We start from the raw sequence: 133,425 nt of genomic DNA on the forward strand, positions 1-133,425 counted from the left end.
ATCATTTGAGGATTGCCTCTTCTGTTCACGCTTTCTGAAGCACCTGGCCTGACCACTGTTGGAAGACAAGACAGGGGGCTAGAAGGACTATTGGTTTGACTCAGTGTGGCCATGCTGATGTTCTTATATATTTCAGCTCTACATATCTCCCCCTTGCTCTAACTCCCTAGACCCCACTCCCCTTCCTGAGCTGAGACAGATCCCTGGAGTCCTGACCGTGTCTGTCTCTCCACAGAATCAGTAACAAAATAAGAACGTACATTAAAATTATAATGCTAACCAGTGTCCCTTACATGACTTGCCACAAGATGTCAGAATGTGCTAGTATTAGAACTGAGTGGGTCTAATATTTATTTTTCTTTCTGTTAGATAGGAATTAGATACAGTGCTCCTGCTAAATTGTCTGCCAAAAAAAAAGTAGAGTTTTCCAGTGCCTTAGTAGCCCGTGGATAGAGACGTGTACGTGGGGGAGGCCAAATGGGGTTCCCTCCCACATTTGGTGCTTGGCTTGTATTCAGCAGCTGTGTCTAGACTGCATCCCTTTTCCATAAAGGGAATGCAAATTAGACATATCGCGATTGCAAATGAAGCGGGGATTTAAATCTCCCCTGCTTCATTAGCATAAAAATGGCTGCCGCTTTTTTCCGGCTCGGAACTTTGCCGGAAAAGAGTGCCAGTCTAGACGCGGATCTTTCGGAAAAGGCTTTATTTTCCGAAAGATCCGCGTCTAGACTGGCGCTCTTTTCCGGCAAAGCTACAAGCCGGAAAAAAGTGACAGCCATTTTTATGCTAATGAAGCGGGGGAGATTTAAATCCCTGCTTCATTTGCAATTGCGATATGTCTAATTTGCATCCCTTTTATAGAAAAGGGATGCAGTCTAGACACAGCCAGCATGTTCAGTAACGGCTGAAGCCTATGTCCTCAGTCCACCCCTCATGCACTCACTCTTTCCACCACCCCCATCATGCTGTGCACAGGTCTCCCCCCCTCCAAATCTGAAATAGCATCCCTGCCCATTGCCCCAGCAGTCAGTGCTTCCTTGGTGCTGCCAGAGCAGCAGATTTGGGAAGGGGGGTGTGCACAGGGAAGACATCACTTGCCCACTGGCTGATAAGCCTTTATTAACCTCCCTGTCCTCCCTAGCTGTCAGGAGGCCCATCTTTAAAAGAGGGAAGAAGGATGATGCAGGGAACTACAGACCAGTCAGTCTTACCTCAGTCCCTAGAAAAATCATGGAGGGAATCCTCAAGGAATCCATTTTGAGGCACTTGGAAGAGGGGAAAATAATCAGGAATAGTCAGCAGGGATTGACAAAGGGCAAATCATGTCTGACCAATCTGATAAGCTTCTATGATGAGATAACCGGCTCTGTGGATATGGGAAAGATGGTGGATGTGATATATCTTGACTTTAGGAATGCTTTTGATATGGTCTCCCACAATATTCTTGCCAGCAAGTTAAGAGAATATAGATTGGATTCTATAATTGGACTGTAAGATGAATAGAAAGCTGGCTGAAAGGTCAGGCCCAGGAGGTAGTGATCAACAGCTCAATGTCAGGTTAGCCATCTGTTTCTAGCAAGTGCCCCAAGGATCAGTTCTGGGACCAGTTTTGTTCAACATTTTTATTAACGACCTGGATGAGGGGATGGATTGCACCCTCAGCAAGTTTGCAGATGACACTAAGCTAGGGGGAGAAGTAGATATGCTGGCAGGCAGCGATAGGGTCCAGAGTGATCTAGAAAAATTGGAGGATTGGGCCACAAGAAATCTGATGAGGTTCAACAAGGACAAGTGTAGAGTCCTGCACTTGGGACAGAAGAATCTCAAGCATTGTTACTGGCTGGGGACCAAATGGCTAAGTAGCAGTTCTGCAGAAAAGGACCTGAGGATTACAGTGGATGAGAAGCTGGATATGAGTCAACAGCACGTCCTTGTAGCCAAGAAGGCTAATGGCATATTAGGTTGCATTAAGAGGAACATTAGCAGCAATGCCAGTGATTATTCCCCTTTATTCAGCTCTGGTGAGGCCACATCTGGAGTATTGTGTCCAATTCTGGGCCCCCAACTACAAAAAGGATGTGAACGTATTGGAGAGGGTCCAGCAGAGCGTGACCAAAATGATTAGGGGGCTGGAGCATACGACCTATAAGGAGAGGCTGAGGGATTTGGGTTTGTTTAGTCTGCAGAAGAAGAAAGGAGGTTCCAAAGAGGAAGGAGAGAGGCTGTTCACAGTAGTGACGGATGACAGAACAAGGATCAATGGTTTCAAGTTACAGTGGGAGAGGTCCACGTTGGATATTAGGAAAAGCTATTTCACCAGGAGGGGGGGTGAAGCACTGGGCTGGGTTCCCTCGGGAGAGGGTGGAATCTCCAACCCTAGAGGTGTTTAAGTCTCAGCTCGACAAAGCCCTGGCTGGGTTGATTTAGTTGGGATTGGTCCTGCTTTGGGCAGGGCTTGAGGACCTCCTGAGGTCTCTTCCAGCTCTATGAGCTGGGGAGATACCCAGCAGGTGAATGATGTCCTGTGGGTGTCACACCTTTATTAACCCCTCTGCCCCTACTCCCTCAGGGGTCAGTACCTCCCCCCAGTGCAGCCAGGGGCAGTGGTGGCTGGGACGATGGGGGGTACACAAGACTCAAATTGTCCACTGGTGTCAAGCCTTTATTAACCCATGTCCCTCCTAGGGGTCGGCCTCCCCACGGTGTAGCCAGGGCAGGCGTGAGCGCAGCAGCAGCAGGCAGCCCACGATGCAGAGTGCAACCAGCAGCGCAGCCCCAAGCCCTATGTACACCAGCGTGGTGACCCAGAAGGCAAAGAGGTAGAGCAGGCGTGCGCAGAAGTCCGGCTGGCCAGGGTTCCCGTGCTGCAGGGGGTAGATTGAGTAGACCCAGACGTTACCTGGTGGGAGGAGATGGGAGGTCAGAGATCAAGGGTGACTGGGGAGGGGGCCAAACCCAGTAAGGGTATATTTACTAGGTCAGGCAGAAGCAAACCCAGCTGGGGGAAGAGGGCCCACCCAAGAAGGGGCACAAACATCAGGGACCCACCTCAGTCACCACCACTCCTATTTCCCTGTTAGAAGGCAGGTATAGGCTGGCCCTAGAGCTCTGGGATTACAGCCAGGCAGTCCAGTAGAGGTTGGTTCCCCTGGCATTACACTCAGGCAAAGAGGCAGGGGTAGCAGGGCAGGTGGGCACATGCAGTGCCCTGGCATCACAACTGGGCATCCCGGCAGGAGGCACAGGGCAGATGGGAGCACTCACCAGCAATGAACCAGGCAAAGAGGAAGAGCAGGAATACCGCCCTCCAGCCACGGGCACCCGGGCTCAGCTGGGCTGATTCTGTCCCATCCCCACAAGGCAGGCAGGTCAGCAGCAGCAGCAGCAGCAGCGCACTGCCCCCCACCAGCAGGTAGTAGGGCAGCAGGGCCTGCCGGGGGCACTGGCCCAGGTACATGGCTCCTGCAGGGGAGATGGGTGTCAGGTCCAGGCTGCCTTGGGGGATGGGGAGGAGAGGGAGAGCGCTTGCCGGGCTGGGGAAGCGCACACACATGCATGCATATCAGGGCTACCCTAGGGGGCTGGGAGGAGAGAACATGCATACTGGGGCTGCCCCAGAAGATTAGGGGGCACTCTGGGGCCACCCTGAAGGACTGAGGGGGCATGCATGCATCCTGGCCAGCACCCACCCCCACACGCGCAAAGCTACCACTCACCAATGACAATGCTAGCAATGGGCAGAGCCGAGAACACGACCTTCCCCAGAACTGGAAGAGAGAGGCAGGATTAGATGCAGGCACAGAATAGAGGATTGGGGGGGCTCCCAGCACTTACAGCTTAGCACAGGATGTACAGGGGATGCCTGGGTGCCTAGCAGAAGTGGGGTGCTGATGCCTTCCATGTCCTCAGCCATGGCACAGCTCTGGGCAACAGGAGCTGGGGATAAGAAGAGAGTTAGAGCCAGCCCCACCCTAAAATAGTCCCTCTGCAGAGCCTGCCTTCAGTCTAGCTTAAAGCACCTCACCTGGAGGTTTGCCCTTTATAGCCCGCCCCCCCCCCCCCCAGTTCAGGGTGGACCCTTCTCCCGCTCCTTATAAGGACATTACCCACAGGGGCGATTACAGGAGAAGGAGAGCCAGCTGACACAGATCAGGAGAGACTGTTACAAATTGGTTAGAGCAGGTTCTGGCTTCTCTCCCTGCTGGGGGGGTAGAGCAGGGAGCCAGGGCTCTCTCCCAGCTCTAGATCGAGAGAGGAGCCAGGACTCCTGGGCTCTCTCCTGGGGGGGGAGGGAGGAGGAACTTGTTGGTTGATATCACAATCTAGCCTGTATCTGGGGAACTTCCTGCTGCTATTTTGTATTGAGCTCAGCAGATAAAATGGTCTCCTGTGAGAGCTGCTAAAGTCATTGGGCTGAGTCCCTCCTCCCCAAGGGTCATGGAACCTGTCCCTGCCCACCTGGCTGGCTAGGGACAGAGAAGGGAAGTGCTGCTGACCCCAGTGTGGCCCTCAGAGCTCTATGTAAGCAATGAGTTTGCTAGATCTCAGCCTAGTTCCAGGTTCATCACTTCCTGTCCCAACTACCAAACCATCCCACACCCGCTCTCTGCCCTAGCGCAGAGCAGTAGGGCTGAGAGACCACATAGACAGAGCCCTCCTCTGCAGGGTGGCATGAGGACAATTTACCTATCCTCCGGGGGAGCCTCTGGCAGCTGTGATACCCTGGGGACTCCAGGCAGAGAGATGTTTCCGCCCCTTCCCTGCAGTGTCAGCAAGTGCCCAGACCACAGCAGCAAACAGCTCATCAGCCTGACTTCCTGCCCCAGGTCGGGGGGAGGGGGGGGGGACTGGGCTAGCAGGGGCTGTGTGTTGGAAGCTGAGTGAGGGGCACCAGCAGGGCTGGGGAGGGGCAGATGCTGCAGGTCAGGAGTGAGGGGCACCAGCAGGGCTGGGAAGGGGCAGATGCTGCAGGTCAGGAGTGAGGGGCACCAGCAGGGCTGGGAAGGGGCAGATGCTGCAGGTCAGGAGTGAGGGGAACCAGCAGGGCTGGGAAGGGGCAGATGCTGCAGGTCAGGAGTGAGGGGCACCAGCAGGGCTGGGAAGGGGCAGATGCTGCAGGTCAGGAGTGAGGGGCACCAGCAGGGCTGGGGAGGGGCAGATGCTGCAGGTCAGGAGTGAGGGGCACCAGCAGGGCTGGGAAGGGGCAGATGCTGCAGGTCAGGAGTGAGGGGCACCAGCAGGGCTGGGAAGGGGCAGATGCTGCAGGTCAGGAGTGAGGGGCACCAGCAAGGCAGGGGGAGCCCAGGGCTGGACTGGCAGGGGCTGCGGGTTGGGAGTGATGGGCTTGGGGAGCTCAGGGCAAGACTGGCAGGGGCTGCAGGGCAGGAGTGAAAGGTACTGGCAGAGCTGGGAGGAGCCCAGGACTAGGCTGGCAAGGAGCTGGGGGTGCAGGGATTGCAGGTCAAGAGCGAGGGGCACCAGCAGCGTGGGAGAAGCCCAGGGCTGGGCTGGCAGGGCCTGCGGATCAGGAGTGAGGGCAGAGCTGGATCTGGAGAGCCCAGGGCTGGGCAGGCAAGGGCTGCAGGACGGGAGTGAGGGGCACCGGCTGGGCACAACAGCAGGAGTTGTGACTCATGCATTTCAGGAGGCCCCAGCCTCCTCCCCCACTACGGCTCACTATTGACACAATCAGACACGTGAAGTTTGTGCAGAGCAGAGGCCGCAATTCACAGCCCCGCCATCGGGGGCGTCGGCTTCTGGGCCCTGGGCTTTATTGGGTGCAGCCGGGGCACAGACTGTCGGGGTAGGGCTGCCCTTTACATTTCCCCCTCCCCACAGTTTCGCAGGTCGCGGTGATCCCACACTCCTGGGTCTCTGCTCCCCTGGCGTGACTCAGTAGCGGGTTTCCTGAAAAAGGGAACAAGGGTCAATTCTGCCTGGTGCCTCTTCATGCCCGGCCCATTGCCTGACGCGGGGACGCAGCTGGCAATGGGGTGGGGTAGGGTGGGTTGGGAAAGGAACCCGGTTGCGGGCCTGGGCCGGGCCGCACCTTGGCGCTCCGGTCCTGCCTCCTGTTGCACGTCCCACAGAGGCAACCGAAGAGGCCGTTCAGCACCTGGGCTGCGCAGAGCAGCAGCTCCAGCAGCGCCGCGCCCAGCCCCAGCGAGAAGAGAATCACATTGAACTGGACCACGCCAGGCGGCTTCACGCATGTGTCCCACGTCGAGGTGTTAAACAAGTAGCTCCGCTCCCTGTGGGCACAGCAAGGAACTGCCCAGCGCCAGGCCACACTGGTGTCCCCCACCTACAGCCCCTCCCTCCTAACCTACAACCCCCCACCCCCACCCCTCACTCCCCCCAGCCTCACCCTCCCAACCTACAGCCCCTACCAGCCTGGCCCCCACCAGTGCTCCTCGCTCCCCCCCAGCCTCATCCTCCTAACCTACAGCCCCTACCAGCCTGGCCCCCACCAGTGCTCCTCACTCCCCCCAGCCTCACCCTCCTAACCTACAGCCCCTACCAGCCCCCCCCTCTTCACTTCCCCCCCAGACCCACCATCCCAACTTACAGCCCCACCCCTGCCCTTCCAACTTACAGCCCCTGCCAGCCCATTCCAGCCCTCCCAACCAAACTCTGGGCTCCCCCCGCCCTGCCAGTGCCCCTCACTCCCGACCTGAAGGCCACATTATACCGCTGTGGCGCGCACCTCAACTGCTCGAGGTCGAGGCTACGGAAGGGCTGTTCCCAGGCGCCCAGGCTCCCATTCGACTTCCGCACCTGGCACAGGGGCCCGTTCACCAGCCCCAAGGAGGCAACACTCACGGCGTAGACTGAGCCAACCACCCCCAGCAGAGCAAAGAGAATGGACAGGAACATCTGGGGGGGGGGAGACCCTATTAGTGGGGGATCCCATGGAGACCCTTCTAGTGCCATGGATCAGAGGGGAAGGGGACCCCACTGGTGCCAAGGGTGCTGGGAGGTTCACTGGAGGTGTGTAGGAGCACAGCCCCTGTTGGGGAGGGGCTCAGCTCCCCATGGAGGTGAGGGGTTGGGGGCAGTGTGGGGCTTGCTTGGAGCAAGAGCTGGGGGGGGGGCTCACCCCACAGCGATTGCCACAGCAGCCCTGCCGGCCAGTCGCCTGGATGTGAATCGCAGGTATCAGGATCTGGGGAGAGAGAGAATCAGTGGTAGGATGCAGCCCCTACCCCCAGCCTCTCCTTAGTCCTGCCTATGCCCCTCACTTCCAACCCCCAGCCCAGCCCTGAGCTCCCCCCAGCCCTGCTGGTGCCCCTCACTCCCAACCTGCAGCCCCTCTACTTTCCTAGTTTGGGGCTCCCCTGCAGCCCTACTGGTGCCCCTCACTCCTGACCCATAATCCCTACTGGCCCAGCCCCAATCTGGTGCCCCCTTGCCAAGCTATCCCTCCTCCTTGTCCCCCAGCTCACCAAGAGGCCACCCCCGACGAGGCCCCCCAGGTACAGCACTTCGGGGGTGAGCTGGTCCCGCTGCTGGACATACTGCAGGTCCCAGGCGGGGAAGCAGAGGATCAGATTGCAGACAATGCAGGTCAGTGCCAGGGGCCAGAGCCCCACGCCCACCACTCGGGAGCACTTCCCTGTGCACATCACGCCTACTGTGGGACCTGGCGCAGCCTGCTGCTTATACGGGGGTCACTGGGCAGCTCCACCCCTACCACACCCACTGGAGTTTGCTCCCAGGTGCCTGGTGTGAACCTGGAACAAATGCGGCTGGGGGGGCTTAGCAGTGGGTCCCTCAGGTGGAGGTTGCTACTGTAGGGTCATGTGCGGTGCCAGGCTTGGCGGGGCAGAGCTGGGGAGAGAAGCCAGATGTCCTGACTCCCAGTGGAGCCCCCAGCTCTGTACTGTGCAGCATGTGTTATGAAGGTGTCAGCGGTGGTGCCAGGCCGTGCCAGGTTCCCGTGTCCTTGGGCATAAATCCTCACAAGCGTCATTAACAACTGGGCCTATTGATCGACCCTATCAGGCATGACACATATACTATGGGCAGAGCCCGATCAACAGGTACCCCAGAGCTAGACTCAAAAGCCAGCATCTCTGGGGCAGGACGGCAGAGGGCTCTGTGTAATGGGGTTTAGTCCCCTATTATCTTTGGCTGCTGGGCAAGTGGCCAACTTCCCTGTGCCACAAACAGGGCAATTAAACTATAAAAGGGCTCGGCCTGCATGTGAGATAAACACCAGGTCACACAGCTGCCCCCTCAGCCTATTCTGCAGCTCTGCCCCTGGGAGCTGTAGGAGTTTGGGGGCTGATACCATCTGGGGGGGTACCTGGCTTCTCACTTTCCTGTTTTGGGGTGCAGAGGCCACAGGAGCGAGGGGCAGGCAGATCTGAAGAAGGAGCATGTCCCTGGGAAAAATCCTCCAAGAATAAGAGGCCACACTGGGGGAGACCAAGGTGTTTAATTGCAGCTCAAAGTCTCGGGGGGCACGGACATGCCTTGTCCTACATAGGTCTCAGGCCTCATGGTCTCTCTCCCCATCCCCAGGGGTATCTGGTCCTCCTTGGTGCTGCTGTGCACCCGCAGCACACGGAAGGGTGGCCCATGGCCAGGGATCACTACGTCGGCCACAGCCAGCGCCCATCGACGGCTCCGCTCCTGCCGGGCTGGATCTTCGCTCAGTGCCCGCCAAGCATCCTCGTCGTCCTGCCGCTCAAACAGGTCCCCGGCTACTAGCACTGTGCCCAGGGCTGTGCCATGCACCAGCACACTGGTGTGGGCAGCTGTGTGGCCAGGTGTGGGCACCACTTCTATGTGGCCGGGATGGATGGAATAGGGAGTGCCAGTCCCCAGATTGTGGGGCAGGTACAGCCCCTCACCCTGGCTGAGGTCGAACCCCACCAGCAGCGTAGCTGTGGGGAACAGGTTGATGTTGCCAACATGGTCTGAGTGGCCATGGGTGCAGACAACATGGGACACGTCGCCTGGGGCCACATCCTGGGCCGCCAGCAGTTCCAGTAGCCGCTTCCGCCTCCAGGGGCCTCCTGTGTCCACCAGAGTGAGCTGGGGCCCCCGTACCAGTGTGATGGTGCCGTCAGCCTGTGTATGCCCATTTGGCAGCACCTGGCTGAACCCTTCCTGCAGCACCAGCACTGAGTAGGGGGTGCCTGGGATGAAGGGGGAATCCAGGGGCTCCGTATGCATAGGTGCAGCATCCAAGTGGGAGGGGTCTCCGGGGGGCTCTGGTTGCTCCAGCTGGCTCATGGAGGGAGAAAGGGACATGGGGAGGGTCACAGGATGCCCCCCCCCCGCCAAGGTTGGTCTTCACAGAGGTTGGAGGTTACAAAGCTTGAAGTCCTGGAGGTCAGAGTTCAATGGGCCCAGGTCTGGAGGTTAAGGGGACTCCAGAGTCTGCCTAACAATACCTCCGTCTGGGGAACCTAGAGAGAAAGATGGGGCAAGTGAGAGGCTGCAACCACAGTTGCCACGGGGCATGGCTTGCCTCCCCCTCCCTCCCCCAAGTCCCCACTGCTGTCATCCCCCTAGCCAGCCCCTCCCCCACCTTCCTCATCCTCCCCCAGCCAGCCCCTCCCCCACCTTCCTACCGCCCTCATCCCAGCCAGTCCTCCCCTGGCCTCATTCCCAGCGAGCCCCGTGCCCCGCCCCGCCCCCTAGAGACATGACCAATCTCCATTCTTTCTCCCCCACCAGCCCCTACAATGGTCGGGTCCGCAGAGTGGCGCGCGCCCAACCAGCCCGGATATTGTTGCGGGACTCCGCCACGAGCAGACACAAGATCTCGTGGGCGGCGGATTGACCGGAAGCGAATGGCGACCTCAACGGAAGCGATGGTCCCCAGCTCGCCACCATCTAGGCCCGAGGGAACGGCTACGCCTGCGCCTGACCGGAAGTTGGTCATGGGTGCCGCCATATTGAAAGCGGCAGAGTGAAGCCGATCAGCGCTGCCATATTGGGAGGCGAGATTCGGCCCGGAGCGCAGCGTGCGCCGCCACGTTGGATCTCCCGGGCTGGACGGGACGTGCCGAGGGACACGACGCCAAAACCCTTTCGCGGGGCTTTGCTCTCCCAACAGCGCTGCCCCCCCGCCCCGGGCAGTGTCAGCCGGGAGAGTGGCCACCGCCCCGCGCTCCCCTTCCCTACTGGGGCAGGCTTAGACCCCCTGCGCCAGAACTCTGCCCCGAGGAGCCCCCGCCCCGCCCCGCCCCCAGCTCTGCACCCCAACCGCCCCGCTCCCCCCTCAACCCCAACCGCCCCAGCTCCCCCCTCAACCCCAACCACCCCCACTCCCCCCAACCGCCCCAGCTCCCCCCTCAACCCCAACCGCCCCCGCTCCCCCCAACCGCCCCGCTCCCCCCTCAACCCCAACCGCCCCCGCTCCCCCCAACCGCCCCCGCTTCCCCCTCAACCCCAACCGCCCCCGCTCCCCTCAACCGCCCCAGCTCCCCCCTCAACCCCAACCGCCCCCGCTCCCCCCAACCGCCCCCGCTCCCCTCAACCGCCCCCGCTCCCCCCTCAACCCCAACCGCCCCCGCTCCCCTCAACCGCCCCAGCTCCCCCCTCAACCCCAACCGCCCCCGCTCCCCCCAACCGCCCCCGCTCCCCTCAACCGCCCCCGCTCCCCCCTCAACCCCAACCGCCCCCGCTCCCCCCTCAACCCCAACCGCCCCCGCTCCCCCCAACCGCCCCGCTCCCCCCTCAACCCCAACCGCCCCCGCTCCCCCCAACCGCCCCGCTCCCCCCTCAACCCCAACCGCCCCGCTCCCCCCTCAACCCCAACCGCCCCCGCTCCCCCCAACCGCCCCGCTCCCCCCTCAACCCCAACCGCCCCCGCTCCCCTCAACCGCCCCGCTCCCCCCTCAACCCCAACCGCCCCCGCTCCCCTCAACCGCCCCGCTCCCCCCTCAACCCCAACCGCCCCCGCTCCCCCCAACCGCCCCGCTCCCCCCTCAACCCCAACCGCCCCCGCTCCCCTCAACCGCCCCGCTCCCCTCAACCGCCCCGCTCCCCCCTCAACCCCAACCGCCCCCGCTCCCCCCAACCGCCCCGCTCCCCCCTCAACCCCAACCGCCCCCGCTCCCCCCAACCGCCCCGCTCCCCCCTCAACCCCAACCGCCCCCGTTCCCCCCAACCGCCCCGCTCCCCCCCCAACCCCAACCGCCCCCGCTCCCCTCAACCGCCCCGCTCCCCCCTCAACCCCAACCGCCCCCGCTCCCCCCAACCGCCCCGCTCCCCCCTCAACCCCAACCGCCCCCGCTCCCCCCAACCGCCCCCGCTCCCCCCTCAACCCCAACCGCCCCCGCTCCCCCCAACCGCCCCCGCTCCCCCCTCAACCCCAACCGCCCCCGCTCCCCTCAACCGCCCCGCTCCCCCCTCAACCCCAACCGCCCCCACTCCCCCCAACCGCCCCAGCTCCCCCCTCAACCCCAACCGCCCCCGCACCCCTCAACCGCCCCAGCTCACCCCCCAACCGCCCCGCTCCCCCCTCAACCCCAACCGCCCCCGCACCCCTCAACCGCCCCGCTCCCCCCTCAACCCCAACCGCCCCCGCTCCCCTCAACCGCCCTGCTCCCCCCTCAACCCCAACCGCCCCCGCACCCCCCAACCGCCCCAGCTCCCCCCTCAACCCCAACCGCCCCCGCACCCCTCAACCGCCCCGCTCCCCCCTCAACCCCAACCGCCCCCGCACCCCCCAACCGCCCCCGCTCCCCCCAACCGCCCCGCTCCCCCCTCAACCCCAACCGCCCCCGCTCCCCTCAACCGCCCCCGCTCCCCCCTCAACCCCAACCGCCCCCGCTCCCCTCAACCGCCCCGCTCCCCCCTCAACCCCAACCGCCCCCGCTCCCCCCAACCGCCCCGCTCCCCCCTCAACCCCAACCGCCCCCGCTCCCCTCAACCGCCCCGCTCCCCTCAACCGCCCCGCTCCCCCCTCAACCCCAACCGCCCCCGCTCCCCCCAACCGCCCCGCTCCCCCCTCAACCCCAACCGCCCCCGCTCCCCCCAACCGCCCCGCTCCCCCCTCAACCCCAACCGCCCCCGTTCCCCCCAACCGCCCCGCTCCCCCCCCAACCCCAACCGCCCCCGCTCCCCTCAACCGCCCCGCTCCCCCCTCAACCCCAACCGCCCCCGCTCCCCCCAACCGCCCCGCTCCCCCCTCAACCCCAACCGCCCCCGCTCCCCCCAACCGCCCCCGCTCCCCCCTCAACCCCAACCGCCCCCGCTCCCCCCAACCGCCCCCGCTCCCCCCTCAACCCCAACCGCCCCCGCTCCCCTCAACCGCCCCGCTCCCCCCTCAACCCCAACCGCCCCCACTCCCCCCAACCGCCCCAGCTCCCCCCTCAACCCCAACCGCCCCCGCACCCCTCAACCGCCCCAGCTCACCCCCCAACCGCCCCGCTCCCCCCTCAACCCCAACCGCCCCCGCACCCCTCAACCGCCCCGCTCCCCCCTCAACCCCAACCGCCCCCGCTCCCCTCAACCGCCCTGCTCCCCCCTCAACCCCAACCGCCCCCGCACCCCCCAACCGCCCCAGCTCCCCCCTCAACCCCAACCGCCCCCGCACCCCTCAACCGCCCCGCTCCCCCCTCAACCCCAACCGCCCCCGCACCCCCCAACCGCCCCAGCTCCCCCCTCAACCCCAACCGCCCCAGCTCCCCCCAACCGCCCCGCTCCCCCCTCAACCCCAACCGCCCCCGCTCCCCTCAACCGCCCCGCTCCCCCCTCAACCCCAACCGCCCCCGCTCCCCTCAACCGCCCCGCTCCCCCCTCAACCCCAACCGCCCCCGCTCCCCCCAACCGCCCCCGCTCCCCCCTCAACCCCAACCGCCCCCGCTCCCCCCAACCGCCCCCGCTCCCCCCTCAACCCCAACCGCCCCCGCACCCTCCAACCGCCCCAGCTCCCCCCTCAACCCCAACCGCCCCCGCTCCCCTCAACCGCCCCCGCTCCCCCCTCAACCCCAACCGCCCCCGCACCCCCCAACCGCCCCAGCTCCCCCCTCAACCCCAACCGCCCCCGCACCCTTCAACCGCCCCAGCTCACCCCCCAACCGCCCCGCTCCCCCCTCAACCCCAACCGCCCCCGCACCCCTCAACCGCCCCGCTCCCCCCTCAACCCCAACCGCCCCCGCTCCCCTCAACCGCCCCGCTCCCCCCTCAACCCCAACCGCCCCCGCACCCCCCAACCGCCCCAGCTCCCCCCTCAACCCCAACCGCCCCCGCGCCCCCCAACCGCCCCAGCTCCCCCCTCAACCCCAACCGCCCCAGCTCCCCCCAACCGCCCCCGCTCCCCCCAACCGCCCCCGCTCCCCCCTCAACCCCAACCGCTCCCGCTCCCCCCAACCGCCCCATAACCCCAACCGCCCCCTCAACCCCAACCGCCCCCGCACCCCCCAACCGCCCCAGCTCCCCCCTCAACCCCAACCGCCCCCGCTCCCCCCAACCGCCCCAGCTCCCCCCTCAACCCCAACCGCCCCCGCACCCCCCAACCGCCCCAGCTCCCCCCTCAACCCCAACCGCCCCAGCTCCCCCCAACCGCCCCGCTCCCCCCTCAACCCCAACCGCCCCCGCTCCCCCCAACCGCCCCCCTCCCCCCTCAACCCCAACCGCCCCCGCTCCCCCCAACCGCCCCCGCTCCCCCCTCAACCCCAACCGCCCCCGCTCCCCCCCAACCGCCCCCGCACCCCCCAACCGCCCCAGCTCCCCCCTCAACCCCAACCACCCCCGCTCCCCCCAACCGCCCCGCTCCCCCCTCAACCCCAACCGCCCCCGCACCCCCCAACCGCCCCAGCTCCCCCCTCAACCCCAACCGCCCCCGCTCCCCCCAACCGCCCCGCTCCCCCCTCAACCCCAACCGCCCCCCCTCAACCCCAACCGCCCCCGCTCCCCCCTCAACCCCAACCGCCCCCGCACCCCCCAACCGCCCCAGCTCCCCCCTCAACCCCAACCGCCCCCGCTCCCCCCAACCGCCCCCGCTCCCCCCAACCGCCCCCGCTCCCCCCTCAACCCCAAACGCCCCGCTCCCCTCAACCGCCCCGCTCCCCCCTCAACCCCAACCGCCCCAGCTCACCCCAACCGCCCCCCTCAACCCCAACCGCCCCCGCTCCCCTCAACCGCCCCGCTCCCCCCTCAACCCCAACCGCCCCAGCTCCCCCCAACCGCCCCAGCTCACCCCCCAACTCCAACCGCCCCAGCTCCCCCCAACCGCCCCCGCTCCCCCTCAACCCCAACCGCCCCAGCTCCCCCCAACCGCCCCCGCTCCCCCCTCAACCCCAACCGCCCCAGCTCCCCCCAACCGCCCCCGCTCCCCCCTCAACCCCAACCGCCCCCGCTCCGCCCAACCGCCCCCGCTCCGCCCTCAACCCCAACCGCCCCCGCTCCCCCCAACCGCCCCGCTCCCCCCTCAACCCCAACCGCCCCCGCTCCCCCCAACCGCCCCCGCTCCGCCCTCAACCCCAACCGCCCCCGCTCCCCCCAACCGCCCCAGCTCCCCCCTCGCAGCTCTCCCCAACCGCCCCGCTCCCCCCTCAACCCCAACCGCCCCAGCTCCCCCCCAACCGCCCCAGCTCCCCCCTCAACCCCAACCGCCCCAGCTCCCCCCAACCGCCCCGCTTAACCCCAACCGCCCCAGCTCCCCCCAACCGCCCCAGCTCCCCCCTCAACCCCAACCGCCCCGATCCCCCCTCAACCCCAACCGCCCCAGCTCCCAACCGCCCCAGCTCACCCCTCAACCCCAACCGCCCCAGATCCCCCCAACCGCCCCAGCTCACCCCTCAACCCCAACCGCCCCAGCTCCCCCCAACCGCCCCGATCCCCCCTCAACCCCAACCGCCCCAGCTCCCAACCGCCCCAGCTCACCCCTCAACCCCAACCGCCCCAGCTCCCCCCAACCGCCCCGCTCCCCCCTCACCTCCTCCCAGCTCCCCCCAACCGCCCCGCTCCCCCCTCACCTCCTCCCAGCTCACCCCAACCGCCCCGCTCCCCCCTCGCCCCCAACCACCCCACTCCCCCCTCGCAGCTCACCCCAACCTCCCTGCTCCCCCACTCCCAGCTCCCTCCCAATCGCCCGGCTCCCCCCTCGCTCCCTCCCAGCTCACCCCGAACCGCCCTGCTCCCGCCTCGCCCCCAGTGTAGACAGCTGGCAAGTTTTTCTGGAGAAATGGCTGATTTTTTGGAAAAACTGGCCAGTCTAGACACAGGCCATGAATTTATCTAGCTCTTTTTTTAAACCCTGTTAAAGTCCTAGCGCTCACCACATCCTCTGGCAAGGAATTTCTCAGTTTGACTGTACGCTGAGTGAAGAAAAACTTCCTTTTGTTTGTTTTAAACCTGCTGCCTATTTCATTTGGTGACCCCTAGTTCTTATATTGTGAGAATAAGTAAATAACTTTTTCTTATTCATTTTTTCCACACCAGTCATGAGTCAGTTATAGACCTCTATCATATCCCCTTCCACTTAGTCTCCCCTTTTCTAAGCTGAAAAGTTCAAGTCTTTTTAATCTCTATATGTGACCTGATTCCAAACCCCTAAACATTTTTGTTGCCCTTTTCTGAACCTTTTCCAATGCCAATATATCTTTTTTGAAATGAGGTGACCACATCTGTATGCAATATTCAAGATGTGGGTGCACCATGGTTTTATATAGAGGCATTAAGATTTTTTTGTCTTATTCTCTATCCATTTCTAAATGATTCCTATTTGCTTTTTTGACTGCCGCTACACACTGAGGCTACGTCTAGACTGGGTTCTTTTGAGGATACCGGAGGTATCCTGAGAAAACCCTGCTGTGTCCAGGGAATGCGTTTGCACTTCCGCTTTTTTTTTGCGGAAGTGCAAATGCGCTTTCGGAAGCCCCTGTATTCCTCCTTCCACGAGGAAGAAAGGGGCTTCCGAAAGAGAGGGTTTTTTCTGACATTTGGCCCAGTCTAGACGGGCCAAATGTCGGAAAAGCCTCTTTTGACAAAAGAATCAAGACAAGACAAAACCTTGGGCTACATCTACATTGCGCATTCTTGCACAAGAATATATGCAAATGAGGCAGGGCGATGAATATCGTCGTGCCTCATTTGGATATCTAATGAACCTCCATTTTGCGCAAGAAGAAGCAGTTTACACTGCTGCTTCTTATGCAAAAACCCCCTCTTGCGCAAGAGCTGTTCTGCCTGAAAATAAGCAGCAGAACGGCTTTGTGCAAGAGGGGGTTTTTACACAAGGAGCAGTGTAGACAGCTTCTTCTTGCACAAAAGCCCCTTGTGCAAAAATGGCGGTTCATAAGGCATGCAAATGAGGCACAGCGATATTAATTGCTTTGTAGCCTAGTAGTCTAGACCTAGCCACTGGATGTTTTCAGAGAACTATTCACAATGACTTCAAGATCTCTCTCTCGAGTAGTTGTAGCTAAATTAGTGCCCATCACGTTGTACATCTAGTTGGGATTATTTTTTCCAGTGTGCATTACTTTACATTTGTCAACATTACATTTTATTTGCCATTTTGTTGCCCAGTCACTTAGTTTGTTGAGAGCTTTTTAAAATCTTCACAGACTGCTTTGGTCTTAACTATCTTGAGCAGTTTGGTATCATCTACAAATTTTGCCACCTCACTGTTTACCCTTTTCTTTAGATCATTTATAAATAAGTTGAATAGGATGGGTCCCAGGACAGACCCTTGGGGAATCTCACTATTTACCTCTCGCCATTCGGAAAACTTATAGTTTATTCCTGCCCTTTGTTTCCTATCTTTTAACCAGTATCAATCCATGAAAGGACATTTCCTCTTATCTCATGTCGTGTAGTTCGATATATTTTCGATCCAAGGGAAACCAGGACACTCTAGGGAGACTTAACCACTTTCTCATTTATTACAAGCTTGAAGCAGTTAATACATTTGTTTAAGTTTTATAAGCCTTAAAAACAATTACTATATAATTTAAACCTTAAATACTATAGATACTAAAGCAATTAATAGAGCTCAAAGCAATGCAAAAGCAATTAATAAAAAAAAAATCTACTATAATAAAGCCTAGTTCACTTACACTTCACCCATATGCTACCTATAGTACCAGGCAGGAGGTCTTGGTTGATTCCCATGCACTGGGAAGGTCCTTTAATTCCCATGCAATGGAAAGCCATGCACTGGGGTGCTGGTGAGAAGGGCCTACTTACTTCTAGCTACATTAAGCAAGATCTGTGGGTCAATCCTGCCCATTGATTGTTCTTACTAAGCCCATTTTATAGCATAGCAAGACTTTCCAATGCCCTATTTGCAGCACGTCCTTCTCAGGATGTTGCTGTTATGTGTGTGGTTGACAGTTGTATGACTGTATCTGTAATTTTTGCTTATCAGAAACAGAAGTACCAATATAAGGTTGCTTTTTGTGTGGTCTCACTGTACCACACTTAATCTGCATTGTTATTCAAAACATTCCTACCTCCCAAACCTTTCCTGTGTGAACCAGACTTGAGACAGGCCTGGGTTTTGCTTTTTAGAGATATGAACCGGGGACAAGTAAGACATCACCATTTATTTTCTAGGCAAGGTAGTCCAGGCTCCACTACATCCTATGACAACTTACTTTGCTTTAGAGCTTTTGGTGAGGGACCTTGTCAAAGGCTTTCTGGAAATCTAAGTACACTGGATCCCCCTTGTCCACATGTTTGTTGACCCCCTCAAAGAACTCAAGTAGATTAATAAGGCGTGATTTCCCTTTACAGCAGGGCTGCGGCCGCATGTGGCTCACAGCCCATTTGTGGCCCGTGGTGTGGTTTGGGTTTACATGGGGCTCAACACGAGGCCCGCGGGTGGGATCCTTTGAACATGGCCTGGGAACACACTCGACAACGGTGAGGCGTTCTCAGGCAGGGTGAGCACTGAAAGATGCAAGTGGACAGGCTGGCAAAACAGATGGGTACAGGGTGTTGGCGTTTCTAAGCCTCCAGAGAGGAGATGCGGGGAATGCCAGGGCATTGTGGAAATTAATGGTTGCTTACCCTTGTGGGCAGAGCCTGAGAGGTGCTGACTGGCTCACACTGGCCACATTTGGTTCCGGTGCTGCAGCTTAAGGCTTAATCATTGCATACATGCCTGCCAGTGTGAAAGAAGCTATTTGCATGTATAAGCAACTACACTTAAGATGCAGCCCTTGGCATGTGCTGTATCATTATGGTCCCCAGGGCTTCCAAAATTGAGTACTCCTGCTTTACAGAAACCACGTTGCCTTTTCCCCAACAAATTATGTTCATCTATATGTCTGACAATTTTATTGTTTACTATAGTTTCAACTAATTTGCCCAGTACTGATGTTAGACTTACCAGTCTGTAATTATTAGGATCACCTCTAGAGCCCTTTTAAATATTGGTGTCATGTTAGCTATCTTCCAGTCATTAGGTACATAAGCTGATTTAAAGGATAGGTTACAAACCACAGTTAATAGTTCTGCAATTTCCAATTTGAGTTCTTTCAGAACTCTTGGGTGAATGCCATCTGGTCCTGGTGACTTGTTACTGTTAAGTTTATCAGTTTGTTCCAAAACCTCCTCTAATAATTGTCCTCAATTTGGGACAATTCTTCATATTTGTCAACTAAAAAGAATGGCTGAGATTTGAGAATCTCCCCAGTATCCTCAACCATGAAGACTGAAGCAAAGAATTGATTTAGCTTCTCTGCAATAAGTTGATCATCTTTGAGTACTCCTTTAGCATCTCAATCGTCCCAGGGCCCCACTGGTTGTTTAGCCGGCTTCCTACTTCTGATGTACTTAAAAACATTCTGCTATTACTTTTTGAGTTTTTGGCTAGCTGTTCTTCAAACTCCCTTCTGGCTTTTTTAATTATATTTTTACACTTAATTTGACAAAGTTTATGCTCCTTTCTATTTTCCTCACTAGGATTTGACTTCCACTTTTAAAAAGGTGTCTTTTTATCTGTCACTGCTGCTTTTACCCAGTAAAGCCACAGTGGCACTTTTTTGTTCTTTTACTGTGTTTTTTAATTTGGGGTATACATTTAAGTTGGGTCTCTATGATGGTGTCTTTGAAAAGTTTCCATGCAGCTTGCACAGATTTTACTTTTGTCACTGTACCTTTTAAAAATTTTGTTTAACTATCTTCATTTTTGTATATTTCCCCTTTCTGAAATTAAATGCTACAATGCTGGGCTACTGAGGTGTTTTCCCCACCACAGGGATGTTACATTTGATTACATTATGGTCACTATTTCCAAGCAGTCCAGTTATATTTACCTCTTGAACCAGATCCTGCTCTCCACTTAGGGCTAAATCAAGAATAGCTTCTCCCCTTGTGGGTTCTGAAACCAGCTGCTCAAATAAACAGTCATTTAAGATATCAATAAATTTGATCTCTGGATCCCATCCTGAAGTGTCGTGTCCCCAGTCAAGATGGAGATAGTTTAAATCCCCCACTATTATTGAGTTTTTTGATACCCTCTCTAATTTCAATACCACTGTCCTAATCAAGTGGTCAATAATATATCCCTACTGCCACATTCTTATTATTGGAGCATGGAATTACTAGCCATAGAGATTCTATGGAACATTTCGGCTCATTTAAGATTTTAAGAGTGGGGGAAGGGCATCTTTTCAGCCAGCAGCACTTTACCATCAAGGTCAGTTCCCAGGCAAAATGGCCCCAAATCTGCAAGGGTTTGTGCAAAGGGAGAATTTGTCCTGGTTTGGTCTAAAAACAATAAGCTAAAGGTTTGTGGATGGAAATTTTCAGCCTTTCATTATCAAAGGGAAGATTTGCTTTTGGAAGTTGGTCAAAGAGAAATTCTAGAGTTTGTGGGGAAAAGGAAACTGGGTTTTTGGGCATGTGCCATGCAACCTATGACATGCAAAGGGCTTGGAGAACCCAGGTGTTCAGGACACCAACTCCTCCCCTTCAATGCTCCCCGGCCCCATTTCCCTCCTAGAATCAGGGAGAGAACCCAGGAATCCCGGACCCTAGCACCTACACTTACAACATATTGTATTTGATGTGCCTCTTCTGATTGCCCCAGTTCCAGCACCTCCGAGGTACTTACATACTGCCAGGTGGTTAGCAGCTGCCCATGCAATGCCCCATGCCCTGTCCCCCACCCCCAGTTCCTATATAGCCCATATGGATCTGCTAGTGACGGCTGCCATTTCTACACTGAGGCTGTGTCCCCACCTCTGGCCTGGTTCTTTCAGCCCCATACAGACCACGTGGATATCTCAGGAGACCATGGCTCCCTTCCCCATCTTAGCTTGCAAAGCACAGCTGGCCTGAACCCCAGTCCCTAGCAGTTCCACTCACCTCCCCACACAGGCCATGGCCCCTTTAAGAGACGCGCCCCCATTACCTTCGCAGGGGGTGGCTCGCCTTTCCTCCTCCTCAGCTGCAGCCCCAGCAGGGGGAGCCGCGTAGCCCCGCACCAGTCCTAGGCTAAGGCTGCTAATAGCCGCGGTGGCCCTTTAAGGGGGGAAGGGGAGGGAGGGGATGAAGCATGAGCAGTAGGCGCCTCGCAGAGCGCAGCAAGCGGGAGAGCGACGCATGCGTGGGGATGTGGCGTGCCTCTAAAAAAAAAGGGATCTGGACTGCTCATGCGCGTCATCAACCAAAGGCTGGGGCGCTAGCGCGCATGTTTTCCGCACTTGGCCATGTTGCACATGCTTGGTAGAAAGGAATCCATGCGCGGCACGCAGGCGCCGTCCTAGCTGTGAGGCACCACGCACACAGGCACTGTCCTCCTCCCGCGCCCCATCCCGCGCCTGCGCAGTGCGTCCCTGCCCGCCTGCCGGTCTCCAGGGCTGGCCCCGCCCCTCGGAGGTGCTCGGGTCCTGGCAGGGGTGTAGCGCGGCACCGGGATCGGTGGGGGAATGTAGCGGGGGCGAGGAGGTTGCGCCGCAGCGCGGGCGTGCAGCTGCCGGGAGAGGGAGGGGCGCCGGCACGGTGGGGGGCGGGAGTTAGGGGAGGGGCTAGGGAAAGGGGCGGGGCCAGCCAGGTGGGGGATGGGGCCCTTGGGGTCCGGGCCGCGCAGTGGCGGGAGGTTCCGCCGCCCCGGCCCGTGTCTCACCCCCCTCCCCGCAGGTGCGGCGGGGCGCGATGGCGGCCGAGGAGAAGAAGGCGAAGCTGAGCCACACGCTGCTGCCGGCCGAGTCCATGAAGGTGATGGCAGAGGCCGTGGGCATCGCCCAGGTGCCCGAGGAGACCTGCCAGCTGCTGGCCGACGAGGTCAGCTACCGCGTCAAGGAGATCACCCAGGTACGGGCACCCCGTCCTCGGCAGAGGGGAGTGACCGGAACAGGGATCCCTCCCCGCTGCCCATTCCCAGCCTCTGACAGACTAGGATAGCCACTCCCACCCATCCTGGCTAATAGCTATTAATGGACAGAACCCCCGTGAACGTATCTAGCTCTCTTTTGAACCCAGTTAAAATCCTGGTCTTCACAACATCCTCCATCAAGGAGTTCCACAGGTTGGCTGTGTGACAAACTACTTCCTTTGGTTTGCTTTAATTCTGCTAACAATTGATTTCATTTGATGACCCCTAGTTCTTGTGCTATGGGAACAAGTAAATAATTTCCCTTATTTACTTTGTCCACACTGGTTGTGATTTTATACACGTCCATCATATCCCTCTTTAGTCTCCTCTTTTGTAAGGTGACATGCCCCAGTCTTATTAATCTTCCTCTGTCCACGGCATCTCCCCTTCCTTCCCTGGCATTGCCACATCCTCTCGGCTCCAGCAGATTGCCCATGTATGGGCAGGGGGTCCCACAGGCACTCTCTGCCCCTAGCATTGCCTCACTTCCCTGTCTTTGGAAGATCACCCAGCTGTGGGCCCCCGGACATTGTCCTGAGCAGTTGGTGGGTTATGGAAATCACACGGGTATACAGGGCCCCCAGCTGTCCCAAGACCCTCCCATCCAGTTTCTGGCCCGAGGAGAACCTCATGCACCCAATGCCTCCACCTCCCAGTTGCTCTGCTCCTGCCCTTGGTTGCCTGAGGGTCCTTGGAGCAGAGAGGGGTGAGACAACCCTCACTTCCCATTTGCCTGCAGGATGCTCTGAAGTTCATGCACATGGGCAAGCGTCGGAAGCTGACCACCAGCGACGTGGACTATGCCTTGAAACTGAAGAACGTGGAGGTAAAAGGGGCAGTCCCAGCCCCGAGGAGCTTGTGGGGCAGGCTCTTGGCTGGCATTGGAGTCCTGTGGGCTTGGGGGCCATCTGAGTAAGGCCATGTGCTTGGTGCTGGGGAGGGGAGGACAGTTCTGAAGTGCAGAGGGGCTTTTCATGGATTTCAAGGCCTGAATTCCTAGAACAGAGACTCCCCTGAGCTTTGGGGGGGGGAGGTTCCCCCTGCCGGTCACTATGGTAGGGCGCATGTAACATTCAGGGAGACAATTTCCAGCATAGGTATATGTTTTCCCAAGGACAAAATGGTGCTCCTCTCCCTGGTGCAGCAGGTGTGTATTGCACAAGGGACATGCCAAAAGGCAGGTAGAGCCACAGAGCCAGGCTGTATTTACTGTTGGGAGCCAGGCATGTATAGCACGGGGGCTGTGCCGAAAGGCAGGTAGAGCCATGGAGCTGAGCCAAGGGAAGGCTCTGACATGGGGACTCCAGCTCACCCTCTATGTCCCTCTCCCCACAGCCGCTGTATGGCTTTCATGCCCAGGAGTTCATCCCCTTCCGCTATGCCAGTGGGGGCGGGCGCGAGCTCTACTTCTATGAAGAGAAAGAAGTGGATCTGAGCGACATCATCAACACGCCACTGCCCCGTGTCCCGCTGGACGTGTGCCTCAAAGGTGGGGGCAACATGGGGCAGACAGGGATGAGGGGGCATGGAGAGCAAAGGATTATGTGGGGGCAAGGAACGGGAGGTGCAGCACCCAGCCTGCAGTGCTGCTTGCCCCTGATCCTTCTCTCCGCTCCCTTTCAGCTCACTGGCTCAGCATCGAAGGCACTCAGCCCGCCATCCCTGAGAATCCGCCCCCAGGTGAGTTGTGGAGCCAGGTGTCCAGGTGCAGTGCCCCACAGGGACTTGAGTTGTCTGCTTCCTGCGTGTCTGTTCTGTCTGGGCGCTTGGTCTGCAGAGCAGGGTGACTGACAAGCTTTTCCAAGTGCCATCTGCTGTGGTCCCCGAAACTAGAGACTGATCCAGCAGCCTGGTCAAAAGATAATGCATTTCCTACTGAGAAGTGCCCTTGATGTTGTCCTGTGTCCTGCCCTAGACATAGCTGCATTTCAGCATTGCATGTGGGGTCCCTATGTAACCAGCTGCCCCATTCCAGAGGTGTCTGCATTTCTGCGCTGAGCGAGGGGTCCTTGTGTAACCAGCCGCTCCATCCCCGAGGTGGCTGCATCTCCATGCTGGGCGAGGGGTCCTTGTATAACCAGCCGCCCCACCCCAGAGGTGGCTGCATCCCCGTGCGAAAGGGCTGTGCCTTTGGGGCTGGCTGGTGAACCTGCTGTGTCTCTAGCCCCCAAGGAGCAGCAGAAAGCTGAGGCCACAGAGCCGCTGAAGCCCACGAAGCCAGGGCAGGAGGAGGTTGGGACGCTAAAGGGTAAAGGGCAAAGCGCAAGTACTCCGGATGGCAAAGGTCAGTCCCAAGCAGAGCAGCAGGGCCAGGGGCTTCGAAGGCTGGGAGAATGGATGCAGAGTAGTGCTGGGGATGGGGCCAGTCACTAGAGGGGTGTAAGCTGTGGGCTGCTAGTCGGGGTGACCCTGCACTGTCTCATGGCTCCTGCTCCTCATGGGAAGAAGGTCTGCGTGCTGGGACAGGGAGGGGGTCAGGCCAGGGGGTGGAGCAGTGTTGAAGAGGGCAGGGCCATGTTCCAGGGGCAGGCCCTGCTGTAACATCTGACCCCTCCCACCACCCCAGGAAGGAGAAGGCCACCTGGCTGCTGGAGGGGTGGGGCTGTGCAGCAGGGTGCAGGGCTAGCAGGAAGGGGTGGGGGTCTGCTCAATTCCCTCCCCACCCCCCCAGGAAGGAGAAAAAGAGAAGATGGTTCCAGGGCCACAGGAGGTGGGGCTGCATGGCAAGGGGCACTGTGCCCTCCAGGGAAGGAGAAGGGCCCAGTGCGGGAGGGGTGGGGTTAGTGGGAGGGGCAGGGCTGTGCTCACACCTTGCCCTCCAGGGAAGGAGAAGAAGGGTCCAGTGCTGGAGGGGGCGGGGTTAGTGGGAGGGGCGGGGCTGTGCTCACACCTTGCCTCCCCCAGGGAAGGAGAAGAAGGGTCTGGTGCTGGAGGGGGCGGGGTTAGTGGGAGGGGCGGGGCTGTGCTCACACCTTGCCCCCCAGGGAAGGAGAAGAAGGGCCCGGTGCTGGAGGGGGCGGGGTTAGTGGGAGGGGCGGGGCTGTGCTCACACCCTGCCCCCCCAGGGAAGGAGAAGAAGGGTCCGGTGCTGGAGGGTATGGGGTTAGTGGGAGGGGCGGGGCTGTGCTCACACCCTGCCCCCCAGGGAAGGAGAAGAAGGGTCCAGTGCTGGAGGGGGTGGGGTTAGTGGGAGGGGCAGGGCTGTGCTCACACCCTGCCCCCCAGGGAAGGAGAAGAAGGGTCCAGTGCTGGAGGGGGTGGGGTTAGTGGGAGGGGCAGGGCTGTGCTCACACCCTGCCCCCCAGGGAAGGAGAAGAAGGGTCCAGTGCTGGAGGGGGCGGGGTTAGTGGGAGGGGCGGGGCTGTGCTCACACCCTGCCCCCCAGGGAAGGAGAAGAAGGGTCCAGTGCTGGAGGGGGCGGGGTTAGTGGGAGGGGCGGGGCTGTGCTCACACCTTGCCTCCCCCAGGGAAGGAGAAGAAGGGCCCGGTGCTGGAGGGGGCGGGGTTAGTGGGAGGGGCGGGGCTGTGCTCACACCTTGCCCCCCAGGGAAGGAGAAGAAGGGCCCGGTGCTGGAGGGGGCGGGGTTAGTGGGAGGGGCGGGGCTGTGCTCACACCTTGCCCCCCAGGGAAGGAGAAGAAGGGCCCGGTGCTGGAGGGGGCCCCGCTGAAACTGAAGCCGCGCAGCATCCACGAGCTGTCGGTGGAGCAGCAGCTGTACTACAAGGAGATCACCGAGGCCTGTGTGGGCTCCTGTGAGGCCAAGCGAGCCGTGAGTGCCCCAATGCGCCACCCCCTACCCCTCCCAGCGTACTGCTCCCTGTCGTCAGCACCCTCTGTCCCCCACCTCAGCCCCTCTGTGCTCTCACTGCTCCCCCTGGGGCTCCATCCCAGCTCCCACAGTCCTCCACTGCTGGATGCTCCCATCACCTCCATCCGCCCCCCTCCTGGGGTGTGCATGGGCTCCTGTGAGGCCACGAGAGCTATGAGTGCTCCCCATCACCCCACATCTATGTGGGCTCCCACGAGAGCTGAGAGAATTCCCCCTGACAGAGCCCACCCCACCCCCTCCTCGCTGCTGGGCTGTCTCAGCCCCCAGACCCTGCTGTCTGTCCCCCCAGAGCATGCATGAGCCCCTGTCCCTGGGCACAACCCCCTCTCTCCCCACCCCCTGCGCTGACAGGCTGCTCTCTCTGCCCCCCAGGAAGCCCTGCAGAGTATCGCCACGGACCCCGGCCTCTACCAGATGTTGCCGCGCTTCAGCACCTTCATCTCCGAGGGGGTATGGGGAGGAGCTGTCGTCAGTCGGAGCGACCCGACTGTGACCCCCTGGCCTGTCTGTCCCTTCTAGGCTGGGGAGCGGGGCCAAGCACCTCGGTGTGATTCCTGGCCCAGTTCTTCTAAGCTCAGGAAGGCATGGAGCCAGGCCAGGTTCCCCAGGCTGTGGGCCCTGGGCCGGCCCCTCTAAGCTACAGGTCCCATGGTGGGCAGGGGAGCCAGGCCACGTTCCCCAGGCTGTGGGCCCTGGGCCGGCCCCTCTAGGCTGGGGGTTCTGTGAGGGCAAGGAGCCAGGCTGAGCCCCCCTCAGGCTGTGGCCCCCTGCACCAAACCCTGACTGGATCTCCACCCAGGTGCGTGTGAATGTGGTGCAGAATAACCTGGCGCTGCTCATCTACCTGATGCGGATGGTGAAGGCCCTGATGGACAACCCCACCCTCTACCTGGAGAAATATGTGAGTGGCCGCCAGGCTCCTGGCTTTGCTCGGGGGCAGGCGCTGAGCCACGGGTTCTGTTCCCCGTGTGAACCCTGCTGGGGTGGCCGGAGTGGGCTGGGTCCTGGTGGGGTGGACGGTGACTGACCTCTCTCCCCACCACTACCAGCTGCACGAGCTGATCCCGGCCGTGATGACCTGCATTGTGAGCCGGCAGCTCTGCCTGCGGCCGGACGTGGACAATCACTGGGCCCTGAGGGACTTCGCCGCCCGCCTCATTGCCCAGATCTGCAAGAACTTCAGCACCACCACCAACAACATCCAATCCCGCATCACCAAGACCTTCACCAAGGTGGGCGGGGCCTGGGGAGGGGCCCCTTGGGAAATTGGGTGCAGAGCTCACCGCTCCCTTGTCCCCACAGAGCTGGGTGGACGACAAGACCCCCTGGACCACACGGTACGGCTCCATCGCCGGGCTGGCTGAGCTGGGCCATGACGTGAGTGAGATCCTGGGTCCACAAGGGGGAGAGGGATTTGGGGTGTGCTGGGAACAGCTCTGGGAGAGGGGATGCGCCCTCAGGGGTGAAGGGGCGGGGCAAAGGGACGCATCCTGGGACATGCTGGAGGGCGGCCTCCCAGCTGACAGCTCCTTTCCCCCAGGTGATCAAGACGCTGATCCTGCCCCGGCTGCAGGTGGAGGGTGAGCGGGTGCGCGGCATTGTGGAGGGGCCAGTCGTCAGCAACATTGACAAGATCGGGGCCGACCACGTCCAGAGTCTTCTGCTGGTGGGTGCCGGAGCCAGAGGGGCGTAGCCTGGGGCGGGGTCATGGCCGCTGGGCTCATCCTTTGGGGCTGCAGCTTAGTTGCCTCTTCCAGTTCCTTCCCAGTTCACTTCTCTGGGGCTTCCTACTTCCTGGTTCGGCTCCTTTCTGGCCCTGCCTGGGCCAGGAGACTCCGCTCTTCCTCCTGGCCCCTGCCAATCCCTGAGGCTCCAGCTCTTTGTCTGGGGTCCTTCCCAGTTCTCCCCCAGCCCCTTCTCCTGGGCCCTACCCAGTATCCCCCTGCTAGCTTCCTGCTCACCCCTCCCCTCTGCCCGCCTCGCAGAAGCACTGTGCCCCCGTGCTGGCCAAGATCCGCCCACCGCCTGACAACCAGGACTGCTACAAGGCCGACTATGGCTACCTGGGTGCCCTGCTCTGCACCCACGTGGTGAAAGCCCGGGCGCAGGCTGCCCTGCAGGCCCAGCAGGTGAACCGCACCACCCTCACCATTACGCAGGTACGAGGGGCCGGCTGGGGGGCAGGTACCGGCTCTGCAGGAGGTGAGAGCCTGTGGGGCAGAGGGAGGGAGCAAGGAGAGATTTGGGGGAGGAACAGAGGCCAGTGGGGTGGGAGCTAGGGGGGTGGGCTGGTGAGAGACCATCGGGAGGGGCTGTGTGTCCGTGGGCACTGGCAGACTGGGAGGCTGAGAGCGTTTTGAGGGGCTAGCAAGAGTATGGGAGGCGTGTGTCTGACAGTGTCTGTCTGTCTGTCTCCACCTGGCAGCCCCGCCCGACGCTGACCCTGTCCCAGGCCCCGCAGGGCCCGCCGCGCGCCCCTAGCATCATCAAGGTGCCCAGCTCCATCACGCTGCCTGTGCAAACCCTGGTGTCCGGCCGCCCTTCCACCCCTACCCAGCCATCCCCACCCCCCACCAAGTACATCGTCATGTCTTCTGCCTCTGGCAACAGCACCTCCCAGCAGGTAATGGTGCAGGGGTCATGGGGGGCTGCTTTGGCACAGTCCAGCCATGGTTCTACCCCACCGGTGCCTCAGTTTCCCTTGCTGCGGTGTGTTCTGGCCTTCACAGCCCCACTCTGCAGCCTGGGAGAGACGTGTGACGCCCCTGCTAGGCTCTGCCACTGGGGCGGGCACGCTCCTGCCCTCAGCCAGGACCTCAGGCAGGGTTGCAGGCCACCCAGCCTGCAATGCTGCTCAGACCCCTGAATCCTGCCCTCCAACCCCCCCCGCCCCCCATTTGGAGCAGCCTGCACTCCATCCCGTTGGGATCAGCTGCCCTGCAAGGGTCCTGAGAGGGTGGGGGAAGGCCAGGGCTCCTTCTGTGCTGCCCTGGAGTTTCCAGGGGGCAGGCTAGCATGGGGAGGTGTGGGGAAGGGGGGCCAGCCCCATGCTTCCCAGGGAGGATTGCGGGGGCAGGTGGGGATGTGGGGGCAAGGTCCAGGGGGCAGGCTGGCATGGGAGTGGGGGAACGGGGTGGAGGGCATTGGACGTGGGCTCCCCTGTGCCGTGTGTGGGGCACGCTGACCCTCCGGGCCTCTCATTGCAGGTGATCACTTTCAGCACCAGCGCTGTGGGCACAGCCACATCCCCCGTCAGCACCACGGCGCCTGGCGTGCAGCCTGTGGTCAAGCTGGTCTCCACGGCCCAGACGGCGCCCAGCGCTACCGTCACGGGCAGCGTGCAGAAGTACATCGTGGTCTCACTGCCCGCCCCAGGCGAGGGGGGGAAAGCGGGGGGTCCCCCTGCCCAGCTCTCTCCCTCTGCACCTTCAGGGCTGCCACTTCCTGGCCTGGCCCCCCCCGCTAGCACCACTGTCAAGCTGGAGCCCAGTGACAGCCCTCAGGCGCCCCCCGGCACCCCCATCCCATTCGGCAAGGCCAACGGAGCACAGGGTGGCGTGGCCGGGTCACCCCAGCCTTCCCAGTGACCCTGTCCCCTGCCATGGCTCTGCCCCCTTGGGCAGCGTTTGAGGCAGACTGAGCGCTCCCCCACCTCCAGTGACATCCCTGCCCGCGGGGTGGCCCAGGACGAAGGTCGGTAACGGGAGGAGGGAGAGGATCTGACCCTTCCCCCTGCAGCACGTGGGGCACCTAGTGCTTGGCCTGGGTTGGTGCAGGAACAGCATTGGCCACAGGGAGGTGCCAGAGGCTAGTGGACCAGGCACCCTGGGGTACCCCACCTGTCTGGTGTTGGGGGGTGCAAAGGGGGCTGCCCCCAGGAACAGCTGTAAATATTGCGCTGTAAACTGCTACATCCCAATAAAGGGCCTGCCCTTGCTCTGCGGGCGCGGTGCTGGTCCGGCTCCTCCCAGCTCGGCCGGGCCCTTGCTCTGGAGTCTGCCTCTGCCTGCTGGAGACTCAGGAGTCCTGGTGCCTGTCCCCCAGCTTCCACAGCCCTTTCTCTGCCCAAAGCCCCTCACACAGGGATGGGGGCCTCCAATCTCTGAGCTCACTGGGCCCCTCCAGCCCTCCCCTGCCCCCCATCTGCACCTGGGGGGCTGCCGTGGGGGAGGTCTGGGCTGGGTGGAATGAGTGGGTGTTCTCCTCTCCTCAGTGAGTCACCCCCAACCACGCTGTGCACAATTTTATTGCCCCTGGGGGGTGCTAGCGTAGGACCCCCGAACCCTCCCAGTTCCAGCAGGCGAAGGATGGGCTGGGGATGTGCACTGAGCCCTCCTCCTCTGCGAAGTCCCCCTGCCAACCTCCAGAGGCAGCCCCGCCCGGGCTGGGGGGAGCCCAGGGAGTGCAGCCTGGGGGCTCAGGCAGGGGCCACACATAGATGCGAGCGGAGTGGGCTGGGCGTGGGGCCAGCTGGCCCCCCAGGCTGCGGGGCATGGTTGGGCGGGCTGTGGGGCACACTGAAGGTGTGCCCAAGGGGCCACTGGCTAGGGTGTGCTGAGAGCTTCGATGGATCCTCTTTCGGGGTCTTTGGTTGGCCTCCGAGGTGCTGGGGGCCCCCCAGACCTCTGGCACTGCTGGAAGGCAGCCAGGCCTGGCCCGGGCGGCAGCTGGTCCCATCCAAACGCCCACTGCAGGGGGTGAGAAATAAATTTGAGCCCTGCTCACCTCTGCTGTCCCCCTCTTGGGCGCATGTGGGTCTGGCCCCCACAGCTCAGCGGGTGCTGCCCCAGGAGAGGGCAGACCCATGCTAACTCCTGACACTTGACTCACCTTTGGGGATGAGGAGGCAGAGCAGATCCTGGACAAGGGGTCTGAGGTGCAGCCAGAGCTGGAGGGGGGAAGGGATCAGATACATGTGCCCCCTTCCTCCGGCTACTGTCCCAGCCCTGTATCATCACCCTCTTCCCCCTCCCCCCCGACCTTGAGCTGGGGTCTGTCCCTCAGATTCAGCCCGCCCCAGCCTGGTACCCTCACAGCTTTCTCCACCCAATATCCCTGCAGGTGCCCTGCCCCCCAGGTAACCCCACAAGAGCTCATTACTCCCATGGGATATTGCTGGAAGGAATGGCCCCTGGTGGCACTTAGCCAGGATGCCACTGGGGGGAAGTGGCTGGGGAGGGCTCTGTGGGGCTGCCCCAGCATCTCACCAGGCTGGCTGTGTTGAACCCGACACACAGCAGCACTAAGATTGCCAGGGTCCCCAGTGTGGCATCACCCAGGCGCTGGCAGGAATCACAGGGCATGGCCGGCAGCCTCTCCTATGGGGCAGCCCCATGGCTGGGATTCCTGCTGTGAGGCAGTGCTGTGGGCCTGTTACCTCATAATGCAGTGGGAGATGGGGACTGTGGCCAGGCTAGGGATCCTGACACAGCTTGTAGCTATTAGGCTGGGAAGTTATCCATTCCCTCCTCTGTGTTCTTGGGGGGGGGGGGAGACACCTGCTGCTGGCCTTGCCCCCCCTCCATTCCCACTCCATTGTGATGTCAAAGAGGGCTGGTGCATGGGGAGCAAGGTGATTGGCTGCAAAGAGGAGAGGTGGGGGGTGGCCTGGGCTTGCACCCTCTTGTCAGTTGAGGGGAGGGTCCATGCCCTGGGGCTGTGTTCTCTAGGCAAGAGCAGGAGGTGCAGGAAAGATGGAAGTGCAAGCACCCCCGCACCCCTCCCCGTGCACTCATGCTCTAGCCCAGTGTTTCTCAACCCTTTTTTTATGAAGTACCCCTTTTAAAAAAAAAAGTACCTCCAGCCCCCTCCACCCAGCTCTAACCCAATGCACCTGCCCCTCCCCCTGAGCCAGATCCCCCTCCCCTCCCCCAGAGCAGGCACTGGACAGACGGTAATCCTGTTTTTGAAGTGCCTGCTCTTGCCATCCGGCCCTGCCTTGGGGGCTTGACTGCAGGGAGCAAGTGGCCCTCTAAGCGCTGGGCTCGCTACGTGGGACTGTACGCTCCCACCTCAGCCCGGTGCCCCCCTTAGCGTGGCGCCCGATGGCAACTGCCCCGCCCCCACTACGCCACTGATGTGGGGGGGGCGTCCTTTGGAGCAAAGCTTATTATGCCACTTCACTGTCTTTTAGCTTCTCTCTGCAGCGCCATGGGCAGGGGCCATGGTGATGTGTTGTACTGAGCTGCTGGTGGGTGGAGGTCCTGCACATCTCCAGGCTCAGCTGCCCTCCCTGCTGGAGTACCCCAGGGAGGAAACAAACTAGGAGAGTGATTTTTTTTTTCCTCCTTCCTCTCTCCCCCAACCTGGAACAGCCTTGGGTCTCAGTGGAGCTGCTGCAGCCACGTGCTTTTCCTGCCAGCGCTGGGCAGCTGTTAGCGTCCGGGCGTGCAGCTCTGAACATTCAATTTGACAGGCACGTGCCGCTGCCCTCTCCCCAATCCCCTTTGCAGGGCACAATCCTGGAATTTTTTTTCCAAATTTCACTTGTGTTGATGTGCCCCCCAGACTTCTCGGCTACGTCTAGACTGGCATGATTTTCCGCAAATGCTTTTAACGGAAAAGTTTTCCGTTAAAAGCATTTTTGGAAAAGTGCATCTAGATTGGCAGGATGCTTTTCTGCAAAAGCACTTTTTGTGGAAAAGCATCGGTGGCCAATCTAGACGCGCTTTTGCGCAAAAAAGCCCCAATTGCCATTTTCGCGATCGGGGCTTTTTTGCGCAAAACAAATCTGAGCTGACTGCACTGGCCCTTTTGCGCAAAAGCTTTGTGCAAAAGAACTTTTGCCCGAACGGGAGCAGCACAGTATTTCCACAAGAAGCACTGATTTCAGACAGTAGGAAGTCAGTGTTCTTGCGGAAATTCAAGCGGCCAGTGTAGACAGCTGGCAAGTTTTTCCACAAAAGCAGCTGATTTTGTGGAAAAACTTGCCAGTCTAGACACAGCCCTCTTGCGTACCCCTAGGGATCCATGCACCGCTGGCTGAGGAACACTGCTCTGTTACGCTGGCTCACTCAGTATCTCTCTGGGTACATCTCACTGACCCTATTCCCTGCCGGGGCCTGGGCACTGGGGCCCCTTGGTCTCTGCCTGTGGCCACACCAGGGCTCGGGCTGCCCAGGGTCCCTGTGCCATGCAGGAGGCCAGCCTGAATTCATTCCCTAATTCCTGTGTCATCTGCAAACTTTTTTTGGGAGAAGGGGGATGAGCTGTTCTTTGCCAGGTTCCTAATGTAGCTGGTAACTAGCCCAGGACTGGGAGCCGGGTCCCCCTTGAAACGCTTCTCCAGGAGCCAGCTTTTCAGCCACTGAACATAGGCCCTGTCCATGTTACACAGCACTCGTTAGACATGCAAAACGGGCGGGGCCAGGTCTGAGGGCCGCCTGGCATTGAAGACTGTCACAGCTGCAATGTGACCCTGGCCAGCCAGGCCTATCCCCTCCATGCAGACAAAGAGCACGGTGGCACTTGAATTCTGCCTTTATCAATTGAATCCTGGATTGCTGAATTGTCTCACGCTCATTGGACCAACTGGCCTGAAATCACCCAAGTCTTCCTGCTTGCCCTTTGCAGAGAGTGTTAATACAGCCAGCAGATGAAGCAACCCTGATTTGCATGTTTTGGTACAAATGTGCCCCAGGATCCGCTCTAATCCCCCCAGCCCCTGCCTTGTCAGTGTTTGGTTTCCCTTCCCATGGGCACTGGTCTGTATGGAGCTTAATCAGATGGATTTTGGACCAATGCTGCTATTTGACGAGGTCATCTTGGTCCCATTCCGCAACCCCGCCCTGCTTCTGCAGATTTCATAAGGAGTTGCTCCACTCAGTTAGCTGGGCTGTTAATGAAGATACCAAATATACCCCAGCCTGACCCCTGTGGGATCCCACTAAAGATGCCTCTCCCAGTCTGACTGCAAACTTTGACAGAGACTTTTTGTCATTTCCTCTAGAACACATTTCCCTGAGCTTGGCACATAGGAGTCTGTCAAAACTCTGACTAGAATCAAGCTAAATTAAGCTATCACATGGCTATGATGCCATTTTCTCCCAAATACAACACAGAAATCATTAAGCTTTTCTGCCTTGTTACTGATGATAATTCCTCCATTTCCCTTTGTCACACAATTCAGTTTTGTTCCTTGTGTGCTTTTACATTTTCCCTTGTCCTTAACTCTGCTGGCCTTGGAGCACCTTTGCTTCCCTTATCAAGGTTCTACAATGTCTAGCACCCTTGTCATTGCTAATTTCCCCTTTCTCCTGGTTGTTATTTTGTTACATTTTTGAGCTGCCCTGCTAAACCAGCTCCATTCTTTTGAGTTTGGGGCTGTGACTTTTGGGACAATTTGTTGCATTTTTTCCTGATTATAATTCTTCCTCCCAGCTGAGGTCAGCTACGAAATGGGCTTAAAGCAGCAAGTGCATCTCTTGCAGGTGTAAACTTTATTTGTTCACCCATTCACAATGGGATCAAATCGTGATCACTGGTACATAAGCAGCCATGGCATTTTTTTAATTCTATCATCGGGCCTTCTGTCAAGTCGGGTCTAAACTAGAATTCAGAACAATCCCCGAAGCGAGAGGTGAGAAAAAGACACTTCTGGAACTGATCCATCACTTCTGAGGACTCCCATGCTCAGGGCCTGGAGCGGTCACCCCGATTTGCTGTCTCCAGGCACAACCCTGCTAGGATTTGCCCTATTTGGGGTGCAAGGCTTTTTGGGCGAGGAAATTGTTACTGATGAGGCATAGAAATTCCAAGGGCGTTGAGCCCTGACACTCACTGCAGATAGCTGTCTAAGGAGCTGGTTGTCACCCCATCTTAGGCACTGGGCTAGGATGCTGACCCATGAGTGTTCATGGTCATTTTCTTCCGAGTCAGCTGTCACAAGCGGTTCCTTCTGATTTCCAGCCCTGCAGTTCCGAGACACACACTTGCTTCCTGACAATCATGCACAGCTGCACACTGCTCTGCGAGTGGTGTGATGCAGACATCGGCCCTGCTGAAAGTCCTCACACACCTGTACCCCCCATGCACTGAGCCAGCTGCCCTTCTGGATTAGACCCATGGCCCATCTACCCTGCAGCCAGCTAGAACTTACACATGGGGGAATGAACAGAACAGGGCAGTTTTGGGGAGGTCAAACCCTGTCTTCCATGCTCGGCTTCTGGCAGTCAGAGTTTTAGGGACACTGGAGCATGTTGTGTCCCTGCCCCGTTGTCTGATAGCCACTGCTGGTCCCTGTCCTTACTCAGTTTTTTCCAGAACCTATTTATCACAACATTCCCTGATGAGCTCCACAAGCTGGCGGTGCATTGTGTGACATATTTCCTGTTTGCTTTCAAACCCGCTGTCTGTTAATGGCATTGACTGACCCCAGGTTCTTGTGCTGCTCCATTTGTGCACCAGGCCGTCTGCTCCTCGACCCAAACGTGTTGAGTTATGGGCACCCTGCGAGAGAATGTCTATGCTGAGTGGGGGGGGGGAGGACTCCATCTAGGTGACCCCTCTATTGAGGAAACTCCCCTTGCCCCTGCTCCTGCTGTCTCACTCCCGTCCCGTCCTGTCATGTGTCCAGGGAGGGGAATGTGTGTCTCTAATCCCTCCCCTTCTCTCCCCCCATCCCCCCCAAAGTCTGAGCTCTGGGCTGCCCAGCTGATTCCCTCGGGGTGGAGACCTTGGTCAGCATTGAGCTCACTTCCCTGTGACCCAGTGCCCACTACCAGCTTGCAGGGTGACTGGCATTAGTTATGGGGCCTGGGAACCATGTCCAGCCCCTCCCCTCCCACCTAGGTTTGTCTCCTGGGCCATAACACTGCCCCTGGGCCCTCCATCCCCTGAGCCTGCTGTCCCACCATTCACCAGGATCAGCTGACCCACAGTGCACAGGACCAGCTGACCCACAGCGCCTGGGTTTCTTATGCCAAGTGTCTTCAAACCAATTCGCTTCTTAGGCATGGCTTTCTTGGCCTTCACTGGTTTGGGTTTTGTTGGTTTGGACTTGGCTGCTTTGGGCTTCACCACTTTGGCTTTAGCTGGGCTCTTAGCTGCCTTTTTGGCTTGGTGGCTTTCACTTTCTTCGGACTCTTGGCAGCTTTCTTGACGGGAGAAGCTGCTGGTTTCTTAGCTTTTGAGGCTCTTTTTTGCCACCACAGCCTTCTGGGGTTTCTTGGCGGCCTGGCAGGCTTCTTGGCAGCTGTTTTCTTAGGCTTCACCGCGGGCTTCTTAGGTGCCTTTTGCTTGGTGTCTCCCAGCTTCTTACTGAGTTTAAAGGAGCTCGAGGCACCGATTCCCTTAGTATGAACTAAGGGGCCCTTATTCACCTGGCTCTTGATCCCCAGCTTGATGCAGCTGTTACTCTTCTCTACAGCGTATCCTCTGGCAGACAGAGACTTCTTAAAAGCAGCCAATGACACCCCTTTGCGCTCCTTGGAAGCAGACACCGCCTCAGTGCTCAGCTCGGTCGTGCCGGGACCTGCGGCCTTCTGGGCTTTGGATCCTCCTGCCGCCTCCCTCGGCTTCTTAGCAGGAGCCTTTTAAGGTGGAACAGGAGCTGCAGCAGTTTCCAAACGCCCCACTCCATGCACTGAGCCTGACTGTCCCACAATGCACTGGGCTTGGATGTCCCACAGTGCACTGGGCCTGGCCATCCCACGTTGCATTATGAGCTGTACGTGAGCTGACATGGTGCATGGGCCCATGTTGGAGAGCACAGCTTGGGTGTTGTCTTGGCCTAATTCCCCCCCCTTCATTCATCTCCTGCCCACTCCTGCTCCTCCCAGCTTCCCCATGTGGGGTGTAATCAGGGCCCACCCTGCTCAAATTGGAACTGTGCCCTGCCAGTGGGGCTGTGGCAGACTTGACACTGGGGATCAGGGACGGCTCTAGGTTTTTTGCCACCCCCCCCTTTTTTTGTCCGGGGAGGGTCCACGTGTAAATGCAGCTTGCACGGCTTGTTGGGGGTGCGCGTGCAAATACAGCTTGTGCAGCTTCCTGGGGGGTGAGGCGCGCGCTTCAGGGGGAGTCCAAACCCCGGGCATTTTCATCTCGTAGGAGAGCGCCAGGGATGCCCGTGTGAGGACTATGGGAGGGCAGGTTCATCCACAGCAAGCCAGTTAAAGACTTCCAAAGCAGGCAGCTGTTCACATCCCCTAGTGCTGGCATCCCGGCCCCTCGCCTCACTCTGCAAAGGGATGTTATTATTAGAAGCCTTATAATCACTCAGGGCATGTCTGCACTACAGCACTAATTCGAACTAACTTAATTCAAATTAGTTAATTCGAACTAAGCTAATTCAATTAGTGCATCTAGACCGAAAAACTAATTCGAATTAGCATTTTGCTAATTCGAAATAACGCGTGTACACTGATTGGACACTGGGTCGCATTTAAGGGCAGCTGAAACTGGTTCCAGCAGGGCATCAGGTCAGTAGTTGCTTTGTGTGGCTGCTGTCCAAGGCTATCTGAGGCTCGTGCTTAAAGGGACCCCCCTGGACAGCCAGTTCTCAGCTTCCCCACTTGCTTGCCAACCTCACCGAGGGACAGCCAACCTCACCTCCGCCTGCCTGTGTCGGTGGTTCCCATTGGGGACGCCGCTGCAGTTGGCACCATGGAGCAAAAGCTCGCCCTGGGCTTGCTGCTCCAGTTTTTGCACTTGCTGCTGCAAGCCTGCCAGGAATGGCTGGAGGCTGCCTGGCACCATCTGGTGCACGTCAGCCCCCTGCCTCTCCTCCGGGGGTCATGGAGGAGCGGCAGCAGCACCCGGATGCCAGCATGCCCCGCCGCATCTGGCATCGACACCAGCAGCAACTGGTGGGACCACATTGTCGTTGAGCGCTGGGGAGTCCAACAGTGGACCCAGAACTTCAGGATGAAGAAAGACACCTTCCTGGAGCTCTGCGAGTGGCTCGCCCCTGCTCTGCAGCAACGGAACACTCGCATGAGGCCCGCCATCCCCCTCCAGAAGCGTGTGGCCATCACCCTGTGGAAGCTCTCCACGGTCGGGAACCAGTTCAGCTTGGAGAAATCCACCATCGGAGCAGTGCTCATGCAAGTATGGCACCCACCGGTCACTGGGCCGGGGAGGAGGGGGGCTGCAAGGAGGGGATGGGCCGCCCCAGGGAAAACGGGGTGGGGGAGAAGGCGAAAGTGCCCCACGTGGGAGGGTTCGATCTGTCGTGACTGTACTACACACCGCCCGCGGTGGCCACGATTGCAGTGGGGGTTGCTTCTGGGAGTGGGGTGCAGGGCAGTGCCAGGGAACAAACACTCCCAACCACCCGGGTGCCCCGCTGATTTGCGGTTTGGTGTGTCTCCCTGCAGGTGGTCAAGGCCATCAACCGGGTGCTGCTCCACAGGGTGGTCTGCCTCGCCAACGCGGTCATCCAGGGTTCGGCGCCCTCGGCTTCCCCAACTGCGGGGGGGGCCATCAATGGGATGCACATCCCCATCCGTGCCCTGGAATACCAGGCCTCCCAGTACATCAACTGCAAGGGGTACTTCTCCGTCCTCCTGCAGGCCGTGTCTGACCACCGGGGCCAGTTCATGGACATTAATGTGGGCTGGTCCGGCAAGGCACACGACGCCAGGGTGTTCCACAACTACGTGTGCCAGAGGCTGCATGCCGGGACCTTCTTCCCTGACCGCCACATCAGGGTCGGGGACGTGGACATGCCCATCTGCCTAGTGGGGGATGCGGCCTACCCCCTACATCCCTGGCTGATGAAGCCGTACACAGGGCACCTCAACCCCTCCCAGAAGGCCTTCAATGCCAGGCTCACCAGGGTCCGCATTGTGGTCGAGGGGGCCTTCGGACACTTGAAAGCCCGATTTAGGTGCCTCCTCACCTGCCTCAACCTCGCCGAGCACAATATCCCTCCCGTGGTGGCAGCATGTTGTGTGCTGCACAATTTATGCGAATGGAAGGGGGAGGCTTTCCTGCCAGCGTGGATGGCTGAGGCTGAGTGCATGACTGGCCAGTATGTGCAGTTCCGCACCGCTGCCGTCCGGGAGGCCCAGCGGGGGGCCGTCCAGATCCGGGAAGCCCTGTGGGAGAGCTTCCATGTGGAGGAGGACTGAACTCTCCCTGCATCCCCCACTGGGGCCTTCTTCCACCCTCCCTTTCTTCCCCTTTCCCCTCCTTAACCCCCCTTCCTAATGTCAAATAAAGACACCTGTTTTGCCAACAAAAATCTCTTTTTATTTTACATAACTGGGGTGGGGGGAGGGAGGATTGAGGGTGGGAGAGGGGAGGGGAACCTGGGAGGAGGGAGCTGGAAGAGGGAGAAAGAGGAGGAAGGAAAGGGAAAGCTAAGGGTTGAGGGTCCTGCTGGCTCTCCCAACTTGCAGCACTGCGGGGGCGTCGGGGGGGGAGTGGGCGTAGAGGGTGGGGCAGGAGGGATGGGGAGTGCAGAGGGAAGGAGGAGCGAGAGCTGGGGTGGCCGCAGGGGCTGGAGCAGAAGGAGGCAGGAACTTGTCCACCAAGGTCTGGAGGTGACTTCTGAGGGCACGGCCCTGCTCCTCCAGCATCTCCAAGCTCCGCTGCCACAACCGCCGGTCCTCCAGTAGCCGCAGGTGCCACCGGTGGTAGTCCTCCAGGTTTCTGGTATGCCTGCTGGCCCGGGTGCAGGTGGCTGTTGCAGGCGGGGTGGTGCGCCCTGCAGTCCCAGGTGCTGCGGCTGTGGTGAAATGAGCAGTGGTCAGTTCTCCCTGGGGACACAGTGGGTGAAACCCAGTCCCCCTCTGCAAGGCGAGGTTGGCGTGTGGGGAATGGGCCAGGGCCCCTGCATGACACCCAGCTGCTGCTCCATGGTGGGCAAGGCCCAGGAGCACAGTCCCTGGGCTCCCTCTACCCCAACGCCTCCCATACACATAAGGTGACCATGATGGCACTTATATGTGGAGCCCTCCCCGGCCTTGGACGACACAGCCGATGTGCTCTGTGGGGTTCCTTGGGGGTCCTGGGTCCTGGGCAGGCTCCCTTCAGGCTCTTGGCTCTCAGAGTCCTCCTCCTCCTCCTCCTCCGTGTCAGGGACGGGGCCCCCTGCCCCGGGGTCAATCACCACCCGGGGGACATGGACTGCGTGAGCCCCCAGGATGCGGTCCAGGGCCTCATAATGAGGGCATGCCTCCGAGTCTGCCCCGGGCTGGGAGGCCCTGGAGTAGGTCTGCTGCAGGTCTTTAATCTTGCAGCGGACGTGCTCCCTGGTCCACATGTGGCCTCTGGTGGCCAGGCTGGCAGCCATGCGGCTTTAGACGGCCGCGTTCCTGTGGCTAGTGCGGAGATCGTGGACATTGGAGGCCTCCCCCCAAACCTCGATGAGGTCCACGATCTCCGCACTAGACCAGGTGGGCGCCCACCTCTTGTGGACCCGGGCAGGCTCCTGGGAGCCGCCAGCTGCCGTCCTGGTCCTGGGAAGAGGCGGAGGGCTGAGTGGCAGCGGGTGGCTGGCTCGTGCCGTGCCAGGTGCAGGGTCTGTTTGCTGGGTGCTGGCAGGCTTGCAAGTGGCACAAGCACTGTAGCTAGACTGTGCCCCTTTAAGGGCTCTGAGGCTGGGAGGGGGGAGAAGAGTTTTCCTGGTTGTGCCCAGAGTGGCTACCAGGGCAAGCTGGGAAGGGCTAGCCTCCCACTAGTTCGAATTAAGCGGCTACACAGCCCTTAATTCGAAGTACTTAATTCGAACTAGGCGTTAGTCCTCGTAGAATGAGATTTACCTGGTTCGAATTAAGCGCTCCACTAGTTCGATTTAAATTCAAACTAGCGGTTTGTATATATAGCCACTATTAAAGTTAATTAGAACTAATGGCTGTTAGTTTGAATTAACTTTGTAGTGTAGACATACCCTCATACTCCAACCCCAACCCATAAGCTGTCCAACTCTTGGTGTCCATGGACAAGAATCAGCCTCACTATACAATAAGACCGTTCAAAGGGATTAAGAGAACTTTTGTTTCAACTCCATAGCTCAAGTGTCCAGAACAAGACACAAGGAGTCCTGTTGTAAACAGGGTGTAAACAGTGGTTCTGGGTACTTACACTAGTGAACTGGTAGAATTTCTTTAAAAGTTGACAGGAGACATGTTCTAGTTAATTTTTAAATGTATTTCATAAGTTATTTAAATAGGTTATGATAAATTTAGGCCATAACAAGTTTTAATTTAATTTTAAAGGTATATTATTTAAAACAAAGCCTATTGAAATGGGATCACAATTCCAATTTTAATAAAGCTCTCCTGCCCCAGACAGGAAGGGACTTGGGGACACGGGCACTGGGAACACCAGAGTTCCCCTTCCTCAGACAAAGGGGGAGGGAGAATCACCTGGGTCCAGACAGGTGTGAGGTTGTCAGGACACAGCACAAGGGGGCTGGGTTTCTGGGCGGGGGGGGGGGAGGGGAGAGAGGGATCAGGGCCAAGAGAGTAAGGGGACGGGGGATTGTTTAGAGAGCCAGACAGGAGATGGGGATCCAGGTGGGAGGCCAGCGGGGGGGGGGGGGGGAGGGAAGGGGAGGAGAAGAGGAGATGGGGTCCCAGCAGGGTTGCAGTGGGCCAGGAGGTGGGGGTGCTGGGCAGAGGCTGAGCCGGGGAAGGGGGGTCGCGGGACAGTGGGCAGGGGCACACAGGCCAGGCGGGGGGGGAGAGTTGTGGGGAATGCGCACGGGAGGGGGGTGGCCGGCTGGGGGGGCACACGGGCAGGGGACCAGCCTCACCAGCCACAGCCGCCCTACATCACCCTCCCAGCAGGGGCTGCGCCTCGAGGCTGCCCACGCAGGGCTCCCAGCACCCCGGAGCCAGGTGCAGGCTCTGAGCAGTTGGGCGCTGGGCTCCTAGCTCGGGGCGATGTCCGCGGGGCTCCCCACTCGGGGGATGGGGCCCTGCCGTGGCCGAGACCCAGCGCCTGCCGCTCCAGTGAGCCGGCTGCCTGGAGCAGTCACATGGCCGCAGCCTGCCCCGGCGGGCTCAGCGTCACCAGCCACAGCCGCCCTGAACTGGTGCCAGGCGCCCTGCCCTCCCAGTGCCCCGCCCCGCCCCATCCTCCCCTCCCCTCCCAGCACCCCTGGTCCAGGCGCAGGCTCCGAGCAGCCGGGAGCAGGGCTCCCAGCTTGGGGTGGCTCTGGGAGGCTCCCCGCTGCCCTGCTCCTCCGGGCCGGAATGCTGCCCCTGGCAATGTGTCGTCCCAAGCACCTGCTTGTTTTGCTGGTGCCTGGAGCTGGCCCTGCTGAGGATTGTACCTCGCATGTATGACATGGGCCGTGCGGTGCACGAGCGTGGCACGGAGCTGCGCAGGGATTCATGCAAAGGGACCGGCCCAGTCCGATGTGGTTAGCAGCAGCCCTTGGCCAGCCCGCCTGTGACGCTGGAGATATGGGGCTGGCGTGAGCAGGGCCCCAGAGCACGCGGGACGCGTGGGAGGATGTGCTTTCCTGTCTGTCGTGCACGGGAAAGCGAAACCTGCTGCTGTTGGTGTCACTGCTGCCTCGGCGCCATGGCCGGGCCTGGCAGGCTCCTCCTTGTTGCCCTGCTCCTGACCTACTGCCTGGACACTGGTCAGAGCAGGGGCTGGGAGCCAGGATCTGGGAGCAGAGTGGGGGCTGGTGGCTTAGACCAAGGGGACTGGGAGCCAGGAGGACTTCTGGGTTCTGTCCTGGTTGTGGGAGGGGAGTGGGGCTGGCGGGTTGGAGCAGGGGGGTTGGGTGTGGGGCATGGGGACCCTAACCCATCTGCTCTCTCCCCCTAGGGACCAGCAAGGCAGAGCTGACACTCTGGGCTGACCACCCCTTGGCTCTGGGGTCCTCCCTGCAGCTGCACTGTGCCTTCTGGGGCCAGGAGCTCATCACGCTGGTGAGCTGGCGGCGCTGGGGCCAGAATGGGAGCCACGAGGAGCTGGCCGTGATACACCCCACACATGGGGCCCATGTGCACCCTGCTCACCAGGGCCAACTGCGGGTCACCAATGTGTCAGAGGCTGGGCAGGTGGGGCTTACAGTGCCCAGCCTGGCCCCCGAGGACAACGGCACCCACTACTGCTGCAAGTTCTCCACCTTCCCCTCGGGCGTGTCGGAGCAGTGCCTGCCAGTCTGGATCACAGAGCCTGGTGCGTGGGGGAGCCCCGAGAAGGGGGGCAGCGGGACAGACAGAGCCATCGGGGCAGGGAGGGCTGGACACTCTCTGACCCCTCTCCTCCTCCACTGCAGCCGCTGATCCCTCCCAGACCCCTCACTCTGCCCTGCGACCTGAGGTGCTGGGGCCCCTGGGCGCTGGGGCCTTCTTCCTGCTGGGCAGCATCGCCGTGCTGGGCCACCTTCTGCAGGAACGGGTGCGGAGGCACAGGTAGGAGTCAAGCCCCCACCTCACTGATCCCAGCAGCCCCACAGGGGCTGGACACACCTGCCTTTGTGGGGGGAGGGGGCTGGGAACCAGGACACCTGGGTTCTCTTCCCAGTTCTGGGAGTGTGGGAATGGTTAGAGCAGGGCTGGGAGCCAGGTCTCGTGGGTTCTCTCCTCACTGTACCCCTCTCTGTCTCTCTAGGAAGCTGGTGCTCCCTCATCCCTACCCGCATGTGGCTAGTCCTCAGGTGAGCCTGCCTCCCTCTTTTGGGGGTGGGATGGGACGGGATGGGGGCCTTATGCACACTGTCCATTGCTAGTCCCTATGTGTGACAGAGCTCCCAGTGACCAGCAGTTGGCCATCGAGGGGAGGGGCAAAATGGGCTTTGCAGCCAGCCCTTCATCGGGTAAAGGGAACCATGGGGCAGAGGAGACTGCAGCCAACTCCCTTGTGGGGCAGAGGAGTTGGTTTCAGCCAGCCCCACACAGTGGCTGTCATGGCTATTAGCCACCCCACTACCATGGGACTGTGGGCCCAGCCCACCAACCCCCACTGGACAACATCAGCCTTGGCGTCATGGAGCAGGAAACTGCATGAGTTTCCACCCCTCACATCTGCCCGTGCCGTGCCCCACCGCCTGGGTCCTTCAAGGCCCCCGTGTGGTGTGGGGTCTGGACTGCAGCCAGAGCCCCTGGGCACAGACCTTGCCCCAGGCAAGTGCAGCCCCAAGACCGTTGCATGTTGGGAGCCGTAGTCTCCTTGGACTGCCCCGGGTCAGAACCCTCTAATCCAGGGGTCAGCAACCTATGGCTGGCGAGCCAAATATGGCTCACTGTGGAGCCAAAAATGGCTCACAGCTCAAGTTCAGCCCCCCCTTGGTCTCCCACTCTGGTCCCCTGCAACAGGGAGCCTGCGCCGGCGCGCCAGCCTCATATCTCCCACAAGATTGGAGCCAGTGCCGGCTTTCTGTGCAGCGGGGGGTGGAGAAAGCCCTGAGCCTCACTGCGCGACTGGGGAAGAAACAGAACCACAAATGGCTCCTCGCGTTGCTGCTTCCCTTCCCCCAGCTGGGGGGAACATCAGCGCAGGGGCACGCCGCCTGGAGGCTTTTCCCACTGCTCCTATTGGCCCTGCTCCTGTCCCCTTGCCAGACACCTACTGCCAGTCTGCTCCTGCACCCTACTTCCCACCCAGACCTTGCACCCTCACCCCTCCTCCACCCCAGATCCTGCCCCCTCATCCCTATCCTACTGACTGGCAGCTCTGTCCCACACACTGGAACCCTCGGTTTTGGCCCTACCCCACAGCCTAGGGGGACACAAAATCCACCAAACCCAGAGCTGAGGCCGTGAACCTGCCTGCCCACCCCACGTGGGACTGGAGCACCAGAAGAGTGAAGTGTCTCAGTTGGGGGCCACATCAGTGAGCGTTGGGTGGTTCTAGGAAGGTTTTTTTTGCTTCTCACTTCTCTGGTCCCCAACTGATTTTTTGGTGGGTCAGTGGAAAAGGTTCCCCACCCCTGCTCTAATCCCTCCATGCTGGGAGTTTGCAGCCATCTTTGGAGGAGGGGTGGGCAACTGGATCCCATTGCATCATAGGAATTTGCAGCTGCTGGGGTCCCCATTGCATGCTGGGAGTTTGCAGATTGCGGGGGAGTTGGGCCCCATTGCATGCTGGAAGTTTGCAGCCCTCAGGGGTCCAATTGAATGTTTGCAGTCTCAGCAGGGCCCCAGTTCATGCTGGGAGTATCCAGTCTCCATGGGGCGCAGATGGGCTCCATTGCAACCTAGGCATTTACAGCCCCTAGGGACCCAGTTGCATGCTGGGAATTTGCAGGCTCCATAGGGGCCAGGACTTCTCCTGGGCCCCATGCAGGCACCTGGGGTTTCTGGTGGGGGAAACTCTGCCCTGAGGTGGGAAGAAATGTGGAGCAGAACCCCTTCCCTAACACTCTTCTTGTGTTTGTAGGAGCCCCCCATGGCTCTGTGGGTTCAGCAGGGGCTGCCAGTCCGGCGCACCTCGTTCTCCGCCCCCTACGTCCTCATCAACTTGGACTATTTTACCTCCCAGCCCAGCACCATGGCCCACAGGGGCTGCCTGCCTCCCCCACTGCCTCCCCGGCAGGGCTGGAGACCCTGCAGGCCCATGCCCTGGGTGCTGGGACAGGAGGAGCAGCGCCTGGGCCACTGGCACAAGACCTGATGCTGCCCCCCTTCTCTGGGTGACTTGGAACCCCGCAAAGATTGAAGGCCCATCCCCCTCCTCTGTGAGGACAGGCAGCTTTGGAGCCCCGGTGCCCACGTGACGCAGCAGGAATCGTTTGTGACATTTGCAGGAAGCCTGGGTGTGCTTCAGGATCCCAGCTCGCTCTTGGATGGGACTGGCGCCTGGCTGTCTCAGCTCTCCGGCAGGTGGCAACGGCCAGCCCAGTCATGGGGACATGGGACACCTAGCAGGGAGCAACTGTGGATGGCTGCTCGCTCCCTCCTCAGGGAACCGGCTGGGTGAGCCCACCATGGAGCCAGGTGACAGAAGGGGCCAGCCAGAGCAAGGGACCCCATCGGGCCGGGCTGAACCTGTCCCTTTTCTGCGCTCCCCGAGGCCAATCTGTGCTGGGGCTGGGTGACCAATAAACCTGGCTGGGCCGGCGGCGCTGTGGGAGTGCCATTGCGAATGCCGGGCGAGGGGCGTGTCTCCCTCTGGCGCGTGTCCCTGCGACTGGAGCTCATGTGGGTGACTTCAGGCCCCGAGCTCCTGCCTAGGGAGATGGAAGCCGTGTGGCTGAACCTGGAGGAAGAGGTTCCCACCTAGAGATGGTGAGGACCTTCCCCTGCTGGAACCAGCCCTGCCGCCATCCCCTGCTGGTGCCCCACCTGCATCACACTTCTGTGCCCTTGTGCAGCACCCGGAGATCCTGATGTCCCCTCTTCCTCTACACCACTTGGGGAGTCACGGACCATTTCGGGGCTGAGCCCCTGGGTGAAGCTTTCACCCCAGAAGGCTTGTGTAGGGCTGCTGCCAGCTGCCCTTCCCCCTCAGCTCCCCGAACACCTGGGTCCTTGCAGAGCACAGCCTCTGCCAAGGTGGTTTCCTGCCCTGGCTCCGGGCGTGAGGACGCTGCTGAGCGGGGGGGGAGGGGTGTTGTTTCTCATCCGGTCCCGGTGGCCAATTTCACACCATGGGCGCATCAATGGCACTGTGGTTCCCTGCAGCTCCAGCCCAGAGCCTGTCTATGCTTTGCGTCCGTCTGTGGACAGCTCCCAGCCCACCTCCACCCCTGCACCACCACCTGGCCAGGCCGCACTGGCCCTGTAGTCCTTACAGTTAAACAGGGGCTCACTGGCTCCTTGGCCGCGACACTTTATTGGGTAACAGCAGCAATGTGGGGGAGTGCAGGGCGCCATGTGGGTAACCCAGGTCCCTGTGCCCTGCAGGCATTGTGAGAGGTTCCCAAGCCCTGTCTAGCTACCTGTCCTCATACACCTCCCATCATCCATCCATCCATCCATCCATCCATCCATCTATCTATCTATCTATCTATCTATCCCCACACACACTCCTCTATCTATCGCGAGGGGGCGTATCCCTGAAGGATAACAGCCATTTTACCGCTGCTGGCTGGCATCATTCCCCGGGGACGCTTGGCCGTGAGCTGTGTGCCAAGGAGGCACATTCAAACCCCGTTCCCCTGGTGGGTCGCTCCGTGCCGGCCTCCTGTTCCTGAGGCCTGGAGCCCAGCCCAGCCACTGGCAGAGGGCAAAGAGCGCGATGCAGATGCCGATCTTGGAAAGTGTGGAGGCCAGGCCAATGAGGGCGAGGTGAGTGGTGTCCAGGTGTCCAGTGCTGTTTCTCTCTGCACTCCTCGTGTCCTGCGTTGCCAGTGCTGGGTGCCACGTCCTAGGCATGGGGCTGGGAGCTGCTTCTGGGGAGGAAGTGGGGGACAGTAAGTGTGGGGTGCCCTGGCAAACTCTGTCCTCCCCAAACTCCCTTGAGCCCAGCGTGAAGGGTGCAGAGACTGCTTCCTCCAGCCACCCTGGCTGTGGGGGCCCTGTTCTCCCCCACTGCTCCCTGGAAATGGTGCACTCTGTTCCCTCCCACTGACCCCAGGAAGTGGGGCACCCTGTCCCCCCTCTCCCCCACACTTTGCTCTGGATATGAGAGTCTCTGCCTGGTAGCAGCTTGCTTTCCCGGTGCCCTGCCCACTGCGTTCACCCCCACCTGTCACTGTGAGGCGGGTTCCTGGCAGAGCCTTCCAGTGGATCCATGTGCCGTTCTGCAACTGCACGCAGACTTGGCAGACATATTCGCTGGTGTCCGACGCCTGCAGCCGGTCGATGCGGATCGAGGCCGTTCGCTTCGGTCTCCCCCCCGGGTTCCCGACCAGTGCGATGCGGCCCCGGTAATCCCAGCGGGTGAACCCCTCGGTGTGATTGTACACGAAATCGCCATGGAAACCCCCTCGCCTCCAGTAAACCCGGACCCCCCGCAGCGGCTCGATCTCGGGGGGGTAGATTAACGTGCAGGGCAGGGTGATGGAGCCCCCGGTCGGTGCCGCCAGGATCTCGGGCTGCTCCAGACGGTACCGGGGATCCTGGGCAGTGGCTGAAAAGACACCTGGAGAGATGCTCCTGTCACTGCGCCCCATCAACAGTTCCCACCCGGGGCTGCAGAGGATGCTAGAGACTCTCCTGCTTTTCCAGCAGTGACCGGTGCAAGCTCCCAGGGCTGCCCTGGTCCCAGCCCCAGGAGGCACCAGCAGTGCCATTACTCCAGGGATGGGCCTGCTAGTGAGAAGGGACCAGCCCTTGTTGGGTGCTGGCGTGGCTGGGATGCCAGATCTGGCCGGTCGGGCATTGTCAGGCGGTGAACTTGGGTGGTGCAGGACACACCTGATCCCGGGGGGAAGGGGGGGGGGCTCTGCAGAGGCTGAGAGCTGGCGAGCGAGGCTAAGCCCTGCTGTGACGCTGGGTTTGCTGGGCTGAACCAGCCAGGCCAGGCAGGTTGTGCTGCCCCTTAGAGCACCTCCAGCACCGCCCCAGTGTCTGTGCAGTAGTGACGCCACAGAGCCTCCTGCAGCCAAGCGCAGCCCTCCCAGGGCATGCATGCCGGGCCGCAGGGCTGTGTGCGGCCCACAGCCCATGGGGCGCAGAGGAATGTGACAACCCAGGGGGGGGAGGGGTAGTCACCTTGTTATGGTGCATGTGCATGCCACTGTGTGCCTCAGTTTCCCAAGGACACTGCACCAATACCTATGTGGTGATGGGAATTGTGGGTGTGACTCACTAGGCTGCCCTAGCTCTGGCATGTTCGCAATGGCTGATACCCTTCATGATCAGAGCAGGGAGGGCTTGTGGCCAGGTGACGTTTTGTCCAGGGAGCAGGACAAAGCTGCTGGCATTGGAGCCTTGCTGAGGGGATGGGACCAGGAGCTGGGAGTGGGTCAGTGTAATGGCTGATGGGGCAGGACCAGCGCCCTGTCTCTGGCCCCCTCTCTCCCCAGGTGAACGGTGCTGGCCACTTCTGGTTCCTGTGCTGACAAGTCTGCGCCTCCCTGTGTCCCTGTCACCTGATAAACCTTCTCTTCTAGCTGCCAGCTGAGAATCACGTCTGGCTGCGGATGGGGTTGCAGGGCCTGGTGACTCCCCCACAACTCGGTGACAAGGGGACCTCCCAGCCCTGTGCATCTTGGCTCTGGGGCCCCCTCATGCAAAGAGCTCTCCAGCCTGCCCCCAGCACTGTCCAGAGCCAGTGGCCTGGGCTGGGGTTGCAGTGCTCAGGGGTTGGGACAGGGGGTGCAGGTTCATACTACCCCATCCCCACTCCATGCCCCCCAGCTGTTTGGGTCCCACCAGGGGCAAGGGTGCACCCCCAGTTCTGGCAGCCCCCGCGCGTGGCTGCCCCGGTCACTCACCCCACATCAGGGGTAGCAGCAGCAGCTCCAGGCTCATGGCCCCAGCACAGATGATTCCAGCTCTACTACTCCCCCCCCTGCAATTTGAGGAAGCTGCTGACACCTCCCCCTTCCTGTGTGAAATCCCCACTCTGCCTGGCCCATATAGGACGCGGCAGGGCGGGGGAGGGGGCTGGGAGCCAGGACTCCTGGGTTCCCCCCCAGCTCTGGGATCCAAGGAAGGGGCTAGTAGAGGAGTTAGGGGGACGGGCTGTCAGGGGGAGGGCAGGGGCTGAGACTGGCTGGTGGTGAGACCCATTGGGGGCAGGATGTGAGGGCCTGGCTCTCAGTCACAGCCTAGTTGCTGGGCCCTGCTGCTCTGGGAGGCTTGATTTGCACCAATGCACGACTGCTAGAGACCCTGGGGTGGCCCATGTGCTGTAGGCAGGATCCTGGGGTCACTGCTGAGCCCTGAGGCTGCCCTGTCTCAAGGCAGCTGGTTCCTCTGCACGTCTGGCCAAGCGGCTGGCACCTGGGGAAGGGGGAACGAGGGCAGCTAATTCTAGAGCAGTGTCAGACACAATCCCCCCCGCCCCCGTACCCTCCCCAAGGACCCAGTTCCCGTGTCCCTCACTCCCCCGTGTTCCCATCCCCCACCAAACTACAAGGCCCCATGGATTCCTCCCGTCCCCTGCAGCCCCCGAAGTACCCCGGGTCCCGTGCCCCCCCGAGGGAGCAGAGGGGGGCTGGGAAGCCTGGACTGTGGGGCTGGCTATGGAAGGGAAGTGACTGTGGCGCTTTGCCTAGTTGCCCAATTCCTATCCCCTCCCTCGCTTCCTCCTCGCGGTATTGCCACTGGCTCCCACGCCCTGACTCCCAGCTAGCGTCCGGCCCCCGCCCTGGGGGTGCTGGGCAGGGTAGCTGCAGTTCCTGGAAGCCACATGCCCAGCCCCACGGCCCAGAGATGTGGCTGCTGCCGGGACATCCAGCCCTGCTGCTCCTGGCTGGGATCCTGGGTGGAGGTGGGTGTGATCGGTCAGCATTGAATCTCCAGGGCGGGGGCCCTTCTCCTGGTCTCCTGGCTTCCCCAGGGACCAATCTCCCCTGGGCCCACCTGCCCCAGGCTTCCAGCTTCCCTGAAGGCTCATCTTCCCTGGTCTCCCCAGGGGCCCATCTCTCCTGGCCTCCTGGTTTCCCCAAGGACCCATATTCCCCAGCATCCCTAGGGGCCCATCTCCCTCAGCCTCCCTAAGGGCCCATGTCTCCCGGCCTCCTGGCTTATGCAAGGACTGATCTCCCCTGGCCTCTCTAGGGGCCCATCTCCCCCGGCCTCCTGGCTTCCCCAAGGGCCCATCTCCCCTGACCTTCCAGTCTCTCCAGGGGTCCATCTTCTGCGCAGCCTCCCTCAATACCCATCTCCCCTCGCCTCTCGGCTCTCCCAGGAACCTACCTTTCTTGGCCTCCCTTCCTGCTGCAGAAGGGCTGAGCTTGACCAGAGCCAGCAGCAGCTGCTTGGGAGGAGGGTGAGGGTGTGACCTGGATTCTGCAGAAATTCCCCCTTGCCCCATCACTCCTGCCCTGAAGCCATGAGACTGGGCGTGCGGGTGGGTGTGCGGGGACATCACACCCCAAACTCTGGGGCTGGTAAGCTTTGCTCTACTGTAGCCCGCAGCCAAGTAAATATCTGCATTTGCCGAAATCCAGTGGCAGGCAGCTTCCCCAGACTAAGAAAACATTGAGCTCTTTAGAATCCACTTACACTGAGCCTTTCCCTGATCCCAGCCGGGTCTGGGCAGCACCTGGCCCCACGGGGCCTGATCCCAGCCGGGTCTGGGCAGCACCTGACCCCACAAGGACTGATCCCAGCCGGGTCTGGGCAGCACCTGGCCCCACAGGCCCTGATCCCAGCCGGGTCTGGGCAGCACCTGACCCCACAAGGACTGATCCCAGCCGGGTCTGGGCAGCACCTGGCCCCACAGGCCCTGATCCCAGCCGGGTCTGGGCAGCACCTGGCCCCACAGGCCCTGATCCCAGCCGGGTATGGGCAGCGCCTGACCCCACAAGGACTGATCCCAGCCGGGTCTGGGCAGCGCCTGGCCCCACAGGCCCTGATCCCAGCCGGGTCTGGGCAGCGCCTGGCCCCACGGGGCCTGATCCCAGCCGGGTCTGGGCAGTGCTTGGCCCCACAGGCCCTGATCCCAGCCGGGTATGGGCAGCGCCTGGCCCCACAGGGCCTGATCCCAGCCGGGTCTGGGCAGCGCCTGGCCCCACAGGGCCTGATCCCAGCCGGATATGGGCAGCACCTGGCCCCACAGGCCCTGATCCCAGCCGGATATGGGCAGCACCTGGCCCCACAGGCCCTGATCCCAGCCGGGTCTGGGCAGCGCCTGGCCCCACAGGGCCTGATCCCAGCCGGGTCTGGGCAGCGCCTGGCCCCACGGGGCCTGATCCCAGCTGGGTCTAGGCAGTGCTTGGCCCCACAGGCCCTGATCCCAGCCGGGTCTGGGCAGTGCTTGGCCCCACAGGCCCTGATCCCAGCCGGGTATGGGCAGCGCCTGGCCCCACAGGGCCTGATCCCAGCTGGATATGGGCAGCGCCTGGCCCCACAGGCCCTGATCCCAGCCGGGTCTGGGCAGCGCCTGGCCCCACGGGGCCTGATCCCAGCCGGGTCTGGGCAGCGCCTGGCCCCACGGGGCCTGATACCAGCCGGGTCTGGGCAGCGCCTGGCCCCACGGGGCCTGATACCAGCCGGGTCTGGGCAGCGCCTGGCCCCACGGGGCCTGATACCAGCCGGGTCTAGGCAGCGCCCTGCAGAAGGGAGCCAGTCACAGTCTCCAGGCACTACCGCAAGACACAGCACTAATACTGATTGACAAATCCTGCCTTCGCTATTGCCCAGGTCTGGGGTGGTCCTGTCAGTGCTCTGTTGGCTATGGGTGGGACCCTGGCAAGGCGTGGTGACAGGAGCATCTCTCCGGGTGTCTTTTCAGCCACTGCCCAGGATCCCCGGTACCGTCTGGAGCAGCCCGAGATCCTGGCGGCACCGACTGGGGGCTCCATCACCCTGCCCTGCACGTTAATCTACCCCCCCGAGATCGAGCCGCTGCGGGAGGTCCGGGTTTACTGGAGGCGAGGGGGTTTCCATGGCGATTTCGTGCACAATCACACCGAGGGGTTCACCCGCTGGGATTACCGGGGCCGCATCGCACTGGTCGGGAACCCGGGGGAGAGACCGAAGCGAACGGCCTCGATCCGCATCGACCGGCTGCAGGCGTCGGACACCAGCGAATATGTCTGCCAAGTCTGCGTGCAGTTGCAGAACGGCACATGGATCCCCTGGCGCGCTCTGCCAGGAACCCGCCTCACAGTGACAGGTTGGGGGTGAATCCTGGAGGGGCTTCCCCCATGTCTCCTTCCCCCATCCTCACACCTCTGTGGCCGGAGCTGCTGCCCTGGTGAACTCCCCACCCCCAGCAGTGGAGCCCTCTGTGTTCCTGGCTCCTGCAGCCCTCACCCGAAATCCACGGCTCCCTGTGGCTGGAGTCAGGGGCACCCTCTGGCTCCCTTCCCAGCCCCTGCTGCGTCCTCACCCACTCCCTCGCCCCCTTCTCCTGGGGCCCCCTTTCTAGGTCCAGTCCCAGGCCTCGGCCTGAAGGAGCAGGGTGGGTTGGTGTAAAAATGTGTGCGCCAGGATGACTGTCCATGTGTGTGAGCTCCATGTCAGTGCCTGAGTGTGCATGTGTAAAAGTGTCAGCCCAAGCCTTGGTTTACGTGCAAGGATGGTGTGTGCAGACATGCATGTACCAACATGTGCCTGTGCCAAAGGGAGTGTGTGTCGGGGTCTGTGCAGGGCTGGGGGTGTCTGGGCGTGGGATGCACAAGTGTGTGATCATGTGTGCGAGGGCACGTGCACTCTTGGCGCTGTAGCTCCATGACAGAAATCCGATGGGCCCATCATGACAGGCCTGTGCATACCCATGCTTGTGCTAGGCTCCACACAGCATCGCCCCAGGCTGCAGGGAGAGGCGGAAACCCTGCCAGGGTCTGTGCCAGTCAGAGCCAGGGGCAAATTCCTGCCTGACCAAATAGGGCGGTCAGTGAGACCCTGGCCGTGTGGGCGACACCCCCCAGCCACAGCCCTGGGAAGGGATTCTCCGCACGGACTCCGAGCCCGCCCCCCCGGGTGCCCTGCCTCTGGCCGCAGGGCCATTTGCTTCTGGCAGCCACAGCCGGGCCGCATGCCACTCCTAGCAGCCCTGTCACGCGCTGTCTTGAGGCCAGTTGCTGTTTTGCCCTGCCCCAGAATTTTGCTTCTTGCGAGGCAATTTGTGTCCATTTGTTTTTGTGCCAGAATCGGCCTGGAGCTTAAATAACTCCGTTCCCTGCCTGGGCTCATTCCTTCAACAGCTTTATTGGGAGGTGTCTGCTCTCCCCACAGCCTTGCACTCCTCTGGCAGGCTCTCCGTTCCCCGGGTCTGCCCCAGCCTGGCTCTGCCCCGGCCACTCTGGCCATCGCTACCCACCACAGGACAGCCGGAACCGGGGAGATATCAGCCCTCCCTGGCTTTCGTGCTGCACAGCACACAAAAGCCAGCAAGTGCATGTGCGTGTGTGCGTGCATGTGTGTGCCCATGCTGAATGTGCAAAATCCAGAGCATATGTGTGTGTGCTTAATGTGCGAGAGCAGTGTGTCTGTGTGCACTGAACATGAAAGAACAAAAAAAAAAGTGTTTCCGTTAAAAGTATTTGTGCAAGAGAGCATCTATACTGGCATGTGCCTTTGCGCAAAAGATTTGCTTTTGCGCAAAATCATCTGGTCCAGTGTAGACGCTCTCTTACGCAAGAAATCTCTGATGGCCATTTTAGCCATTGGGCTTTCTTGCGCAACAAATTGATGTTACCTGTCTACACTGGCCTCAGTGCAACACTTGTGCAAGAGGACTTATCCCTGAGCGGGAGCATCAGAGTATTTGCGCAAGAAGCACTGATTTCATATAGTAGAACATCAGTGTTCTTGTGCAAATACTCATGGCCAGTGTAGACAGGCGGCAAGATTTTGTGCAAAAGCTTGCCAATGTAGACACAGCCCCAGTGTTTAATCACCCGGACTACTAGGAAGTTTTTCCCTAATGTCCAACCGAAATCTCCCTTCCTGCAGTTTAAGCCCATTGCTTCTTGTCCTATTCCTCAGAAATCAATTTATCTCTCTGCTCCCTCACACACCTTTTTAGATTCTATACCTATATCTCATAGAGCTGGAAGGGACGTTGAGAGGTCATTCAGTCCCCTGCCCTCATGGCAGGACCAAGTACCATCCCTGACAGATTTGCCCCCGATCCCTAAATGGTCCCCCTCAAGGATTAAGCTCACAACCTGGGTTTAGCAGGCCAATGCTCAAACCCCTGAACTATCCCTCCCCCCTTAAAACCACTGTCATGTCCTCTCTCTGTCTTTTCCTTTCCAAACTAAACAAGCCCAATTCCTTCAGCCTTGCCTCATAGCTCATGTTCTCTAGGCCTTTAATCATTCTTGTTGCTCTTCTCTGGGACTTCCCCAATTTCTCCACATCTTTCTTGAAATGCGGTGCCCAGAACTGGACACAGTACTCCAACTGAGGCCTAATCAGCACAGAGTAGAGCGGAAGAATGACTTCTTGTGTCTTGCTCACAACACACCTGTTAATGCAGCCCAGAATCATGTCTGCTTTTTTTGCAACAGTGTCACACTGATGACTCATATTTAGCTTGTGGTCCACTCTGACTCCTAGATCCCTTTCTGCCGTACTCCTTTCTACACTGTTGCTTCCCAGTCTGTGCATGTGAAACGGATTGTTCCTTCCTAAGTGAAGTACTTTGCATTTGTCCTTATTAAACTTCATTCTATTTACCTCAGACCATTTCTTCAGTTTGTCCAGATCATTTTGAATTATGACTCTATCCTTCAAATCACTTGCAACCCCTCCCAGCTTGGTATCATCTGCAAACTTAATAAGTGTGCTCTCTATGCCAATATCTAAATCGTTGATCAAGATATTGAGCAGAGCCGGTCCCAAAACAGACTGCTGTGGAATCCCCCATTTATACCCTTCCAGCATGACTATGAACCATTAATAACTACTCTGAGAACAGTGATAGAAATGTAGCCGTGTTAGTCTGGTGTAGCTGAAACAAAAGACAGGACTATGTAGCACTTTAAAGACTAACAAGATGGTTTATTAGATGATGAGCTTTCGTGGGCCAGACTCACTTCCTCAGATCAAATAGTGGAAGAAAATTGGCACAACCATATATACCAAAGGATACAATTAAAAAAAAAAGAACACATATGAAAAGGACAAATCACATTTCAGAACAGAAAGGGGATGCGGGGGGGGGGGGGGGGGGGAAGGAAGGTAAATGCCTGTGAGTTAATGATATTAGAGGTGGGGAAGGGTAGATGTCTGTGAGTTAATGGTATTAGAGGTGATAATTGGGGAAGCTATCTTTGTAATGGGTAAGATAGTTGGGGTCTTTGTTCAGCCCCCCCCTCCCCCCCCGTGGAAAGTGTCGAATTTTAGCATGAATGCCAGTTCAGAGGATTCCCTTTCAAGTGCAGATCTGAAAGTCTTCTGAAGTAAGATGCATGTGATTAGGTCACTGAGACAGTGTCCTTTCTGGTTGAAATGGCAAGAAACTATTTTTTCTTTGTGATCCTGTCCAATGTCTGTTTTGTGGGCATTGATTTTTTGGCGAAGTGTCTGAGACGTTTGTCCAATGTACATAGCAGACGGACACTTTCGGCACATGATAGCATAGATTATATTTCTGGATGTTCAGGAATATGTGTTCTTGATCTTATAACTCACTTGGCTAGGTCCAATAATGGTATCAGCAGAGTGAATATGTGGACAAAGCTGGCAACGGGGTTTGTTGCAAGGGAAGGTACCAGGAAACAGTTATGCACCCACCATCTAGTTATCCAGACAGTTATGCACCCACCTTATAGTAGCCCCATTTAAACTGTATTTGCCTAGTTTATTGATAAGAAGATCATGTAAAACTGTATCAAATGCCTTACTAAAGTCTAGGTATACTGTGTCTACTGCTTCTCCTTTATCCAAAAAACTTGTTATCCTGTCAAAGAAAGCTATCAGATTGGTTTGACATGATTTGTTCATTACAATCCATGCTGGCTGTTACCTATCACCTCATTATTTTCCAGATGTTTGCACATGGATTCCTTAATTACTTGCTCCATTATTTTCCCTGGCACAGAAGTTAAACTGACTGGTCTGTAGTTTCCTTGGTTGTTCTTATTTCCCTTTTTATAGATGGGCACTAGATTTGCCCTTTTCCACTCTTCTGGAATCTTTCCCAGTTTCTATGACTTTTCAAATATTATACCAAAAGGCTCAGATACCTCCTCTATCAGCTCCTTCAGTATTCTAGGATGCATTTTATCAGGCCCTGGTGACTTGCAGGCATCTAACTTTTCTAAGTAATTTTTAACTTGTTCTTTTTTTATTTTATCTTCTAAACATACCCCCTTCCCACTAGCATTCACTATGTTAGGTGTCCCATCATCATCAGACTTCTTGGTGAAGACCGAAACAAAGAAGTCATTAAGTACCTCTGCCATTTCCAAGTTTCCTATTATCATTTCTACCTCTTGACTAAGCAATGGGCTTACCCTGTCCTTGGTCTTCCTCTTGCCTCTAATATATTTATAGAATGTCTTCTTGTTTCCCTTTATGTCTCTAACTAAATTGAGCTCGTTTTGTGCCCTGGCCTTTCTAGTCTTGCGCCTGCATACCTGTGTTGTTTGCTTATATTCATCCTTTGTAATTTGACCTATTTCCACCTTTTGATGTGTGTGCATGTGTAGTGAATGAACAAGAGCGGAGCATGTGTGTAAGTGTATGCACTGGATGTGTGAGAGCAGTGTGTGTGTGTGTGTGTGCGTGCATATGCACTAACGTGCAAGAGTGGAGCGTGTGTGCACGCGTGTGCGTGCACATTGGTCATGTGATTGATAGCAGAGAGCGTGTGCACTGAATGTGCAAGAGTGGAGTGTGTGTGTATGCCCCTGGCTGTGCACGCATTTGGTCAAGGGGCCATGCTCTGACTTAACCCCCACCTTGTCCCACCCCCCAGAGGCAGCCTCGACACCGCACGACCCCCGCACGAAGCAGGCACCGATGCCAGCCACGACCCAGTTGCCAGCCATGCATGGCACAGCCCCCGTGATAGGGGGGGTGCTGGCAGGGGCTGTCCTGCTGGCTGTGCTCATTGGGCTGGCTGTGTGCAGAGCCCAGAAGAGAACAGGTACAGGGACACCTGGGAGAGGCCGGGAGGTCACGTGTGGGGGTATGGCCCTGTCTGGGCATCCTGCCCCTCTTCTGCCCGCCCCAAGGGAGCTGTCAGGTATCCATGCAAGGCATTGTGGGAGATTCCCCAGGCGCCACAGGGATAGGAACAGGGAGTGGACCCAAACCCTCTGCCAGGCATGTCCAGCACTTGTGGGGCCCTGCTGGGTGTGTGACATGGGTGGGAAGGTGTGATCCTACCCAAAATGCACTGCTCCTTCTGCAGCATCATGGGATACAGAAAGTGACTGTCCATCGACACTACCCCCATACACCCCATCTACTTCCACCCTCTCTCTCTCCCCACAAACCCATTTATCTGAGCCCCGCATGCTCTGCCCCCCAGCTTTGCCCCCATGGATGAAGGGGGAGAAGGGGTGGTTGGAAGGGACAAAAGAATCAGGGAACGGATGGGAGGGGGAAGGGCAGGAGGCCTGTGGGAGTTGTACCTGGCTGCTAGGGACTCTTCTTTCTTCCCTCAGGCTGCTGGCAGAAGCCCCCCCTGGCTGGGTGAGTCACCTTTTTCTGCTCCCCAACCCCCCCAAGCTCCCCACTGCCCCCCAACGCCCAGCACTCTCGTATTCCCCACCCTCGAGGGGCTCCAGTCCCACATCCAAGAAGACTGTGAATGGGCTGGACTTGGAACTGTGGGACCCTAGACTCAGGGGCTTCGGGGTGGCTGGATTCTCCAGCCCCTGGTCAGGGACCCTAGATGAAAAGAGGGGGCGCAGAGGAGCTCCTGCAAGGGCCCCATATTCCCTCATGGGGCCGAATTAGTCCCTCTTAGCCCCATGCCCCTGATTTACAACCCACCCTCTAGTGGCAGTGCATGGGGATCGCCCCACCCTAAGCAGCAGTGCCCATTACCTGGAATCAGGGCTGGGGGCCAGGTGCCTCCTCACGGCTCACAGGTCATGCCCCACTCAGCCAGTCTGTCCCCAGGCAGAACCCCCTCTCCAGTGCGGCACCCCTTCTGGGGGAGCCCACTCCAGTGCGGAGACCCTCTCTCACCTGCGGGGTCCGCCCCTCTGCCTCCGGGACGGTGCCTCTCAGGGCCCTCAGTGCACCTGCCTCAGCTGTGAGCCCCCTCAGGGGTCCCTTCCCTCTGGACCCCCGGGGCCTCCACTCGCAGGGGGCCAGTGCAGCCCTGTTCTCAGACCGGAGCGACTCTCCGCCAGCCGCACACAGGAGGGTTCATTGAGCACTGAACCCAGCACAGGAACTCTCAGGCCTGTAGGCCTGGCCCCCCTCAGCCCAGCACGTCTGAGTCTCCCCTGCAGCCAGGTGGGCTCTGCCTGCTCTGCTCTCTGTCCAGATCAGAAGCCCCCTCCTCCCAGCAGAGTCTCCAATATCCCCAGCAATAGCCCCTCCCCTGGCCTCTGTCTTCTCTCCAGGTAACGGGGTCGCCTGGGCCCCTTTCTCTCTGCCTCTCCTCTCCTCCATCCAATGTTCTCCCCATGCTGGAACCAGCTGGGCAGGGTCCAGGGTCTCCCCTCTGCAGCGTGTTGTCTTTCATCTGACCAGAACTGGCTGTGTCCTCTGAGCGGGGTCTGCTGGGCACCAGGGCACCAGTCACTGGGGCTCCAGTTCTGGGCCGTTCTCTGCAACAACAAACGCCCTCCCCACTTGTCACATTAAACCAGTAACATCCCGGGGCACTGAGCGCCCCCTCTGCATGCAACCCCCCTCTGAACCCTCCAAACTCCCCACTGCCTCACACTCCCCTTCTCCCGCCAGCTGTTGAGGTATGGGGGCCTGGAGCCCCTGGCCCCGGGGCCCGGTCAGTGACTGTCTTTGGGTCTGTCTTGCACTAGGGAGCAGAGCCAGCTGCAAGCCGAGGGCGAAAGACAGTACATGGAGATCCCGATGGGAGGTGAGAGCACCTCGGGGTACCCCTGAGCAGTGTCCTGCCCTTGCCCTCCTGCCTCTCCCCCTCTATCTGCCCCCTGTATCCCTCCATCCACCCCTCCTTCCTCTTGCCTCTCCCCATCCTCTATCCTTCACCTAGCCCCCCTATCGCCGTCCCTCAGCTCACCCTGTTTCTCATTCCAGGGCCCAGCGTGTCTCCGCCCCAGTGCCCACTGGACCCCCAGGAGCCTGGCCTGCTCTACACTGTCTTGGCCTTCGCTGAACCTGGGAATGCCCCGGGGCAGCCAAAGGCCCATGGCCCCACCACGGGCGAGACCCTCTACTCAGCTGTCCGGGTCTGCTAGAACCAGGGCGGAGGGGGAGCCAGAACCGCAGAGTGGGAGGCTGGAGGGGGCCATGGAGAGCCAGGGTCAGCTGGGGAGCAGAGCTGGATTGAGAGTGAATGGGAAGTGGTCCCCAATTTGGAACTGGGTGGGGGTCACACCCCAGGGCAGCTAGGATGGATGTGGTGGGCTCAGAGGGGATTTGTGATGTCCTGTGTGGAGAGGTTTAGAAGGCCTGGGGATCCTATGTTGGGAGGTTTTGGGGGCAGAGCCAGGGAGAGGTTTGGGGGTAACTCTCTTCAGGACTTTCTCTATGCTCTCCACACTATGTAGGGGGCTGGGCCCAAGGCCTGTGGGGAACAGACCAGGCTGGCAGCTGGGATCCCATCCAGGGGGGATTGTAACCCCTAGGGCCACAGGTGATGTCCATACGTCTGTGCAGCAGGGGACAGCACCTGTCCTGCTCCTTGCCCCAATAAAGACTGTCTGACCTGTGGATTCCTTGGGTGTGACAGTGTGTGTTGCATTCCTTGCATGCTGTCTATATTTCCCCACCCAAAACATCTACATCCACTCGCCCCTCACATACACCCCTGGTATCCCCACTCTGCCACACCTACACCCCATCCCAGACATCTGCACCTTAACACGCACCTATAGTTACCTCTGACACCCCGCCCCCTAACACATTGACACCCACTTCCCTGACACCTTACCACACCCACACTCCAGACACCCACACAGTGGGCCTGCTCTGCAGAGACCAGCCCCACTACAGACACACACACACACACATGCGCACGGGAGGGGTGTGAAAAGTGTCCTCTTGATTGGTGGGGGTGGCCTGGTCGCTCGTCAGGGGTGTGAATTACCCCTGCTCTTACTGTCCCCCTCACCCCACACCTCTATTGTCCCTCCAGCTTCTGTGTCTGGCCCAGGGGCACTCATTCCCCTATTTCCCCCCTAGTGTCCTACAGTGAGTCCCCCTGAGGAGTTTCACCCCTCCCCCAAAAAAGGGTCTTGTGCTGCCAGTGGGTTATTTGCCTTTGGGAATCTGGTGCAGAACAGACACAGGGAGCTGGGACATTCAGCAACATCCATCTGGGGCTCGCTGCACCCTGCACATCCCCCACCAAGAGACACATGGGGAAACTGAGGCACACACATGACATTCAGAGACAGCACTGGGAACGGCTGGGCACAGTAGGGAGGAGGGTTGTTTGGGAATATGGATGTGCCCCAGTGTGCGGCGTTGGTGGGACGGGGTCCTTTGCTTCCCACAAGTCCATCCTAGAGGTGCTGAACGCTCCCTGGCCCAGAGCAGCTTTACTTTGATGACAGTAAGTGCCACTGGGCCCACAGGGCTCTGCACCTGGAGCTGAGCTTCCTGGGCTGCCCCCTGGGCGAGCCCCTTGTTCCCCATGTCACGGCCAGGCCTTGGGTTTTCCTTCCTGGGCTAGCCCTTGGCACTTCTCTGTGGTGGGTTTCCAACCTGGCCTCCTGTCTGTCCAGGCCCTTGGACTGTGTGCATGGGTGGGGGGCTGTTCAACACCTGCTGGGGGGCAGCCAGCTGGGTTATGCAAGGAGGGGGCAGTGCACAGGAGAGGGATAAGTGCAGCCAGGAGAGAGCAGGGGGGTGGCGGTGGGGGAAGGGAAGGGAGGTGATGGGTCAGTGCAGAGGGCGGGGCAGAGGCAGGGCAGTTTAGGGGCGTGGCCGTGCAGGGAGGGGAGGGGCAATGCAGGGGCGGGACCATGCAGGGAAAGGCGGGGCTAGTGTGCGGTGCAGCAGGGGGTGAAGGGAGAGGGGTCGTAGAGCGCAGGGAGGAGCGGGGCAGTGCAGAAAGGGGGCAGAGTCACTTGAGGGGGCGGGGCCAGCGAAGACAAGGGCGGAGTAACCTGAGCCAGTGAGGCTGGTGCAGGGAGGGGCCGTGCAAAGCACTTTAGGGGGCGGGGTCATTCTAGGGGGAGTGGCCTATGCGTGAGGGGGCGGAGTCACTGAGGGGCGGGGGTGGGCGATGGGATAAATGCCCCCGGCTGCCCCTGTTTGCTCCCCCTGTGTCCCCGGCCCGGCCATGCCGATTCGCTTCGCCCCGCTGCGCATCCCGCTGCGGCGCCGGCTGCAGACCGCCGCGGTCCTGCAATGGGTCTTCTCCTTCCTGGCGCTGGGTGAGGGTCCGGGGGCGCCCAACAGCCGCTCTAGGGCACCCTCTCCTCTGCCCGGGTCCCTTCGCCGGGGGGCGCCAGTCGCTGACATAGGGGTGTCTCCCTGCTCTGACTTGGGGTGTTTCTCCTGCCCCCCAGCTGGCAGCGGGGCGTTCCCCTGCCCCCCTACTCCTTGCTTGGAGACCTGGGGGGGCTGTGCACAAGTGCAGGGGGTGTCCTAGGAGGATGCGTAGCTGCGACCCCCGCGGGGAAGCGCCCCTATTTGCTGGGGGCATCTTGGTCTGTCCTCTGCGGGGGTGGGACCCTGCCTCTCACTAAGTCCCCTTCTTCCCCCCCCTCCCCCCGGTCTGCTAGGGGGGGAAACTAAGCTGCCACCTGGAGTTGTGGGGTGCTGGGGGAAGGGGCTGGAAGCTCTGTGGGGACGGGCATTGGATGGTTCCTGGGGGAGGTGGAAGAGGGGGTGCCTGGGAGTGGGGAGCAGCAGCCCTGGGGGACTGTGCCTTGGGGCAGGTGCGTGGGTAGGCTGGTGGGTGGTTGGAGAGAGTTCTGGGGAGGGAGGGCTGGGTTCCCTGGGATGAGTGTGTGGGCAGGCTGGCAGGTGCCCTGGGGAGCAGAGCAGCCCTGGGAGGCTTGGGGCCTTGGGGTGGTGGCCCTGGGGGAAGCAGCAGCCTGGGGGGGGGCAGTCCCTAACTTGCCTGCCCCGCAGCGCAGTGCTGCCTGGCCCTGTTCCTGCTGGCGCTGCTGGGTGAGCTGTGGCTGCCGGCCCTGCTCTACGCTGCCTGGCTCTACCTGGACCGGGAGACCCCTTCCCGCGGGGGCCGCCGCTCCGCCTGGGTGCGCCACTGGGGCGTCTGGAGGCACTTCCGCGACTACTTCCCCATCACGGTGAGCCCCAGCCTGGGTTCCCCCCATTGGCCCTTTGGTGGGGGATGGAGGTTGACCCTAGGGCCCTGTGTGGTCCCCTGCTGGCCCTTCAGTGGTGGGGTGCATAGCTGAGCCCAGGGCCCTGTTCCAATTGGCCCTTTGATGGGTGGATGGGGCTGACCCTAGGGCCCTGTGAAGCCCCTGTTGGCCCTTTGGGTGACTGGGAGGCTGACCCTAGGACATGGGATGGCCTCCCATTGGCCTTCCAGTAGGGAAAGGTGCTGCCCCCATGTGGCCTGGCAGCTGCTGCTTCCCTGGAGCCCCCCATCCTACAGTGTCGGAGATGCCCCTGCTCAACCCTGCCCTCTCTCCCCAGCTGGTGAAGACAGCGCCCCTGGACCCCTCCCGCAATTACCTCTTCGGGTTCCACCCACATGGGGTGCTGGTGGCTGGCGCCTTCGGCAACTTCTGCACGGAAGCCACAGGATTTGGGGAGCTGTTCCCGGGGCTCACACCCCACCTGCTCATGCTGCCCTTCTGGTTCCGCCTGCCCCTCTTCCGTGACTACATCATGAGCGGGGGTGAGATGGGCCCCTGCCTGGGCTGCAAGGGGAGTGGGGCATGCTGGGTCAGAGGGAGTGGGTGCGGGGCAGGAGGCCCCATAACAGTACCAAAAAAGAAATGTAGGTTTTATATGTAGAGGCCCCTCAGAATCTGAAGCCCTAAGATGTAGCTTGCTTAGCTTGTGGATAAATCTGGCACTGCTCCTGGGTTCTCTGCCTGGCTCTGGAAGGGGAGTGTGGGTTAGTGGTTTGAGCAGGGGGGCTGGGAGCTAGGACTCCTGGGTTCTCTGCCCAGGAAGAGGGGTAACCACTGTGTTCTCACCCCAGGGCTGGTTTCCTCGGACAAGGCCAGCATCAGCTACCTGCTGAACAGGGAAGGCGGGGGGCAGGTGGCTGTGATCGCTGTGGGGGGTCCTCCGGAGTCATTGGAGGCCCGGCCTGGGGCGCTGACCCTCCAGATCCTTAGCCGCAAGGGCTTCATCAAGGCAGCCCTGCAGCACGGGTGGGTGAGCCAGGGGAGGGGAAAGGAAGTGGGGATGGGGTGGGGTGAGGTGGAATTGCTGTATGTGGTGGATTATGGGATGTAGGGCCTGAGGCTTGTGTGGGGAGGGCTGGGAGGCTAGTGGGGCTGTGGGAATCCTGGTGGCTGGTCTTGGGGGTTGGTGGATCAGAGAGGGGTGGGGGGTGGGCACAGGGTGTGGTGGGGGCACAGGAGCTGGCGCATTATGTAGAGGGGTTCTTGGGGCAGAAACCTGGGGGAGCAGCAGGTGGTGCATGGGGAACTAAGACGGGGGGGCGGGGCAGGACCTGACTGGGGTTGCCCCTGACCTCCCTGTCCCCGCAGTGCTGCCCTGGTGCCCGTGTTCTCCTTTGGGGAGAACGAGCTCTTCCACCAGGTGCCGAACCCCCGGGGCTCGCTGGTGCGCACGGTGCAGGAGCGGCTGCAGAAAGTCATGGGGCTGGCACTGCCCCTCTTCCACGCCCGCGGGGTCTTCCAGTACAGCTTTGGGCTGCTGCCTTTCCGCAGCCCCATCCACACCGTGGGTGAGCCGGGGGCTGGGGGGCAGCACGGGCTGGGAGCCAGGACACAGGGGCTCTCTTCCTGCAGCAGCTTTGGGCTGAGCCAGCAGACACAGCGTGTGCTGAGAGGCTGCAGCAGGAGGCTGTTTGCTGTGGGTGGGGGGTTTCTGGGGGGTAGAGAAGGAAGGAGCCCATCTGGGCTGTGGGGGGGAGCTGCTGACAGGGGTATCTGTCTGCTGTGGCTGGCGCGGCAGAGGCCTTGCCAGCTGTTCTCTGACCCAGTCCCCCACATGCCCGCCTGGGCGTCAGGGCTCTTTCCCCACACAGAGCTGGCTGTAACGGAGCATCTTGGGGGGGGAGGGGGGGCGGGGACACGCAGCATGTGCCTCCAACCCCATCTCTCTGTCCCCAGTGGGGGCGCCCATCCCGGTGCCCCGGACTCCCTGCCCATCCCGCCAGGACATCGACCAGCTCCATGCCACCTACCTGGAGCGGCTCATTGCGCTCTTCGAGGAGAACAAGACCAAGTATGGGCTGCCCCCAGAGAAGCACCTGAACCTCATCTAGGGGCGCCGCCCCCATGCCTGCTGCAGCACGCAGGGACTCGGATATGGGGGCAGCTCTCACTGGGGCCTGGCTTTGGTTCCCACTCAGATGGGTAGGGGATCCTCCCCTCCCTGGACCAGGCTCTATTTCTCCAGCCCCCCTGCTTCTTGCTGCCCCATCTCAGGGTGTGGGTTGGGTGGGAAGGGTGCTTCGAGGCAGCCTTGAAGGCAGTGAGGCCTTTCCCCCACAGATCCCTGCCCTGCCTTGCTGCAATAGGTGGTGTTGTGAAACTACAGCAGTGGGTCCCAGAGTGGTTACTGTTTGCTGTGGGCCAGGCTGTAACTCCAGCCCCCTGGGGCGTGCAATAAACAAGCTTCCTTTGCAATCATGTCCTGTGCCTATGTGGGGGGAAGGGGTGGTGCTCGGGAGGTTCACCAGGGCAATGGGGTTTGGGGGGGCAGTGCCCTGACCTGTGTCCTTGCACAGTAGCTTGGGGCCAGAGCAAACCCAGGAGTCCTGGCTCCCAGCCCCCTGCTCCCCTCCCAGAGCTGGGGAGAGAACACAGGAGTGCTGCTGAAGAGCCTCAGGCACTCAAAGGCAGCATGGGCCCAGGGCAAGAGCTGGTTAAACATTGATCCTTCTGCAAACTCAGCCCAGGGCTGGGCAAAGGGCAGCAGCAGACAGGCTGGGCATTGAGAAACTGAGGCAGGATGGCATGGGCGGGGCTGGGAACCAGAATTGCTGGGTTCCCTCCCTGGCTTTTGGCAGGGGTGTGGGGGCTAGTGGCTAAAACAGCGGGCTGGAGGCCAGAACTCCTGGGTTCTTTTTCTATGTCCCCCTTCCACGGTTGTGACTGCACTTCCCATTATTCCCTTCTGCCACCCTCTCCTTCCAAACAGCAGAGCTGCTGCCTGCCGCCAGCCCATGGCCTGCCCTGCCTGGGCATTTGCCTGCTGGTGTGGCAGGTCCCGGGGAATGTAGAGACCTGGCCCTGCCCACTCAGTGCTGTGGGGACAGGGGCTGCCCTGCCCATCTTAGCCAACAGCCCCTGAGGCACCTTCTCCTCCGGGTATGTGGCCTTGACCCCACACCCTGGCCGAGCATCCCACAGGTGAGTCAGCGCTAGTGTTTCCCCCAGCTCGAGTGCCAGAGACAGAGGGAAATGGCGCTTGTCTCTACTGTGGGCTGGGCTTTACAGACCTGTCCCCTCTCTCACCAGCCGAGCTTGTCTGGTCTCTCCCTGGATGCCAGCCGTTGCCTGTCTGACCCTTTCCCTCTCCTGCTTGGGCCTGCCAAAGAGGAGGCACCGGGTCACAGGCTGCTGTAGCCAAGGTGCTTGTGTTTATGCCAATGATTTCTGTGGCGCAAGGCCCATCTACCCTGGCATCCTGGCTAGCTCAAAGGGGGAAGTGCGCCTCCTAGTGGCCTCCTCCTGAAACATCAGCTGCTAGGCAGAATATGCCTGCTCTCTGGAGACTGGTAAAGCCCTAAGCCTCTCAGGGGGACTGTCTTCACTGCTGGGTTTCTCCTCTCTCCTCTCTTCCCCCCCCCTCCCCAGCAGAAGATATGCAAATCATGCTCTCATTTGCATATCTTCTGCTGATCCTTTTTGTGGAAGAGGTTTTGCTGCTAAAACCCCCCGTATAGACGGGGCCATTTGTTGGAAATACCCCATTTTGTGGAAGATCCTGTAAACCTCATTTTTGGAGGAATAAGGGGTCTTGCGCGAAAGGGGTTTTTTTCTGACAAATGGCCCTACACGGCTTTTTAGTGGCAAAACCTCTTCCACAGAAAGGATTGGCAGAAGATATGCAAATGAGAGCACAATTTGCATATCTTCTGTAGGGAGGGGTCTGGAGGAGAACCAACAGTGCAGATGTAGCCTCAGCTTCCTAACTCTGCTGGCTCCCAACATTCTTGCTCTGCCCCACCAACATCCCCTGCTCTGCCAGAGCTGGGGGGAGAGCCCAGGAGGTGTGGTTCTCAGCCCTGTCTGCCCCCATTCCTCTCCCGCAGCCAGGGAGAGAACCCAGGCCTCTGGTGTGTGCTGGAGCCTGGCTGTGAGTCTGCCCCTGCCTCCGCTTATCTCTGGCCTGGCCCTGCCCCAGTCCCACGTTGCTCCTGAGGCCAAAGTGCAGTGTGGAGAGTGGGACGTGGATCTGGAGCAGTCCCCAGGGGTGTGGAGCTGGTGGTGAGAGGTCCCTGCAGCTGGGGGGGCAGGGGCTGGTTTGGGGAGGGCCTGGGCTAATCGGGGTGGGGGTTAGTTCTCTTCCTTCTCCCCCTGCTGCCTGGCTGGGTCTTTTGGGAGCCAAAACTCCTGGCTTCTGCCCATCCATCCCAAGGCTCCGCAATCTCCTTTGCTTGCTCAGCTGTCCCTCCCATCTATCCTCCGGCTCTCCCCATGTGTCTGACCCTTTGACCCCCTTGCTGTGGAGCACCCATGTCCTCACTTTTCTGGCGGGGGGGAGGAGTGGTAGGGTAAACTGCAACAGTGTCCCATCTCAGGGTCGGGACCATAACCAGCCTCTGTGCCCTGCCCCAGAGGTGGCTGCATCTCAGCACTGTGTGCGTGGTCCCTGTGTAACCAGCTCCCCTGCCCTGCAGGTAGCTGTGTTCCAGGGCTGGGAAAGGGGTCACTGGATGAGGAAGTGGCCAGCCAGACCTGGGCTCTAGTCCCAGCCAGGGATCTGTGGAGTCAGGTTCCCCCAGCAGGATGGCGAGTGCACTGAAGAAGCACCTTGAATTGCTGAGCGTGGTTCAATGGGTTCTGACCTTCCTCTTCTTCGGTAGGTGGGGCAGAGGGGGCCTGGGGCACTGCAGGGAGTTGGGGGGGTTCAGTGGAGGGTGTGTGACAAATGCATGTGCAATGAATGCAGACCTAGGAACTGCTGCAACCACCAGCCCAGTGCCCTGTTTCTAACTGGGGCCAGTCCCAGAGCACCAGGCCTCTTCCAGAGAGATCTGCCCCCAGCTTGAAGCACTTAGAGATTTAATATTGCCTTGAGCATGGGGCTGTGCCCCGAACCATCTTGTCTCCTCACCTTGGATGGACCTAGCCTCTGTGAGCTTCCATGGTTCTGTTTTGACTCCAGTGAGACTCTTGGCTGCCACACTGTCTCCTGGCAAGGAGTTCTGTAGGTTAACAAAGCACAGCCTCTCATTTGAATGAAACCGGCTGCCTGTTAATTTCATCAGGAGACCACTTTTTTTTTGTAGTGGCAAAGGGTAAATAGACCTTCCCTCTTTGATTTCCCCAGTCCCGGTTCTATAGTGCGTGATCCTATCCCTCCTTAGTTGTCTCTTTTCCATGCTGACCAGTTCCCCTCTTTTTAGTCTTGCCTTGTATGGGAGCTGCTCTGAACCTTTGATCATCTAAGCTGCCTGCTCCTTATCCCACTTTGTCCTTTGGGAGCTGGGGTGACCACATCTGCAGGCAGGATTTGAAACGTGGCCATCCCATGTTTCTACAGAGGCAATATGATATTTTCTGTCTCTTTCCTAACCATGCCCAAAAGCCTGTTCACTTTTTTGGCTGCCACTGCACATAAAGCGGATGTTTGCAGGTAGCATTGCTCCTTGTGCCCGAGCCAAAGATCCCCAGCAGGGCCTTTAGATCTGTGGGGTTTGCTCATTATGTGGGTGACTAGCAGAATGGTTGTGAAAAAAACAACAAATGGTCTGGTAGCACTTTATAGACTAACAAAACATGAAGTTGGTATCATGAGCTTTTGTGGGCACAGCCCACTTCTTCAGATGACCAGAGTTATGACTAGGGGATATGAAAACTCGGAATAAATAGGAGAGGGGGAGGAGAGGGGGGAGGGAAAGAAAAATGCAGGGAGGTGGGAGACAGAGCATCATTAAGTATCTAGAGCATGAGTACTTAAACCTAAGCAGATAAAAGTTAAAGTCAGTAGATAGATTCCTAAAACAGGAAGGATACCACTCAGGAAGCTGTTAGCATCTTCAGTGGTTATTAAGTAGGTAGAGTCCCCCCAGCCCATATCACGACTGAGACAGTTTATAGTGCTGTTTAACCAGCCCAGTGAGTCCAAGGGTGTGTAAGGGGTTAGAGCTGATTCACCCTCCTCTCAGACATGCTGTGTGTGCATGGGTAGCCAGTGAACGCCCAGCTGGGGAAAACAAGTCTTAGCCCTGCCCCTTAGGCCTGAGGCTCCACCCTTGGAGCCCCAGTCAGATCCTTCATGGCCACCTGAAGGGCTCCTCCTGGTAGCTGCAGAGCTGGGTGGCCATGGCCCCAGCTTCCAAGCAGCTGGGTGTGTAGGCAGTTTTAGGAAGGCAATGTCTTCCCTTGCTTACACTACTGTGTGTGCGTGTGCCTGAGAGGAACCCAGCCCTGGGGAACCTAGCCCCTGCAGGGCAGTGCCAGTGGGAGGGAACTGGCGGAACAGAGAAGTACACACCATAGGAAAACACAAGCAGCACCCGGATAGAACGAGCAACCCCCCAAAATGTATCAACCCCCACAAAAAAACCCTAATAAATGAGCACATCTCAAAGTAACAGGCAAACGTGGTAACACGGCTCTGTCGCTGTCCAGTTCATAGAATCATAGGCTGGAAAAGACCTCAGGAGTCTTTGAGTCCAGCCCCCTACCCAAGGCAGGACCAATCCCAACTAAATCAACCCAGCCAGGGCTTTGTCAAGGAGACTTAAACACCTCTAGGGATGGAGACTCCACTACTACCCTAGGTAACCCCTTCCAATGCTTCACCACTTTCCTAGGGAAATAGTTTTTCCTAATATCCAACCTGGACTTCTCCCACTGCAACTTGAGACCATCGCTCCTTGTTCTGCCATCTGCCACCACTGAGAACAGCCTCTCTCCATCCTCTTTGGAAGCTCCCATCAGGAAGTTGAAGGCTGCTCTCAAATCCCCCCTCACGCTTCGCTTCTGCAGACTAAACAGACCCAACTCCCTCAGCCTCTCCTCATAAGTCATATGCTCCAGCCCCCTAATCATTTTTGTTGTCCTCTGCTGGACCCTCTCCAATGCGTCCACATCCTTTTTGTAGTGGGGGGCCCAGAACTGGACACAATACTCCAGATGTGGCCTCACCAGAGTTGAATAAAGGGGAATAATGACATCTCTGGATCTGCTGGCAATGCTCCTCTTAATGCAACCTAATATACCATTAGCCTTCTTGGCTACAAGGGCACACTGTTGACTCATATCCAGCTTCTCATCCACTGTAACCCCCAGATCCTTTTCTGCAGAACTGCTACTTAGCTGGTTGGTCCCCAGCCTGTAACAATGCTTGGGATTCTTCTGTCCCAAGTGCAGGACTCTGCACTTGTCCTTGTTAAACCTCATCAGATTTCTTGTGGACCAATCCTCCAATTTGTCTAAGTCACTCTGGACCCTATCCCTGCCCTCCAGAGTACCTACCTCTCCCCTTAGCTTGAGGGGAGGGATAGCTCAGTGGTTTGAGCATTGGCTTGCTAAACCCAGGGTTGTGAGTTCAATCCTTGTGGAGGCCATTTGGGGCAAAAATTCATCATGGGTGGTACTTGGTCCTGCTGTGAAGGCAGGGGACTGGACTCAATGACCTTTCAAGGTCACTTCCAGTTCTAGGAGATAGGCAATCTCCATTATATTCTTTTGGCCCAATCCTCTAATCTGTCCAGCTCACTCTAGACCCTATCCCTGCCCTCCAACATATCTACCGCTCCCTCTAGCTTAGTGTCATCTTGAAAACTTGCAATCTATCCCCTCTATTAAAGGTAATTAATAAAGATGTTGAACAAAACCAGTCCTAGAACCGAACCTTGGGGCACTCCGCTAGAAACCAACAGCCAATCTGACATCGAGCCATTGATCACTACCCATTGGGCCTGACAGTCTAGCCAGCTTTCTGTCCATCTTACAGTCCATTTATCCAAACCACATTCCCTTAACTTGCTGGCAGGAATATTATGGGAGACCGTATCAAAAGCCTTGCTAAAGTCAAAGTATATCACATCCACTGACTTTCCCATGTCTACAGAGCCAGTTACCTCATCATAGAAGCTAATAAGATTGGTCAGGCATGACTTGCCCTTCATGAATCCATGTTGACTATTCCTGATCACTTTCCCTTCTTCCAAGTATTTCAGAATGGATTCTTTGAGGATCCCCTCCATGATTTTTCCAGGGACTGAGGTAAGGCTGTCTGGTCTATAGTTCCCTGGATTGTCCTTCTTCCCTTTTTAAAAGATGAGCACGACATTTGCCTTTTTCCAGTCATCCATGATTTCTCTCGATTTCCACGAGGTTTCAAAGATAATGGCCAAAGGCTCCACAATGACATTTGCCAACTCCCTCAGTACCCTTGGATGCATTAAATCCAGGCCCATGGATTTGTGTATATTTAGCCTTTCTGTGAATTTATCTAGCTCTTTTTTGAGCCCTGTTAAAGTTTTGGGCTTCACAACATCCTCTGGCGGGGAGTTCCACAGGTTGATTGTGCATTGTGTGAAGAAATATTGCCTTTGGTTTGTCTTCAAGCTGCTACCTATTAATTTCATTTGATGACCCTTAGTTCTTGTGCTAGGGGAGCAATAAATAACATTTCCTTATTTAAGCATCAGAGGGGTAGCCATGTTAGTCTGGATCTGCAAATGTGAGAAGGACTCCTGTAGCACTTTATAGACTAACAGTTGTATTGGAGCATATGCTTTCATGGGCAAAGACTCACTTTGTCAGATGCATGTAGTGGAAATTTCCAGAGGCAGGTATAAATATGCAGGCAAGAATCAGGCTAGAGATAACAAGGTAACCTCTTATCCCATGACAACTTACTGTGCTTCAGAGCTTTTGGTGAGGGACCTTGGCAAAGGCTTTCTGGAAAGCTAAGTACATTATAGCCAGGGGTGGCCCCAGGCAGGCCGCCGGCAGCTGGCGCCCCAGGTGGAATGCGTGATTGGCGCCCCTGCCTCCACAGCCCTCAATGGTGTGACGTCTTCATTGGGCACCCCATTTAACGTGGCACCCTAGGCGACGGCAGAGTCGGCCTATACGCATGCGCCGCCCTGATTACCGTCACTGGATCCCCCTTGTCCACATGCTTGTTGACCCCCTCAAAGTACTCTAGTAGACTGGAGAGGCCTGATTTCCCTTTACAGAATCCACATTGACGTTTTCCCAACTAACCGGGTCCCTCGCTGTGTCAGACAATTCTGTTCTTTGCTGGTGTTTCGGCCAGTTTGCCCGGTACTGAAGCCAGACATACTGGCCTGGAGTTGCTGGGTTGCTTCTTCAGACAATTGTCGTCCCACGAGCTACTGTCCCATCATTTGGTGCAAATCCAGGGGAAAACCACCGTAGTTGGGGTGAATTTAGTCACTTGTTCTACAAACGCTTCCTGCACATGGGACAGGCCTCAACTCTCTCCTTGCCCCTCAGGAGCTTTCTTCACGTCCTTGCTGCTCTGCCTGCTTTTCACCCGCCTCTGGGCCATCTCTGTGCTGTACTTTATATGGTGGGTGATCGACCGCGACACCCCAGAGAGAGGTGAGGCCTTGCCCCCCAGCCTGTTCCACCCCTTCCCCCAGCCAGCCAGTCCCTGTCCTGGGGCAGGTGTCAGACAGCACCCCTGAGAGGGGACAGGCCCCTGCCCCATTCCCCGGCCCCCATCACCCTGTATCTCTCCCTGCAGGTGGGCGCCGCTGGGACTGGTTGCGAACCTGGCGAATCTGGCAGCATTTGAGTGACTATTTCCCTATCAAGGTACATAACAGGGTGTGGGGGGAGGAAGGGGAAGGGAAGCAGAGGAGACCTGTCCAGCTTGGAGGTGGGGTGGGGAATGGGGCAGAGGCCTATTCCCTCTAGGGGGGCATTAGCTCCCATCTGGTCCCCAAAGGGAGGTGTCTGCCCAGCAAACTAGGTAGGAGATGACTGGGGTTTTGGGAGCAGAGGCTGGGCTGGGCTGGGCTGGGCTGGGGACAGTGGAGGAAGGACGGGGAACATGTCGGGAGGAGGGATGGGAGCAGATATCGAGATAATGCAAGAAGAGCAGGTCTGTTGGGGGGGGGGGGGGCTGTACTAGAGTCTGAATAGCCAACACTATCTCTACCTCAGCCAGCTCCCCTGACCTCTGCCAGCCCCCAACCTCTGCCAGCCCCCCTGACCTCTGCCCCTGCCAACCCTCTCCCTACCTCTGCCAGCCCCTCGACCTCTGCCAGTCGCTGACTTCTGCCCCCTGCCAGCCCCCCAACCTCTGCCAGCCCCTCGACCTCTGCCAGTCGCTGACTTCTGCCCCCTGCCAGCCCCCCAACCTCTGCCAGCCCCCCTGACCTCTGCCCCTGCCAACCCTCTCCCTACCTCTGCCAGCCCCTCGACCTCTGCCAGCCCCCCTGACCTCTGCCCCTGCCAACCCTCTCCCTACCTCTGCCAGTCCCCCAACCTCTGCCAGACCCCGACCTCTGCCCCATGCCAACCCTCTCCCTACCTCTGCCAGCCCCTCGACCTCTGCCAGTCGCTGACTTCTGCCCCCTGCCAGCCCCCCCAACCTCTGCCAGCCCCCCTGACCTCTGCCCCTGCCAACCCTCTCCCTACCTCTGCCAGTCCCCCAACCTCTGCCAGACCCCGACCTCTGCCCCCTGCCAACCCTCTCCCTACCTCTGCCAGCCCCTCGACCTCTGCCAGTCGCTGACTTCTGCCCCCTGCCAGCCCCCCCAACCTCTGCCAGCCCCCCTCATGACTACTACTCTGCCCCCTGCAGTTGGTGAGGACGGCCGCGCTGCCCCCCGATCGGAGCTATGTGCTGGGCTCCCACCCCCATGGCATCATGTGCGCTGGGGCCTTCAATGCCTTCTGTACTGAGGGCTCTGGCTTCTCCCGGCTCTTCCCTGGCCTGCGGCCCAGCCTGGCCCTGCTGGCAGGGCTCTTCCACCTGCCTGTCTACCGCGAGTACATGATGAGTGCTGGTGAGCAGTCGCAGGCGCCCCGTGGGCAGGGTGTGCAGGAGACGAGGCACCATGGGCAGGGTGTGCAGGAGGCGAGGCACCCCGTGGGCAGGGTGTGCTGGGGGGAAGATGCCCTGTGGGACAGGGCAGGTGCTGGGGGGAGCAGGGACGGGGAGGACACAGAAAAACACCCCTGCTGAAGGACAAGAGAGGCTCTGGGGGGGCAGGGACTGGAGGCCCAGAGACACTCACCCTCCGGGACATAAAGGGCACCGGGGACAGAAACACCCCTACCCCAGACAAGGTAGGCGCTTGGGGAAAGTCATGTGGATGCACACCAGGGACATGATGGGCATTGGTGAGGTGGGGTGGGACACACGGGGACACCCTCAGACCAGGACAGGATGGGCACTGCTGGGGGGCAGGAAGTGGGGGACGTGATGTTGAGCTCTGGGGAGGAGAAGCCTGTCGCTTTCTGGGCCATGGTACTACATGGGTGTGGGAGTCTCTCTGCCCTGGCCCTTTCTTGTTCTGCACAGCCTGCCCCCTCAGCTATAAAGGGTTTATTTGGGGGGCATCCCCTGCACATGCCCCTGTACTCCCCCTTTCCCAGGTCCCCCATGTCTTGGCTCCTCATCCATCTCACTGGTGCTAACTGCCCCCTTACCTCCATGCTCTGGAAGGGGTTAATCACCCCCTGGGGTGGAGGTGGGGATATCTGCCAGCTTCAGCCTCCCCTCTGTCCACCTTCCAGGGATGTGCCCAGTGAGCCGCCGCAGCCTGGATTTCCTGCTCTCCCGGCCTGGCAATGCAGTGGTGATTGTGGTGGGGGGTGCATCTGAGTCGCTGGACTGCGCCCCTGGGCAGCACCGTGTCACACTGCAGCACCGCACCGGCTTTGTGCGCCTGGCGCTGCAGCACGGGTGGGTACCACACAGGGCAGGGCAGGGCACCTGGCACTGCAGCATGGGTGGGTACTGCACAGGGCAGGATGCCTGGCACTGCAACACGGGTGAGTACGGCACAGGGCAGGGTGCCTGGCTCTGCAGCACTGTGGGTACCGGGCAGGGCATGGTGCCTGGCTCTGCAGCACTGTGGGTACCGCACAGGGTGGGGACGCCTGGCACTGGAGCATGGTTGGACACTACACAGGATGGGGCTGGAGCACTGGCTGGGGTGTGTTGGAGCAGGGACGGGGGCAACCTGGAGCCTGGGACAGGTACTGGGCAGGTCTTGGTTGTGCACTCTGAGAGATGGGGCTGGTGCACTGCGGGGGCCATGGCTTGGGTGTCCGCCAAGTGCACTGGGTGTGTGCCTTGTGGTTGAACTGGGTGGACACACTGGAACCTGGAGTGGGCAGGTGGGGACATGGGCTGGGTGCTGTGGTGCCAGGGGGCGAGTGGTGCCGGCACCATTCACTGTAAGCTGGGTGCTTGGGTGACCACCCAGGAGAGATTCTGATTTACAGAGCACCCACAGCCAGCAGCCTGTGTTTCTTCTGTTGGTGCACACCCACACATGCTTTGGTGCACAAAACAAAATTTATTCCACCCATCGATGGAATAAATGAGAGGGAGCAGTGATGCGAGGGCAGGTGCCAGGCTGCTGTGTTGGGTGCGTGCTGTGTGGTTGCACTGGGTGAGGGTGCTGGAGTCTGCAGTGGGCAGACTGGGCCATGGGAAGGGGTGCTACAGTGCTGGGGGCGCCAGGTTGGTGCTTCAGGGCTTCATCCCCCGTTTCATGGCAGGGCTGCCCTGGTTCCTGTCTATTCCTTCGGGGAGAACGATATCTTCCAGCAGCTCATCTTCCCGCCAGACAGCTGGCTCCGGCGCCTGCAGCTTCGCTTCAAGGACCTGATGGGCTTTGCGCCCTGCCTGTACTGGGGGCGCGGACTGCTGCCCTTCCCCTCGCCCATCACTGTTGTGGGTGAGCAGCCAGGGAAGGTGCGGGTGAGCTCAGGGGCTGAGCTGGGTGGGTGGGTTCCACCCCCGTTAATCCCTCTCTCTCTCTCTGCAGTGGGGAGCCCCATCCTGGTGCCGCGTCGCCCCTTCCCCACCCCACAGGAGGTGGCTCACTACCACCAGCTCTACCTGGAGCAGCTGCACCAGCTCTTTGACCATCACAAAGCCAGTTGCGGGGTGCCGGTTGGCTGCCAGCTCAGTGTGGTCTAGGACCCTGGCTGAGGGCCTGCGCCCACACTAGCTGGGACCTGCCACCTGCTGCCTCAGTGTGATCTCGGGACCTGGGCCAGGCCATGTACACATTCTCCAGCATCCTCTGAGCCCTGGGGGGGGGGGGGGGGGGGTGTACTCCTTCCTGTCTGCTCAGTGTCATCTGAGCCCCCTCCTCCATCCTGCAAGATTGGTTCCTCTCGGGGTTCTGACCCACCCCCACTGTGCTGCGGGTGCACGGTTATCTAGGGCAGTGTTTCCCAACCTTTTTTTTTTATAAAGTATCCCCTTTAAAAAAAATCATAAGTACCCCCAGTACCTACAGTTTTTAGAGACACATTTTTTTTCTACCATTGCAACACATTTGATAAAACAACTTAATCATAGCTGATGAACTTTTTGGGTGTAAACAGTACAAAAATAATAAAATGCTGTTAAACTTAAAACAAAATTTCAGTTTTCTCCAAATTTCAGTTGTGTTGACGTGCGCCCCAGAGATCTCTTGAGTACCCCTAAGCCTACATGTACCACTGGTTGAGAAACACTAATTAAGGTGCCCCTGCCTGGTCCCCTAGGGCTGGACTTGGGTCCCAGCTCCTCCCTACATGGAGCAGGGGGAAACCGGGTCCTGCCCTAAATAAAAGCTCCAAGAGTTATTTTGCACCTCACATCTGGGGGATTTTTATGCATCCAGTAGCCTCATTTTTATGCAATCCCAGAGCCCTCCCCCATGACAGATTGGGGGCCCCAGACCCTTCTGTCAGAGATGTCTCTCCCCCTTGTGCTGGCGCTGCCCAGACCCTCCCAGCAAAGATGGACCCCCCCCATTGGGCCGGGCACTGCCCAGACCCCCCCAGCAGAGATGGACCCTCCCCCATTGTGCGGGGCACTGCCCAGACCCCCAAGTAGAGATGGGGCCCCCTCTTGTGCCAGGTGCTGCCCAGACCCCCCAGCAGAGATGTGCCTCCCCCATTGTGCCAGGCATTGCGTTGCCCAGACCCCCCAGCAGAGATGTGCCTCCCCCATTGTGCCAGGCGTTGCGTTGCCCAGACCCCCCAGCAGAGATGTGCCCCCCCCATTGTGCCAGGCGTTGCGTTGCCCAGACCCCCCAGCAGAGATGTGCCCCCCCCATTGTGCCAGGCGTTGCGTTGCCCAGACCCCCCCAGCAGAGATGTGCCCCCCCATTGTGCCAGGCGTTGCGTTGCCCAGACCCCCCAGCAGAGATGCGCCCCCCCCATTGTGCCAGGCGTTGCGTTGCCCAGACCCCCCAGCAGAGATGTGCCCCCCCATTGTGCCAGGCGTTGCGTTGCCCAGACCCCCCAGCAGAGATGTGCCCCCCCATTGTGCCAGGCGTTGGGTTGCCCAGACCCCCCCAGCAGAGATGTGCCCCCCCCATTGTGCCAGGCGTTGCGTTGCCCAGACCCCCCAGCAGAGATGTGCCTCCCCCATTGTGCCAGGCGTTGCGTTGCCCAGACCCCCCAGCAGAGATGTGCCCCCCCCATTGTGCCAGGCGTTGCGTTGCCCAGACCCCCCAGCAGAGATGTGCCTCCCCCATTGTGCCAGGCGTTGCGTTGCCCAGACCCCCCAGCAGAGATGTGCCCCCCCCATTGTGCCAGGCGTTGCGTTGCCCAGACCCCCCAGCAGAGATGTGCCCCCCCCCATTGTGCCAGGCGTTGCGTTGCCCAGACCCCCCAGCAGAGATGTGCCCCCCCATTGTGCCAGGCGTTGCGTTGCCCAGACCCCCCAGCAGAGATGTGCCCCCCCCATTGTGCCAGGCGTTGCGTTGCCCAGACCCCCCAGCAGAGATGTGCCCCCCCCATAGTGCCAGGCGTTGCGTTGCCCAGACCCCCCAGCAGAGATGTGCCCCCCATTGTGCCAGGCGTTGCGTTGCCCAGACCCCCCAGCAGAGATGTGCCCCCCCCATTGTGCCAGGCGTTGCGTTGCCCAGACCCCCCAGCAGAGATGTGCCCCTCCCCCATTGTGCCAGGCGTTGCGTTGCCCAGACCCCCCAGCAGAGATGTGCCCCCCCCATTGTGCCAGGCGTTGCGTTGCCCAGACCCCCCAGCAGAGATGTGCCCCCCCCATTGTGCCAGGCGTTGCGTTGCCCAGACCCCCCAGCAGAGATGTGCCCCCCCCATTGTGCCAGGCGTCGCGTTGCCCAGACCCCCCAGCAGAGATGTGCCCCCCATTGTGCCAGGCGTTGCGTTGCCCAGACCCCCCAGCAGAGATGTGCCCCCCCCATTGTGCCAGGCGTTGCGTTGCCCAGACCCCCCAGCAGAGATGTGCCCCTCCCCCATTGTGCCAGGCGTTGCGTTGCCCAGACCCCCCAGCAGAGATGTGCCCCACCCCCATTGTGCCAGGCGTTGCGTTGCCCAGACCCCCCAGCAGAGATGTGCCCCTCCCCCATTGTGCCAGGCGTTGCGTTGCCCAGACCCCCCAGCAGAGATGTGCCCCCCCCCATTGTGCCAGGCGTTGCGTTGCCCAGACCCCCCAGCAGAGATGCGCCCTCCCCCATTGTGCCAGGCGTTGCGTTGCCCAGACCCCCCAGCAGAGATGTGCCCCCCCCATTGTGCCAGGCGTTGCGTTGCCCAGACCCCCCAGCAGAGATGTGCCCCCCCCATTGTGCCAGGCGTTGCGTTGCCCAGACCCCCCAGCAGAGATGTGCCCCCCCCATTGTGCCAGGCGTTGCGTTGCCCAGACCCCCCAGCAGAGATGTGCCCCCCCCATTGTGCCAGGCGTTGCGTTGCCCAGACCCCCCAGCAGAGATGTGCCCCCCCCATTGTGCCAGGCGTTGCGTTGCCCAGACCCCACAGCAGAGATGTGCCCCCCCCATTGTGCCAGGCGTTGCGTTGCCCAGACCCCCCAGCAGAGATGTGCCCCCCCATTGTGCCAGGCGTTGCGTTGCCCAGACCCCCCCAGCAGAGATGTGCCCCCCCCATTGTGCCAGGCGTTGCGTTGCCCAGACCCCCCAGCAGAGATGCCCCCAAGTCAGGCTGGAAGGAGGGGTCTGAGGTTGAGGGTGGAGCCAGAGCCCCGGCGGGTCCCGTGAGCGCAGACTCCTGCCCCTCGCCCGAAGGGCTTGGAAGGTCGGGGGCGGCTTCTCTGCGAGTCACGGGAATGCAGGAGAGGGGGAGGCCGGGGGCGCCTCCGGTTCATCTCGCTGGCAGAGCCCGGCACGGGACGCCTGGGCTCCTCCCCCTTCCCGCCCATTGTACCCGCCCTGCTCACAGGACCCCCGCCTCCCGCTTGATAAAAGATGAGGAGGTGGGTGCCAGAAAAAGCAGCTCTGTGTCTGCAGGGGCTTCCGGAAAAGGGGCATCTTCGTGCAGGCACCGCTGGGATTCGAACCCAGGATCTCCTGTTTACTAGACAGGCGCTTTAACCAACTAAGCCACGGCGCCACTGTACCAGCCTGGCCACCGGCTTCTGCAGCTTCCTGTTGGCAGTGTGGGGCGCCCCATGGTGCTTCTGAAAGAGGAGGCAACTTCTGGGGGAAGCAGTTCTGCCCTCATGCACCCCTCCAAACTGAGGGTTCACGGCCTGGGTTGAATTGGGAGGTCGATCCAGAATAACCGTCCCCTCCCCCAGACACAGCACCAGGATCCAGCCTTGCTCTGATCCCCGTCCTTCCCCCTCCCCCGCCAATACAGCACCAGGATCCAGCCTTGCTCAAACGCCCCCCAAACCCAGCACCAGGATCCGGCCTTGCTCTGATATCCCCTCCCCCACCACAGCCGAGAATCCAGCCTTGCTCTGAGCCCCTCACCACAGTATCAAGATCTGGCCTTGCTCTGACTCCACCCCTTCTCACCTCAGGAAACAGCACCAGGATCCAGCCTTGCTCTGATTCTGCTCCCCCCGCCCCAGGAAACAGCACTCTGATCTGGTCTTGTTCTTGTTTCCCCCCCAAGCTCCACCCAGAGCTGGCTCTGTCTCAGGGGAGTTATGGGGTGGGTGGTGGTCTCTGCCTAGCCCAGAGCTTGTCCTCTTCGCCTGTGGCTGGCAGCAGTATGTGTGCTGCCCTTGGAAGTCCCCACACCTCACCCCTGCCCTGATGTCCCCAGGCTTTGAATGGGGCATTTGTCTAAGCCCAGGGGCCAGGCACTGGAATCCCACTTCTGGCACCACAGAGCCCCTGTTCCCTGGCAGCTCTGCTAATGACCTTATTGCTGCGTAATTAGGGGCCCAGACAAAATCCTCATTAAAGGCCGCACATGCCTGGCCTGGTGATGCCAGGGAGGGCCCACTGGGCCAGGCGCGTGATGGGAGGCCATAGTTAAGGGGGGAGGGCTGGATCCGATCCCCTCCACTCTGGGAGATGGGGTGGGGGATGGGTAGGACCCACGCTGACTACCTGAGCAGGAGGGCCTGTCGTCAAGGTTGCATGTCATTGCTCTGATGTGTGGGGTGCATTGCAGGCTCTGGGGGCAGCGGTGGGCAGGAATTGCAATGTGTTAGTGTGTTCTATGTCACAGCCCAAGTGGGTTGTGCTTTGCTGCGCTTGTGGGGCATTGCATTGTGTGGTGCTGGTGTGAGTTGTGCTGCATTTCAGTCTCTATGTGTTGTGCATTGCACTGTCCTGAGGCATTGCATTGTGTTGTGTGATGTGTGGCATTTCAAAGGCACAGCGGGTGCTGCATTCAAAACCACTGCTCAATATCTTGGTGTGCAACACACCATACAATACCACAATGCACTGTAACACAAAGCCTGCACAATAGTCATCTACATCACACTATTGTGATGTGGTATGCTGTTTCATAGCATGTGTGGAGGAGCCAAAAAGTGTCAGATGGGATGGCATGTTGGACTCTGTTGCAGGGTGTTATGTTACAATGTTTTTGTTGAGCTGTGTGTATTTGGGAGTAGGGGGGATTCATGTGCTGTGAAGTGTTGGATAGTGTTGTAGCTTTGCATTGAGTGGGACACTGATGTGTGTATGTTGGATTGTGCTGAAATATGTAAGAAATTGTGTTGTAATGTTATGGTATGTGTGTCATGGATTATGTTGGGGTATCTAGGCCACTGTTGTGTTGTAGTGTTTGTGTTGCAATGTGTAGGACACTGTTGTGTTGGACTGTGTTGCAGTGTGTTGGATTATGTGTTGCAGTGTGTGTTGTTTTACAGTATATAGGATGATGTGTTGCTGTTGTGTTGCAATGTGTGTGACAGTATATTGTACTGTTGCAGGACAGTATATGTTGTGTTGTAGTGTGTAAGATGGTGTGAGTTGTGTACGACTGTAGGCAGGTGTGTTGCCATGTGTAGGATGGGTGTGCTGTCATGTGTAGGATAGGTGTGTTGCTGTTGCAGTGTGTAGGCTGGTGTGTGTTGTGGTGTGTAGGACAGTGTATGTTGTGTTGCTGTGTTGTAGTGTGTAGGCTGGTGTGTGTTGTGGTGTGGTGTGTAGGACAGTGTATGTTGTGTTGCTGTGCATAGGATGGTTTATTGCAGTGTGTGTGGTGTTGCTGTGCGTAGCAGTGTATAGGATGGTGTGTGTTGTGTTGCAATATGTAGGGCAATGTTTTGTGTTGCAGTGTGTAGGACAGTGTGTTGCAATGTGTGTGTTTCAGTGTTCAGGAGAGGGAAGGGGGTTGTGGTATGCAGGATGGTGTTTGTGTTGTATTGCGGTGCCCAGGATAGTGTGTTTCAGTCTTGTGCTGAGCCATGTTGACTATTCCTGATCACTTTGCTCTCTTCCACGTGCTTCAGAATGGATTCCTTGAGGATCCCTCCATGATTTTTCCAGGGACTGAGGTGAGGCTGACCGATCTGTAGTTCCCTGAATTGTCCTTCTTCCCTTTTTAAAGATGGGCACTGCGTTTGCTTTTTTCCAATTGTCTGGGTCCTCCCCTGATCTCCATGAATTTTCAAAGATAATGGCCAATGGCTCTGCAATCACATCAGTCATCCCTCCGCAGCCTTGGATGTATTAGATCCAGCCCCACGGATTTGTGTATGTCCAGGGTGGGAGTGGAGCGCACGCTGCGCAGGCCCACCTGACGTTAGATCAGTGAGCCGGCAGCTAGGCCACGTGCTGCTGTCTGGAACACACTGAGCAGAGGCAGCTGGCAGGAGCAGCCTCTTTTAAAAGTAAAATGAACTTGCCCAACGGGTTCCTGTGGTCCCTGGTTCTGCTGGAGGGAGATTTGGTTGGGGGGGGGGCGCTAGCTGGGGTTGCGGCCTGGCTCTGGCATCAGCTGGTAGAAAATCTGCCAGTCTCCAGTGGCAGCCCCTGGTCGGGCAGGCCAGGGCCAGGGGGCATAGAGCCGGTGATGGGGGGCCAGAGGTGTGTAAGGGCAGGCAATGGCAGCGGGAGAGTGCAAGTGAGGGGTGGGTCTTGGGAGGAAGAGGTAGTGCAGGAGCATTTGGGGGGGCAGTGTGTGGGTGGGGTCTTGGGGCCAGAACAGCAGGGTGGGGAATCATGGGTCTGGGTGCTTGTGTCTCCCAACCTCACTTTTTGAGCACTTCTGTGATTCTGGGCTAGGGGAGCCAGGCCTGCCCCGAAGCAGAGCCCAGCCAAGGCAAGGGACAGCACGTGTTAAGGACCCGCAGTAAAGTGATAGCTTGGCTGTCGGGGAAGGGAGAAGAGCTTTGTCATTTGTGAACTCTGCCCCCTTCCCAGTGACCTGGTACCCGGTTCCCTGCCCACTGACTTTCAGCCACTCACCCGCCTGACACTGGACCACCTCACTTGATTTCATACGGACACAAAGTGCTGTCAAGCAACTGATGGTGCCATCTGCCCACTAGAATGGTCAAGCCCACATGACCAAGGCAAGGCTAATCCTCACCAGCACTCACTCTGCCCAGTGGTAGCACTCAGGGGGCTTTCCCAAGGAGGCCAGCATTGTTCCCAATTTACAGCTGGGGAAACTGAGGCACAGAGGGGGGCTGCGATATGCCTGAGGTCACACACCAGGCCAAACTAGAAGCTCAGTTTCCAGTGGTTCAGGGACTGTCTACATGTGTAGCGAAGACGTGACCACAGCACAGGCCAGCATAACACGGCTCGCTGTAATTTGGCTAATGTGGGGATCAATCGCATGGTGGGGAGGCTTCAGCAATCATGCCCTGGCTAGCTCGTGCTGCGATCAAGCTGCCCCTGCTCAAAGGAGACAGTCCTGGCAGCTGTCCACCGGCCCACGGTGCAGCCGAACTAACAGCAGCAAGGGGCAGAGACTGATACCCGGCAGCCACCCCTTGCCCCCACTTCTCCCATCCACTGAGCGCCATCCCCAGGTTTGCTGAGCCCTGTAGGGGGAATGCTTCGGATCAAGCCAATTCACTCCCCTTGCGCTGCGACACCTGCCTAGAGGCACCATAGGGCCCGGCCCCTGAGACCCCACAGTGAGGGAGAGAACAGGGCTTGACGACCCCCAGTTCAAGGGGGCCTGGCACCAAAATCCCACTGGTGTTCAGGAGGCCACAGGGCATCTCTAGGGGGCACTATCTCCAGTTCAGTCTGAGAGCAAGGGGCACAGGCTGGCTCACGGAGGTATGGTTGGGTTCTGGGGACCCATCCCTATCTAACCCCATGCAGGCAGTATAGAATCACAGAACACTACATCTGGAAGGGACCTTGTGAGGTTATAGAGTCCAGTCCCTTGCCCTCACAGCAGGATCAAGCACCCAGGGCTACTCAACACATGGCCCGTTGGCTGCATGCTGCCCACAGCCGATTTGTTTGCAGCCCACGGTGTGGTTTGGGTTTATGTGGGGATCAACATGTGGCCTGCGGGAGCCACCTGAGGTCAGCAGGGCCCAGTTGGAGCCCACATTCTGAAACCCCACCCCAGTCATGAACCTCCTCCTGCACTCCAATCCCCTGCCCTAGCCCCAAGCACCCCTGCATCCAACACCTTCCCAGAGCCTGCTCCTAGAACCCCCTCCAGCATCCCAACTGCCTGTCCCAAGCTCAACTCAGAGCCTCTCTCATACTCCAGATCCCTAGCTCATCCCATTTATTTATTCCAGTGTTTAACCACCCTCACAGGCAGGAAGTTTTCCCTAATGTCCAACCTAAACTTCCCTTGCTGCAATTTAAGCCCCTTGCTTCTCGTCCTAACCTCAGAGGCCAAGGAGAACAATTTTTCTTCCTCCTCCTTACGATACTCTTTTAGAAACTTGAAAGCTGCTCTCATGTCCCTTCTCTGTCTTCTCTTTTCCAAACTAAACAAGGCCAATTCCTTCAGCCTTGACTCATAGCTCATGTTCTCTAGACCTCTGGACACGATACTCCAGTTGGGGCCTTATGTGGATGGCTCATTCCCTGTCTAATTTCCAATCCTCCTGTTTATTCTTTTCCTAAACCAGGAGGGCACAGTAGTTCTGATGGGAGCTCTGCAGGAAGGCAGCTCGCACTGCCCCCTGCCTGAAACCTTCTGCAGATGTTAAACAGCTGTCCAGCACCACCCCAGAGGTGACTGCATTTCAAGGTGCCTGAAGCAACACAGCACCAGCAATGGACAGGAGAATGGCTCCCGGGCATGGCTTGCTCATGACTGCGTCAGTCCTGTTGGATGGGCCTCCGCCCCTTTCCTTCCCCTCCCCCACTTTGCGATGAGGCTGTAGACTCTGGGGGAGAGGGGTGGAGGCAGGCAGAGGTGTCTCCCTGCAGCATTCTCTCATTGAAGTTTTTAGCTTTGTATTGAGTCCTTTTACATGGACATAATAATGTCTTGGTAGAATAGTCCCTAGGACAAGTGAGGCAGAGACTGTCCCTGTGGGGTGGATGAGGTGGGAATGGAGAAGGCGGAAGGCGAGCACCTCTGAGCAGTTGCAAGGATTGGAGAGGGGAGGGAAGCCAGATCCAAGACCAATGCCCTGGGAAGTGGACCCATTGAAAGGAGACTGGACCTGTGGATGCCTTAGGGGTCTGCAGCAAGGACCTGCTTTGGGAAGCCCCCTCTTTGGAGGTGAATGTGGCAGCATTGAGACACCCCCCAGAAGCAGGCGCCCCAGACACTACCTGCAGATTCATGGGATGGCTCTCACAAATCTTGCACATGCATACGATGGTAGATGTGCAGGAGGGGGGGAGCAGTGGTGTAGTGTGGGGGCTGGAGGGTTCAGTTGCCCCTGGGCACCATGCTAGGGAGGTGCCAGTTTAATCCCTTCTGCTCCCCCTGTCATCGCGCGGCTCACCTGCTCCTACTCTGCCTGCCGCCGGCAGCTGGAGCCTCCTCCCTGCCTCTCTGCTCCCAGCCTGACCAACCTCCATCTCCGCCATCTCTGTTAGTGCATGTGGGAGCCCAGCCCTAAACTGGAGGAAGTGGGGGAAGATGCACTACAAGTTCTCTTCCCCTCCCCAGGGTCAGGCTCAGCTGTGCACCAGGTTCTGGGCCCTGCCACATGGCAGCGGGTGGGGGAGAGGGAAGCGCAAATTTTACTTTGCCCCATGGCGTGTAAGACCCTCGCTACGCTTCTAAAAAGAGAGTAGTAAAATACACACCTTGGACTTCAGAAAAACAGACGTTGACTCCCTCCAAGACCAGATGGGCAGAATCCCCTGGGATGCTAACATGAAGGAAAAAGGAGTCCAGGACAGCTGGCAGTATTTTAAAGAAGCCTTATTGAAGGCACAGAAAGAAACCATCTGGATGCATAGCAAGAGAGGCAAACATGGTAGGAGACCGGATTGGCTTACGGGGGAAAACCTTGGTGAACGTAAGCACAAAAAGGGAGCTTACAAAAAGTGGAAACTTGGACAGGGAGGGGTATAAATGTCTAGCTCGAGAATGCCGGGGGGTTATCAGGAAGGCGAAAGCGCAATTGGAATTGCGACTGGCAAAGGATGTGAAGGATAACAAGAAAGGTTTCTACAGCATGTTAGCAAGAAGAAGGTGATCAGAGAGGGTGTGCAGCCCCTACTGGATGAAGGAGGTAACACAGGGTACATCTACACTACAGCGCTAATTCGAACTAACTTAGTTCGAATTAGTTAATTCGAACTAAGCTAATTCGAACTAACGCATCTAGAACTAAAAACTAGTTCGAATTAGCGTTTTGCTAATTCGAACTAGCAAGTCCACATTGAGTGGACCCTGAACAGGGCTTAAGGATGGCCGGAAGCAGTGCCGGCAGGGCATCAGAGGAGGACTTAGAGCGTGGAGATGCTGTCTCAAGCTAGCCGAGGGCTGCGCTTAAAGGGTCCCGACCCCCACCCCAGACAGAAAGTTCTCAGGGGTGCCCCGCTTGCAAAGCAGTCCTGGCTTGGATTGCCCGGAGTACCCACACTGGGCACATCACACCACTTGGCCATCAGCCCGGCTGCACTTGCCGCAGGTTGCGATCTGGGGAGAGGGGGCAATCGGGGGGCTGCAGGAGAGCTTCCACCCCCAGAAGCCCGCAGAGCCAGCCCAGTCCTCCCCATCGGGGGCTCGTACCCCATTCCTCCCTCACCTCCTTCCACTTACCCTTCCCTAGCCCCCCTTCTTATTGATGTACAAAATAAAGATAACATTTCTTCCAACATTGACTCTGTCTTTATTGAACAAAACTGGGGGAGACTGGGAAAAGGAGGTGGGAGAGGGGAAGAGAAAGGCTGGGAGAGGGGAGGGCAACTAACATGATCAGGGGTTGGGAACAGGTCCCAGATGAAAAGAGGCTACAGAGACTGGGACTGTTCAGCTTAGAAAAGAGGAGCTGGAGCAGGGACAGGATAGAGGTCTCTAAAAGCAGGGGTTGGGTGGAGAGGGTGCATTCAGAAAAGTTCTTCCTGAGTTCCCATAAAGAAGGACTAGAGGACACCAAAGGAAAGGAATGGGTATCAGGCTTGAAACTAGTAAGAGAAAGTTGTTCTTCTTGACAAAGCAAATAGTTAACCTGCGGAACTCCTTGCTGCAGGAGGCTGTGAAGGCTACAACTAGAACAGAGTTTAAAGGGAAGTGAGATCAAGTCATGGAGGTTGGGTCCATGGAGTAGTCTTAGCCAGGGGGTAGGAGTGGTGTCTCTGCCCAAAGTTTGTAGAAGGCTGGAGAGGGATGGCACGAGACAAATGGCTTGGTCACTGTCTTTGGTCCATCCCCTCCAGGGTCCCTAGGGTTGGCCGCTGTCGGCAGACAGGCTACTGGGCTAGATGGACCTTTGGTCTGACCCAGGACGGCCATTGTAAGCTCAGGGCTCAGGGTCGGGGGGGTCTCAGTGGACCCCCTTGATTTTCATGCACTCCTGCTCCTGGGTGGCCAGGCTGGCAGCTCTCCTGCCCTAGACGGCCACTTTCCTGTGCCTAGTGCGGAGATCGTGGACGAGGTCCACGATGTCCGCACTAGCCCAGGAAGGTGCCCGCCTCTTGCGGTCCAGGGCAAGCTCCTGGGAGCTGCCAGCCTGGTCCCGGGAAGAGAGGGTGGGCTGGGGGACATCGGGTGGGTGGCTCTGTGCCGTGCCAGGTGCAGGGTCTGCTGGCTGGGTGCTGGCAGGCTTGCACCTGGCACGGGCACCGTAGCCAGCCCGTGCCCCTTTAAGGGTTCCGGGGCCGGGAGGGGGGCATAGAGTTTCCCTAGTGTTGGCCAGAGTGGCCACCAGGGAAACCTGGGGAGGGCTAGCCTCCCACTAGTTCGAATTAAGGGGCTACACACCCCGGGTATGTCTACACTACCCCGCTAGTTCGAACTAGCAGGGTAATGTATGCATACCGAACGTGCTAATGAAGCCCGGGATTTGAATTTCCCAGGCTTCATTAGCATAAAGCCGGCTCCGCCATTTTTAAAAGCCGGCTTGTTCGAACCCCGTGCCGCGCGGCTACACGCGGCACGGGCTAGATAGTTCGAACTACGTAGTTCCGAACTATCTGTACTCCTCGTAAAATGAGGTTTACCTAGTTCGAACTAAGCGCTCCGCTAGTTCGATTCAAATTCGAACTAGCGGAGCGCTAGTGTAGCGGCTATGAATGTTAGTTCGAACTAACGTCCGTTACTTCGAACTAACATTGTAGTGTAGACATACCCTTGGAAATTAGCTATGGAATTCAACACACACACACAAAAATCCACAAACACGTTTCCATCAGTAATCGTGGAAATTTACACACAGCGAAAGCAGAAAAATTGCTGCTTAAAAACTTGTTAAGAGTCCAAATTCAGGGATCTAAACTTCTCAGCTGGACTAGGGAAAGAACAGTTAACTGCACAAACCAGGCCTGTATCTGGTTAATCTTGACACATGCTACTGACACTTCATGGGGTTCACTGGTTCCTTGTAGTCCTGTGGGTACCCTGATGAGAGCCATAGGGCGGGTGAGGTGACATCTGTTATTGGACCAAATATGGCTGGTGAAAGAGACAAGCTCTGGAACCTGCTCCAAAAAGATGTTCTCTAAACTAGGTCACATTATGCCCCCCCCCATCCCCCACTCCTGTTCTCTGCCAGGGCTCTTATTTACTGGGGTAAGCCTGGGACCTGAACACCAGAGGTAAACAAACAGCAAAACAGCACCTGCACCAACACACTGCACTCACATTCTGGCAGGTGGGTGTGCAGGGCAACAAATGAGTCTGAGATCAGCTGACCTATGTGTCTGCCCCAGCCCCCATCTGAACAGGAGTGGAAATGGGTGGTGTCTGCCTGCCTGCCTGCCTGCCTGCTGCGACCTTCTTGAAACCCATTTGCCTTTCATCCCACCCCCCTTCTCATCCACAGCTCTCTTCTTGTAGCTGTTTCTGTTCCCTCTCCAAGTGGTACTTAACAGTGCGTTGCAATGGCGCGGGGCAGGGCCTTATGGGCGCAGCGTTGTGTCATGTCTACACTTCATGAAAGGAAGCGCCTCTCCTTCCCCGATCCCCTGCAAACCGCTGGCAGTCACTGGGTTCCTGCTGTCGCTGTGAGGAGCCGAGAATGAAACTGTAAGTCACATGGGTCAGGGCCTAAGGCTGAGAGCTCTAGTGAGGACCCAGGCTCTGCCCCCACCCCCCCTCACCTCTGCTACTCTGGCTTGGTCCAATGCGCTGTTTAACATGTAATAGAAACAGTTTGGCTATGTCTACACTGGTGGGTTATTGTGCAAGAATGGCCATTCTTCCTCAGCGCGTCCACACTACCCACCCGCTCTTGCACAAGAAGATTTACAGTACGGCGTGGTAGGAGAGGGCTTCGTGTGCAAGAGCTACGCTCTTTTCTAACAGGTGTAAGCTCTCTTCCGCAAGAGCTCTTGTGCAAGAGGGTAGTGTGGACGCTCGGCAGGGGTTTCTTGCGCAAGAAAGCCCTATGACTAAAATGGCCACCAGAGCTTTCTTGCACAAGATAGTGTTCACACTGCCATGGATGCTCTTGTGCAAAAGCACAGCTTGCACATGGCAGTGTGGATGTTTTCCTGTGCAATAGTTCTTGCACAAGAACCCTTGCGCAAGATATTCTTGCACAAGAAGCTGCCAGTGTAGACATAGCCCTGGTGTAGCGGCTTTCTGTGTTTTGAACATTTTTAACACTCACCGTTGTCTGGGGGAGCCCAGACCATTGCTTAGGGCCAGGAGAAGCTGAGACTCCTAGGGTATGTCTACACTGCAAAGTTAGTTCGAACTAGCGCTGTAGTGTAGACATACCCCTAGAGTTTTGTTTTGGACCAACTTTGGTTGGTGACAGAGCTCAGCCTCTGGAGAGAGTGCCCATCTGCCCCGCTTTCCACACGACAGCCCCTATTCAAGCCCCTTCACAGAGTCCTGCCTTTTTTTGAAAAAGGGGGAAAATTGTCTCATCTCTTTTGTTCCCCTGCTGGCCAATTAGCAGAGAGGGCAGTTGCTAATTGAGGCTGCAGGGTTGAAGATAGGAGCTTCAGAGCTGAAGTCCCCATCCTGGGCGTGCCCCTCTCCCCAGGCTGAAGCCCTGATCCCTGGTGTTCTCCCTCCCTGTCACTAATGTAGCCAGGAGCTGCAAGCAGGAGCCGCAGTCCTCTAAACTGTAGCCAGGAGCAGCCCTGGGCAGCAGAAGCCCCAGAGCCCATAGGCAGAGCTGAGGACGCTGGGGATGTTGCCACCCCCAACTTCAGTGGAAGGGAGCAGTGCTGGGGCCAGACCCACCCTGGTCTCTCCCCGCCCCCGGCTGGTGTGGAGGCAGGAGCCGGAGCTGGAACCGGAGTTGGGCAGCCCTGTGCCGCTCCTGCGGCTGGTACAGGGGGTTGAGCAGCTGTCAGTTCCCAGCCCCTTTTATTCACACACCTGGTAAGAGCCACTGGAGTGGGAAACTCAGTTCTGTGGCTGGCAGAGCCCTCGGGGAACAGGGACTGCGGGGGAGCCCTCAGGGAACAGGGCCCCTAGCTACCCCCTGCCTGCCACCTGAGCTATCCCCTGGCCTCACACAGCCCCTAGCTATCCTCTGCCTGCCACCTGAGCTACACCCTGCCCTCACACAGCCCCTAGCTACCCCCTGCCTGCCTCTTGAGCTACACCCTGCCCTCACACAGCCCCTAGCTATCCTCTGCCTGCCTCTTGAGCTACACCCTGCCCTCACACAGCCCCTAGCTACCCCCTGCCTGCCTCTTGAGCTACACCCTGCCCTCACACAGCCCCTAGCTATCCCCTGCCTGCCTCTTGAGCTACACCCTGCCCTCACACAGCCCCTAGCTATCCTCTGCCTGCCTCTTGAGCTACACCCTGCCCTCACACAGCCCCTAGCTATCCTCTGCCTGCCTCTTGAGCTACACCCTGCCCACACACAGCCCCTAGCTATCCTCTGCCTGCCTCTTGAGCTACACCCTGCCCTCACACAGCCCCTAGCTATCCTCTGCCTGCCACCTGAGCTACACCCTGCCCTCACACAGCCCCTAGCTATCCTCTGCCTGCCTCTTGAGCTACACCCTGCCCACACACAGCCCCTAGCTATCCTCTGCCTGCCTCTTGAGCTACACCCTGCCCTCACACAGCCCCTAGCTATCCTCTGCCTGCCACCTGAGCTACACCCTGCCCACACACAGCCCCTAGCTATCCTCTGCCTGCCTCTTGAGCTACACCCTGCCCTCACACAGCCCCTAGCTATCTTCTGCCTGCCACCTGAGCTACACCCTGCCCTCACACAGCCCCTAGCTATCCTCTGCCTGCCACCTGAGCTACACCCTGCCCACACACAGCCCCTAGCTATCCTCTGCCTGCCTCTTGAGCTACACCCTGCCCTCACACAGCCCCTAGCTATCCTCTGCCTGCCTCTTGAGCTATACCCTGCCCACACACAGCCCCTAGCTATCCTCTGCCTGCCACCTGAGCTACACCCTGCCCTCACACAGCCCGTAGCTATCCTCTGCCTGCCTCTTGAGCTACACCCTACCCACACACAGCCCCTAGCTATCCTCTGCCTGCCTCTTGAGCTACACCCTGCTCTCACACAGTCCCTAGCTATCCTCTGCCTGCCTCTTGAGCTACACCCTGCCCACACACAGCCCCTAGCTATCCTCTGCCCGCACACAGCCCCTTGCCATCCACTGCCTACCTCTTGAGCTACCTCCTACCCTCACACAGCCCCTAACTACTCTCTGCCTGCCCCCCCTGTGCTACCATCTGCCCTCACACGACCCCAAGCCACTCCCTGCCTACCCCCGAGCTACTCCCTGCCCTCACACAGCCCCACCTACCCTGCCTGCCCCCTCAACTACCCCCTGGCCTCACAAAGCCCCTAGCTATCCCCTGCCTGTCCTCTGAAGGGGACTGAGTGTCCCCTGAGCTCATGGTAAAAGGTTGCCCTGCCCCCCCAATCTGAAATGGCACCTCTGGTCAGCCAAGTAGCCAGAGGGCTCAGCTCTTGCCTTGAGCCACACACCAAGCCCTGGGCAGCACCAGCTCTAGCAGCTGCGCAGATGTGAGGGTGGCACCATCCCTCATGCCAGACCTCCCCTACGTCTGTGCTGTGGCTGGCGCCAGAACATCCTTTTCAGCTGGGCGCTGGGCTGGCACCCCCCCATCAGGCCACCCTGCCAGTGCTTAATTTGGCCAAGGCTGAGCCCTGGCACCTCTTTCAGTGCAAATTAATGCTGGAGAGGCAGCAGGGCCCCCCGGGGCGATGGAGTGGGGGAGCTCAGGGAGCTAGAGGTGGGGGAGCCAAAATGCAAGTTCTCCCAAGGCACAATTTTCCCTAAGGCTGGCCCTATTCAGGCTGCTCCCCACCCCAGTGTGGTGATGTGGGGTTGGGGGAATAGAGGGGAGGTGTGTGTAGGCAGTATCGGGGAGGTTGTGGGTCAGGGGACAGGGATTATAGGTCAGGGAGGTTATGAAAAGGAGAAGGGGGCAGGAAGATTATGGGGAGGAGTGGGTTAAAGGGGAAAGGGTGGTTATGAGGGAAGGGATTCATGGGGGAAGGGAGGTTATGGGGGAGAGTGGTGATGGGTCAGAGAGCAGATGGTATGTGGGCAGTCTTGCCTAGGTTTGGTCTGGGTGTGGAGGGAGGGCTGGGCCCAGGATGGGGAAAGTGGGAGAGGGGGGCTGCTGGCTCAGGAGTGGGGCTGGGGAGTGGGGGTGGGGGTGACAGAGTCAGATTTGACTTAGGGAGGGACTGGGGGCAACAGCCAGGGGTGACGGGTATTTAGGGGGAAGGGGTTTGGTCCCAGTGGTTCTGCCCTCCCTGTGAGGGGTTGGGGGGTGTTGGCTGGGATGCAGGGGATCTGGAGCTGTGCTATGCAGGCCCTGGGGCACAGCCCCCCGGGTGTGTGTAGGGAAGGTGCAGGACGGGGTGCAGGGCAATTTGGGTGCAGGGGGGTCTGAAGCATTTTGTTATGGGGGTCCATGGGGCACAGCACTCGGCAGCCTGGCCCCCTCCCTTGCAGCCCAGGCTCCCCCCTCTTCCCTTCCCTGCCAGGTCACTTTCTCCCAGCGATGACGCACAGGCTGGGGGGATCAGCGGGCTCGTGATGCCGCCCCCCCCCCGTGTCTCCGCCAGCTGGGGGGCGGGGCGGGGCTTGGCGCCCCCTTTATAGCCGCGCTGCCGCGGGGATGCTGCGGGAAGAGGGACCTGACCCGCCGGCTGCTCCGGTAGGATTCCGGGGTCTGGGACCTCCAGGCCCCGCGGCTGGCTGCTTGGGTAGGGACTCGGGGAAGGGGGCTGTGGCGCGGCTGGAGGACGGGATGTGCGGGGAGTCTCTGGGGCCTGCGGGGGAGGCAGATCCAGGGGGAGGCTGCTGGGGAGGGAGGGGAGCGGCGGGGGGTATCCCCGCTCGACTGGCACAACCCCACTGGGCGTTGTTACCTGGGAACCGCCACCCTTACCCGGACCCCTGGGTCCCCGAGGGGCCCGATCCTGCCTCTGCTCCGCGCGCTTTCCCCGGGGCAAAGGCTGGGGGGGAGGGGAGACTGTTCCCCATACTCAGCCGCTCACACGGCCCCCGAGCTCTAGCCATGGCAAGGACTGTAGCTGTGCCAGGCCCTTTGCCCTCATCTTCACGTCCCCCCACCTGTCCCCGTGTCTCCCCATCTCTGCATCCCCCACCTGTCTCCCCATCCCCCACCTATCCCCGTGTCTCCCCATCCCCCACCTGTCTCCCCATCCCCCACCTGTCCCCATGTCTCCCCATCCCCCACCTGTCTCCCCATCCCCCACCTGTCCCCATGTCTGTCCATCCCCGCATCCCCCACCTGTCTCCCCATCCCCCACCTGTCCCCATGTCTCCCCATCTCTGCATCCCCCACCTGTCCCCATGTCTTCCCATCCCCGCATCCCCCACCTGTCTCCCCAACCCCCACCTGTCCCCATGTCTCCCCATCTCTTCATCCCCCACCTGTCTCCCCATTCCCCACCTATCCTCGTGTCTCCCTATCACTCACCTGTCCCTATGTCTCCCCATCCTGCGTCCCCTACCTGTCCCCGTGTCTCCCCATTCCCATCCCCCATCTGTCCCTGTGTCTCTCCATCCCCCACCCATCCCCATGTCTCCCTATCACCCACCTGTCCCATGTCTCCCCATCCCCATGTTCCCCACCTGTCCCTCTGTCTCTCCATCCCCCACCTGTCTCCGTGTCTCCCCATCCCCGTGTCCCCCACCTGTCTCCCTATCCCCCACCTGTCCCCATGTATCCCCATCCCCGTGTCCCCCACCTGTCTCCCCATCCCCCACCTATCCCTATGTCTCCCTATCATCTACCTGTCCCATGTCTCCCCATCCCCGCATTCCCCACCTGTCCCTGTGTTTCCCCATCCTGCATCCCCCACCTGTCCCCATGTCTCTCTATCCCCACATCCCCCCACCTGTTTCTGTGTCTCTCCATGTCTGCATCCCCCACCTATCCCTGTGTCTTCCCATTCCCCACCTGTCCCCAGGTTCTCCCATCTCAACCTCCTCCAAAGTCCAGTTCCCTGAGCTCGCCTCTGCCCCAGCCTTTGCCCTGACAGCCTATGGCTATGTCCTCTTACCTCCGTCATTCTGTCTCCTTCACTAGGGTTTTTCTGTGGGGGTTCTGTCCTTGTTCCTCCCCAATTTCAGACTCTTCCCCAGCCCTCCCCGCATGGCCTTTTCCAGGGCCGGGGGGTGACCCTCAAGAGGCTCCGAGGTACTTTACCCTTGGTCCCCAAAGTGGGCAGGGACAGGGGCTAGGCAGAGGGACCCAATGCAACCTCCTGTGATCCCTACCAAACATATCATCCCTCCTCCCGTTCCCCAGGACACCCCACTCCCCTTCTGCTCCTCTGCAGGTATCTCTCCCCTCCCCACATCTGGAGGCAGGTGGCCAGAGCCCTGGGCCAGCTGTTTGGGTCCTAGGGAGGGAGAGCCTGGTTCAGTTCCAGGCCTGGGTGGACCCAGAGGTGGAGTTGCATTCCCTATAAGCTGAGTACTTTTGTGGCCACTTAGGAGAGATTCCAAAGCCACCCAGCTGATTCGCAGAGCGCCCACAGCTAGGTGGTTTTTTTCTATTGGTGGTGCACATCTGCACATGACTTGGTGCACATAACACAATTTATTCTGCACGTTGATGGACAAAATTAGAAGAAATATTGGGTGTGTGTGTGGGGGGGGGTTGCTTTAATTCTCTAGGACCTGGCCAAAACCCCCCATTGGTCAGAAGTCACTGGGGAGGTGGCCTGCAAGCTATCGTGGTCTGTTCAGTGCTGATAACTGTTTGGCGACGTGCGAGTGCTCCTCTTGTATGTTGCGGGCTCAGCTGTCTACAGGTAGGCTAACACCCATGTGCTCGTTACGAGGGACACAGCTCAGACAGTGGCAGATTTTCCCATGGCCCCCTCAGCCAGCTAGAGTTCAGGTGAGGTAGCCCAACATTTATATACTGAAACAGACAGTCTGGGATCCACACCTCACCTAGCAGGACATGTGTGTTACCTCCCCTTGTCCTTTCCTCATATTTCAGACACCATAGTCCCATTTGCCATCTGACTTTGTGCTTTGTGGCTGGAAGATGATCAGCTGTGCGTGAGGTCAGATGAGAAACAGTCAAATAAGGGAGAGTCCCATTCAGTCTCACCATGTAATGGCAGACAGCTAGATAGTGACAAGTTTTTAAAGTGTTTATACACAAACGCTAGACATCTAAAGACTAAGATGGGTGAGCTGGACCACCTCGTACTCAGTGCGGACACTGATCTAATCAGCAGCACGGAAACGTGGTGGAATGAAGACAATCCATGGGACACAGTCATACCAGGGTACGAAACCGATGGAAAGGGCAGACATGGTCATGATGGGGCGGGGGAGTGGTAGAATCAAGTGAAATATAGTGGTATATAAAATGATAGAGGTATATCAAGGTATATCAAGTGATAGAGGTATATAAAATCATGAGCAGTGTGGAGAGGGCCGATAAAGAAAAGTTATTTATTAGTTCCCTAAATAGAAGAACTAGAGGACACCAAGGGTGTGTCTAGACTACCTAGTTTTGTCGACAAAACTGGACTTTTGTCGACAAAACAATACCTGCGTCTACACTACCGCGGAGTTCTGTCGACATAACGTCGACAGAACTCTGCGGTTTTGTCGACGCTGGTATACCTCATTTTACGAGGCATAACACTTTCTGTAGACAGAACTCTGTCGACAGAAGGTGCTATTGCCTGTAACACTGCGTCCAGACTACGGAGTTCTGTCGACAAAGCGGCTTGCTTTGTCGACAGAACTCCATATGTCTGGACGCAAATTGTCGACGGAAGTTTTGTTGACAGTATCTGTCGACAAAACTTCCGTCGACAAAACGCGGTAGTCTAGACGTACCCCAAATGAAGTTAATGGGTAGCAGGTTTAAAACTAATAAAAGAAAGTTCTTCTTCACACAGCGTGTAGTCAACCTGTGGAACTCCTTGCCAGAGAAGGCTGTGAAGGCTAGGACTATAACAGAGTTTAAAGAGAAGCTAGATAATTTCATGGAGGTTAGGTCCATAAAAGGCTATTAGCCAGGGGATAAAATGGTGTCCTTGGCCTCTGTCTGTCAGAGGTTGGAGAGGGATGGCAGGAGACAAATCGCTTGATCGTTGTCTTCGGTCCACCCTCTCTGGGGCACCTGGTGTTGGCCACTGTCGGTAGACAGGATACTGGGTTAGATGGACCTTTTGTCTGACCCAGTACAGCCATTCTTATGTTCTTATGTTCTTATGTTATGTTCTTATGAAGTAAATATTGTAAATCAACCAAACTGTTCATACAATCTCTATGGATTCCATGCTCTGGTCATATGAATAAAGCAGCAGGGGTGTCTGACTGCCCACCTGACCAGGAGAGTGAGAGTGACTGTGAAATGCTAAGGGAGAATACAGAGGCGATCAAAATAAAAAATTCAGTAATAGTGGGGGATTTCAACAATTCCCACAGTGACTGGAGACACATCACGTCAAGGTGGGATGCAGAGAGAAAGTTTCTTAACTCCTTAAATGACTGCTGCTTGGAGCAGCTGGTTCTGGAACTCACAAGGTAATTCTTGATTTAGTCCTAAGTGGAGCACAGGGTCTGGTCCAAGAGGTGACTATAGTTGGATCACTTGGAAATAGTGGCCATAATATAATCCCATCCCTGTGGTGGGAAAAACACCTCAGCAACCCAAAACTGTGGCATTTAATTTCAGAAAAGGGAACTACCCAAAAATGAGGAAGTTAGTTAAACAGAAATTAAAGGTACAGTGCCAAAAGTAAAATCCCTAAAAGCTGCATGGAAACTTTGCAAAGACACCATAACAGAGACCCAATTTAAATGTACACCCCAAATTAAAAAAACACGGTAAGAGAACCAAAAAAGTGCCACCATGGTTTAACAACCAAGTAAAAGAAACAGTAAGGGTATGTCTACACTACCCTCCTAGTTTGAACTAGGAGGGTAATGTAGGCATACCGCACTTGCAAATGAAGCCCAGGATTTGAATTTCCCGGGCTTCATTTGCATAAGCGGGGCGCCGCCATTTTTAAAACCCCGCTCGTTCGAACCCCGTGCAGCGCGGCTACACGGGGCACGAACTAGGTAGTTCGAACTAGGCGTCCTAGTTCAAACTACCGTTACTCCTCATTTCACAAGGAGTAACAGTAGTTCGAACTAGGAAGCCTAGTTCGAACTACCTAGTTCGTGCCCCGTGTAGCCGCGCTGCACGGGGTTCGAACGAGCGGGGTTTTAAAAATGGCGGCGCCCCGCTTATGCAAATGAAGCCCAGGAAATTCAAATCCCGGGCTTCATTTGCAAGTGCGGTATGCCTACATTACCCCGCTAGTTCGAACTAGCGGGGTAGTGTAGACATACCCTCAGAGATAAAAAGGCATTGTTTAAAAAGTGGAAGTTAAATCCTGGTGAGGAAAACAGAAAAGAGCATAAACTCAATCAAATTAAGTGTAAAATTATAATTAGGAAGTCTGGAAAGGCATTTGAAGAGCAGCTAACCAAAAAACTCCAGAAGTAATAGCAATTTTTAAAAGTACATCGGAAGCAGAAAGTTGCTAAAAACCAGTGGGGCCACTGGATGATTGAGATGCTAAAGGAGCACTTGAAGCCGATAAGGCCACTGCAGAGAAACAAAATGAATTGTTTACATCAGAATTTAAGGCTGAGGATACTGGGGAGATTCCCAAACCTGAGCCATTCTTTTTAGGTGACAAATTTGAAGAATTGTCCCAGATTGAGGTGTCATTAGAGGAGGTTTTGGAAGAAATTGATAAACTTAACAATAACAAGTCACGGGGACCAAATGCCATTCATCCCAAGAGTGCTGGAAGAACTGAAATGTGAAATTGCTGAACTATTAACTGTAGTTTGCAACTTATCTTTTAAATCAGCTTCTGTACTTAATGACTGGAAGATAGCTAACATGATGCCAATATTTTAAAAGGTTCTAGAGGTGATCCTGGCAATTACAGACTGGTAAGTCTAATGTCAGTACCAGGCAAATTAGTTGAAACTTTAATAACTAGAATTGTTATACACATATTTGGAGATAATTTATTGGGGAAAAATCAAAGTGGTTTCAATAAAGGGAAATCATGCCTTACTAAAGTTTTTTGAGGGGGTCAGCAAGCATGTGGACAAGGGAGATCCAGTGGATATAATGCACTTAGATTTCCAGAAAGCCTTTGACAAGTCGCTCACCAAAGGCTCTGAAGCACAGTAAGCTGTTATGGAATAAGAGGTAAGATCTTCTCATGGACTGATAACTGGTTAAATGATAGGAAAAAGGGGTAGGAACAAATGGTCAGTTTCAGAATGGAGAGAGGTACCTAGTGGTGTCCTGCAGGGTTCCATACTGGGACCAATCCTACTCAGCATATTCATAAATGATCTGGAGAAAGGGGTAAACAGTGAGGTGGTTAAATTTGCAGATGTTGCTAAACTGCTCAGGATAGTTAAGTCCAAAGCAGACTGTGAAGAGCTTCAAAAGAATCCCACAAAACTAAGTGATTGGACAACAAAATAGCAGATGAATTTTAATGTTGATAAATGTAAAGTAATGGGCATTGGAAAACATAATCCCACCCATACATATAAAATGATGGGGACTAAATTAGCTGTTACCACTCGAGAGAGATCTTGGAGTCATTGTGGATAGTTCTCTGAAGACATCCACTCAGTGTGCAGCAGCAGGCAAAAAGCAGACAGGATGTCAGGAATCATTAAAAAAGGAATAGAGAATGAGAGAGAGAAGATTCTATTGCCGCTGTATAAATCCATGGTGCGCCCACATCTGGAATTCTGTGCACAGATTAGGGATGTGAACAGATGACCAGTTAATGGGTGATGCTAACTGGGTGGCTGGGGCTGGGAGCCAGTGGCAGCCCCTGCTGGGCGTGGAAGCCCCATGGGCTGGGAGCCACTCCAGCTAGCCCTGCCCAGGATCCCACTTATTTGGAGAAACCGTTTAAACATTAGGTTAACCTGACGTCTCAGACGAAATGTTCCCGTTCATCCCTGTGCTCAGACTAGTCTTGCATGTGCTAGGCTGGGTGTCCCCGTGCAGCCTGCTGGAGCGTGCACTCTGTGTGTGAGCACGGCCAGCAGGACTGGTGCCGAGTTTGTGTCCCTGGCACTGAGGGGCAGACAAACATCTGCTTGTGACGGGGCCTGCCAGCTCCTCACCGGGTAACTGGCACTCCCTGGCTTCGGCCTTACTAACCTCCCTCCCCTTGGGACAAGGAGGGAAACTAACCCCCCCCCCCCCCCCCGGACAGAGCGGGAAACTAACCCCTCCTTGGGGACAGCATGGGGAGCTAACCGTGACCCCCCTGTGTCAGAGCAGGGAGCTAACTGCCCCCCAGGGACAGAGTAGGGCGCTAACCACCACCAGAGACTGAGCAGGGCACTAACTGCCTACCCCGAGGATAGCATGGGGAGCTAAGTGGGCCCCAACGGGCAGAGCAGGGAGCTAACTGGGAGTCCCCACCCTCCTGGGACAGATATGCCCATTACTTTAGGATGTGCTCATTTAATAGGGTTACTCCTCTTGGGAAGGGTTGATATTTCTATCACAATGGGGGCTTCAACCTCCCTTCCCATCTGGTTTGTGGGGGTCTAGGCAGGGACCCTGCCCATGAAGGCCTCTGGAGAGTGTGGGGAAGGTGTCAGCTCGCATGGGGGGGCAGGTGTCAGCTCTCATGGGGGGCAGGTTTCAACTCGCATGGGGGGGCAGGTATCGGCTCTCATGGGGGGCAGGTTTCAACTCGCATGGGGGGGCAGGTGTCAGCTCTCATGGGGGGCAGGTGTCGGCTCTCATGGGGGGCAGGTGTCAGCTCTCATGGGGGCAGGTGTCGGCTCTCATGGGGGGCAGGTGTCGGCTCGCATGGGGGGCAGGTGTCGGCTCACATGGGGGGCAGGTGTCAACTCGCATGGGGGGCAGGTGTCAGCTCTCATGGGGGCAGGTGTCGGCTCACATGGGGGGCAGGTGTCAACTCGCATGGGGGGCAGGTGTCAGCTCTCATGGGGGCAGGTGTCGGCTCTCATGGGGGGCAGGTGTCGGCTCACATGGGGGGCAGGTGTCAGCTCTCATAGGGTGCAGGTGTCAGCTCACATGGGGGGCAGGTGTCAGCTCACATGGGGGCAGGTGTCGGCTCACATGGGGGGGCAGGTGTCAGCTCGCATGAGGGGCAGGTGTTGGCTCACATGGGGGGCAGGTGTCAGCTCGCATGAGGGGCAGGTGTCGGCTCACATGGGGGGCAGGTGTCGGCTCACATGGGGGGCAGGTGTCGGCTCTCATGGGGGGCAGGTGTCGGCTCTCATGGGGGTGCCATCAAACCCCATTCCCATGCAGTTCTGTCTTCACCCCCAGGCCACACTTTGCATAGTGCCCACCTCCCACCACCAGTCCAGGGGCTCCTATTCGGTTTGGCTCCTGCACATAACCCACTGGGCTCCATCCTGGCTCGGCGGGGCATGGAGTGTCACCTGAAGAGAGGCTGGGGTGGGTCAACGGCACCCACCAGCCAGGCACTGAGCAGCATCGCCAATAAAACAGCCAATGAGAAAACATCTCCTAGGCTGCAAATAACCCCAGCGCCGAGGCTACAAACTGGGCGGCCACTGTGCCCTGGCACAGCATTTAACTGAAAGCACAAAAAGTGTTGCGGAAAGTGCAGGGAGAAATGCTCTGAGGTAAATAGGACGAAGTTTAATAAAGACAAATGCAAATTTCTCCACGTCGGAAGGAACAATCCGTGTCACACATACAGAATGGGAAGTGACTGGCTGGGAAGGAGTACTGCAGAAAAGGGTATAGGGGTCAGAGTGGATCACAAGCTAAATTTGAGTCAACCGTGTGACATTGATGCAAAAAAGCAAACCTGATTCTGGGCTGCATTAACTGGTGTGTTGTGAGCAAGACAGGAGAAGTCGTTCTTCTGCTCTACTCTGCACTGGTTAGGCCTCAGTTGGAGTACTGTGTCCAGTTCTGGGCACCATATGTCAAGAAAATGTCGAGAAATTGGAGAGGGTCCAGAGAGGAGCAACAAAAATAATGAAAGGTCTAGAGAACATGAGCTATGAGGGAAGACTGAAAGAACTGGGCTTGTTTGGTTTGGAAAGGAGAAGATTGAGAAGGGACATGAGAGCAGTTTTCAAGTATGTAAAAGAGTGTCACAAGGAGGAGGGAGAAAAATTGTTCTGCTTGGCCTCTGAGGTTAGGACAAGAAGCAATGGGCTTAAACTGCAGCAAGGGAAGTTTAGGTTGGACATTAGGAAAAATTGCCTACCTGTCAGGGTGGTCAAACACTGGGATAAATTGCCTAGGGGGGTTGTGGAATCTCCATCTCTGGAGCTATTTAAGAGTAGGTTAGACACACACCTGTCAGGGATGGTGCTTGGTCCTGCTGTAAGGGCAGGGGACTGGACTTGATGATCTCTCAAGGTCCCTTCAAGTTCTAGGATTCCAAGATGTTTTCAGGGAGGCGAAACACCAGGAGGATGGGCTTGGCCTGGGAGAGGGGAATGGGACTGACTCCTCTGACAAAGACGCCCAGCCCTGGGGCAGCCCCTAAGGCTCCCAGTGACACAGAAAACACATGGGGGTGGGGTGGAGGTATGTGTGACTTGGGTCTGGATGGATACAGGAGTGAACCAGCATGGGTGTGGTCCCTGCCCCTCAATTATCTGTACCCTTGGGTCGACCTTCATAGACTCATAGACTTTAAGGTCAGAAGGGACCATTATGATCATCTAGTCTGACCCCCTGCACGGTACAGGCCACAGAATCTCACCCACCCCCTCCTAGAATAATCCTCTCACCTATATCTCAGATATTGAAGCCTTCAAATAGCTTAAAGACCCCAAGATGCAGAGAATCCTCCAGCTGTGATCTGTGCCCCATGCTACAGAGGAAGGCGAAAAACCTCCAGGGCCTCTGCCAATCTACCCTGGAGGAAAATTCCTTCCCGACCCCAAATATGGCGATCAGCTAAACCCTGAGCATGTGGGCAAGACTCACCAGCCAGACACCCAGAAAGTTCTCTATAGTAACTCCTATCATCCCTCCATTGACCTATTCCCACTGATAATGAATGGTCAATTAGTTACCAAGATCATGTTATCTCATCAAACCATCCCCTTCATAAACCCATCTAGTTTAATCTTGAAACCAGATAGATCTTTTGCCCCCACTACTTCCCTTGGAAGGCTGTTCCATAACTTCACTCCTCTAATGGTTAGAAACCTTCGTCTAATCTCAAGTCTAAACTTCCTACTAGCCAGCTTATATCCATTTGTTCTTGTGTCCACATTAGTATTAAGTTTAAATAATTCCTCACCCTCCCTGGTATTTATCCCTCTAATATATTTAAAGAGTGCAATCATGTCCCCCCTCAGCCTTCTTTTGGTTAAGGTAAACAAGCCAAGCTCCTTGAGTCTCCTTTCATAAGACAGGTTTTCCATTCCTCAGATCATCCTAGTGGCCCTTCTTTGTCCCTGTTCCAGTTTGAATTCATCCTTCTTAAACATGGGAGACCAGAACTGCACACAGTATTCCAAATGGGGTCTCACCAATGCCTTGTATAATGGCACTAACACCTCCTTATCCCTACTGGAAATACCTCGCCTAATACATCCCAAGATCGTATTAGCCTTTTTCACGGCCATGTCACAATGGCGGCTCATAGTCATTCTATAATCAACCAGGACTCCGAGGTCCTTCTCCTCCTCCGTTACTTCCAACTGATGTGTCCCCAGCTTATAACTAAAATTCTTGTTATTAATCCCTAAATGCATAACCTTACACTTCTCACTATTAAATTTCATCCTATTGCTATCACTCCAATTTACAAGATCATCCAGATCTTCCTGTATGATAACCCGATCCTTTTCTGAATTGGCAATAGCCCCCAACTTTGTGTCACCCGCAAATTTTATCAGGACACTTCCACTTTTGGTGCCACGGTCAGTGATAAAAAGATTAAATAAAATTGGCCGCAAAACTGATCCCTGAGGAACTCCGCTAGTAACCTTCCTCCAACCTGACAGTTCACCTTTCAGTATGACCCACTGTAGTCTCCCCTTTAACCAGTTGCTTATCCACCTCTCAACTTCCATATTAATCCCTATCTTTTCCAATTTAACAGGGACCCTGTGCCCCTAAGTCTCTTTGCACCCCTCCCCTCCATCCTTACCCCACTGCCCATCTCCAAAGCACTCCTTGCCCTGGGCTGGGATGAATATTTTAGCAGGGTGGTGGATTGGGTTCCCAGGCCAGGTGTTTCCATCTCACATAGCCCAGCTGGCACTCAGCCAGCCCTGGGGCCATGATCTTCCCCCCACAGGCCGCTTCAGGTTCTCTTTAATATTAACGGCCAGCTCCTGAAGTGGTGAAACCAGACACCCCCCTCAAGCAGCATCTGCTTAGGGACCCCTCTGTATTGAGTGGGGGGGGGGGGGCAGGCCTGAGCTGGCAGAGGCTGCAGGTTGGGAGTGAGGGGCCCCCGTGGGAAGCTGGGCTAGCAGGGGCTGCAGGCTACAGTGTCTCCCATCAAACTTCACTTGGACACAGAATCTTTATTTCCTCTTGTGCAGATGCTGAAAAGCATCCTTGCCCTGCCTCAGAGGTGGCCACATCTCCGCACTGGGTGAGGGATCCCTGTGGAACCAGCCGCCCTGCCCCGAGGTGGCCACATCTCCGCACTGGGTGAGGGATCCCTGTGGAACCAGCCGCCCTGCCCCGAGGTGGCCACATCTCCGCACTGGGTGAGGGATCCCTGTGGAACCAGCCGCCCTGCCCCGAGGTGGCCACATCTCTGCACCAGGCGAGGGATCCCTGTGGAACCAGCCGCCCTGCCCCGAGGTGGCCACATCTCTGCACCAGGCGAGGGATCCCTGTGGAACCAGCCACCCTGCCCCGAGGTGGCTGTTTCAGAAACTCACCCACCTGTGTTGAGCATGGGGAGGGGGGAGGGGGCTGTGGATGTGCCCTACCTGTGGCTGTTCCAAGGCTGTGCTTTCTCCCTGCAGCCCTGCTAGCTAGGCAGCATGAAGCTGGAGCTGGGACTGAGCACAGATGGGCAGCTGCAGTTCGTGGTGGCGACGGAGAAGGATTTTGAGGAGGTTGTGGCAATGTCCAAGGGCATCTACGGGGGCCTGGATTATCTCCCGAGCCGCTACCACGCCTGGCTCCACGAGCCCAACCGCACCGTGGTGCTGGCCAAGAAGAATGGAGAAGTGGTGAGTGGGAAGCCGCACCAGGCAGTGCCTGCAGTGGGGAGCACTGGGGCCTGAGGGCTCCTTGCTCCCAGGGCGGAGTAGGCTGGCTGAGAGCTCCCCAAGTAAACAGCTCTCCTTGATACCCCCCAGAGGTGGCTGCACCTGAGGCCTGTGTTCCTGCCATCCCCTCACTGTGTAGTTAGCAACAGGCTCTCCCAGGCGATCTGAATCCCAGCGGTCCTGCCTGTGCCCTCCCTCTGTTCCCCCCACGGCCCTGCTTCCTTCCCCATTTCTCATCTCCCAGAGGGCTGCCTGTGCTGACCTGCTTTGAGCTGCGGCGTTATCGACCCCTGTCACTGGTTGATATAGATCAGCCTGCGTCAAAGCCAGAGCTGGGCATGGTGCCCATGAACCCCGGCCCCTGCTCCCTCTGCCCTGCTGAGCCATGACAGGCCAGGCATGGCGCAGGAGCCACGTGCCACAGGGGGCCAGCAGGCGTGGGGCTAATGTGGCTTCAGCGCTGAGCCCATGGAAATGGGTGACACAGGAGCGAATTGGTCTTTGTGCTCAACACTTGGGGGGCGTACCAGGGGGGGCACCGTGTGCCCTCTGCCCAGTCACAGATGCCTGGTATGAGCAGTGTCACACTCAGACCTGGCCCATGGGAACCAACCAAGTGATGAGTTCTCAGGGGCTGCAGGAAATGCCGAGAGCCAGGTCTGGCAGTCGCCTGAGACAGGGGAAAATATGCTGCAAGTCATCTTCTGTCACATCTAGTCTGGTAATGCTGAAAATCCTGGGGCAGGGCCCCATGGGGCTGGTGCTGCCCAGACCCAGCTGGGATCAGGGCCCTTGGAACCGGCGCTGCCCATGGGATCCAGGCCCGTGGGAGCAAGGCCAGGAGATTGGGTGATGAGGGCAATCGGGCTGAGTTGGGAGCTAGCCGGGGCAGGATACGTTCCATGGGCTTGTTAACCCCCACAGGCCAGGAGACCCAGGCTGGGGAATGGCACGAAGCAAACACAGCTCCCCTCTCCTGTGTTTATATCTGCCCTGGGCATCACGAGCCCAGCCCCTGCCGGTGGATTGGCGCAGGAATGAGTCATCCTCGCATGTGCCTTAATCAGGCTGTAATTCAGGGATGACTCATCACGCCCCCCCATTCCCACATCATCATGCTGGGGGCTGCACAGTCCCATCCCCCCCGAGATCCAGGCCCCCGCTGTGCTGAGCATCTCTCAGAGCCTCCTTGATGCAAGCCAGGGCGGCATGATTTATATCCTTCCTTTTCACCAGCTTTTCCTTGTACTTCACTTCTTTTTCCCGCACCAGGTGCGTTCGCACGGCTTGCTCTCAGCCCGCAGCGCCGAACCTTTCCCAACTGCCTGTCCCGGTGAGGGGCACACCCTCAAGTGTCCCCTCCCTGAACCTCCAGCTTCCCAAATCGGACAGCTAGTGGTTCATAGCCAGCCACTGCTGTCTCCTTTGTGGCCCTGAAATTACAACAGCTGACAAACGTACCTGCCTTTCCGTCTGTAGCAGGCCATAGAGCCACCTGAACAGGTCCTGTCTGGAGGAAGTCAGGTGGCACTGACCATGCTGGGCTGTTCCTGCCACCTGCTGGGAAGCCGGGCAGCACTCGAGCGGAGCTGGAGGAGGATCCCAGAGGGACACCTGCCCCTGACTGAGACCCACGAGCCTAGCCATGAAACCCAGGAGGCTTACAGCTAAGGCCTTTGTGCTACTTGTGGCCTGGCTGTTTGTGCCAAGGAGGCAGGGCTAACACCCTGCACAGCAGTGAAGCCAGGGGCTAGCGACCTAGGCTCTCTGCTTGGCCTCTGGGGCTAGGCACCGGAGGCCTTTCTGGCTCCCTTTTTTCCGGTGCTTTGGTCAGGCTGCAGTTGCTGGAGTGGAAATCAATGCCCCATGCGTCTCCTGAAGCACCACTGGCTAAGCTCCCCAAATGGCTCGTGGCCAGAGCGGTTCCCCTGCATGGCACCAAGCAGGGGTGGCTGGAGTCTGCCAGTGGGGTACACGAGTCTTTCAGGGCCTCTCTTACCTTGGCTGCTGAATCGCCTGAGTACAGGCCCCAGACCCCCGTGCGGTCAGGGCAGCCTGCCCTTGCCTAGCCGGCACTCGCAGGGGCCAGTGGCTCAAGTGAGGGGCGGGAGACAAATCACACTGCTGAAAGGAGCATCCCAGAAAGGGGAGAGCCACTGGCCTTAAGCACGGCAGCTGAGAAGCCAGGCCCGGTTCATAAAGCGACACCTGGCCAGGGAGATGGCATCCCTTCAGTCCAGCTGTCTGGGGACGGCGCCGTTAATGCCACAGGATGTGCCATTGTTTGTTTTCCTACTTGCAAGCAGGAATAAGAGATCCTCCGGAAAAGGGCTTTATTCCGGAGGATTGCGCCAGTCTGGACGCTCTTTTCCGGCTTTTCCCCAAGCTGGAAAAAAAGCGGCGGCCATGTTTATTTAAATCCCGTGGGGGATATTTAAATCCCCTGTGCATTTCCCTATTCTGACTTCTCTCATTTCCATAGCTATTATGGGTTATGTGGCCAGTGTAGACACAGCCCCTGTATTGGAAAGAAAGGAAAGATTTGGATCTGCCCTGCCCCAAGCTCAGGGCCCCCCTTTGTGCTGAGTGTTGCTCAGACCACCCGTCCCTTATGCAGGAAGCTTCATTGGTCACCTGTCATGGGCTCCCAGGTGGTGCCCACGCTTGGCCTGAATGATCCCCAGGGGACCCCTCCAGCATAACCGCCCCATCCCAGGGGCCACTCTGTCGGGGGTTACCCCCCCAGCTCTGGGGACCGCTCCTGTCTGAGCTCCCAGCGTGCCTGGCTCTGCCCTGGGCCCCTCAGGGAGTCCACTCGCTCTGGGCTCTGGGGCCTCCACTCTCAGGGGGGTCAGTGCAGCCCTGTTCTCAGACCGGAGCGACTCTCCGCCAGCGGCACACAGGAGGGTTCATTGAGCACTGAACCCAGCACAGGAACTCTCAGGCCTGCAGGCCTGGCCCCCCTCAGCCCAGCACGTCTGAGTCTCCCCTGCAGCCAGGGGGGCTCTGCCTGCTCCCCCTGCCCAGGCCAGCAGCCCCCTCCTTCCAGCCCAGCCCCCAAATCCCTCCCCAGCAGCCCCTCCCTTGGTCTCTGTCTTCTGTCGCCTGGGCCCCCCTCTTCTCCACTCTCCTCTCCTCCGTCCTTTCTCCTCCTGGCTAGGACCTGGGCAGGTCACCGGGGTCCTCTCCCTGCAGCCCATTGGCCTCCCACTGCCAGACCCGGCTGTGCCATCCAGCTGGGTGTCCCGGTCACTAGTCACTGGGGGCTCCAGTTCTCTGCTGGTCCCTGTAATAACAAACTCCCTCCCCCTCCCCTGGTTAAACCAGTAACAGCCGGGGACACTGAGTGCCCCTGCAGGAATCCCCTTCAAACCCCCTCCTGGTCACACCACCTGCCCTGCTGCAGTGGGGTCTCTGCTGAGGCTGTGTCTGGCTTGTGTTGGATGCTCTGGAGCAGGGTGAGGAACCTTCTTTGGGTGGGGGGCCACTGACCCACAGAAAACTCAGTTGAGGGCCGTGCACAAGTGAGAAGCAAAAACCCAAACCAGACAAAACCCACCCCATTGCTGTGGCCCTGACTGAGCAGGAGAAGGACGCGCCCCACATTCCCCTCCCACCGGAGCCTCTGGGTGCCCAGGCTGCAGGCTCCAGCCCTGCAGTGGGATGGTGGGAGGGCTGGAGCATCAGTGTGGACTCCTCAATGCTGGGGGAAGCCCTGAGCTGCAGAGGCCGAATGCAGGTGAGCCTGAAGTTCCCCACCCCTGCTCTAAATCCCCAGGGGGCCACTGGCTGAATTTCACTCACGTGGGTTTGTGGGGAGCCTCCCTGCCTGATGACAAAGCTCTTTCTGGAGCCCAGCCCAGGGGAAAAATATCTCTAGCCCCACATCCACCTGCTACCCGGTTCTCTTTACTTCCATACTGGGTCACCTCCTTGGTGTGAATGTCGCCTCTTCATGCATTTATTTGTGCACGGTCAGCATCATCCGCCTTTGCTAATTCCACAGCGGTTCTGGTCCCAGGCTCTGGCTGGTGCTGCCCCATTCACCCCTTGTTAATTCCCGCAGCGGTTCTGGTCCCAGGCTCTGGCTGGTGCTGCCCCATTCACCCCTCCTTAATTCCCACAGCAGTTCCGTGCCCAGGCTGTGACTTACACTAACTCTGTGCTCCCCCCAGATTGGGCTGCTGTCGATCTGCGTGGTGGACGCGGGGGAGACGGTGCTGGCAGAAGGGCTGCGCGTGGCGCCCTGGGAACGGGGCAAGGGTGTGGCTGGTGTGCTGCAGCGATTCTGCACTGAGCTGGTCAAGAAGAAGCACCCCAGCATCAAGGTCTTGCGGCTGATGCGGGACGACTACCTGAGCCCCAAGGTCTTCCAGAAATACCGTCTGATTACCACGCAGGTGGGTAGGGGCATGTGGAGAGGGGCTATTTGGCGCATTACAATAGTGCCACACTAGGGATGGACTTGAGTCCTGTCCCTGAGGGTATGTCTACACTACAAAGTTAATTCAAACTAGCAGCCGTTAGTTCGAATTAACTTTCATAATGGCTACACATACAAACCGCTAGTCCGAATTTAAATCAAACTAGAGGAGCGCTTAAGTGGAACCAGGTAAACCTCCTTCTACGAGGAGTAACGCCTAGTTCGAATTAGTGCTGTGGTGTAGACATACCCTGACTGAGGTCAGAGCCTCGCTGTGCCAGGCACCACAACCCCTCCCACCCCCGCAGCAAAAGACCAGCTACCTGGAGAGCCTTTCCCCCCACTGCTGGAGAGCCTTGTGATGATTCACCCAAGGTCACCCAGAGCTGGGGTAAGAACCCAGAGGCCCCTGAACTGGGCACAGAACCCAGAACCCGAGCCCAGAGCCCAGGGCCCCAGAACCCGAGCCCAGAGCCCAGGGCCCCAGAACCAGAGCCCAGAGCCAAGGGCCCCAGAACCAGAGACCAGAGCCCACGGCCCCAGAACCAGAGCACAGAGCCCAGAGCCCAGGGCCCCAGAACCCGAGCACAGAGCCCAGGGCCCCAGAACCCGAGCACAGAGCCCAGGGGCCCCAGAACCAGAGCACAGAGCCCAGGGGCCCCAGAACCCGAGCCCAGAGCCCAGGGCCCCAGAACCAGAGCCCAGAGCCCAGGGCCCCAGAACCCGAGCCCAGAGCCCAGGGCCCCAGAACCAGAGACCAGAGCCCAGGGGCCCCAGAACCCGAGCACAGAGCCCAGGGCCCCAGAACCCGAGCACAGAGCCCAGGGCCCCAGAACTCAAGCCCAGAGCCCAGGGCCCCAGAACCCGAGCACAGAGCCCAGGGCCCCAGAACCCGAGCCCAGAGCCCAGGGCCCCAGAACCCGAGCCCAGAGCCCAGGGCCCCAGAACCCGAGCCCAGAGCCCAGGGGCCCCACAATTGGGCAAAGATCCCAGGGACCCACACAACTGGGCACAGAATCCAGAAGCCCCAGAACTGGGCAAAGGGCCTAAGGGCCCCAGAACCTGAGCACAGAGCCCAGGGGCCCCAGAACTGGGTGCAGAACCCAGAGGCCCACCGCTCTGGCCCCAAGCCTTCCTGCCTGGGGGTATCTTTGCTGTCTGGGGCAGGGGGTCCCTGGATCAACTAGGTAGCTGCTCTTGCTGGCCCCAAGCCCTTCATGTCCCTGGACTGGAGTCAGCCACACTGGGCAGCTGTGGGTGGACTCTGCCGCTCTGCCCATCCCTCTAGTGTCTGGTTCCTGGGACGGCTGTGGCTGGTGACCCACTTTCTCAGGCACATGAGCCGGGGGAAGTGCTAGTTCAATTACTGCAAATCTGTCCTGGCATGTGATACTGGGAGAGGGAACTAGAGCATCAGGGGCCCCGGGGAGGAGGGAACAGGGGGAGGAGCCAGGACTCCTGGATTTTTATCCCAGCTCTGAGAGGGAAGTTGGGGAAGGGGGCGGAGAGAGAAGGAGGCAGGAATCCTGGGTTCTCTGCCTTAGAGGAAACAGGTCCCCTGCCCCATTGCGCCCCCGTGCCAACCAGGCCCTGTCGTGGGGCTGGGTGGGAGGCAGTGCCACGCCTCTTCCCTGCCCCCCACGGCAGCCCATGGCCCCCAGCGGTGTGACTGTCATGTTTCCTTGCTGGCGGCTCCAGGGCATCCTGCTGGTGCGGTTCAACGCGGCAGAGCTGCTGGCCCGGCTGGATGCGGCGGTGGCCCAGCTGCAGGCAGGAGGATTCCAGCCTCTGCCCACCGAGGTGCTGGAGCCGGGTGAGGTGCGGACACTGGTGCTGAGCCCGGCCTTTCAGAGCGAGGTGCTGCCCAATAGCACCCTCATCCAGGACTGGCAGCCCTACAAGCCGAGCGAGGCCAACCTGGCCCTGCTGGAGCAGAGGCAGCTGTACTGGGTGGTGGATTGCAAGGCCCGGCCCATGACTGCCTCCCTCTGCACCCAGCCCTTCCCCATCCCGCTGGGCAAGGACTGGGTCTACCTCAACATCGATACCTTTGGCCACCACCCCACCCACCTCAAGAGCCAGTTGCTGCACCATCTGCGGGCCCACCTGCCCACCCTGCGGGGCAACGTCATGTGCCAGCTCTTCCTGGCACCCGGGCTTTGGGGGGAGCTGGCCGAGTTCTGCCAGGCCGGCCTGCAGCTGGAGCTGGCCAAGGGCTACACTGAGCAGTACCTGCTGGAGGTGAACATCTAGGGAGTTGGGGGGACATGGAGGCCCCCCAGCCCTGCAGTAGCACTTTCTGAGCCTTCATTCCCCCCAAGACAAGCTGCCCTAGGAGATGTGCCCCAACCCACCTAACCCCCTCCCACTCAGCAAGCCCTAGCAACAGTCGAGGGAGCTGAGCTGCACATGGCGTGGCAACAGAACCAGGTGCCGGCAGGGAAGGTTAGCATGGCCACCCAGACCTGCTTTGATTGCCGTAGCCTAGCAACAGCTGGGGTGATGATGGACCCTAGCAACAGCTGGCCCAGTGACGGAGCCTGGTGATGGTTGGCATGGTAACAGAACCTGGTGATGGTTGGTACGGTGATGGTTGGCATGGTGACAGAGCCCAGTGATGGTCAACATGGTGACGGAGCCTGGTGACGTTTGGCATGGCAGCAGAACCCAGTGATGGTTGATGGAGCCTAGCAATAGGAGGCATGGCAATAGCGGGTTGACTGCTGGATCGTGGCCGTAGCAATGGCTGATGGAAACCCGTGTACAGGGCTCTGATCCTCCCACCCCTACATCAGCCAGGCCTAAACCCCTCCTCCATCCCTCTAGTGATGCCTCTAAACTGAATAATGTGCAATAGAGTCTTCTAAAGGGAGATGTATTTATACATTCGCCTGCAACAGGACCCCCTCCCCCATCACACCCATGCAGCCCCCAGCGCTGGAGCCTGTCCGCCCTCTATGTGGCGTTAGAGTCCATCTGTCCCCCATCCTGGCACTAGAGCCTCCCCAGTGCCTCCCATTATGGCGCTAGAGCCCCCCACCTTCACTACATTACAGCCTGACCCCAATGTAGCCCCAGAGCCCGTATTCCCCTCCCCAGCACTAGGCTGCTCCCCCACCAGCGAATTCCCCCCTCCCTGGAGGTCAGGAGCAGGGATCCCGCCTCCCTTCCTCAGAGCAGCAACTTGTAGGGGGACCCCTCACCCTCCATTTGCCTTCGCTGTCTCTGGATGAGCCCCTGGTATTAGCATTAGTCCTGCCCCACCCTCCCCCACCCCCTCCGAGCTAACACAGAATGGAGAGAGAATGGGCCCTGTTTTTTTTCTGTGACTGACCCCCAGTAACTCCTCCATCCCTCCCTCGCAATCCCCTTGTGGCAATAAACTCTTTTGTCCCCTGCCTCACCTCTCATTTGTATGCAGCACCCAGACCTGCTCCCACGCCCCTGCTAGCTGCAGGGATGGGGGCCCCAGGACACATGGGGGGTTCACACCGGGGAGAGGGGCAGCAGCTTTGTCCAGTGTCTAAACTTGGGGTAAGAGCCCAAGTCAGGGAAGTGTGGGCAACTATATGGACCTGTCAGAGACACCTCCCACCCCCCGTGATCCATTCCCTGCCCTCCTGAGCAAGCCCTTGCCTGTCGTGGTGCTGGGTGGGAGCTGGTGCCCCCTAGCGGGAACAGGGCCTGCCCCATTCCCTGCCCCCCCGAGCCAGCCAGTCCCTGCCCTGGAGCCATTTGGGAGCCAGTATCCCCTACAGGAGACAGGCCCTGCCCCATTCCTGCTCTCTCCGCACGTTGGCTGCAGTCGCTGAGCCTTTCCGTGCCATTGGGAGAGCCCACACAGCACACCCCTCTCCAGCACCACCTCGTCCAATCCCTATGTCTGGGGATGGTGGGGCAGGTGCACTGGGCCCCTCTGACTGCAGGGAAGTAGAAAGAAGAGAGGCATCCCCGGGGTGGGGCGAGTCCATTCTCCAAGGCTTAGAGAGGGCGGGGCACTTGCTCTGTGCCCCCTCTCATCATACTACAGAGAGGGAAACGGAGGCCCAGGCATGTAAAATACATGTGCAGCAGGGGGTTGTGCACACACCACACACACACAGAGCATATCTACCTCGCACTATGACTCCTGGGCTCCGCATTCCCGGGCCACGCTGGCACACCCAGCCCCACTACAGCTGAAGCTGGGCAGCTGGTTACACAGGACCCCTCACCCAGGCTGAGATGTGGCTGTTTCTGGGGCAGGTGGCTGGGTCATGGGGAACAGGGACCCCTTCCTGCAGCTCTGTCTGACCCGGGAAGGGACAGTCTGGGAAGTGGGTTGTGGCAGGACCCGGAGCCCGCATGTGGACTGCTCTGAATCTGATGGGTCCATGTGTGGACTGCCTGGGATGAGGCAGAGCTTCACCGATGGACAGAGGCTCCCGTGCTCCCTCCAACTGACCACAAGGGGGAGCCCCATGTCTGAGTTCAGCAGCCACCTCCATTCATCTCTGTCTCTATCTGCCAGGGCGGCTGGTTGCACTGGGATCCCTCGCCCGGCTTTCAGGGGCTGGACAACTGCTTACACTGGGACCCCTCGCCTGAGATGTGCCCATCTGTAGGGCATCCGGCTGGTTACACAGGGACCCCTTTTCTTGGGGCTGAGATGCAGCCACCTCTGGTGTGGTGATGCACCCAACTCAGGGGTGGGGGCAGTGAGGTAATGTGGTTGGATTTTCAAATAAACATGCAAATCATTGTGGCACCCACTGTGACGTGTTTGACCCACCCTGCCTACAAAGCAGGCCGAGGGAGGTGTCTATGGAAAGCTGAGTCTGTTGACACGACCCATGTCATGTATGGTTTCCGCATGGGAAGTATTGGCTCTGAGCTGGCATTTCAAGTGTTTACTTCTGGGAGACAGCAACAGGCGTCGCCCACCTGTCGTGAAGGGTGGCTTCTCCAGTGAATAGCAGCACTTCGCGGGCAATGGGCCCTACGGGTACAACCCATAGCTAAGGAATCTCCCTGTGAACATGCAAACCGCAGTCAAACACGCACCTCATGGCCACTTGCCTACGAAGGCCATGGACAGGTGGCTTGCTCTTGGGACAAACTCCTTTTGGGAGGCCCTTCACACAGCCAGAGCAATGGGAGTCCCTCCATGTGGGCAAGGGTAGAGCAAGGGCCCTGGGGACTCCTCCATTTGTCTTCATTCCAGCTCCTCACTTCAGAAGCAGCTTTGCTTTGAATTGGACCCAGAAGGGCTGATGTCCCATCCTGACAAAGCACGTACCCCAGAGACTTACGTCAGCAGTTTGGTCCATCTCTGCTGAGAGCCTGCACCAGGAGCTTTGGGATTGGTGCATGTCCTGTATTTTCTTTAGCAAGTAGACTCTCCTCCATTTCTTTCTTTTCATTAATAAACCGTTAGCTGTTAGATTCTAAAGGATCGGTGTGGCCTGCTCTTTGGGTGAGAGCTGACATGTAAATTGACTTAGGAATGTGGCTGATCCCTTGGGATAAGAAGAACCTGTTGGTGACACTGCTTTACACAACCTCTCATCTGTGTGCGGCGTGGTTCTGGTTTTGGCACCGGGAAAGCAGGAGTGTCTAAGGCCTTGTCTACACTGGCACTTTTTGTCACCAAAAACTGTCTTTTGGTGACAAAACAGTGGGAATTGCTTGTGTGACTTTTTGCTGGCCATTGTGGCAAACTGACGTGCCCTGTGACAGCTTTGGTGCCCTAGCTGTAAGTAGCCCTGGTTCTAAGCAATTCACCCTCATTTGACTCTCTCAGTGATGCCCCCAGAACCTGTCATATTACAGCTGGTTACAGCCACCTGTAACGCTGAGATGTAGCCACCCTGGGGCGGGGCAGCTGGTTACACTGGGGCCCCTCGCCTGCCTCTGAGGCAGGGCAGTTGCTTATACAGGAACCTTTCTGTCTCCACCCACAATTTTACACCCAATATGAAACTTCAGAAGAGTCAAAAGTGGATCAGTTAGTTCTCAGCCCCCACCCTCTCATTCTATTCACTCAGCCCCTGGGGCCTTCCCACAGCCCAGGCTCTCAGTCACCTGCCTCTGCCTCACCAGCCCCCTTCCCCTCCTACAGCCATGGAGAGAACCCACGAGTCCTGGCTCCCCGCCCCCTCCACCTGCTCTCACCCACCAGCCTCCCCTAGGGTTGCCAGACGGTTGAAACAAAAATACCGAATACCCCCCCCCCCCAAAAAAAAAACACCAGGAAAAAATTTTGTTGAAGGAAAAAAAAGAGGGGGGTGACCAAAGTTGTTGAGAAAAAAAAAAAAGACTCCAGGAACCTGGATCACTGCTAGGGGTTACCAGGTAGTCATTTAAAAAAACCAAAAAAACCAGACACACTTCATGTGGAGGGGGGAGAAGGACCAGCCAGGAAAGGAGCGGTGCTGGCTGGGAAGGGCGGGGGGGCAATGGGAAGCAGGGCTGGTCGTGGCGGGGGAGGGGGTCAGGTGGAATGGGACTGGCCGCAGGATATCGGGGGAGGAGGGATCGGCCGTGGCACTGGCCAGGAGGAAGAGGGAGCAGGAAGCAGAGCTGGGGAGTGCAGGGGGGCTGGCTGGGGAAGATCAGAAGGGGAAATGGGGGAGAACTGGCCGGGAGGGGGGGTGTGAGCAAATTGGCCGGCGGAGAGCAGGACTGACGCGGGCACTTGCTGCCTGTCCCACGCAGGCTCCTGGCGACACACAAGCGAGGAGGCTTCCCCTCCTCCTCACACTCAACCAACTGTGGGCTCCCAGCGGCAATCGCAGCTCCACCTCCCTGCTGGGTCTCCCAGCCACTCCCCCTGCCCATGCCAGGCTTCCGTCCGGTGTGCAGCCGGAAAAATCAGCAAATACCGGACATTGAACATGTCCAGTATTTTCTGTTATTTTCAGTGGACAGAGCACACAAATACGGGACTGTCTGGTACAATACCCGACACCTGGCAACCCTCAAATGAGGTGTTAGTGGGGAGGGAGGGATGGTTGGGGAGGTGTCGGTGGGGTTGGGGGGAGGGATGATTGGGGAGGTGTCGGTGGGGTTGGGGGGAGGGATGATTGGGGAGGTGTCGGTGGGGTTGGGGGGAGGGATGGTTGGGGAGGTGTCGGTGGGGATGGGGGGAGGGATGGTTGGGGAGGTGTCGGTGGGGTTGGGGGGAGGGATGGTTGGGGAGGTGTAGGTGGGGTTGGGGGGAGGGATGATTGGGGAGGTGTCGGTGGGGATGGGGGGAGGGATGGTTGGGGAGGTGTCGGTGGGGTGGGAGGGAGGGATGATTGGGGAGGTGTCGGTGGGGTTGGGGGGAGGGATGGTTGGGGAGGTGTCGGTGGGGATGGGGGGAGGGATGGTTGGGGAGGTGTCGGTGGGGTGGGGGGGAGGGATGGTTGGGGAGGTGTCGGTGGGGTGGGAGGGAGGGATGATTGGGGAGGTGTCGGTGGGGTTGGGGGGAGGGATGGTTGGGGAGGTGTCGGTGGGGATGGGGGGAGGGATGGTTGGGGAGGTGTCGGTGGGGTGGGGGGGAGGGATGGTTGGGAAGGTGTCGGTGGGGATGGGGGGAGGGATGGTTGGGGAGGTGTCGGTGGGGTTGGGGGGAGGGATGGTTGGGGAGGTGTCGGTGGGGTGGGGGGGAGGGATGATTGGGGAGGTGTCGGTGGGGATGGGGGAGGGATGGTTGGGGAGGTGTCGGTGGGGTGGGGGGAAGGGATGATTGGGGAGGTGTCGGTGGGGATGGGGGGAGGGATGGTTGGGGAGGTGTCGGTGGGGTGGGGGGGAGGGATGATTGGGGAGGTGTCGGTGGGGTGGGGGGGAGGGATGATTGGGGAGGTGTCGGTGGGGATGGGGGAGGGATGGTTGGGGAGGTGTCGGTGGGGTGGGGGGGAGGGATGATTGGGGAGGTGTCGGTGGGGATGGGGGGAGGGATGGTTGGGGAGGTGTCGGTGGGGTGGGGGGGAGGGATGATTGGGGAGGTGTCGGTGGGGTGGGGGGGAGGGATGATTGGGGAGGTGTCGGTGGGGTGGGGGGGAGGGATGATTGGGGAGGTGTCGGTGGGGTGGGAGGGAGGGATGGTTGGGGAGGTGTCGGTGGGGATGGGGGGAGGGATGGTTGGGGAGGTGTCGGTGGGGTTGGGGGGAGGGATGGTTGGGGAGGTGTCGGTGGGGTGGGGGGAGGGATGGTTGGGGAGGTGTCGGTGGGGATGGGGGGCGGGATGGTTGGGGAGGTGTCGGTGGGGTTGGGGGGAGGGATGGTTGGGGAGGTGTCGGTGGGGTGGGGGGGAGGGATGGTTGGGGAGGTGTCGGTGGGGATGGGGGAGGGATGGTTGGGGAGGTGTCGGTGGGGTGGGAGGGAGGGATGGTTGGGGAGGTGTCGGTGGGGATGGGGGGAGGGATGGTTGGGGAGGTGTCGGTGGGGTTGGGGGGAGGGATGGTTGGGGAGGTGTCGGTGGGGTGGGGGGGAGGGATGGTTGGGGAGGTGTCGGTGGGGATGGGGGAGGGATGGTTGGGGAGGTGTCGGTGGGGTGGGAGGGAAGGATGGTTGGGGAGGTGTCGGTGGGGTTGGGGGGAGGGATGGTTGGGGAGGTGTCGGTGGGGTGGGGGGGAGGGATGGTTGGGGAGGTGTCGGTGGGGATGGGGGAGGGATGGTTGGGGAGGTGTCGGTGGGGTGGGGGGGAGGGATGATTGGGGAGGTGTCGGTGGGGTTGGGGGGAGGGATGGTTGGGGAGGTGTCGGTGGGGTGGGGGGGAGGGATGATTGGGGAGGTGTCGGTGGGGTGGGGGGGAGGGATGATTGGGGAGGTGTCAGTGGGGTGGGGGGGAGGGATGATTGGGGAGGTGTCGGTGGGGTGGGGGGGAGGGATGGTTGGGGAGGTGTCGGTGGGGTGGGGGGGGAGGGATGGTTGGGGAGGTGTCGGTGGGGTGGGGGGGAGGGATGATTGGGGAGGTGTCGGTGGGGTGGGGGGGAGGGATGGTTGGGGAGGTGTCGGTGGGGTTGGGGGGAGGGATGATTGGGGAGGTGTCGGTGGGGTGGGGGGGAGGGATGATTGGGGAGGTGTCGGTGGGGTGGGGGGGAGGGATGGTTGGGGAGGTGTCGGTGGGGTTGGGGGGAGGGACGATTGGGGAGGTGTTGGTGGGGTGGGGGGGAGGGATGATTGGGGAGGTGCCCATGGGAATGGAGGGAGAGATATCCCCCCTCCCTCCCTCCCTCCACACAGCACCTCCCCAAGGAAATGCCCCCCAATCCCTGTGTGCTCCTGCAAGAGAGGAGGTGTTGGATGCACCCAGCACCCCAGCTCCCCTGTGTGCCCCTCGCCAGCCCTTTCCCGTGTGTCCCCCTCCAGCCTCCTCCCCGGCCCCCTGGCTTCCTGTGAGCCCCAGGGTGTCCCACTCCCAACGCCCCTCCCAGCCTGGCCACTTCTACCCCTGCCCCTGCGCGCCAGCCAGCCCCTCCCCCTGCCCGGCTTCCTCTCTGGTCCTCGCTATCCCCTGCACCCCTCCCCCTCTCGTGTATCCCCGCCTGCCCCTTTCCTGCATCTCCCCTCCCCCGCCCGAGCGTGTCCTGCAGCCCCTCCCCCTTCCGTGCTATATTTAGCGGCCCCACAATCCGCTCCCGGAGCCGGGGGTGACTCATTCGCTGCCGCCGCTTCCTACGTCAGCTCGGTTGGGGAGGGGGCGAGCGGAGCGGCCCTTATGGGCGGGGCCGCTTTTGTGACTGTGCAGCCCCCGGCGTGCGGGGGAGTGTGAGGAGGAAGCCCCCCCGCGCTGGGGTGTCTCGCACATCTCACCTCTCGGCGCACAGAAAGGGGGCGGGGCTGGGGGCCAAAGCCCCCACCTGGAATGAGGGGGGGAAATCCCCCCTCCCCCGCACAAAATCCACCGCACGGACCAAGTGTCAAGGGAACCACGGAGCACTGATCCCGGCTGGGTCTGGACAGCTCCCGCCCCCGGGACCCTGATCCCGGCTGGGTCTGGACAGCTCCCGCCCCCGGGACCCTGATCCCGGCTGGGTCTGGACAGCTCCCGCCCCCGGGGTCCTGATCCCGGCTGGGTCTGGACAGCTCCCGCCCCCGGGACCCTGATCCCGGCTGGGTCTGGACAGCTCCCGCCCCCGGGGCCCTGATCCCGGCTGGGTCTGGACAGCTCCCGCCCCCGGGACCCTGATCCCGGCTGGGTCTGGACAGCTCCCGCCCCCGGGGTCCTGATCCCGGCTGGGTCTGGACAGCTCCCGCCCCCGGGACCCTGATCCCGGCTGGGTCTGGACAGCTCCCGCCCCCGGGGTCCTGATCCCGGCTGGGTCTGGACAGCTCCCGCCCCCGGGACCCTGATCCCGGCTGGGTCTGGACAGCTCCCGCCCCCGGGGTCCTGATCCCGGCTGGGTCTGGACAGCTCCCGCCCCCGGGGTCCTGATCCCGGCTGGGTCTGGACAGCTCCCGCCCCCGGGACCCTGATCCCGGCTGGGTCTGGACAGCTCCCGCCCCCGGGACCCTGATCCCGGCTGGGTCTGGACAGCTCCCGCCCCCGGGGTCCTGATCCCGGCTGGGTCTGGACAGCTCCCGCCCCCGGGACCCTGATCCCGGCTGGGTCTGGACAGCTCCCGCCCCCGGGGTCCTGATCCCGGCTGGGTCTGGACAGCTCCCGCCCCCGGGGTCCTGATCCCGGCTGGGTTTGGACAGCTCCCGCCCCCGGGACCCTGATCCCGGCTGGGTCTGGACAGCTCCCGCCCCCGGGACCCTGATCCCGGCTGGGTCTGGACAGCTCCCGCCCCCGGGGTCCTGATCCCGGCTGGGTCTGGACAGCTCCCGCCCCCGGGACCCTGATCCCGGCTGGGTCTGGACAGCTCCCGCCCCCGGGACCCTGATCCCGGCTGGGTCTGGACAGCTCCAGCCCCCGGGACCCTGATCCCGGCTGGGTCTGGACAGCTCCCGCCGGGGCCCTGATCCCGGCTGGGTCTGGACAGTTCCCGGCCCCACGGGGCCCTGATCCCGGCTGGGTCTGGACAGTTCCCGGCCCCACAGGGCCCTGATCCCCGCTGGGTCTGGACAGTTCCCAGCCCCACGGGGCCCTGATCCCGGCTGGGTCTGGACAGTTCCCGGCCCCACGGGGCCCTGATCCCGGCTGGGTCTGGACAGTTCCCGGCCTCACGGGGCCCTGATCCCCGCTGGGTCTGGACAGTTCCCAGCCCCACGGGGCCCTGATCCCGGCTGGGTCTGGACAGTTCCCGGCCCCACGGGGCCCTGATCCCCGCTGGGTCTGGGCAGCACCTGGCCCCACGGGGTCTGATCTGAGCTGTGTGTGGGCAGCGCCTGGCCCCACTAGGCCTGATCTCAGCTGGGTCTGGGCAGTGCCCGGCCCCATGGGGTCTGATCCGAGCTGTGTGTGGGAACATCCAGCTCAATTGTATCCCCTCATTGTGATGCTGGGGGCAGGGGGCACTTTGCACCATCCACTGCGATGGGGCCTTGGGGCCTGGATGGAGTTTTTAGTTCCTGGTATAATGGGAATTTACACTGTTCATCTGTCCTTCCATCCACCCTTTGCCCCGGGCCCAGAGTGATGTGGGTGGGGGTATGGTTATGTAACCATTATAAGCAGTGTCTCATCCCCATGCAGTGTCTCCGCCATTGTGTGGGGGCAGACCTGCTCCTCTGCTAGGAGTATGGCTGAGGCTTTATCTGAGTCAGGTCTGTGCTCCTCAAACCCATAGCCCCTTTGTCCTCTACCTTATGGCTTCTCCCCACCCCACCTTGCCCCTGCCACCCTCCACACTCCAGCAGTCTGCTCATCATCTGCTCATGATTGCCTCTTAGAATCGGCATAAAATTGTCCTTCATGAGTCATCCCCCAAAAGCCATAACCAGGGATTAGCTGTGAGATGTGACGTGCAGAGACAGATGCTGAGAGACATATGGACACGAACACACACAGACACACACGTGGAGAGGTATACACAGACACACAAACTCACAAACATGGAGACAAAGATGCGGAGAAGCAACTATGGAGACAGGGAGACACACAGATACATGCGTGGAGACACATACATGGAGGGACATGGTTCACTGTCACACAGATGTGAATACAGAGAAATGGAGACAGACCCAGAGACCAACATGGGGACACAAAAAGAGATAGAGACAGACAGATGTACAGACATACACAGAGACACAGACAGACAGACTGACCCAGAGACAGACCCAGCAATCCAGACCTGACATGGAAACAAACACTTGGGCAGACACTGAGACCCATAGATTGGCCTGGAGACACAGGCAGGCAGACACAACCATACACAGAGACACTGAAGCACAGACATGCACAGGGGGATGCATTGACAGCCAGAGACACACACAAACATGGAGACACACAGACAGACACGGAGACACATATTGAGGGAAACACACAGACAGAGACTCACAGAGAGATGTGGAGATATGGAGACACATAAGACCATCAGAACAGACATACTGGGTCAGACCCAAGGTCCATCCAGCCCAGTACCCTGTTTTCTGACAGTGGCCAATGCCAGGTGCCCCAGAGGGAGTGAACAGAGCAGGGAACCATCAAGTGATCCCTCCCCTGTCACCCATTTCCAGCTTCTGATACAAAGAGGCTGGGACACCATTCCTGGCCATTGGTCATTGATGGACCCGTCCTCCATGTATCCATTTAGTTCCTTTCCAAACTCTGCCAAACTCCTGGTCTTCACAATGTCCTCTGACAAGAAGTTCCACAGGTTGATAGTGTGTTGTGTGAAGAAATACCTTCTCCCATTGGCTCAAGACCTGCTACCCATTGAGTTCATTTGGTGACCCCCAGTTCCTGTTCTATGGGAAAAAGCAAACAACATTTCCCATGATCTGAAGAAGTGGGCTGTGCGCATGAAAAGTGCATGATCCCATCTACATTTTTTGTTAGTCTATACAGTGCTACCAGACTAGTTGGGTTTTTTTAAGTTCATCCTGAACACACTAACTGAGCTACCCAAGGAGGAGGGATAGCTCAGTGGTTTGAGCACTGGCCTGCTAAGCCCAGAGTTATGAGTTCAATCCTTGGAGGCAATTGGTGGCAAAAATTTGCCAGGGATGGTATTTGGTCCTGCTATGAAGACAGGAGACTTGACTCTATGACCATTCAAAGCCTTTCCAGTTCTAGGAAATAGGCATTATCCATTAATCTTTTTAACGCCTCTCTTGCTCTGGTGTCCCTGGTCTGCTGGAGGGGTCCAGCGGCTTTGCTGGACCCCCCCAGCAGACCAGGGGGACAGGAGCAAAGCCGCGGAGCATGCCCGCAGCGGGACAGCCCGGGCGTGCTTGGGCTGTCCCGCTGCGGGCGTGCTCCGCGGCTTTGCTCCTGTCCCCCTGGTCTGCTGGGGGGGGGTGCAGCTAGTGCCCCCCCCCAGCAGACCAGGCTTTTCTTGCCTACCTCTGGGGTAGAGCAGCTGGGGGCTGCCGGGTTGGTCCCGCACCACCACTCCGGACCAACCCGGCAGCACCCCAGCTGCTCTGCCCCAGGCGTCCTGACTCAGCCGCTGCTGGTCAGTTTCAGCAGTGGCTGAATCAGTGCCGAGGAGCCGCGCAACTGGAGCAATCCAGCAGCACCCCAGCTGCTCTGCCCCAGGCGTCCCCAAGTCAGCCGCTGCTGAAACTGATCAGCGGCTGACTACAGGAAGCCCGAAGCAGAGTTGCTCTGCCCCAGGCTTCCTGGAATCAGCTGCTGATCAGTTTCAGCAGCAGCTGACTTGGGGACACCTGGGTTTCTTAAGTTGAATCTGTATGTAAGTCAGAACTGGCGCGGTTGAAACTGATCAGTTTCAGCAGCGGCTGACGCCAGTTCCGACTTACATACAGATTCAACTTAAGAACAAACCTACAGTCCCTATCTTGTACGTAACCCGGGGACTGCCTGTATTGTTGTTTTGACTGTTGCTGCACATTGAGTCAATGTTTTCAGAAAAGTATCCACAATGACTCCAGGATCTCTCTCTTGAGTGGTTATAGCAATGCAGTATGGGAAGGAGGTGGACAGCCCTTAGGGTGTGTCTAGACTACCTAGTTTTGTTGACAAAAGTGGACTTTTGTCGACAAACCAATACCTGCGTCTACACTACCGCGGAGTTCTGTCGACATAACGTCGACAGAACTCCGCGGTTTTGTCGACGCTGGTATACCTCATTTTACGAGGCAAAACACCTTCTGTCGACAGAGTTCTGTCGACAGAAGGTGTTATTGCCTGTAACGTTGCGTCCAGACTACGGAGTTCTGTCGACAAAGCGGCTTGCTTTGTCGACAGAACTCCATGTGTCTGGACGCAAATTGTCGACGGAAGTTTTGTCGACAGTATCTGTCGACAAAACTTCCGTCGACAAAACGCGGTAGTCTAGACGTACCCTTAGTGAGGAAAGAACAAGTTAGGAACTATTTAGAAAAGCTAAACATACACAAACCCATGGGTCCAGATTTAATGCATCCGAGGGTACTGCGGGAGTTGGCAAATGTCATTGCAGAGCCTTTGGCCATTATCTCTGAAAATTTGTGGAGATCGGGAGAAATACTGGATGACTGGAAAAAGGTAAATGTAGTGCTCATCTTTAAGAAAGGGAAGAAGGACAATCCAGGGAACTACAATCCCTGGAAAAATCACGGAGGGGATCCTCAAGAAATCCATTTTGAAGCACTTGGGAGAAGAGAAACTGATCGGGAATAGTAAACATGGATCCACGAAGGGCAAGTCATTCCTGACCAATCTGATTAGCTTCTATGACGAGGTGACTGGCTCTATGGACATGGGAAAGTCAGTGGACGTGATATACCTTGACTTTAGTAAAGCTTTTGATACGGTCTCCCACAATATTCTTGCCAGCAAGTTAAGGGAGTATGGATTGGATACATGGACTGTAAGATGGATAGAAAGCTGGCTAGACTGTTGGGCCCAACAGGTAGTGATCAACCTCAATGTCAGGTTGGCAGTTGGTTTCTAAGAGAGTGCCCCAAGGATCGGTTCTGGGACCGGTTTTATTTAACTTCTTTATTAATGACCTGGATGAGGGGATGGATTGCACCCTCAGCAAGTTTGCAGATGACACTGTGGGTATGTTTACACTACAGCGCTAATTCGAACTAAGCTAATTCATATTAGCACATCCAGACTTGAAAACTAGTTCAAATTAGCGTTTTGCTACTTCGAACTAGCATGTCCACACTGAGTGGACCCTGAACCGAGGTTAAGGATGGCCAGAAGCAGTGCCGGCAGGGCATCAGAGTAGGACTTAGAGCATGGAGCTGCTGTCTCAGGCTAGCCGAGGGCTGTGCTTAAAGGGACCCGACCCCCACCCCGGACAGACAGTTCTCAGGGGTGCCCCGCTTGCAAAGCAGTCCTGGCTTGAAGTGCCCTGAGTGCCCCCACTCGGCACATCACAGCACTCGGCCATCAGCCCGGCTGCACTTGCTGCAGGCTGTCATCCGGGGAGGGGGGTCAATCGAGGGGCTGCAGGAGGGCTTCCACCCCGAGGAGCCCACAGAGCCAGCCCAGTCCTCCCCATCGGGTGCTCGTGCCCCATTCCTCCCTCACCTCCTTCCACTTACCTCTCCATAGCCCCCCTTCCTGAGGTACAAAATAAAGGACATGTCTGTTCAAAAATAGAAACTCTCTTTATTGAACAAAACTCGGGGAGACTGGGAAAAGGAGGTGGGAGAGGGGAAGAGAGAGGGTGGGAGAGGGGAGGGCAACTAAAATGATCAGGGGTTGGGAACAGGTCCCATATGAAGAGAGGCTAAAGAGACTGGAACTTTTCAGCTTAGAGAAGAGGAGATGGAGGGGGGGTATGATAGAGATCTATAAAAGCAAGAGTGGTGTGGAGAGGGTTGTGACGGCGCGTTGGGGGTTCCCCGTCTCCTGCACCCCGAAATGGCACAAACAGACTGCACCAGCCGGTGGAATAGAGGAAGTTTATTGCCTCTCCAGGATACAGCATAGCACAGATGTAGTCTGGTCACAGAACTGGGCTAGGATGCCTCAGGCCCCCTTGAGTTGGGGGGAGACTGGGCCCCTAAACTCCAGCTCCTCTCCCTAGGCTCTCCTCCATGCTCTCCCACAGTAACCACTAAATTCCCTTGCAGCCCTGCCCCCCAGTCCAGGGCAGCATTCACCTTGCCCCCTTGAGTTGGGGGGAGACTGGGCCCCTAAACTCCAGCTCCTCTCCCTAGGCTCTCCTCCATGCTCTCCCACAGTAACCACTAAATTCCCTTGCAGCCCTGCCCCCCAGTCCAGGGCAGCATTCACCTTCCTTTGTTCCTCTCCATGGGGGGTGTCTGGCCACTGGTTCGACAAGTTTGGCCTTACCTCTGCCTAGTGAGGTTTTCCCTGCTGGGTCTTGCTCCAGACAGCAGAGGTCACCACAGCCCAGCAAGTACCCCCACTACGTCACAGTTCTCCACCCTCCGAGAGCGAACTGAGCAGGGTCACTCCGCTCGTGACCTGGGGAAGTTCGGGCCCCTCGCTACGGGACAGCGCGTCGGCGATGATGTTGGCGCTCCCCTTGACGTGGATCACTTCCATGTCGTAGTCCTGTAGGAGCAGGCTCCACCGCAGCAGCTTGGCGTTCGTCCCTTTCATCTGGTGTAGCCAGGTCAGGGGGCAGTGGTCGGTGAACACCGTGAAACGCCGGCCAAACAGGTACGGCTGCAGCTTTTGCAGGGCCCACACCATGGCCAGGCATTCCCTCTCTACGGTCGCGTAGCTCCGCTCCCGGGGCAGCAGCTTCCTGCTCAGGTACACGATGGGGTGACGTTCCCCTTTCTCGTCCGCCTGCATCAGCACCGCCCCCAGCCCGGTGTCCGAGGCGTCCGTAAACACGATAAAGGGCTTGTCGAAGTCTGGGTTTACCAGCACTGGGGCCTTGGCCAGGGCTCCCTTCAGTGCACAGAGAGCCCTCTGGCACTGCTCCGTCCAGACCACCCTGTCTGGCCTCCCCTTCCTGCACAGCTCTGTGATCGGGGCAGCGATGGAGCTGAAGTTGGGCACAAACCTCCGGTAGTACCCCGCCATCCCAATGAAAGCCTGGACCTGCTTCTTGGTCTGGGGCACAGGCCAGTCCCGGATGGCCTCCACTTTGGCCGGCTCTGGCTTCAAGCAGCCGCTCCCCACCTTATGGCCCAGGTAGGACACTTCGGCCATTCCAACCTTGCACTTCCCAGCCTTTACGGTCAGCCCAGCCTCCCTCAGCCGATCCAGTACCTGGCTGACCTGGGCCACGTGGTCCTCCCAGGACTGGCTGAAGACGCAGATGTCATCGATGTACGCTAGGGCACAGTTCTCCATTCCCCTCAGCAGCTGGTCCACCAGGCGCTGGAAGGTGGCCGGCGCCCCTTTGAGGCCAAAGGGTAGGACCAGGAACTCATAGAGCCCCAGCGGCGTGATAAAAGCCGATTTCAGTCTGGCCTCCTGGTCTAGCGGCACCTGCCAGTATCCCTTGGTTAGGTCCAGGGTGGTGAGATAGCGAGCTCCCCCCAGCTTGTCCAGGAGCTCGTCGGGCCTTGGCATCGGGTAGGCGTCGGACACCGTGATGGCGTTGAGCTTCCGGTAGTCCACGCAGAACCGGATCGACCCGTCCTTCTTGGGAACCAGCACCACGGGAGAGGCCCAGGGGCTGGAGGACGGCTGGATCACCCCCAGGGCCAACATGTCCTGGACCTCTCTCTCCAGGTCCTGGGCTGTTTTCCCTGTGACTCTGAATGGGGAGCAGTGCACCGGGGGGTGAGTGCCCGTCTGCACCCGGTGGACAGCCAGGTTGGTGAGACCCGGCTTGTTGGAGAACAGCTGCTGGTGGGAGCGCAGCACCTCTCGGATCTCGGCCTGCTGGGCCGGGGTGAGCTGGTCCGAGAGGGAAATTGACTCCAGCGAAGAGTCCTCTCCGGTCCCAGGGAACAGGCCCACCAGGGGATCCTCCCCCTGCTCCTCCCAGGGCTTACACACGGCCAGCACCAAGTTCTCCCTGTCCCAGTACGGCTTCATCATGTTAACATGATATACCCGCTGGCCGCGCGTCCGGCCCGTCAGCTCCACCACGTAGTTCACCTCGTTCAGCTGCTTAACCACCTTGAAGGGGCCGTCCCAGGCGGCTTGCAGCTTGTTCTTCCGCACGGGGATCAGGACCATCACCTGGTCCCCGGTAGCGTAGGCGCGGGCCCGTGCATTGCGGTCGTACCAGACCTTCTGCTTCCTCTGGGCCCTGCTCAGGTTCTCTCTGGCCAGGCCCATGAGCTCGGCAAGTCTTTCCCGGAATGTCAGGACGTATTCCACGACCGGCTCACCCTCCGGGGAGACCTTCCCCTCCCACTCGTCTTTCAATAAGTCCAGGGGGCCCCTCACTCGCCTCCCATATAACAGCTCGAACGGCGAGAACCCCGTGGACTCCTGGGGCACTTCCCTGTACGCAAACAGCAGGTGGGGTAGGTACTTGTCCCAGTCCTGTGGGTGTTTGTGCATAAAGGTCTGTAGCATCTGCTTCAGAGTCCCATTGAACCTCTCCACCAACCCGTTGGTCTGGGGGTGATACGCCGAGGCCCAGGTGTGTTGCACCCCACTCTTCTCCCACAAGCACCGGAGCAGGGCCGACATGAAGTTGGATCCCTGGTCCGTGAGAACCTCCTGGGGAAACCCCACCCTGCTGAAAATGGTCAGCAGTGCGTCTGCCACCGTGTCTGCCTCGATGGAGGGCAGGGCCACGGCCTCGGGGTAGCGGGTGGCGAAGTCCACCACCACCAGGATGTATTTCTTCCCTGTCCGGGTCGCTCTGTTGAAGGGCCCCACAATATCCATCGCCACCTTCTGGAAAGGCTCCTCTATGATGGGCAGGGGTCTCAATGCAGCTTTCTTCCTGTCTTGGGCCTTCCCCACTCGTTGGCAGGAGTCGCAGGACCGGCAGTACCGCTGGACAGCTGCAAACATCCCCGGCCAATAGAAGTTTTGGAGCAGCCTCAGCCGCGTGCGCCGGATCCCCTGGTGTCCCGAGAACGGGATGTCATGGGCCAGGTGTAGCAGCTTGCGGCGATACCTTTGGGGAACCACCAGCTGCCGCTGGAGCCCCCACTTGCCTACCGTCCCGGGGGAAAGCCATTCCCGGTACAGAAATCCCCTCTCCCACCGGAACTTCTCCTGGCAATCTCCTCCTAGGGGTTGAGCGGCACCCAGGTCAGCCCGGTCCCTCAGGGCCTGCAAGGAGGGATCCACTCGCACCTCCGCCTGGAATTCAGCGGCTGGGGCTGGGACAGGGCCGTGGTTCCCCCCACTGCCTAGGTCCAACTCTAGGTCTGCTGGGACGGGGCCCTGGGCCCCCTGTTGGGGAACCTCCTCGAGTTCCGGGCCGCAAGCCCCTCGCTTGCTCTGGCTACGGGTGGTGACCAGCGTCCTGTGGGGTCCGTCTGGCCACTCCTCTAGGTCACTCCCCATTAGCACGTCGGTGGGCAAGTGCGGGTGCACCCCCACTTCCTTGGGGCCCTCCTTGGCCTCCCATTTCAGATGCACCCTGGCTACAGGTACCTCAAAGGGGATGCCGCCTATGCCCCTCAGTGTCAGCTGAGTGTCGGGTAGCATACGGTCTGGGGCCACTATGTCGGGCCAGGCCAGCGTCACCTCCACCCCCGTGTCCCAGAAACCCGTCACCTTCCTGCCATCCACCTCCAGGGGTACGAGGCAGTCCCTCCGTAGGGGCCGCCCCGCCCCCACCCGGTGCACGGATAAATCTGTCTCCCGAGGGTCAGACCTCCCAGGGGAGGTGCACTGAGCATCCTTCCCCCCTCCCCGAGCGGAGGTTTGCCGGCCAGCCCCTGCCACTGGGGCAGCCGGCCCTTCTTCCCGCCCCAGCCAGTTAACCCTGGAACGTCCCAGGTCATGGGACCTGTTCTTGCGCCTGGTGCATTGAGCCCTCTTGTGGCCTCGTTGCCCACAGCGATGGCAAGTTAGGTTGTGTGGGCCCATTCGGGTCGGCTCTGCCCGGGCTCTGGCTGGTTTTCTGGGGTATCGACGACTGGTCCTGGTCCCTGGGGCTCGCCTCGGAGGTGTCTCTCTCCGTTGCTCCGCCGAGAACCGGTCTCTGCGCGATTCTCTTTCTCTCCGGGACTCCCGTTCACCCCCGGACCGGCTCTCCGTGAACTCATCCGCCAGTCTCCCGGCCTCCTGGGGGTTCTCTGGTCTCCGGTCCTTGAGCCACAGCCTCAGTTTGGGTGGGCACGCTTCATAGAACTGCTCCATCATGACCAGCTTGAGCAGCTCCTCTGCGGTCTGGGCTCCGACTCCAGACACCCACTTGCGGCAGTATTGCGCCAGGCGGGAGGCCAGGTCCACATAGGTCTCCCGTGGCCCTTTCTGTACCCCCCGGAACTTCTTCCTGTACATCTCGGGGGTCAGCCCGAACTTGTGCAGCAGGGCCTCCTTGACTCGGTTGTAATCCCCTGGCTGTAGGTCCTCCAGCTGACTGAGCACTCCGGCCGCCTCCTGGTTCAGTGCGGGGATGAGCTCCTGCAGCCAGTCAGCTGGGGGGACCTGTTGCAGCCCACAGGCCCTCTCAAAGGAGCTGAGGAACCCGTCTATGTCGCCCACGTCCTTCAATTGGGCCACCGTGAGCCTCTCCAAGCGCCTGGCATCCCCGGGACTCTGGGGCCCATCCACTCTTGGCGCAGCCGGGGCCCCGCAGGTTCTCCGCTCTGCCATGGCCAGCTCATGCTGTCGCTGCCTCTCTCGATCTTGGCGCTCCTTCTCTCGGTCCTGTACTTCCAATTCCTTCATCCGCAGCTGGATCTCCAGCCGCCGCAGCTCCGCTGGGCTGGCCCCTGCCCTAGATGGGCTACGGCTTGCAGGCCTCCCGGGAGACGCTGTCTCATCTCTCCGTTGGGTTCCAGCGCTCCTCCCCCTCTCTGAGCCTGACACACTCTCAGGGGGGGTCTGGCTGCTTCCCCTGGGGACAAGATCCTGGCCCCGTGGCTGGTCATTCTCTTCCAGCTGGGTAATCAGCTGGGCCTTGGTTGCTTTCCGCACCGGCAAGCCCCTCTCTCTGCACAGCCCCACCAGCTCTGCCTTCAAGAGTCGGGCGTAGGCCATCTGCCCGCTGGGCCCCTCGGTGCAGACTCACCAGTCTAGTGCTGCAGCGCCCCACGATTCCCAGGAACCGCTTCGCTCTGTCTCCAGCACGCCTGGCTCCAGGGCTCTTGCTTCTACTGCGCCTTGTCGCTTGCCGCTGGGAGCTTCATCCACGGGGTGCAGTGCATCCCACTTCTGACACCAGTGTGACGGCGCGTTGGGGGTTCCCCGTCTCCTGCACCCCGAAATGGCACAAACAGACTGCACCAGCCGGTGGAATAGAGGAAGTTTATTGCCTCTCCAGGATACAGCATAGCACAGATGTAGTCTGGTCACAGAACTGGGCTAGGATGCCTCAGGCCCCCTTGAGTTGGGGGGAGACTGGGCCCCTAAACTCCAGCTCCTCTCCCTAGGCTCTCCTCCATGCTCTCCCACAGTAACCACTAAATTCCCTTGCAGCCCTGCCCCCCAGTCCAGGGCAGCATTCACCTTCCTTTGTTCCTCTCCATGGGGGGTGTCTGGCCACTGGTTCGACAAGTTTGGCCTTACCTCTGCCTAGTGAGGTTTTCCCTGCTGGGTCTTGCTCCAGACAGCAGAGGTCACCACAGCCCAGCAAGTACCCCCACTACGTCACAAGGGTGCATAAAGAAAAGTTCTCCATTAGTTCCCATAATAGAAGGACTAGAGGACACCAAAGGAAAGGAATGGGTAGCAGGCTTCAAACTAATAACAGAAAGGTCTTCTTCACAAAGCAAATAGTCAACCTGTGGAACTCCTTGCTGCAGGAGGCTGTGAAGGCTACAACTAGAACAGAGTTTAAAGAGAAGGGCGATAAAGTCATGGAGGTTGGGTCCATGGAGTGGTATTAGCCAGGGGGTAGAAATGGTGTCCCTGGCCTCTGTTTGTGGAAGGCTGGAGATGGATGGCATGAGACAAATCACTTGGTCTTCGGTCCATCTCCTCCAGGGTACCTAGTGTTGGCCATTCTAAGCTCAGGGCTCAGGGTCGGGGGTCTCACTGGACCACCTTGATTTTCATGTGCACCTGCTCCTAGGTGGCCAGGCTGGCAGCTCTCCTGCCCAAGCCGGCCACTTTCCTGTGCCTAGTGCGGAGGTCGTGGATGACATCCACGATCTCCGCACTAGACCAGGCGGGCGCCCGCCTCTTGCGGACCTGGGCCGGCTCCTGGGAGCCGCCAGCCTGGTCCCGGGAAAAGGCAGAGGGCTGGGTGGCAGCGGGTGGCTGGCTCGAGCCGTGCCAGGTGCAGGGTCTGCTGGCTGGGTGCTGGCAGGCTTGCACCTGGCACGGGCACCGTAGCCAGCCCGTGCCCCTTTAAGGGCTCCGGGGCCGGGAGGGGGGCAGAAGAGTTTCTTTGGTGGTGCCCAGAGTGGCCACCAGGGCAAGCTGGGGAGGGCTAGCCTCCCACTAGTTTGAATTAAGTGGTGAAGGGGGAAATCTCGCTCCCCTGGGGTACAGAGCCCCCAGAAGGGTTCGAGGCTGGAGGTCAAATCAGTGAGGCAGGAGAGAAACCTAGAAAAGAAAACTTTATGATGCATGCATGCAGGCTGTCACTTCCAAGAGTGAAAGCAGCAGCAATGAGAGACAGATTCAGGTATCCTATATACAGAATGCTTAGCCAGTTCAGTTGTTGATTGTTCTTCTTTAACATATCAAAGTCTCAGCAGAAGTACTCTGAGACTTCTGTTCACCCCAGGAGTGCTAGAAGTAAGTTTTTACAGAACACAAAGCCACATGAGAACTTGAGTGGAGGAGTCTACAAGGCAAACTGTGACAAAGATAAGGGTTTACATGACAAATTGTGACAGACTGGGAGTATCCATGAACTTGAGATAGGAGGCATTGTAAGGGTCTTGATTAGAGCTAATTTGATTTCTCTCTGTTACAGGGAGAGAGGTCTGGAAAACTTTTAACCCTTACAGCAGTTTTCTTTCAGAGAGTTTTGATTTCTGCACAGTCCCCCCTTTGACACAATTGGAGTTATTTGATTTTTTCTCCCACAGTGGCTACACAGCCCTTAATTCAAATTAGTTAATTTGAACTAGGCATTAGTCCTCGTGGAATGAGGTTTACCTAGTTTGAATTAAGCGCTCCGCTAGTTCGAATTAAGTTCGAACTAGCGGTTTGCATGTGTAACGCCTATCAAAGTTAATTCGAACTAACGTCTGTTAGTTCGAATTAACTTTGAAGTGTAGACATACCCTGCGCTAGGGGGAGAGGTAGATACTCTGGAGGGCAGGGATAGGGTCCAGAGTGACCTAAACAGATTAGAGGATTGGGCCAAAAGAAATCTGATGAGGTTCAACAAGGACAATTGTAGAGTCTTGCAGTTGGGACGGAAGAATTCCAAGCATCGTTACAGACCGGGGACTGATTGGCTAAGTAGCAGTTCTGCAGAAAAGGACCTGGGGGTTACAGTGGAGGAGAAGGTGGATATGAGTCAACAGTGCGCCCTTGTAGCCAAGAAGGCTAATGGCATATTGGGGTGCATTGGGAGGAGCATTGCCAGCAGATCTAGAGAGTGATTAATCCCCTTTATTCAGCTCTGGTTAGGCCACACCTGGGCTACATCTAGACTGGCATGGTTTTCCGTTAAAAGCATTTGCGGAAAAGAGGGTCTAGATTGGCACAGATGCTTTTCCGCAAAAGCACTTTTTGCAGAAAAGCGCCCGTGCCAATCTAGACACGCTTTTGCGCAAAAAAAGCAAATGATTTGCGCAAGATGGCTTTTGCCCGAACGGGAGCAGCACAGTATTTCCGCAAGAAGCACTGATTTCTTACAGTAGGAAGTCAGTGTTCTTGCGGAAATTCAAGTGGCCAGTGTAGACAGCTGGCAAGTTTTTCCTTAATACCAGCTGATTTTGTGGGAAAACTTGCCAGTCTAGACACAGCCCTGGAATATTGTGGCCAGTTCTGGGCCCCCCGCTATAGAAAGGATGTGGACTCATTGGAGAGGGTCCAGCAGAGGGTGACTAAAATGATTAGGGGGTGGAGTGCATGATCTATGAGGAGAGACTGAGAATTTTAGTTTAGAAAAGAGAAGATTGAAGAGGGACATGATAGCTGTTTTCAGGTATCTAAAAGGGTGTCAGAAGGAGGAGGGAGAAAACTTGTTCATCTTGGCCTCTGAGGATAGAACAAGAAGCAATGGGCTTAAACTGCAGCAAGGGAGGTTTAGGTTGGACATTAGGAAAAAGTTCCTAACTGTCAGGGAAGTAAAACACTGGAATAAATTGCCTAGGGAGGTTGTGGAATCTCCATCTCTGAAGATATTTAAGAGTAGGTTAGATAAATGTCTAGCAGGGATGGTCTAGACCAGTGGTCCCCAACCATTTGAGGTTGCCGGGCACCAGGAGGCATGGCCATTCGCCCGCTGGGTGCCAGAGGGCGGGGACACTTGCGCACCTGGACCCCCCCCATAGCCGCACGCCTGGGGCTGGCGCTCCCCCCCCAAGTGCCGCGTACCCGGAGCCGGCGCCCCCCCACTTCAAGTGCTGCATGCCCAGGGCCGTCGCTTCCCCCATGCGCCGCGCAGCCAGAGCACGGACGGCCAATCCGCGAGCCCTGAGCACTTGACAGGTGCACACAAATGCCCCCATGGGCGCCATGGTGCCCATGGGCGCCATGTTGGGGACCACTGGTCTAGACAGTATTTGGTCCTGCCATGAGGGCTGGGGACTGGACTCAATGTCCTCTCGAGATCCCTTTCAGTCCTAGTATTCTATGATTCTATGATTTTGGGTTTGTTTAGTCTGCAGAAGAGAAGAGTGAGGGGGGATTTGAGAGCAGTCTTCAACTTCCTGAAAGGAGGTTTCCAAGAGGATGGAGAAAAACTGTTCACAGTAGTGACGGAGGGCAGAACCAGGAGCAATGGTCTCAAGTTACAGTAGGATAGGTCTAGATTGGATATTAGGAAAAACTATTTCACTAGGAAGATGGTGAAGCACTGGGATGGGTTCCCTAGGGAGGGGGCGGAATCTCCATCCCTAGAGGTTTCTTAAATCTCGGCTTGACAAAGCCCTGTCAGGGTTGATTTATTTGGGATTGGTCCTACTTTGAAGTAGGAATAAGAGATCCTCCGGAAAAGGGCTTTATTCTGGAGGATCGCGACAGTCTAGACGCTTTTTTCCGGCTTTTCCCCAAGCCGGAAAAAAAGCGGCGGCCATGTTTATTTAAATCCCGCGGGGGATATTTAAATCCCCCGCGGATTTCCCTATTCCCAAGTTCAAAATTAGCATGCCCCTTCCGAAGAAGG

The 133,425-nt window shown here is 58.5% G+C and overlaps 11 protein-coding genes and 1 non-coding gene across 27 annotated transcripts; 5 read left to right on the plus strand and 7 right to left on the minus strand.

Annotated features, from left to right (window-relative positions):
* Positions 1–2,644: 2,644 nt before the first annotated feature.
* On the minus strand, positions 2,645–4,829 carry LOC142819635 (transmembrane protein 272-like). 3 transcript variants are annotated; one of them, XM_075907953.1, is made up of 5 exons: positions 4,690–4,829; positions 3,838–3,939; positions 3,720–3,770; positions 3,268–3,465; positions 2,645–2,902 (listed from the first exon to the last, which is right to left on the minus strand). In XM_075907953.1, exons 2-5 carry the CDS (start codon positions 3,914–3,916, stop codon positions 2,685–2,687), a joined length of 546 nt encoding a protein of 181 aa, XP_075764068.1. In that variant the 5' UTR covers positions 3,917–3,939; positions 4,690–4,829; the 3' UTR covers positions 2,645–2,684. The 3 variants fall into 3 exon arrangements, with proteins under 3 accessions (XP_075764068.1, XP_075764070.1, XP_075764069.1); XM_075907955.1 differs by lacking the exon at positions 4,690–4,829 and adding an exon at positions 4,110–4,128; XM_075907954.1 differs by lacking the exon at positions 4,690–4,829 and adding an exon at positions 4,028–4,042.
* A 345-nt stretch (positions 4,830–5,174) lies between these two features.
* Positions 5,175–8,445, minus strand: LOC102461172 (transmembrane 4 L6 family member 5-like). 2 transcript variants are annotated; one of them, XM_006127264.4, is made up of 5 exons: positions 7,449–7,628; positions 7,103–7,168; positions 6,710–6,879; positions 6,053–6,254; positions 5,175–5,910 (listed from the first exon to the last, which is right to left on the minus strand). In XM_006127264.4, the coding sequence occupies exons 1-5, from the start codon at positions 7,626–7,628 to the stop codon at positions 5,896–5,898; spliced, it is 633 nt and encodes a 210-aa protein (XP_006127326.1). In that variant the 3' UTR covers positions 5,175–5,895. The 2 variants fall into 2 exon arrangements, with proteins under 2 accessions (XP_006127326.1, XP_006127327.1); XM_006127265.4 differs by lacking the exon at positions 7,449–7,628 and adding an exon at positions 8,312–8,445 and having other exon boundaries at positions 5,181–5,910.
* On the minus strand, positions 8,425–20,697 carry MBLAC1 (metallo-beta-lactamase domain containing 1). 4 transcript variants are annotated; one of them, XM_075907949.1, is made up of 2 exons: positions 20,336–20,697; positions 8,425–9,422 (listed from the first exon to the last, which is right to left on the minus strand). In XM_075907949.1, exon 2 carries the CDS (start codon positions 9,262–9,264, stop codon positions 8,443–8,445), a length of 822 nt encoding a protein of 273 aa, XP_075764064.1. In that variant the 5' UTR covers positions 9,265–9,422; positions 20,336–20,697; the 3' UTR covers positions 8,425–8,442. The 4 variants fall into 4 exon arrangements, with proteins under 4 accessions (XP_075764064.1, XP_014431085.2, XP_075764066.1 ...); XM_014575599.3 differs by having other exon boundaries at positions 20,290–20,697; XM_075907951.1 differs by lacking the exon at positions 20,336–20,697 and adding an exon at positions 9,818–10,108.
* On the plus strand, positions 20,673–29,065 carry TAF6 (TATA-box binding protein associated factor 6). Of its 3 annotated transcripts, none has more exons than XM_075907944.1 (15): positions 20,673–20,802; positions 21,064–21,237; positions 22,038–22,124; positions 22,634–22,787; positions 22,922–22,978; positions 23,463–23,582; positions 24,926–25,068; positions 25,501–25,578; positions 25,928–26,029; positions 26,178–26,360; positions 26,431–26,505; positions 26,669–26,794; positions 27,114–27,287; positions 27,554–27,751; positions 28,335–29,065. In XM_075907944.1, exons 2-15 carry the CDS (start codon positions 21,079–21,081, stop codon positions 28,713–28,715), a joined length of 2,037 nt encoding a protein of 678 aa, XP_075764059.1. In that variant the 5' UTR covers positions 20,673–20,802; positions 21,064–21,078; the 3' UTR covers positions 28,716–29,065. The 3 variants fall into 3 exon arrangements, with proteins under 3 accessions (XP_075764059.1, XP_075764060.1, XP_075764058.1); XM_075907945.1 differs by having other exon boundaries at positions 20,801–20,844; XM_075907943.1 differs by lacking the exon at positions 20,673–20,802 and having other exon boundaries at positions 20,949–21,237.
* A 5,327-nt stretch (positions 29,066–34,392) lies between these two features.
* Positions 34,393–35,810, minus strand: LOC102461803 (uncharacterized). Its single transcript, XM_075908271.1, is given in 4 exon segments — positions 34,393–34,575; positions 34,987–35,183; positions 35,186–35,657; positions 35,799–35,810. Coding segments are annotated over 4 exon segments (864 nt in total).
* Positions 35,811–43,671: 7,861 nt separating this feature from the next.
* Positions 43,672–48,479, minus strand: LOC102463902 (paired immunoglobulin-like type 2 receptor beta). 3 transcript variants are annotated; one of them, XM_075907948.1, is made up of 3 exons: positions 48,362–48,479; positions 46,669–47,064; positions 45,765–46,372 (listed from the first exon to the last, which is right to left on the minus strand). In XM_075907948.1, the coding sequence occupies exons 1-3, from the start codon at positions 48,396–48,398 to the stop codon at positions 46,056–46,058; spliced, it is 750 nt and encodes a 249-aa protein (XP_075764063.1). In that variant the 5' UTR covers positions 48,399–48,479; the 3' UTR covers positions 45,765–46,055. The 3 variants fall into 3 exon arrangements, with proteins under 3 accessions (XP_075764062.1, XP_075764063.1, XP_075764061.1); XM_075907947.1 differs by lacking the exon at positions 48,362–48,479 and having other exon boundaries at positions 43,672–46,369; positions 46,669–48,355; XM_075907946.1 differs by lacking the exon at positions 48,362–48,479 and having other exon boundaries at positions 46,669–48,353.
* Positions 48,480–48,636: 157 nt separating this feature from the next.
* Positions 48,637–60,447, plus strand: LOC102443414 (paired immunoglobulin-like type 2 receptor alpha). 2 transcript variants are annotated; one of them, XM_025186770.2, is made up of 6 exons: positions 48,642–49,362; positions 51,331–51,714; positions 56,473–56,643; positions 57,167–57,194; positions 58,499–58,557; positions 58,737–60,440. In XM_025186770.2, exons 1-6 carry the CDS (start codon positions 49,014–49,016, stop codon positions 58,895–58,897), a joined length of 1,152 nt encoding a protein of 383 aa, XP_025042555.2. In that variant the 5' UTR covers positions 48,642–49,013; the 3' UTR covers positions 58,898–60,440. The 2 variants fall into 2 exon arrangements, with proteins under 2 accessions (XP_014431087.2, XP_025042555.2); XM_014575601.3 differs by lacking the exon at positions 56,473–56,643 and having other exon boundaries at positions 48,637–49,362; positions 58,737–60,447.
* A 388-nt stretch (positions 60,448–60,835) lies between these two features.
* LOC102443676 (2-acylglycerol O-acyltransferase 2-B-like) lies at positions 60,836–64,417 on the plus strand. 2 transcript variants are annotated; one of them, XM_075907354.1, is made up of 6 exons: positions 60,836–61,042; positions 61,751–61,924; positions 62,280–62,484; positions 62,794–62,968; positions 63,311–63,510; positions 63,899–64,417. In XM_075907354.1, exons 1-6 carry the CDS (start codon positions 60,851–60,853, stop codon positions 64,051–64,053), a joined length of 1,101 nt encoding a protein of 366 aa, XP_075763469.1. In that variant the 5' UTR covers positions 60,836–60,850; the 3' UTR covers positions 64,054–64,417. The 2 variants fall into 2 exon arrangements, with proteins under 2 accessions (XP_075763469.1, XP_075763470.1); XM_075907355.1 differs by having other exon boundaries at positions 60,908–61,042; positions 61,746–61,924.
* A 1,661-nt stretch (positions 64,418–66,078) lies between these two features.
* MOGAT3 (monoacylglycerol O-acyltransferase 3) lies at positions 66,079–75,561 on the plus strand. 3 transcript variants are annotated; one of them, XM_075907403.1, is made up of 8 exons: positions 66,079–66,223; positions 66,637–66,818; positions 71,438–71,545; positions 71,691–71,761; positions 72,756–72,960; positions 73,694–73,862; positions 74,687–74,865; positions 74,956–75,561. In XM_075907403.1, the coding sequence occupies exons 2-8, from the start codon at positions 66,746–66,748 to the stop codon at positions 75,108–75,110; spliced, it is 960 nt and encodes a 319-aa protein (XP_075763518.1). In that variant the 5' UTR covers positions 66,079–66,223; positions 66,637–66,745; the 3' UTR covers positions 75,111–75,561. The 3 variants fall into 3 exon arrangements, with proteins under 3 accessions (XP_075763518.1, XP_075763519.1, XP_075763521.1); XM_075907404.1 differs by having other exon boundaries at positions 66,151–66,230; XM_075907406.1 differs by having other exon boundaries at positions 66,185–66,209.
* Positions 75,562–78,437: 2,876 nt separating this feature from the next.
* TRNAT-AGU (transfer RNA threonine (anticodon AGU)) lies at positions 78,438–78,511 on the minus strand. The gene has a single exon. It is a non-coding gene; the product is annotated as a tRNA-Thr (tRNA).
* Positions 78,512–91,980: 13,469 nt separating this feature from the next.
* On the plus strand, positions 91,981–111,501 carry NAT16 (N-acetyltransferase 16 (putative)). Of its 2 annotated transcripts, none has more exons than XM_075907453.1 (4): positions 91,981–92,056; positions 103,414–103,623; positions 107,838–108,062; positions 109,784–111,501. In XM_075907453.1, the coding sequence occupies exons 2-4, from the start codon at positions 103,432–103,434 to the stop codon at positions 110,336–110,338; spliced, it is 972 nt and encodes a 323-aa protein (XP_075763568.1). In that variant the 5' UTR covers positions 91,981–92,056; positions 103,414–103,431; the 3' UTR covers positions 110,339–111,501. The 2 variants fall into 2 exon arrangements, with proteins under 2 accessions (XP_075763568.1, XP_075763567.1); XM_075907452.1 differs by having other exon boundaries at positions 92,008–92,105.
* A 9,621-nt stretch (positions 111,502–121,122) lies between these two features.
* LOC142819706 (uncharacterized) lies at positions 121,123–127,670 on the minus strand. Its single transcript, XM_075908272.1, has 2 exons — positions 124,570–127,670; positions 121,123–121,228 (listed from the first exon to the last, which is right to left on the minus strand). Exons 1-2 carry the CDS (start codon positions 127,668–127,670, stop codon positions 121,123–121,125), a joined length of 3,207 nt encoding a protein of 1,068 aa, XP_075764387.1.
* Between the last annotated feature and the right edge of the window lie 5,755 nt (positions 127,671–133,425).

Source organism: Pelodiscus sinensis, chromosome 24 (assembly GCF_049634645.1).
Source record: "Pelodiscus sinensis isolate JC-2024 chromosome 24, ASM4963464v1, whole genome shotgun sequence".
Lineage (NCBI taxonomy): Eukaryota > Metazoa > Chordata > Testudines > Trionychidae > Pelodiscus > Pelodiscus sinensis.

What these genes read in the sequence shown, in the direction of transcription:
- LOC142819706 (XM_075908272.1), bottom strand. Translation starts at nt 127,670, where the DNA reads ATGCTACCCGACACTCAGCTGACACTGAGGGGCATAGGCGGCATCCCC. An exon ending in GCGCTGTCCCGTAGCGAGGG is followed by an intron (nt 121,229 to 124,569) that starts GCCCGAACTTCC and finishes CCTATTTCCTAG; the next exon opens with AACTGGAAAGGCTTTGAATG.
- LOC102443676 (XM_075907354.1), top strand. Translation starts at nt 60,851, where the DNA reads ATGCGTGAGGGGGCGGAGTCACTGAGGGGCGGGGGTGGGCGATGGGAT. An exon ending in TGACTACATCATGAGCGGGG is followed by an intron (nt 62,485 to 62,793) that starts GTGAGATGGGCC and finishes TTCTCACCCCAG; the next exon opens with GGCTGGTTTCCTCGGACAAG. An exon ending in CAGCCCCATCCACACCGTGG is followed by an intron (nt 63,511 to 63,898) that starts GTGAGCCGGGGG and finishes CTCTGTCCCCAG; the next exon opens with TGGGGGCGCCCATCCCGGTG.
- MBLAC1 (XM_075907949.1), bottom strand. Translation starts at nt 9,264, where the DNA reads ATGTCCCTTTCTCCCTCCATGAGCCAGCTGGAGCAACCAGAGCCCCCC.
- LOC102461172 (XM_006127264.4), bottom strand. Translation starts at nt 7,628, where the DNA reads ATGTGCACAGGGAAGTGCTCCCGAGTGGTGGGCGTGGGGCTCTGGCCC. An exon ending in GCTGTGGCAATCGCTGTGGG is followed by an intron (nt 6,880 to 7,102) that starts GTGAGCCCCCCC and finishes CCCCCCCCCCAG; the next exon opens with ATGTTCCTGTCCATTCTCTT. An exon ending in CTCGACCTCGAGCAGTTGAG is followed by an intron (nt 6,255 to 6,709) that starts GTGCGCGCCACA and finishes CTGTGCCCACAG; the next exon opens with GGAGCGGAGCTACTTGTTTA.
- MOGAT3 (XM_075907403.1), top strand. Translation starts at nt 66,746, where the DNA reads ATGGCGAGTGCACTGAAGAAGCACCTTGAATTGCTGAGCGTGGTTCAA. An exon ending in TCTGACCTTCCTCTTCTTCG is followed by an intron (nt 66,819 to 71,437) that starts GTAGGTGGGGCA and finishes CTTGCCCCTCAG; the next exon opens with GAGCTTTCTTCACGTCCTTG. An exon ending in CTCGCCCATCACTGTTGTGG is followed by an intron (nt 74,866 to 74,955) that starts GTGAGCAGCCAG and finishes CTCTCTCTGCAG; the next exon opens with TGGGGAGCCCCATCCTGGTG.
- NAT16 (XM_075907453.1), top strand. Translation starts at nt 103,432, where the DNA reads ATGAAGCTGGAGCTGGGACTGAGCACAGATGGGCAGCTGCAGTTCGTG. An exon ending in CCAAGAAGAATGGAGAAGTG is followed by an intron (nt 103,624 to 107,837) that starts GTGAGTGGGAAG and finishes TGCTCCCCCCAG; the next exon opens with ATTGGGCTGCTGTCGATCTG. An exon ending in ACCGTCTGATTACCACGCAG is followed by an intron (nt 108,063 to 109,783) that starts GTGGGTAGGGGC and finishes TGGCGGCTCCAG; the next exon opens with GGCATCCTGCTGGTGCGGTT.
- LOC102443414 (XM_025186770.2), top strand. Translation starts at nt 49,014, where the DNA reads ATGGATTCCTCCCGTCCCCTGCAGCCCCCGAAGTACCCCGGGTCCCGT. An exon ending in AACCCGCCTCACAGTGACAG is followed by an intron (nt 51,715 to 56,472) that starts GTTGGGGGTGAA and finishes CCCACCCCCCAG; the next exon opens with AGGCAGCCTCGACACCGCAC. An exon ending in CATGGAGATCCCGATGGGAG is followed by an intron (nt 58,558 to 58,736) that starts GTGAGAGCACCT and finishes TTCTCATTCCAG; the next exon opens with GGCCCAGCGTGTCTCCGCCC.
- LOC102463902 (XM_075907946.1), bottom strand. Translation starts at nt 47,590, where the DNA reads ATGGGCTGTGGGCCGCACACAGCCCTGCGGCCCGGCATGCATGCCCTG. An exon ending in AACCCGCCTCACAGTGACAG is followed by an intron (nt 46,373 to 46,668) that starts GTGGGGGTGAAC and finishes CTTCCTCCCCAG; the next exon opens with AAGCAGCTCCCAGCCCCATG.
- LOC142819635 (XM_075907953.1), bottom strand. Translation starts at nt 3,916, where the DNA reads ATGGCTGAGGACATGGAAGGCATCAGCACCCCACTTCTGCTAGGCACC. An exon ending in CATTGCTAGCATTGTCATTG is followed by an intron (nt 3,466 to 3,719) that starts GTGAGTGGTAGC and finishes TCTCCCCTGCAG; the next exon opens with GAGCCATGTACCTGGGCCAG. An exon ending in CTTTGCCTGGTTCATTGCTG is followed by an intron (nt 2,903 to 3,267) that starts GTGAGTGCTCCC and finishes TCCTCCCACCAG; the next exon opens with GTAACGTCTGGGTCTACTCA.
- TAF6 (XM_075907944.1), top strand. Translation starts at nt 21,079, where the DNA reads ATGGCGGCCGAGGAGAAGAAGGCGAAGCTGAGCCACACGCTGCTGCCG. An exon ending in CCTGTGAGGCCAAGCGAGCC is followed by an intron (nt 25,069 to 25,500) that starts GTGAGTGCCCCA and finishes TCTGCCCCCCAG; the next exon opens with GAAGCCCTGCAGAGTATCGC. An exon ending in GCACCTTCATCTCCGAGGGG is followed by an intron (nt 25,579 to 25,927) that starts GTATGGGGAGGA and finishes ATCTCCACCCAG; the next exon opens with GTGCGTGTGAATGTGGTGCA.